Below are 144179 nucleotides of genomic sequence, written 5' to 3' on the forward strand. Positions count from 1 at the left end.
TCCTTAGTTCTTCATTTTAGACGTGAATCAGTCAATTTTTTCAGCATCTTAATTTACGTTGTTGTTGTGCTCTATTTTCTGTATCTATTCACTCCATCACAAAACAAATGGAACTGACATTGTCATGTAGAACTTTATCTAAGTTACAGTTCAGTAGTTTCCCCCTGATTATGCAGCAAATCCTCAAAAAACAAGTTGATTTCCAGTCGGTGATAAAAAGTACAAGCCGCTACCAGCAGGAAGTCATATTAGCATTAGAGCACGATCCTTGACCTGTTGGAATACACATTTACATGCTCCCGGCAGTATCGACAATATGATTAATTGAAAAGCAGATAGAACTGAGAAGTTGTTCATAGAACGGTGAAGTTTATTTCGCTTAAGATACTTTCTTTAACGTGGCTTCATTTTTTGTTTTTCAAAAATGCTGTGTACTGTTGACTCTTTCGTTCAAATGGCTCTGAGCACTATGGGACTTACCTTCTGAGGTCACCAGTCCCCTAGAACTTAGAACTACTTAAACCTAACTAACCTAAGGTCATCACAACATCCATGACCAAGGCAGGATTCGAACCTGCGACCGTAGCGGTCGCGCAGTTCCAGACTGTAGTGCCTAGAACCGCTCGGCCACTCCGGCCGGCTGTTTCCTCTTTCTTAAGTGTTCTATGTCATGCCAGTATCTTATTTTTTCCCTTTTGCTTCCTAATTACTTGTTATGAGTAATAATATCTTATATACTCAGGATTTAGTACATCTGAAAGACAAGAAAAGAAAAGGGAAATGGAGACTGGAAAAATAATTTAGAATGGTAAGACCTGAATGAAAACTTTTCGCAAATGATAGTTAAAATTTAAAGACTCGAAAATAATTTGAGAATCATAAAAATAACACCTGTCTCATTCTGATTTGTAAATCAAAGTACATTTGATGTAAAAAAAAAAAAATGATCTGAACACAGATTACTCCGTAATTTTATGCATAGGACAAGATGTGAACGTTGGCACCGTCACGACTTTATTGAAACAGGAGATAAAACTAGGTGGTACTTGAGGGAGATTAAAGATTTCGATCTGTGAACACCAGCATTAAACCTCCCAAAAGCTTATTTTTCCCATGATGAAAGGAAGCTTTTCGTTTGCTACTCCAGAACAGGAAAATTGGATTAAAGCGTACTTGCATGCAGAGACCAGACACTTGATCCGTATGTGGGCACTTGAAAATCGATGTACCTGAAGAACCAAAGAGAAATAAGGGCGTAGATGATAGGGGCAGAGATTATATATAAAGATAACATGACCGCAGTTCCTGGCAGTTTGTTTCTTGGTGCTCCAGCTACAGATACAGATAACAATATTCGTAAGGACACATTAGCTTTAAAACGTGTGTGTTAGACAACAGTGGCATTACGGATTGTTTGCTGCACGTGTTACCGAGTGCACTGTTCTCTAGAGAAAGAGATAAATGTACAAACCTCTGGTTAGCGTTGCAGTTAAAACATGGAGCGTCTGGCTCATGACAAGTACTACCTGACGAGCCTACTTGGCACGCGTTGGTTAAAGAAGATCCACAACAGCGGATACAAGTGAAGTAGCATACTTTTCTAGCGAGTTCACAGAAAGAAAGAAAAGTTTGGCAATGAAGGTGCAGGTCCAGCTATAGCTTGCAGCCCATATCGATACCACAGACGTTAGCTAGTTCTCGCCACAGTACACAACGGCCTGTCGGATGTGCTCCTGAAGAGCACAACAGGGCCCTCGCACCGAAGGTCAATATAGAGCCGAGAACGGAAGCGCTGAACCAGTTCGTGACCTCATCTGAAGGAGCCAGCATCACAGTTCAGGAACAACGAGCTGTTAAAGTTTCTGATGAACTTTCACTCTTTTGAACATTGTACTTCAAGAGAACAGTTTTCTAGTCAGCGACAATTGTAAATTTTCCATTACTCCAGTAGCAAAGAAGCCTGTCAGAGTTAAGTAACTTATCCACTATTCCAGTAGCAAAGAGGTCTGTCAAAGCTGAGTAAATCTTTTTATCGTTTATATGATAAAGTGAGCCAATACTTCAGAGTTACAGTTCTTATGTGCTATCTCACCAAGCAGTGAACGAACACGGAGGTGTATTCCGCATCCATATAAAATGTAGACTCTCGGCGCCAGCAGTTGCGCCTACTCACAACAGAATAAGTTGAAAATTTCAGCGAATAAAAACTGTGAACAATTGTGTCAGAGAAACTATCAACGGAAACTAAAATTCGCTTTACGGTCGCGTTGCGCCTGCCTGGCGAGCTGTGAATTTGGAAAATTTCAATATTTTTAAAAAAATACTTTCATTATGTCTTGGCGGCTAAAATTTTCCATTCTGTTGCTTTCGGTGCATTCTTTGTGAATAAAAAGCACCAGGGCAGGTTACTACATGGCAAATCGGACAGATCCCTTGTAAGGTCAAGTAGTGAATTAAATATCGATTCCTTCACAATGTCCTTTGTTAGTAATTCCTCCAGATTCAGTGCGTAAACCTTCTATTTTCAGTAATTGTCTTGGGGTTGAAGCTCATTTTTCCGTGTTTGCTTTAACAATACATATGTTTCTGGATAGCGTCCGCCTTTAGCAAAACACAATTTTGTTTTTTAACCCAAAAAAGTTTCACTGCAGTTGCAGCATTTTCAGTGGGCTTTCATTTCATAGCTTTTTACCACATGGTGTGGCTTTTCTGATTTATAGTGTTTCTACAGTGACTGTTTTGTTCCACAGTTTGTCATCTGCAACCACTGACTCGTTTTCTTTATCTTCATCACTGTCAAACACTGTATATATTGAGCTGTCACTGTCACTGCCACTGTTTCACTGTTTACCAGCTGGTAAACAGTGAAACAGTGGCAGTGACAGCTCAATATATACAGTGTTTGACAGTGATGAAGATGAAGAAAACGAGTCAGTGGTTGCAGATGACAAACTGTGGAACACCATGTGGTAAAAAGCCATAAAATAAAAGCCCACTGAAAATGCTGCAACTGCAGTGAAACATTTTTGGGTTAAAAAACAAAATTGTGTTTTGTTAAAGGCGGACCCTATCCATATATCGATGTGGCAGCATTTTAACAGAGGTTGATTAATCCATGCGTCCTATCAAAGTGTCTGGAAATGCAAAGAAATTTCTCTTTTGTCTGTCGTTAACGGTGAGTATCACGGAAGAAAACGATTCATCCACTTCCACGAGACGATCTATAACATGAATGAAGACAGAAAACTTGGGACAAGTTTTGAGTTACGCATAAGACTACAGAGGTTTTATATTCAAAACAGTCATCCGATTTTATAAGATACTACATTTATATGGATGCGGAGTACATTTTACAATTATGTTTGAGATCCAAGTCCGTTCATGGGAAGCACAACATACGTACAGACTTCATAAAGTAAGTTACACATTACTATGGAAGACCAAGCAACGTTTATTGAATGCAGCACAAATGTCGGAACTTTGTACGAATTAATCGATTCCTCGACGACAGAAATCCGCTCGTAGACCACGGTGTTATTCGATATCTGCTGTGTGAAAGCTGGAAAATCTCCTTACCACAGGTATTCTCTGACATTGCCCAGAAGGCAGAAATGGTGCAAGATCTGGACTTCGTGATCAGCGCCACCCACGCCTGTGTGTCTGAATGCGACACAACATTTGGTCCATTGATCACCAGAATTTTACACTGAATGTTTGTGCAAATTAAGTGTTTTGTCCAGTAAAAACGTACTGCCCCGCGTATTTCAACTTTGGTGTAAGTTTCCAGTTAGCGCCTCATTTCACTCTCACACTGTGATGCACCTATTTTATTTTGTGCCGCAGCGGAAGTGTGTCTGCAGGAAGCCCAGAACATGATCTCTCTTCTGGCAATACGCCACTCTTGTTGCGTGAGACAATATGTGTAACTTACTTTCTGAATTCCCTACATTTAGGCGACAGTCAAACTAGTACCATACTTATGTGATCTCGTCTGAAGTTGCTTCTTCCTCTTGTGTAGCAATGCTGAATCACAGTTCACCAGAAGTTGTTGGAAGGCACGTAGATCAAGGTGTTAACAACCACCGTCCCACCGCCCCTCTCCTCTCCCCCCCTCCCTCCCTTCGAAAAAAAGGAACTCACATACGAAGTAATCCAAACGCTCCTTACCAACGTTTCGTCCGTAATGTTGATTAAAGACACGCCACACTGTTGAAATTGGATTGCACCTGTTGAAATAGAGAACTCAATAATGCCTTTTGAAGCTGCGCTACCATCACTTGGGCAGTGAAGAACGAAGGAGCAAGCGAAAGAACCAGTTGCAGCAGGGAGAGCCACACCGATAATCACACGAACAGGCAAAATTTTAGTTTCGAGGTGTAATTTGAAATTCATCCCAAACCTCTGTCATAATTAATGGAGAACATATGATCTTGTAAATTCAGATGGATCTTTTTTGAAATATCCCGTAATGTTAACCGATAGTCACACGAACCGGCAAAATTTTAGTTTCGATGTGTAATTTGAAATTCATCCCAAGCCTCTGTCATAATTAATGGAGAACATATGATCTTGTAAATTCAGACGAATCTTTTTTTGAAATATCCCGTAATGTTACGTGTAATTGATCATTGACTGCCTAATACAAATAAATATTACTTAATATGGATCGCTTGCTGTAGCTGCTAAATATTCGGAAAAAAGCATTTTACAGCCATTATTTGAATACACTGAGCTTCGTTCTTTACCAGTTTCAGTTTTTATAACCATAACTACTGGAAGGGTAAACAACTACCACAGAAAAGCTATTCAGCGTACATAGAAAAAAAAAGGAAAAAATCTCTGACAAATGTACATTAAAATCATATTCAGGTACCTACAAAGCAGCACATAAGATGGATCAAAAATACATACTTCTTGTAAATGACTTTTCGGCACACCAAATACAATAATGTTCCACAGTGGTATGTAAAACGTATACAATTGGGCTAATATCATAAATCACAAAAGCGGGCTTAAGTGCACTGTGCTGTGTGCTGCTCGCGATTACTAAGTATATGTTTTCGAAGACACACACAACCTAAAATCACCATAGGGTCTAATAGCAAAAATTGAAATACATATGAAGATCTCCAGGTTGTTCCGAAACTGTTCGTTCAGATTAATGCAGAAAAAAACGTTCAAATATCTGTGAAATCTTATTGGACTTGACTGCTAAGGTCATCAGTCCCTAAGCTTACACACTACTTAACCTAAATTAACCTAAGCGCAAACACACACACACATGCCCGAGGGAGGACTCGAATCTCCGCCGGGACCAGCCGCACAGAACGTGACTGCAGCACCTTTTAATGCACGAGGTAGAGAACACCAGAGCAAATATATTTCAATGAGGAAGGTATCATCTCTGAAGTCAAATTGTTATGTCAGGGAATATTTTGCAACTGGTGCTGACGTAAGCTGTTGTGTCTATGTCGCTGACTGGGAATGTCTACTGATATTAAAAACTGCTCGGAGTACAGATGGTTGGCTGCGCTAGTTGGTCGTACCTCTGAACGTTAGACAAAGGATGTACTTCCAGCACGATATGGCACCAGACCATTATAGCACTGACGTGAGGAATCATCTGAGACCTGCGTTTTGGAATCGATGGAGCGGCCGAGGTATCCCTGTGGCGTGTCCAACCAGGCCACCTCAACTCATGTGCATGAATGAGTTCCTCTGGCGGGCATATGAAGCAGCTGGTGTATGAAACTGTTGTGCAAAGAGAAGAAGACCTCGCCGATAGAGCTGCCGCTGCTGCTGGCATCATTGCGGACATGCCAAAAAATTCGACCGGACACAACAATCAATGATCTGACGATGTACTGAATGCGCACCCATGCCAGAAAACGTACCGTTTCCGTTCTACGACTGTTTCAGGTCAGATGTTTAGCTTATCCCCTTCTGGCTGACGAATTGAATGAGATGTGACGCAGTACAATTATTAGATAACAGTTCGAAAGAAAACGTAACGAAACGTAAGCATATTTGTTTCTAAAATACTTAAACATTACGTTCTGTATGTACAGTATATGCTGGGTTTACCGAAACCGGTAAACAAAAAAACTGAATATGTTCAATTAATGGCTATAAAAATGCTTTTCTTCAACATAAGTAACTTCACGGAGCCGATTACATATCTGTGTAGACATATACGAGAGAGTAGCTACTGAATTACCTCACTCAGTGGTAGCCAGTGGCACATTTTCACAGCCTGGAATGCTGTCGTCATTTGCTAAAGCCGAAGTAACGTGACGGCTGCGTGTGGACCGTGTCTGTAGCGTGGCCAGCACGAGCGTGCGAGATCGTTCGCGCACCCTTGACCGCAACCCGCCGGGCCGCGTTACCGCTACGATTTACTGGCCCGGTGCGGGTAAATCGCGCGCTTCCTGCCGATACGGCTAATTGCAGCCCGGGGACGCGGCCGTTCTAAATCAGAGCGGCCGGTGCGGCCAGACCCGACTTCAGCTCGAGCGGTGTAGTCCGACACTACGTCTCAATCGCGAGCGTGCGAAATTCCGCGGCGGCCGGGCCGCGCGGGCCAAAAAAAGGCCGAGTTATTACTGCTGCGGCCCGCATTCGCGGCGCGGCGCGGGAGGGCATTACGCCGCGTTTTAGGGCGATATTGTGTTCGGCAACTGGCGCCTGTCAGTATCAATAAGAGACTTGATGGCAGTGCCGGGAAGGTAACGAGCGCCCCTAACGATCGGTTGGGGAGCGAGGCAGAAGAAGATACATAACGCAGGCGGACGGCGAGTTTACAAACAAATCGTCCGGACCGGTTAGCCCTGTTGAAGGGAAGAGACGCAGAGTCGAGCGCCGCTACACGATCGGAACGCGATAGCCCAGCTTTCGTAGCAGATTCGGTTTCGAGATTACGCCTGTCACTACGGGAGAAATAATACGCGTGTAACAGGTCTATTATCGTATATAATTACCGAGCGGCGACTTAGGCAGAGATTAGCGGCTAGAAGCTAACGGTTCCCGGAGCCGATTGACCGCACGATAGCGCGACTAATGAAACAGGTTGGCCGGTCGGGTTCCCACAGCAGGACTCCGCGTTATAACTGCGCACCGTGATAGATTGTCCGTTGGGAGAAAGTAGGACACTTGCGAAGTCGTTCGAGATGACCAAGAGCGGATGCATCGGTAGCAGCCCAGCTAACAAATAAGGAGCACGGCGACGTTCGTCGTTTCTATATGCCCCCCCCCCCCCCCTCCATATCTCACGTAAGACGAAAATTGAGGTTAGCACTGGGAATTACACGTACCATTCGATTCGTTGCAACTAGGCACTTGACTGTGGTGTTTGGAACTATCTTGCCCTAATACACGGGTCTTATTGTTTCTTTCAACAACCCTATGTTTTATTCTATGCACCTTTCCATTTCCGTAGCTCACCGAGTATGTTTCGTTCTAAGGGTGAATAAAAGCATTCACCTGATTTCACAACACTACATATTTTGAAACTTCCCAGCAGATTAAAATTGAATGCAGAACCGAGACTCGAAATCGAGACCTTTGCCTTTCACTCTGAAGTACTCCCCTCTCTTCCGGGATTGCTAGCCTTGAGGGTTTCTTAAGAGACTTTCTGTGAAGTTTGGAAGGTAGGAGACGAGGTACTGGCGGAAGTCAAGCTGAGAAAGGGTCGTGAGCCACTTTCCCGCGAAAGTCGAAGGTCTCGATTTCGAGTCTCGGTCTGGCACGCAGTTCTGTCAGGAAATTACGTATCTGCGCGAACTCCAGTCCAGAGTGAAAAATTCATTCTGGAAACATCTCCCAGGCTATCGCTAAACCATGTCTCCCCAATATTTGTCCTTTCAGGAGTGTTAGTCTTGCAAATATCACAGGAGAGCTTCTGTGATATTTGGAAGGTAGAAGGCAAGGTAGAAAATTTGAGGATGACTCGTGGGTCATCCTCCGGTAGCTCAGTCGGTGGAGCACTTACCTGTAAAGACAGAAGGTACCGAGTTCGAGTCTCGGTTAGGCATACACTTTTAATCAGCCAGGAAGTTTCATATCAGAGCACACTCCACTGCAGGGCGAAAAATTAATTCTTGTCCATATCACTTACTTGACGGAAGACACATACTTGCGGTGAATTTTAACGACAATCGAAACTAAAAGTCTAGTTTGAAACCAGTTGTAAGTTTCCAGTTCATGGGGTTGTCAAGAGCGATGTAGCTAGCTCGTTTGTTCGCTTCATCCCATGTGCTTCGAGTCGAGAAAGCAATTAGACGGCTATAAGAGGATTTTTACTTTCTGCATTTCAACGGGTGCATTACAATAACAACTGTGGCTCGTGGTTCTTGTCGAAAGTATGCCACTGCACCTCCTACAGCTCAAAGGATTCTATGAAGGCTCCAGCAGTTTCAAAACGCTGGAGGTTTGTATAAAGAAAAATCTGCTGGTTGTCCTTGTATTCTCTCTCAAGACAATGAGGGCATTGATCAAATTTTCCTCTACACTTCGTAACACGTGGGAGACATTCTTGATCTGGCTATCTGCGGTGTTTAGTACGTATAAGTATATAAAACTTAGAATCTTGTAAAGTCACAAGGTTCTTTTGAAAATAAGTGCTGTCAACATCATCAGCGACCACCCTTATAACGAGTGTCAGGACTATAAGTGCAGATATTTCTATATGTTTGAGATCATCATGTCAGGTGGTAGTCTTGATTAATGTTCACCTAGAAGTACAACTTGGAACAGCCAAGATCGCTCTTGTACAGCATTTACTGTGATGACTGGTACAACAAACTACAGATGTTCTGCATTTCATCAAGATTCAGTGGAATGTACTGCACAGGATCTTATGATGGCAACGTAGTTTGCTGAAACTGGCCATAATAATAAATGCTGCACAGTAGCGATCTTGGCTGTTTCTGCAGATATTTCTATTGATGATTGAGGACAGTGTACTGAACAACATTACATTTACTTTGCTCGCAGGTTGATAATTGTAGCTCTTCGGGGTAGTATGATTTTAAGTTCGTTAGTACCTCAGGGTGTGCATTTATTTATTTATTTATTTATTTATTGTTCCGTGGGACCACATTTAGGAGAAGTCTCCATGGTCATGGAACGAGTCAATACATAAAATTATAACACGATTGTAGAAACAGATAAAATGAAATATAAGAAACATATTCAGGCGACAAGTCGTTAGTTTAAATAAAGAAAATCAAGAATGTAACACTGGAATTTGCTTAATTTTTTATCTCTTGCAGGAGCTCCTCGACAGAATAGAAGGAGTGAGCCATGAGGAAACTCTTCAGTTTAGACTTAAAAGTGTTTGGGCTACTGCTAAGATTTTTCAGTTCTTATGGTAGCTTATTGAAAATGGATGCAGCAGAATACTGCACTCCTTTCTGCACAAGAGTCAAGGAAGTGCATTCCACATGCAGATTTGATTTCTGCCTAATATTAACTGAGTGAAAGCTGCTAACTCTTGGGAATAAGCTAATATTGCTAACAACAAACGACATTAAAGAAAATACATACTGTGAGGGCAATGTCAAAATTTCCAGACTATTGAATAGGGGTCGACAAGAGGTTTTCGAACTTACATCATACATAGCTCGAACAGCCCGTTTTTGAGCCAAAAATACCCTTTTTGAATCAGAAGAATTACCCCAAAAATAATACCATATAAGCGTATGAAAATATGCGAAGTATACTACTTTTCGTGTTGAAATGTCACTTATTTCAGATACTGTTCTAATGGTAAATAAAGCGGCATTTAGTTTCTGAACAAGATCCTGAACATGGGCTTTCCACAACAGCTTACTATCTATCCGTACGCCTAGGAACTTGAACTGTTCCGTCTCGCTTATAACATGCCCATTCTGTCTGATTAAAATGTCAGTTCTTGTTGAATTGTGGGTTAGAAACTGTAAAAACTGAGTCTTGCTGTGATTTAGCATCAAATTATTTCCCACAAGCCACGAACTTATTTCATGAACTACATAATTTGATACTGTTTCAGTATTACACACAAGATCGTTTACTACCAAGCTGGAGTCATCAGCAAACAGATATATTTTTGAATCACCTGTAATACTAGAAGGCATATCATTTACATAAATAAGGAACAGCAGTGGCCCCAGCACCGACCCTTGGGGAACGCCCCATTTAACAGTGCCCCATTGGGACTGAACATCATTACCACTCTCAATATTGCGGAGGATTACCTTCTGCTTTCTGTTCTTAAAGTAGGAGGCGAACCAATTGTAAGCTACTCCCCTTACTCCATAATGTTCCAACTTCTGCAGTAATATTTTGTGGTCAACACAGTCAAAAGCCTTCGTTAAATCAAAGAAAACACCTAACGTTCGCAACTTTTTATTTAATCCGTCCAAAACCTCACAGAGAAAAGAGACTATAGCATTTTCAGTTGTTAAGCCATTTCTAAAACCAAACTGTACATTTGACAGCAAATTAAGTGAATTTAAATGCTGCAGTAACCTTGTATATACAACCCTCTCGATAACTTTAGCAAACACCGATGGCATAGAAATAGGTCTATAATTGTCAACATTATCCCTGTCTCCCTTTTTATAAAGTGGCTTCACTACCGAGTACTTTAATCGGTCAGGAAACCGACCACTCCTAAAGGAAAACTTACAGATATGGCTAAGTACTGAGCTAACGTACGTGGAACAATACTTCAGTATTCTGCTAGATACCCCGTCATATTCGTGAGAGTTCTTGGTCTTTAGTGATTTAATTATTAACTCAATCTCCCTCTTGTCAGTATCATGGAGGAGCATTTCAGGTAGTCTCGGAACACTTTTTTCTAAGAGCGCTATAGGATTCCCTGTTGGGACTAGGTTTCTATTTAATTCACCTGCTATATTCAGAAAGTGATTATTAAGTACTGTACATATATGCGACTTATCAGTAACACGGACATCCCCACTACGCACTGATTCTATATTCTCGACCTGTCTCTGCAGACCAGCCACTTCCTTTACGACTGACCATATGGTTTTAATTTTATCCTGAGACTTAGCTATTCTATCTGCATACCACATACTTCTTGCCTTCCTAATAACTTTTTTAAGCACCTTACAATACTGTTTGTAATGGGCTGCTGCATTTAGATTTTGACTGTTTCTAACGTTTTGATATAATTGCCACTTTGTTCTACAAGATATTCTTATCCCTTTAGTCAGCCAGCCAGGCTGCCTGTTTGTGCTAGTACCCTGTTTTGAACGTTCTAACGGAAAGCAACTTTCAAAGAGCACGAGAAAAGTCTTGAGGAAAGCATTATATTTATCGTCTACTGTATCAGCACTATAAACATCTTGCCACTCTTGTTCCTTGATAAGGTTTACAAAAGTCTGTACAGCAACTGGATCAGCTTTCCTAAAAAGTTAGTAACTATGGCAGAAATAAGCCATTAACGTTTATATTCCTCTGTGCAGCAGTTAAGGCATTAAAGTGAGGACGCGTTGATGAAAAACGAATAGTCCACACTGATAGCCGTAGTCAACTTCGTGGCGCAGTTACGACCGTGCAGAAAACATTAGGTAGTAAATTTTGTGAGAAGACTATTAGACGCAGAGAAAAAACAACTAACGCCTGAATCAGGTACGTATTAAAGTACAATGATCACAGTACCTGCACCTGTACACCTAACGTCTTGTATACTCACACCTGGGCCCGGCTCTGCGAGTCTTCCCTCCCACCTAGTTTTCAGATTCAATGTTTTGCAACGAAGTATGTCACAATGTATGCCTGGCCACTATATTTATTCAATTTACTATGTTTTTAATTAGCCTTCTTTTCTCATTTCCACATTGCAATACGTCTTCATTCCTTATGTCATGAGTCTACCTGCTCGTAAAATTCTCCTGTAACCACACGTTTTATTGCCTTCTGGCCTTTTTATGCCTGTTTTCACTGTTATCCAAGGTTCGCACCCAAACAAAGCTATGCTTCTAACACAGTATTTTTCTGCTCCAAATAATCTCCTTCCATTTTAGCACTTGTTTATTTTTATAGCAAATCCTTTTGTGTTATCCTTGCCATTACTGTTTATTCCTTCTTTACCTGTCTGATTTCCTAGATAGGAAAATTCATCCACTTCTCTACAAAGCTTTTTTGTAGAAGGTATGTGCATGAGCTTCACACACCATCAGTTTTATTTACTTTACTTCCATATCATTGACACCACCAAATACATATTGATCTTCCATCGTGTCCTCTTCAATACAATACACAAATTAAATATCAGTGATGACAACGAGCGTCGCTGCCTCATTTTGGCGTCTTGTACCATTTTGTCAGTGTTGACTTCTCCAATCTGCTACACATTGTGTTACATAAGTATCTTTGGGATGGTGTTCCTCGCATCAGACATATGGTTCACAATATTTGACATGTACCCATATGTCCGGAACGGAAGTGAGGCTCGAGGAAATGACACTGAAATAAGCAGCTTGACTATTATCACTGTGCTTATCGGCGACAGAATGAGTAACATAGTACATAACCGGTGAAACACAGCAAATGTGATCGACAGATAAGTATCCTGTCGTGACTGTCATAAATCACTGTGTAGCGGATATGATGCAACATGGATCAAGCATAAAGGTGTGTAACTCTGTTATCTTTAGTTCTAGACTAGGAGTATCTATTACATAACTACTATAATCTAATTTGCCAAAATTTCTAGCTTTATGCAGTTATTCACTCTGCATGTACTATTTTTATATGGGACTGGATGAGAATAGGTTTAAGACCTAGAGACTAGTCGCCAAAAACAAAAGAAAAGTAAAAGGAATAAAAGCGAAGCGCAAGTGTGAAATGTGTGGACTGCTAGTGACAGTGAGGTGATGAACACAGCGTTGCTCATACTGAAGCCGTTGGAATCCATTTTGAGCAATGATATTAGATGGTGTAAGTGCTAAACGTATAAAAATTGACTATTTCAAGCAAGCCCCAGGCCGAGGTACGTGATGCTTTACCGGTGAACTGAATGTTGAATGGTTCTAGCTTTTTACACGGGAATGATGGAAGAATAATTAAATAATACACACCTGAGTGTCGAAAATATGAAGGAACAAATCATGATACAGAGACGTTTCGAAAATTCTATTCTTTGTTGCTCCCATGAAAACACGCACGAAGTTGTGTACTCGGCTGCATGGAGTAATATAAGCTATAAACTGGTGCTGGGTTTTCTGATGTAAGTAGTCTGGCAATGCACATGCTTGGAAGCTGAAAGATCATGGTATCGAATTCCGTTCGGAATATTTCAGTGTGTTGAATCTAGACTCCACCCTCAATGACGTGAATATTCGCCAGGAACGACACGTGATTCGGATTCTACGTTAAACTGTGGGAGCCCTTTCCTCGACATTGTTACTGAGGCAGATTAGAGACATAAGGGTTGCCCGATTGGTTTCGAATAGAAGGACTTGTAGCAGGTGATTGAGCCACACGTAATTATGATTACTATCTAATGAAAATAAATTTGTTTTTACGTGAGAAAGAAGTCAAACTTGGTCCCTTATCATTACTGTAACACAATGGATCTTAAATAGTTTAATGGTATGATTTCAGACTTCTACCTGAAAGGAGTAAGGAAGATTTAACATCTTGTTGAGGACGTCGTCATTAGAGACCGAACAGTAGCTCAGACTGAGAAAGGCTGTGGAGGGAAATCGATCGTATTCTCTCTAAAGTACGTCCCAGAATTTAGGAAAAGCACGGAAAAATATAAATCTGAATGCATGGAGGGAATCTGAAGAGTCATTCTTATGAAAAGGAGTCCAGACCCTCACCACTGCGGTACCTCGTTTATGCTTTTATCCAAGAAGTAGAAGGGAAGAGACGACAGAAGAATACTCTTTGCTAGATTTTGCGAAACTCAGATCAGCTCAGTACAAGTATGGCAACGAATAACCACCTTCACATTTTTACCTCTTACATCCTTTCCATTTCTTTGTAGACAACTATATAGAGTTTCATAATATGTGGTTGCATTTCAACATTATTCGTGCTGAAAATTAATAAGTTTTGCGTGTTTATCTGTGACTCTTTTTCATTATTCGCCTGAATCCCTTGAGACACGATCTCAACGAAAACGAGTTTATACCATAAATTCATAGCATACTTTTGTGACCAGACGAAACTATTTTCGTCCTCCCGTAACAGTGGATACTTTGATTACTCTGAGGGAAGGCTCATCAAACTGGAACGCATGAAATACATTTATAAGACAAAAGATTATAACCACTGCCCACCACGACGCTGGATGCTGCCTGATGGCTTTGCGGGACGTGACGCGGTAACAAAAGTAGATAAGTGAAGCAGTGATGGACGACGATCACCATAGCAAAGAAATGCACTGAAAATGGGGAAATCCGTCTCGACAAGTGACTTTGATGAAGGACAGATTATTGTTACGCAGAGCCTGTGAAGAGGCATCTCGGAAATGTCGAAGATAGTCGAATGTTCACGTGTGACACTACCACTAGGGGTTCGGAAGCCTGTCTGTTCTGAAAATTAGGATAGATGATTATCTGTGGCATCTCAGCCGTAAGACCACAACGTTGGTGCACGCGAAAGTGTTTCGGAGTACACCATTCACCGTACATTGTTGACCATGCAGCTCTACGGCTGACCACCCTTACTTGTACACATGTTGACCCAACGACTTCGTCAATTACGACTGCAGGTGGCACGGAACTACCGGGATTCGACCGTTGATCAATGGAAACGTGTCAGCTCTTCGCCTGAATCACATTTTTGCTACACCAGGTCGCTGGTTGTCTCCGCAAACGTCGTCATCGAGGTGAACGGCGACTCAAAACGTGCAGCGCGCCACGGACGCAGGGTTGTGGGAGCAGTGAGGTAGTAATCGAAAGCGCGCTGCCAGCTGCGAACCACCTGCATCCGTTCATGCTTGATGTCTTCCCCGACGGCGATGTCATCTTTCAGCAGTATAATTGTCTCGGATCCATAACCATGCCACAATGGTTTGAGGAGCATTATAGACAACTCCCGTCGAAGTTTTGACGAGTAAATCAGCCTGATATAAATCCTATGGAATCCATCTGGGTCGCTATTGGGCACCATCACCGCGTACTCAAATCAGCGATCCGTAATTTATGCGAATTATGCGACCTATTCGTAGAAATCTAATGCCATGTACCTCCGCCAGCCTTCCATGAAACTGTCGGATCCCTTTATGCAGAATAAGTGATGTATTTCGTTCCAAAGACGGACAAACAAGCTGTTAAACAGGTGGTCATAGTGTTTTGGGTCATAAGTGTGTTGGTTCATTCCATTACATAAATGAATAGGAGACTTACTTGACTTTGACAACTTCTTTGCCATAGGACTGCTTGATAATTTACAACTGCCATTGACTGTCAAAACATCACTCGACTCACAGAAAATGCAACCTTCTACAACAGTACAAGTTCATCTGAAATTACTCGTTGGTCCTACACTATGATGTTGACTGCTGTAGCTGAGGTATTAAACGTACTCAGAGCTTTTTATTGACCTCAGTACAAGGCTACTGCTATACTGAGAGGAAGGACGTATTATCTGGAAGGTCACCCATTGGGTGTTGCGGACTGCAGCAAGCCATCGCTCATGCCTATGTTATCGAATCGCTTTGGAGCCTATGGTGTGGAACCGCAATCTCTGGATAATGCCACAAAAAATGTTCAAATGTGTGTGAATGCCGCAATGGATTAGCCGAGCTGTAGAAGGCGCTGCAGTCATGGACTGTGCGGCTGGTCCCGGCGGAGGTTCGAGCCCTCCCTCGGGCATGGGTGTGTGTGTTTGTCTGTAGGATAATTTAAGTCAAGTAGTGTGTAAGCTTCGGGACTGATGACCTTAGTAGTTAAGTCCCATAAGATTCCACACATATTTGAACATTTTTTTGTGTGTGAATTCCTTAGGGACCAAACAGCTTAGGTCATCGGTCCCTAGACTTACTACTTAAACTAACTTATTCCAAGAACAACATACACACACACACACACCCATGCCCGAGGTAGGACTCGAATCTCTGGCAGGAGAGGCCGTGCAGTCCGTGACATAGCGCCTCTAACCGCGCGGCCATTGCGCGTGGTACGATACCACACATACGATCTTTTCATACAACATGATTTAAGGGATAGGGTGACTTGCCTGAAATCCGGAGATTATGTGACAATTGCGTCATTTTAGAAATATATTTTGCAACGAAAAATACTTAATACCACTCAAAATTAACAAGTGTGAAGTAAATAGGTATGAGAACAAATTTTATTGGAACGACAAACTTTATAAAACTTGCTCGGTCTTCGAGCTTACAGTGTATAGCCAGTGCTTTCGTTGATGAACTTTATCGGTCTCCAACATTAACAAACGACTGTCGTAACTGCTTCTAAGATGGCCTTATGTCTCCTTAGTGGCACTATCGACACAGACATCCACATGATCTCTGGCAGCTTGACGTCACGTTGCAGTGTGTCGACAAATCATAGGCCGATAATTTGTTAGATGCCGGTCGTCGTGGCCGAGCGGTTCTAGGCTCCTTAGTCTGGAACCGCGTGACCGCTACGGTCGCTGGTTTGAATCCTGCCTCGGGCATGGATGTGTGTGATGTCCTTAGGTTGGTTAGGTTTAAGTAGTTCTAAGTTCTAGTGGACTGATGACCTCAGATATTAAGTCCCATAGTGCTCAGAGTCAATTTGTTAGATCAGGCCATGGAGGCAGCATTTTCAGCAGTCAGTTGAAGGCGAGAGAAGTTATGTCGGAACGAGTTTTAGCTCCACTTCAACGTAGCAAGGAAACTGAGAATATTTTATATCAGGCAAGGAAATTTCATTACCCTACCACCGCTGAAAATGCCACATCAACCAGTCAAGTCAAAGAAACTCACCCACAACCAATTAGACCGTAAACCTTACACTAGAAATAGTGGGAAAGAAGTGACAATGAAGGGTCTCAGTGCATTAGAGTAAGAGCAGAGCGTTCTCCGCCCACCCAGCAACCCAGCAGTGACGTCGAGTATTCAAATGAAGGGAGAGGTGAGGCGAGGTGAGGCGAGATGAGACGGCGGATTATAAAGCCGCACGCTTCCCGCCCGGCCCGCGCTGCGCCGTGCCGGACGGTAACTCACGCAGCGTGGCCGTGGTTCGCGTTTCACGGCCAGGCAGGCGCAAATAGCGGCTACGTCACCGCCGCGACCACCGGCCGCCTGCATTCCGACCGCTGCGTGGCGGCTGTCGCCCGCGACTGCCCGCCGCGACAAGTGTTTGCTCTGTCGCCAGCGAACCGTTACAGCGAGCCAACGTCGCTCCGGAGCCTGCAACAGCGTCAACCACAAGTGCATCACACTCATTTCACGCCGTAGAGTGCCAGTTTCAGACCTCGCCTCCTTGCACGTCTGGTGCCTATTTTCTCCACCTGAACCAGTACTGGGGGGGGGGGGGGGGGGGGAGGGAGGTGGCCGTTCACCAGTCTGCACGGGATGGGCTAGTGTTTCCCTAATCTTCCTAAATGGATTGTGGTCGGTCCCTACATTATTGGATTATAGGTTTGTACCTTCGATCGTTGGCCGGTATTTTCCAACACCTGTTGCACAGAACTATCTAAGAGTGAGGCTAGGAAACAGTAAATTACAGAAACGCTAGGACCGGGATTAGTAAGTGGCCCATGAGAATTCCTACTCTCAGCAGCTGATTCAGCTCTCTTGAAGGGCTCGAATCTTAAAATATTTCGTGGATGTTCCGGAAGCCCTCACTGGTCGCAGTAGTCGTGTTTTCGTAGTATATCTCCCAAGGCGTAAAAAGATGGTGCTTCGTGATCAACCGAGCTACAGGGTCCAGTCACATTAATGTGACCACCACTTATGTTCGATCAATTATTCAAAAGCAGTCTTAGTCGCATTTATTGTTATAATACCGCCAACCGGTTTCAGCCCGACATAGAGGTCATCTTTTGGGCGTTTACACTGTGAAATTATAAGATGTCCGTCAGAAAGAATCCATCATACAACAGCTAAAATTACGTAAAATTAAAATATGTTACCCATTGGTCGACTGCTGGTGGTGTCACTCCTGTCTACATAACGGCAGGAAACAACGCGGGACTAATTTTTTTTTTCTTTATTGTAGTTCAATTCACCATCGGGGCGGGCTGGCAACAGCATATGCGCTGCTCTTCAGCCGAAAGACATAGAACAAAACAATAGAAGACATTTAAAAACAGCAAAGGAGAGAATAAGGCGAACATAGATACAACAAAGGGGGAACATCATGGAAGGCAATAGACAAAAAACGGGGTGACTTTAAAATGGAGATAAAAAACTGTTTAAAAGTAGCACACACAAAAAGCCACACACGGCGACGATTAAAAGAACACAAGGCACAGTATGACTGGAGCATAAGGTATCGACGGATGGCGTAGCACATAACGTAACACTGATGGCGGACCTCAAGGCAATACACAATTAAAATCACACCTCTTGACGCACAGGAGAAACAGCACTAAACACAACACTGATGAGGCACACTGATGATGATCAATACAGAGGATCTGCCAGGCGCAAGGAGATGAGGGAGACCTGAAGAAGGGAGGGAGGGGAAGAGATGGGGGAGATGAGCGGGGGGCGCACGGAGGAGGGCCAGGTAGGGAGGGATGTGGGAAGGAAAGAGGCAAGTATGAGGTGCAGGGCCTCAGGGGAGAGGGGAATGGAGGAAAATCCGCTCTGGGAGAAGGAAGGAAGAGGAAAAAATGGGCCCTGGGAAGGGGGGGGACAAGGCCAGGTTACAGTTGGAAGGAAGTGTAGATGTCACGGCGAAGTTCGTCATCCGGGAGGGGGAGGTGTTGGAAATTGCCCTGATGAAGGAGATGTAGGGTGTGGAGGTGGAGAGATGGAGGGATACAGCGATAGAGGCGCGGCAACGGGCGGGGGGTGGAGAGGAAGGAGGAAACCAGAGGGTGGGGGGGATCAAGCCTGCGAACAATGTAAAGGATGCGGAGATGTTGGAGGAACATGAGGAGGTGGGGGAAGGGGATCAGTTCATACAGGAGCCGTGTGGGGGAAGGAAGGCGGATACGGAAGGCAAGGTGGAGCGCATGGCGTTCAAGGATTTGGAGGGCCTTGTAAAAGCGGGTGGGGGCGGAGATCCAGACAACGCTGCCATAACAGAGGATAGGATGGATGAGGGATTTGTAGGTGTGGAGGATGGTAGAAGGATGCAATCCCCATGTCCGGCCAGACAGGAGTTTCAGAAGGCGGAGGCGGGAATGGGCTTTTGGCTGGATGGTCTGGAGATGAGGGGTCCAGGTGAGATGTCGGTCGAGGGTGAGGCCAAGGTATTTCAGGGTGGGGGTGAGCTGGATAGGACGACCATAAAGGGTAAGGTAGAAATCATGGAGGCGAAAGTAGCGAGTGGTGCGGCCTATGATGATTGCCTGGGTTTTGGAGGGGTTGAGACGGAGGAACCACTGGTTACACCAAGTGGTGAACTGGTTAAGGTGGGTTTGGAGGGTACGTTGAGACCTTTGAAGGGTAGGATAGAGAACCAGGAAGGCGGTGTCGTCAGCATAGTGGAGAAGGGCGGGACTAACCCTTAGTATGGGCTTAAATAGAGTGCTGAGATCACGTAAATAGACGGCAACACCCCCAGCGGCGATCAACGGCATTTAATACAGTTTGTTATACGTAATTACTAGCCACCTTAAGTGACAATAAATAACAGAAAAAGGAACCATTCCATTTAAAAAGAGTTACAATTGTAGTGTTAATTATAAAATAATAACAAATGTTGGGTAATCAACGCGTAAAATTCGTAAAAGTACATTACGTTATGTGCCATAATATAAAGTAAAACAATTTGTGACACACAAAAACTGGTGTCGTCTTGTATTGTAATATATCTATTCGTACACTTACGTAGAAAACATCTGAGTCAATTTACTAACACGGCTAATATGGAAGGACTACAAAGCCCTCTACTCGTAGTGGTGAGGACGCCGTTGCCATGGATTATAAAGCGTATATCAGGCGCCCTCTAGTCTGTGTAGCGAGAACGCCGTCGTCATGGTAGCAGCTGGTGTGTTCGTATGGTGTTATCTTTGCACTAGCCACGGCGTCCGTTGCCATGGTAGCGGTATGTCATGGCTCTTCATCCACAGAGATGTTGTCACTTATTTGAGGTTATGGAAATATCGACAATCAAGGATAACCTAAGAAATCTAAAGATAGGATAAAAGTTTACGACACGTTTGTAATACCCATTAAAGGAATTAAAGTATTAATAAAAGGAAAAGTAGCATCATTATGTACAAATAATATTTTCGAATAGCTCGACGGATATCTATAATATCACAATGTAAACCCCTATGTTGGCTTGAAACCGGTTGGCGGTATAATAATAATAAATGCCATTAAGACTGTTGTTGAATAATTGATTGATCAAACTAATCACTGCCTCATCTCCACAACCATGTTGTCCAAAAAACTTAGGTTCGACGTCAATCTAACAGTAACCACGTACAGACGGCAGCTGGCAGCACCAGTAGTAGGGGACACGTGAAGAGTATCGGAATGCGGAAAACAGTACAGTCGTTGTCGTTATGCGGAAACGGAGCGATTTATCTGACGTCCTAAAGGGCATGGTTTATTAACTTTCGGGTCACTGGGGGAAGCATTTCCGTAACGAGTACGTTTGTAAACTGTTCGCGTTGCGCCGTGGTTAAGGTATACTGTGCATGGTAACGTGGTGCTATCCAAAACGGGCGTTGATGCAGCTGCGGTGTACCACCGGTAATTACTGCCCATTAAAATTGCTACACCAAGAAGAAATGCAGATGATAAACGGGTATTCATTGGACAAATATACACTCCTGGAAATTGAAATAAGAACACCGTGAATTCATTGTCCCAGGAAGGGGAAACTTTATTGACACATTCCTGGGGTCAGATACATCACATGATCACACTGACAGAACCACAGGCACATAGACACAGGCAACAGAGCATGCACAATGTCGGCACTAGTACAGTGTATATCCACCTTTCGCAGCAATGCAGGCTGCTATTCTCCCATGGAGACGATAGTACAGATGCTGGATGTAGTCCTGTGGAACGGCTTGCCATGCCATTTCCACCTGGCGCCTCAGTTGGACCAGCGTTCGTGCTGGACGTGCAGACCGCGTGCGATGACGCTTCATCCAGTCCCAAACATGCTCAATGGGGGACAGATCCGGAGATCTTGCTGGCCAGGAAAGTTGACTTACACCTTCTAGAGCACGTTGGGTGGCACGGGATACATGCGGACGTGCATTGTCCTGTTGGAACAGCAAGTTCCCTTGCCGGTCTAGGAATGGTAGAACGAGGGGTTCGATGACGGTTTGGATGTACCGTGCACTACTCAGTGTCCCCTCGACGATCACCAGTGGTGTACGGCCAGTGTAGAAGATCGCTCCCCAAACCATGATGCCGGGTGTTGGCCCTGTGTGCCTCAGTCGTATGCAGTCCGGATTGTGGCGCTCACCTGCACGGCGCCAAACACGCATACGACCATCATTGGCACCAAGGCAGAAGCGACTCTCATCGCTGAAGACGACACGTCTCCATTCGTCCCTCCATTCACGCCTGTCGCGACACCACTGGAGGCGGGCTGCACGATGTTGGGGTGTGAGCGGAAGACGGCCTAACGGTGTGCGGGACAGTAGCCCAGCTTCATGGAGACTGTTGCGAATGGTCCTCGCCGATACCCCAGGAGCAACAGTGTCCCTAATTTGCTGGGAAGTGGCGGTGCGGTCCCCTACGGCACTGTGTAGGATCCTACGGTCTTGGCGTGCATCCGTGCGTCGCTGCGGTCCGGTCCCAGGTCGACGGGCACGTGCACCTTCCGCCGACCACTGGCGACAACATCGATGTACTGTGGAGACCTCACGCCCCACGTGTTGAGCAATTCGGCGGTACGTCCACCCGGCCTCCCGCATGCCCACTATACGCCCTCGCTCAAAGTCCGTCAACTGCACATACGGTTCACGTCCACGCTGTCGCGACATGCTACCAGTGTTAAAGATTGCGATGGAGCTCCGTATGCCACGGCAAACTGGCTGACACTGACGGCGGCGGTGCACAAATGCTGCGCAGCTAGCGCCATTCGACGGCCAACACCGCGGTTCCTGGTGTGTCCGCTGTGCCGTGCGTGTGATGATTGCTTGTACAGCCCTCTCGCAGTGTCCGGAGCAAGTATGGTGGGTCTGACACACCGGTGTCAATGTGTTCTTTTTTCCATTTCCAGGAGTGTATTATACTAGAACAGACATGTGATTATATTTTCACGCAATTTGACTGCATAGATGCCGAGAAATCAGTACCCAGAACAACCACCTCTGGCCGTAATAACGGCCTTGATACGACTGGGCATTGAGTCAAACAGAGCTTTGATGTCGTGTACAGGTACAGCTGCCCCTGCAGCTTCAACACGATACCACAGTTCATCAAGAGTAGTGACTGGCGTATTGTGACGAGCCAGTTGCTGGGCCACCATTGACCAGACGTTTTCAGTTGGTGAGAGATCTGGAGAATTTGCTGGGCAGGGCAGCAGTCGAACATTTTCTGTATCCAGAAAGGCCCGTACAGGACCTGCAACATGCGGTCGTGCATTATCCTACTGAAATGTAGGGTTTCGCAGGGATCGAATGAAGGGTAGAGCCACGGGTCGTAACACATCTGAAATGTAACGTCCCCTGTTCAAAGTGCCGTCAATGCGAAAAAGAGGTGACCGAGATGTGTAACCAACGGCACCCCATACCATCTCGACGCCGAGTGATACGCGAGTATGGCGATGGCGAATACACGCTTCCAATGTGCGTTCACCGCGATGTCGCCAAACACGGATGCGACCATCATGATGCTGTAAACAGAACCTGGATTCATCCGAAAAAATGACGTTTTGCCATTCGTGCACTCAGGTTCGTCGTTGAGCACACCATCGCAGACGCTCCTGTCTGTGATGCAGCCATGGTCTCCAAGCTGATAGTCCACGCTGATGTAAACGTCGTCGAACTGTTCGTGCAGATGGTTGATGTCTTGCAAACGTCCCCATGTGTTAACTCAGGGATCGAGACGTGGCTGCACGATGCGGATAAGATGCCTGTCATCTCGACTGCTAGTGATACGAGGCTGTTGGGATCCAGCACAGCGTTCCGTATTTTTCCCTACTGAACCCACCGATCCCATATTCTGCTAACAGTCATTGGATCTCGAGCAACGTGAGCAGCAATGTCGCGATACGATAAACCGCAATCGCGATAGGCTACAATCCATGAAGAGATGTGCAACTGACTACCCAGATGAAGCATGGGGCTACGAACAGTGTCTTCCCAACGAGCGTTCAGTGAACGTTGCTGCGTATGGGCCTCTGCAGCAAAAGACTGGTTCATACACCCATGCTGACTGTTGTTCATCAGCGGCGTCCACTAAGTGGTGACAGATGGCTTTTCAGATCAATACGTTTTATGTTCTATCGGCCGCTGGCGTGTACGAAGTGAAACATCTGAAATCACACATTCTGCAACCATCGTCGAAGAGTCCAGGCCGTAGGAGGCAGCGTTATGGTCTGAGGAATGTTTTCGTGGTGATGTCGTCATTCTAGCAGGCACAATGGATCAACACAAGCAAGCATCCATTATTGGGATCACATGAACCACCACGCGCAATCTGTTTCTCCTCGGAATGACTGTATATACCGGCAGGAACGTGCAATGTGTCACACTGCTCGCAGTGTACGTGCGTGGCCACGGCACTGGAGCCAGCATGGTCCCATTTGCGCTGCAGACTGTGTTTATACAATCTTCTGAGAGGTGGTCACATTAATGCGACTGGACAGTGTATTCCCTGCAGTACCCCTGCTACTGTGGCCCAGCTGTTCTAGGCGCTTCAGTCCGGAACCGCTCGGCTGCTGCGGTCGCAGGTTCGAATCCTGCCTCGGGCATGGATGTGTGTGATGGCCTTAGGTTGGTTAGGTTTAAGTAGTTCCAAGTTCTAGGGGACTGATGACGTCAGATGTTGAGTCGCATAGTGCTTAGAGCCATTTGCGCCTGCAGTACGGAAAATTGAGAGATTCCGAATGTCCGCTGCTGTGGGCGGTCCTGCATTTCAGATGGAACCTCCTCTGTTCTGTATGCGATGTTGCCGTTTAGTGAGGGTGCAGACGCTCAGTAGATGGTGACCTCGAATAAAGTTGTGGAGGCAAGTACCTAGCTGGATAGCATTGTTTTAGTGAACAAGACGAACTTGTGCAAGTTTAAGTTAGACAAATAAATTAAATTTGCTTCTGTGGAATTTTGGCTGGTGTTGTGAGAGCTTTGCCTTCACTGACATTAAATTCTGTTAAGTTCTCTCATGTGGATATTGTTGCGGAAGTTGTTAGGAGGCAGATGGAGGTGCTGCGGGAACTGTAAGCGGTGCATATATTAGAAATCACTGGAGACATCACGACATCTTTCTGAAAGCAGTTGGACTGCTACGTGGCTTTGAGTATTGACATTGGAATATTGTGAAGCTTAATCGTTTCTCACGGGTCAAAGTGAGGCTGATAATCGTTGTGTACTTTGATTTGAAAGTGTAGCAGTACAGACAGTTAATCAGCTTCTGCCAATGTACATTTTCAATTAAATCCATTGAGGAAGGCGTCCCGCAATGGATTCAGCCCGAGACCGGGAATGTAACATCCCGAAATGTCAGAGAAACTCTGAGAAACAATGAAATGAACGTTTCAGCGTTTTACGCTAGTTCAAATGACCCCTTAAGAAGAAAATGTATACAGTACTCTTTAAACTGTGAACTCTGGTAACGGTCTCACCTAACGGTGTCATGGAATATGACACGTGTTTGACGAGGCTCAAAAGGATGACATTCTTTATGACGGAAGAGTGAGCGTCCCGAACGAGTCAGACAAGGAAAAGGTCTTGAACAAATAAGATCTAAATAAGCAATGCACATGGCTTGAGAAACTTCTCTGAGGGTGGTTATAATTAAAGTGCAACTACTCACAGAGGTCCCGTGTGGGCTGTAGTTATCGTATGGCAGTGACATTTGGTAGACATTCTAGTACGTTAATGTGATGACGATTTACTCTGGAAAAAGTAATTAGTTCATATTTTGGCCTCCGAGTGCCGACTGACACTGACGTATATCCATATGTAATGGATTAGGAACGGGACGTGGACAGAAATAGTCATACAACTGAGAAAGTATGATACGCCGCTGCTAAAACAATTTGTTCAATATGAGGACCGGAGACACCTACGAGATGCTGCATTCCTGAAACGACGTCATCAAGAGTTGCTCGCAATATTCCCGGTGAATTGTGAGCAGTATTTTCGTGTACACTGATAGATATTCCCACCGCCATAAGTCACATGAATTCAGATCAGGGGGTTTTGCAGGGCATGCATCATGATAACCACTGTAGATAACACGTTCGTCAAATGCTGTGTTAGGCTCTGTTTCAATGAACGAGCGGCATGAGGTTTGGTCCCATCTTGCATAATGGCAGTGGTTTCCACACAGATGCGCCATTCCAGAGCAGGAATCTCATGCTGTAGAAGGAGGTCTTCATAACGCATTGACGTCTCGGTACGCGTGGCAGGTCCTGTGGGTGTATTCTCTTCAAAGAAGAACGAACCCGAGATTAAAGGTGCTTGTGAACACACACCGCACATTCACATACGGCGAGTGCAATAACTCTTCATGCACAGCACATGGTTTATTAGCACAAAAATTCAGCAGTTCTGTGAATTAATTGCACCCTTTAGTGTAAAATGTCCTCTTCACTCCATAAAACATTGCCCAGTCACATATCATCAACTTCGATCTGTGCCAGAAACCGAAGAGCAAATTCAGAAGGTTGCTGTGGATCGTAAGGTTTAACTTGCTGCACCGTCTGGTGCAGCCAGTTAAACCTTGGTGATAACATTTAGGTGAAATAGGAAATGTCATGTAGCGGAAATTGTTGAAGTGTATGGGTCTAGCTCAAAGGGGTGGATGTTTTGGAGCAAAGCCGTGAGAGAAAGGATTATGTCTTTAGCGATGGGTTGGCTGCCGGATGGTTAATGCATTTTCTCGGGAAAATGATTGCTTTTGATATTTTGTACCTATGTGGAAGTCGAAGAATTTTAATTTACTGATAATGTAACTGCAGAATGTGGACGTTTATGGAAATCATAACGTATTAAAGACGCACGCTAATGGCTATAATGCCTTCACCGTTACACTTCAGATTTACTACAATTAGAGCATGACGGCTGGATGTCATCTCACAGACATGTGAAACCTTGTTACAAGAAACTGTAGAGGAGAGGTGGATAATGTGTACCGATCACTTCCTGCGCTAAGCATTATACGAGAGAACACTGCCCTTGAACGACGCCAGGTGAGCTAACTAAAGACATTCAACGGGGAATCAGACTGATCGATGTGCACTGAGAATATGACATGCACTTACACTGTGTCTGTGGATACTTTCGGAAGACTAAGTCTCCGACATGATTATTTAAGCGTTGCAGAATAAGTGCCTAAGGATGAGTAATACTTCAAAACCTTTATAGGCAGATAAATGAGAATGAGACATTTCCTGTCTCAGCAAGGGATGAACTGGGCCTAAAAGGATGTGCCTGAGAATCACATCAGCCACAAAGAACGAAATGATACAAAAACCCGGCGGTGAACGACGAATTGTAACGTCTGAGATTGAATTTACGCCCCATTCATATGCTACCATGTCGTTGCAACAGTGCGAAGTTACTTAGTTTGTGAACCCAAAGTTTAACCACGCACAGTGTAGCTTCGTACGTCTAGCAAACGAAGTACTGCTCAGCGTAATTAAAGTAGGCAGTACGGTCTGTAGGACACCGGAGGCAAACATGCCTGTGTCCGAAACCAGTCAGATGTTTCTGACATGGGATTCACATTGAAGAAAGCATAAAAAACGCTTGAAGCGGATACCGAAGGGAATTACTCAAATTGTGGAGAGATAAGTTGTAAAATGTACCAGTGTGACGGCGTAATAGGCAAACAGATTTGCCGTATAAGCCTTATAATGGCTACTTGAATGCCCGTCCAGCATCACCTAGCACGAGGTGACCACTCCCTTTATCATTCACATTTCAGTAAAATGTGTGGCATTACTACTTTCTTATGTAGTGTTTATTTTCCTCTGGGCAGCAGGTCAGGTGTTGTAGTGTAGACACGTGGATCCAAAACGTTTAGCCTATACTGACAGGTGTACTCCACTTAGTGGTACAGTTACGCCCATTCCGAAAACAGGTCATTAAGCTTGTGTTTGTGGGAAGATTGTTCTATGATGTGTGTACATACTAAGGTTCCACATATAAAAATATCTGCACTCATACCCATTGCACCTCGTATACAAAGACAGTAGGAGGCTCACAAGCCCCTGCAATCACAAAAATGTAATTTTCACCCTATTTGACCATATTTCATTATCACTATGTCTTACAAATAATCTAAAACAAAAATCATGACAGACTTTGTAAGTCCAGTGTCTTACCAAAGAGAGGGACCGACTTACTCAAAGATCTGCAGACCCTATATACAACGTGGTCCATTGGTCGTGACCGGGCCAAAAATCTCACGAAATAAGCGTCAAACGAAAAAACTACAAAGAACGAAACTCGTCTAGTTTGAAGGGGGAAACCAGATGGCGCTATGGTTGACCCGCTAGATGGCGCTACCATAGGACAAACGGATGTCAACTGCGATTTTAAAATAGGAACCCCCATTTTTGTTACATATTTGTGTAGTACGTAAAGAAATATGAATGTTTTAGTTGGACCAAATTTTACGCTTTGTGATGGATGGCGCTGTAATAGTCACAACTATATGGTTCACAATTTTATACGAAGTACGCAGGACACATGCTATTAAAGCAACCCCGTCAATAACTCCGACCAGCATAGGATGCCTTCCTCTTCCAGATGCCACAGCAAGCTCATCCGCGTTTTCGAATTTCATCATCATCTTCTTTAAACCATTTAATGACATCGGGCCTCTCCTCAGACATTTCAGTCAGCAGTGTAATTGCTACCGATCACATCAAACAGTTTTACTAACAGAGCACTGTCTCTCTTCTCGACAGCCATACTGTTCACTCACGTTATGGCTTGTCAAATGACAGCAGGGATACCACAGTGTCAAACAAATTTGCACTGGGGGTCAAAATTGGAACTTACCTCTTCTGGCATCAACCGGTTCCACATTAACGTATTAACATATCTGCCATGTTTCGTCGCCATATGATAATTAGAGCCCACACTGGACCACCTGGTAGTATTACCCTGTGAGACTAGCAACCGTGGAGCAGCTGAATTTAGCTGTCATTCTGAGTGACACCTCAGGTTTATGGATTTCAGGAAGTGGTTTCTCAGTTTGCAGAATGATAGGCACACTTTCTCACTGACGATCTGCAAATTGCAGCGCTGCTCTCCACGACATGACTGTGAACTACTGTACTGTACTGACTAGTCCCCTACTGCCTCAGTAATAAATTCACACAATCCACTACGTTACGAACAATGACAAATTTTAGGATCACAATGTCACTGCAAAGAAGATAACAATTCTTTCTCACTTCTCTTGACGAGAATTTGGCTAATCTGCGTGCATTTTCAGCTTATGCTGATATCTTCTCCACACACGAAGAAAGTTTCATAAAGAAATTCCAAATTGGGTAACAGAGAGGGAACTAATGCCCGATTTTCTTTCTGTTTCTTATTTCGACGACCACTACAAGTCTCAAAAAATAAAAAGATAGCAATGCCGTATTGCCATGAGTAGTAGTACTCATTATAAAGATAGCGATGACGTCAGCTAATGTTCAGTTGATGCCTAGGTATGAGCCACTAGAAGTGTAATATGCAGCCCAGATTTGATTTTATGGCATAAAAGAAATGATAAATCAGTAGTGTCTCCTATCTATGATGATGTCAGATATTAAGTTTCATCTTTGACTAGCATATATAAAGGGTGATCCATTGATAGTGACCGGGCCAAATATCTCACGAAATAAGCATCAAACGAAAAAACTACAAAGAACGAAACTCGTATAGCTTGGAGGGGGAAACCAGATGGCGCTATGGTTGGCCCGCTAGATGGCAGTGCCATAGGTGAAACGGATATCTACTGCGTTTTTTAAAACAGGAACCCCCATTTTTATTACATATTCGCGTAGTACGTAAAGAAATATGAATGTTTTAGTTGGACCACTTTTACGCTTTGTGATAGATGACGCTGTAACAGCCACAAAAGTATATGTGCGTGGTATCACGTAATATTCTGCAGTGCGGAAAGTATTTGCTTCGTGATACATTACCCGTGTCAAAATGGACCGTTTACCAATTGCGGGAAAAGTCGATATCGTGTTGATGTATGGCTATTGTGATCAAGATGCCCAACGGGCGTGTGCTATGTATGCTGCTCGGTATCCTGGACGACATCGTCCAAGTGTCCGGACCGTTCGCCGGATCGTTGCGTTGTTTAAGGAAACAGGAAGTGTTCAGCTACATGTGAATCGTCAACCGCGACCTGCAACAAATGTTGATGCCCAAGTAAGTGATTCAGCTGCTGTCGCGGCTAATCCGCACATCAGTAGCAGGCAAATTGCGCGAGAATCGGGAATCTCAAAAACGTCGGTGTTGAGAATGCTACATCAACACCGACTGCACCCGTTCCATATTTCTATGCACCAGGAATTGCATGGCGACGACTTTGAACGTCGTGTACAGTTCAGTCACTGGGCACAAGAGAAATTACGGGACGATGGCAGATTTTTTTGCACGCGTTCTATTTACTTACAAAGCGTCATTCACCAACAACGGTAACGTAACCCGGCATAATATGCACTATTTGGTAACGGAAAACCCACGATGGCTGCGACAAGTGCAACATCAGCGACCTTGGCGGGTTTATGTATGGAGCGGCATTATGGGAGGAAGGATAATTGGCCCCCATTTTATCGATGGCAATCTAAATGGTGCAATGTATGCTGATTTCCTACGTACTGTTCTGCGGATGATACTACAAGAAGTTTCACTGCATGGCAGAATGGCGATGTACTTCCAACATGATGGATGCCCGGCACATCGCTCGCGTGCGGTTGAAGCGGTATTGAATAGCATATTGCATGACAGGTGGATTGGTCGTCGAAGCACCATACCGTGGCCCGCACGTTCACCCGATCTGACGTCCCCGGATTTCTTTCTGTGGGGAAAGTTGAAGGATATTTGCTGTCGTGATCCACCGACAACGCCTGACAACATGCGTCAGCGCATTGTCAGTGCATGAGCGAACATTACGGGAGGCGAACTACTCGCTGCTTAGAGGAATGTCGCTACACGTATTGCCAAATTCATTGAGATTGACGGACATCATTTTGAGGATTTATTACATTAATGTGGAATTTACAGGTAATCACGCTGTCACATCATGCGTTCTCGGAAATGATAAGTTCACAAAGGTACATGTATCACATTGGAACAACCGAAACAAAATGTTCAAACGTACCTACGTTCTGTTTTTTGATTTAAAAAACCTACCTGTTACCAACTGTTCGTATAAAATTGTGAGCCATATAGTTGTGACTATTACAGCGCCATCCATCACAAAGCGTAAAAATTGGTCCAACTAAAACATTCATATTTCTTTACGTACTACACGAATATGTAACAAAAATGAGGGTTCCTATTTTAAAAATCGCAGTTGATATCCGTTTGTCCTATGGTAGCGCCATCTAGCGGGTCAACCATAGCGCCATCTGGTTTCCCCCTTCAAGCTAGACGAGTTTCGTTCTTTGTAGTTTTTTCGTTTGACGCTTATTTCGTGAGATATTTGGCCCGGTCACGACCAATGGACCACGTTGTATATAGGGTCTGCAGATCTTTGAGTAAGTCGGTCCCTCTCTTTGGTAAGACACTGGACTTACAAAGTCTGTCATGATTTTTGTTTTAGATTATTTGTAAGACATAGTGATAATGAAATATGGTCAAATAGGGAGAAAATTACGTTTTTGTGATTGCAGGGGCTTGTGAGCCTCCTACTGTCTTTGTATACGAGGTGCAATGGGTATAAGTGCAGATATTTTTATATGTGGAACCTTAGTATGTACACACATCATAGAACAGTCTTCCCACAAACACAAGCTTAATGACCTGTTTTCGGAATGGGCGTAACTGTACCACTAAGTGGAGTACACCTGTCAGTATAGGCTAAACGTTTTGGATCCACGCGTCTACACTACAACACCTGACCTGCTGCCCAGAGGAAAATAAACACTACATAAGAAAGTAGTAATGCCACACATTTTACTGAAATGTGAATGATAAAGGGAGTGGTCACCTCGTGCTAGGTGATGCTGGACGGGCATTCAAGTAGCCATTATAAGGCTTATACGGCAAATCTGTTTGCCTATTACGCCGTCACACTGGTACATTTTACAACTTATCTCTCCACAATTTAAGTAATTCCCTTCGGTATCCGCTTCAAGCGTTTTTTATGCTTTCTTCAATGTGAATCCCATGTCAGAAACATCTGACTGGTTTCGGACACAGGCATGTTTGCCTCCGGTGTCCTACAGACCGTACTGCCTATTTTAATTACGCTGAGCAGTACTTCGTTTGCTAGACGTACGAAGCTACACTGTGCGTGGTTAAACTTTGGGTTCACAAACTAAGTAACTTCGCACTGTTCCAACGACATGGTAGCATATGAATGGGGCGTAAATTCAATCTCAGACGTTACAATTCGTCGTTCACCGCCGGGTTTTTGTATCATTTCGTTCTTTGTGGCTGATGTGATTCTCAGGCACATCCTTTTAGGCCCAGTTCATCCCTTACTGAGTGTAAATTGATGACAGGAAATGTCTCATTCTCATTTATCTGCCTATAAAGATTCTGAAGTATTACTCATCCTTAGGCACTTATTCTGCAACGCTTAAATAATCATGTCGGAGACTTAGTCTTCCGAAAGTATCCACAGACACAGTGTAAGTGCATGTCATATTCTCAGTGCACATCGATCAGTCTGATTCCCCGTTGAATGTCTTTAATTAGCTCACCTGGCGTCGTTCAAGGGCAGTGTTCTCTCGTATAATGCTTAGCGCAGGAAGTGATCGGTACACATTATCCACCTCTCCTCTACAGTTTCTTGTAACAAGGTTTCACATGTCTGTGAGATGACATCCAGCTGTCATGCTCTAATTGTAGTAATTCTGAAGTGTAACGGTGAAGGCATTATAGCCACTAGCGTGCGTCTTTAATACGTTATGATTTCCATAAACGTCCACATTCTGTAGTTACATTATCAGTAAATTAAAATTCTTCGACTTCCACATAGGTACAAAATATCAAAAGTAATCATTTTCCCGAGAAAATGCATTAACCATCCGGCAGCCAACCCATCGCTAAAGACATAATCCTTTCTCTCACGGCTTTGTTCCAAAACATCCACCCCTTTGAGCTAGACCCATATACTTTAACAATTTCCGCTACCTGACACTTCCTATTTCACCTAAATGTCATCACCACTTGATACCATAAACAAATTAACCAGCCGGCCGCGGTGGTCTAGCGGTTCTATGCGCTCAGTCCGGAACCGCGAGACTGCTACGGTCGCAGGTTCGAATCCTGCCTCGGGCATGGATGTGTGTGATGTCCTTAGGTTAGTTAGGTTTAAGTAGTTCTAAGTTCTAGGGGACTGATGACCACATATGTTAAGTCCCATAGTGCTCACAGCCATTTGAACCATTTGAACAAATTAACCCTCTTTGCTAATGTTCTTTAATCCTACTCCCATCCTAACAAAGCAGAACTCTCTTGTCCTATGTAGCTCAGTCGGATCCTGTTCCATTTTACAAAGCCACCCTACTGTTCGCCTTTCGAAGAACCATCATCTTAAATTTCTGTGTTTTAATAATGTCACTTGAACGTGTTCCTTTAAGTTTTGTCGTTTTTCTTGAAGATAGTAGGATGTAAGAAAAACTGTCAGCCGACTGGCTTTCATATACTGCTGCCATCATCCCACTTCACCTCTTTGGGGGAATAAAGTGACAAAAAAAATATTTACTGTCTGAGCTACAAACTAATACGAGGCAATTTCGGAACGTGCAAACTGCTTTTATTTATACGCTATCTGAGAAACCTGGCATTGCCCCTCCGTCTGCTCTCTGTCCATCTGTTTCTGCCCCTCTCTCTGTCCATCTCCTCTTACCCCCTCTGTCTGCCAATCTCCTCCTTTCCCTTCTCTCTGTGCACTACATCCTCACACCTCCGTCTACCACTTCCTCTCTGTTTATATATCTCCCCTCCCTTCTCTGTCTGTCCAACCACCTGTCCCTGTCCATCGCCTCCCGCCCCCTACATCTCTCCGTCCGTCCCTACCACCTGCTCTGACACCTCCTCCATCCCCACTCTCTGCCTACCTCCTCCTGCCCACCTCTCTGTGCATCTCTTCTTCTCTCCCTCTCAATCTTCTCTTCCTCATCTGTCCATCAGTTCCTCATTTTTCTGGCTGTGTCTTCTTCCCCCTGTCTCTGTCTTTCTCCCCTATGTCTATCTCCTCCTCGTACCCATGCCTATCTCTTCTTTCTCTCTCTCTCTCTCTCTATCTCTGTCTGTTTATTCCTCGTCCTCCCTTCTCTCTCCACGTTATCACACTCTCCCCACTAGGGGGCTGGTGATTCTTAAATTTCCAGTATTCCTTTCCAGATTGAAACTAATATGTGTACCAAATTTGATTGAAATAGTTGCAGCAGTTTGGGTTGAGCTTTTTACCAGTGGCTTTGCTGGCATCTGCACTTGTAAAATATGTTTTGCACATATTCCACACGTATTTGCACACATATTTCATTTGCATTCTATAGAATTTCGCCCTGCAGTTTCATTTTCAAGTAGTTTAATATTTGCGTTGTCACATTTCCTGAACTACGGGCTGTATAATGATACAATTTTGCAGATACATCCAGTGATATATGTGTCTGTTGTAGTATAAATGTGTAATGAACAGAGTCAGTGGTAATGAAGCAATAAATTAAAACACCATACACGATGCGGCGCGTTCTGATGGATTTCAGTCACTGTGACATCATATCCCCTGAAATATGTGTCGTAAAATGATAAATTTTTCTAGGTACATTCAGCTGCATATGTGGATACTGTCTGCGAAATTTGTTGCGAATGGAGTTAGTAGCAACGAAGAGATAAATTTTAAAGTCTTGCATGATGCGGTAGTTCTTCACGCATTACCTGTTTATGACGTCGTATTTCCAGTTGTTGTTGTTTGTGGTCTTCAGTCCTGAGACTGGTTTGATGCAGCTCTCCATGCTACTCTATACTGTGCAAGCTTCTTCATCTCCCAGTACCTACTGCAACCTACATCCTTCTGAATCTCCTTAGTGCAGTCATCTCTTGGTCTCCCTCTACGATTTTTACCCTCCACGCTGCCCTCCAATGCTAAATTGGTGATCCCTTGATGCCTCAGAACATGTCCTACCAACTGATCCCTTCTTCTGGTCAAGTTGTGCCACAAACTTCTCTTCTCCCCAATCCTATTCAATACTTCCTCATTAGTTATGTGATCTACCCATCTAATCTTCAGCATTCTTCTGTAGCACCACATTTCGAAAGCTTCTATTCTCTTCTTGTCCAAACTATTTATCGTCCATGTTTCACTTCCATACATGGCTACACTCCATACAAATACTTCCAGAAATCACTTCCTAACACTTAAATCTATACTCGATGTTAACAAATTTCTCTTCTTCAGAAACGCTTTCCTTGCCATTGCCAGTCTACATTTTATATCCTCTCTACTTCGACAATCATCAGTTATTTTGCTCCCCAAATAGCAAAACTCCTTTAATACTTTAAGTGTCTCATTTCCTAATCTAATTCCCTCAGCATCACTCGACTTAATTCGACTACATTCCATTATCCTCGTTTTGCTTTTGTTGATATTCATCTTATATCCTCCTTTCAAGACACTATCCATTCCGTTCAACTGCTCTTCCAAGTCCTTTGCTGTCTCTGACAGAATTACGATGTCATCGGCGAACCTCAAAGTTTTTATTTCTTCTCCATGGATTTTAATACCTACTCCGAATTTTTCTTTTGTTTCCTTTACTGCTTGCTCAATATACAGATTGAAAAACATTGGGGAGAGGCTACAACCCTGTCTCACTCCCTTCCCAACCACTACTTCCCTTTCATGCCCCTCGACTCTTATAACTGCCATCTGGTTTCTGTACAAATTGTAAATAGCCTTTCGCTCCCTGTATTTTACCCCTGCCGCCTTTAGAATTTGAAAGAGAGTATTCCAGTCAACATTGTCAAAAGCTTTCTCTAAGTCTACAAATGCTAGGAACGTAGGTTTGCCTTTGCTTAATCTTCCTTCTAAGATAAGTCTTAAGGTCAGTATTGCCTCACGTGTTCCAACATTTCTACGGAATCCAAACTGAACCTCCCCGAGGACGGCTTCTACCAGTTTTTCCATTCGTCTGTAAATAATTCGCGTTAGTGTTTTGCAGCTGTGGCTTATTAAACTGATAGTTCAGTAATTTTCACATCTGTCAACATCTGCTTTCTTTGGGATTGGAATTATTATATTCTTCTTGAAGTCTGAGGATATTTCGCCCGTCTCGTACACCTTGCTCACCAGATGGTAGAGTTTTGTCAGGACTGGCTCTCCCAAGTCTGTCAGTAGTTATAATGGAATGTTGTCTACTCCCAGGGCCTTGTTTCGACTTCGATCTTTTAGTGCTCTATCAAACTCTTCACGCAGTATCGTATCTCCCATTTCATCTTCATCTACATCCTCTTCCATTTCCATAAAATTGTCCTCAAGTACATCGCCCTTGTATAGACCCTCTATATACTCCTTCCACCTTTCTGCTTTCCCTTCTTTGCTTAGAACTGGGTTTCCATCTGAGCTCTTGATGTTCATACAAGTGGTTCTCTTTTCTCCAAAGGTCTCTTTAATTTTCCTGCAGGCAGTATCTATCTTACCCCTAGAGAGATAAGCCTCTACACCCTTACATTTGTCCTCTAGCCACCCCTGCTTAGCCATTTTGCACTTCCTGTCGATGTCATTTTTGAGACGTCTGTATTCCTTTTTGCCTGCTTCATTTACTGCATTTTTATATTTTCTCCTTTCATCAATTAAATTCAATATTTCTTCTGTTACCCAAGGATTTCTACTAGCCCTCGTCTTTTTACCTACTTGATCCTCTGCTGCCTTCACTACTTCATCCCTCAAAGCTACCCATTCGTCTTCTACTGTATTTCTTTCCCCCATTCCTGTCAATTGCTCCCTTATGCTCTCCCTGAAACTCTGTACAAACTCTGGTTCTTTTAGTTTATCCAGGTCCCATCTCCTTAAATTCCCTCCTTTTTGCAGTTTCTTCAGTTTTAATCTACAGGTCATAACGTATTTCCAGTACTAAGTGTTGTATTATGATGTAATTTTTCTGGTACATTCAGTGGTATATAGGAATACTGTCTACAAAATGTGTCACGAAAACAGTTAGTAGTTAAGAAGCAATAAATTAAAACGTTATGCTTCATGTGGACATTTTACAGCCTCAACAAAGATAAACTTTCTTCCGCTCATCATTTTGTGGGAGTCGTCAGTGAGAAATAGTATCGTAAGTGTCTGAAATTATATGTAAAGTTTGTTACAAGTCTCTAAGTGCTCTCATTCTCAAATATTGGCTACCTAAAGTATGGATATTCTCGCGTGTTGGCTACACTGCTTTTCACCCCCACCACCACCTCTTTATTTGGTCGGTGGTTCGTATCCTCAAGTGATTATTTCTAGACTGTAAATGATATTTGTACCAAGTTTGGTTGAAATTGGTTCGTTGGTTTAGGAAAAGACGTGCAACAGACATACGAATGTAAATCCATTTTTGTAATTTCTATCGACTGGCAGTTCAGAAAATGTTCTAGAACTGAAGAGCTAGCAGTGGATTGTGTACGAAGCCTCAGTCGTTTGACTGTGAGTGAAAGCAAACAGAAACGGTTTCGAAAATCGTTGCTCTCTCCAGTTTTAAAATGGGACCTGTAATTTGACTTTTGTGTGCAGAGTGACCTACGGCTGCTCAGATTCATCAGAAATTGTGCCTCGTTTATGGGCCTGAAATAATGAGTGAAGAAAAGGTTAGACAAGTGTTGAAACTTTAAATGCGTTCGCTCAAACTTGCATGATGGAGAATGGAGCGGCAGAGTCGGTAACCAGACCGATGAAATCGTACTACATGTTAGCCAAAAACTGCGAACTGATTGTTAACTGGTTGATCAGTTTTCTCATACTGGAAATAACTATTGACGGAAGTGTAACGGAATCGCATTGACATCGCAAATTGTGTCTGATATGGTTGGCGACCAGTGCAAAGAGGGAAGAAAGTTACGCGAGTGAAGGGATTTGTTTTCTCACATTTCTAGGGATAATGAGACGTTTATGTACTACACGAAAGCAGAATCAAAATAAGGGCTATTCAACCACACCAAAACCGAAAGAATCAAGCTGTCTTCCTACTCGAGTCGAAAACGATGACAATAGTTTTGTGAGTCGAAAAGGGCGTTCCTTTGATTAATTTCGTGGACGTTGGGTCAAACATTGTAGGTAACATGTACCAAACTGAGACGTGACCGTCAAATCGACAGAGCGGGAAACGATCGTCCACACTGCTTGGCTATCGAATAAAAACAACGATAAATGGATGCCTGTCGCGACTTGACTGCCAGACGAACCTACCATAAAACGACGACGTGTAGAAATTCAGGCCGGCCGATGTGGTCGAGCGTTTCTAGGTGCTTCAGTCCGGAAAAGCGCTGCTGCTACGGTCGCAGGTTCGAATCCTGCCTAGTTAGGTTTAAGTAGTTCTAAGTCTAGGGGACTAATGACCTCAGATGTTAACTCTCATAGTGCTTAGAGCCGTTTGAACCATTTTTAGAAATACATATGAAGCGTGGGAAGAGACAATGTAGAATACATGATGCATTAAAACCACAATCTTGCCGTTTCTCTGTGTTTTATTAACCCATTTCGGAAAATTTTTGGCCTGACGTTTTTTATACGCCTCCTGTATTCGTAGTGCTGAGAGAAGGAAGAACTTCGCTGGTCAGTTGAAACACAGATAACAGGAGTAAAGGAAGTATTTACACGGTTCATTTCCAGTTACGATATCCCTGCAGTATTTCTCACCTTGCAGTCCACCCATCCTTTAAAAGTAAACTGGTTGCTTCACAGGTGGTGTGCACAATTAAAAATTTCTTCTCTGGTCGCTACGGATGTAAACTGCTCAAAATGTTCCTGGAAACGATCTGTACTTATTATATGCTATTTATTTACTCTCTGTCTTTCTTTTAATAAGTTCCACATTATCAGTATTTCAGTGCAACTACTCGAGACCACATTTTTCTAACCAATTATAATGGTGAAGAAACAAGTTAAAACAATAAATATGATAGTTTAATGCATTACACTGAACCACCTCATCTATTGTTAAAAAGATAAGAAATGTCGTGGTAGTAATTTCCTGCCGCGTGACATATGTCGTAGTACACGATGCTGTCGCCTATCTCTTGTGTTCACCAATCAACAGCAGTTTCCTCTTGTTTCCTTTCTTTGCTTTTTCCCGACTAGAATTACGATCCGGCTAACGTTGTACTTGCTTCCTCATTAAATGCGCTTTCTGTCTACTCATCATTTTCACTAATCATTAAATGAAACAGCTTCATTACCCTGAGAATTTAGTGTTCGCCTGAAAACTAGCCAATTAGCAGAAGCGCTGAAGCGTTGTGAGATATATTTCCAAGGAATAGTAACTTCATTGAATTGCTAATTACCTTCAAATGCTGGACGTAATTACACAATTTACATGCACAAATCCAAGAGGCTCATATTTTGTCGGAGGTAACTCCTAAGGTGGAAACTATTTTTTGAATCTTTAGTTAATAGTCATTTAATTACGCGAAGTACATAATCCCAGCTGTTGTTATTATCGGTCTGTTGATCTGACAAAGCATGGTAAGTGATTCGTGCTTCTTTTCAGTTCTCCACACTCCAGAATTTAGAGCTTCAACAAATTTTGACGCAGAATGCCAGCGAGTTCTTATGCTTGCTGTACGATTGGCCTGGGGCTGTAATCACGTATTACTTGCACACATAATTCTGTCTCTTGTCATAATGAGAATGTAATATAAACAGTGACTGTTGCGGTACACTTTATGCCCAGAGAAACATATTTATTCACACAGAAAATAGTGCAAAACATCGTTCCATCCGCTCTCTCATCCTGTCACTTTCCATCTTTGTTTTTTCACTTAACTGAAGAAATTCCTCACTAGAGGCCTTTCTACTATAACTTGCATTGTGCCTATGCTTTTGCTTTATTTGCCGGAATTTTCTTCTCATAATGAGCCACTGAGATATTATAGGAGCAGTGTACACCATCTTCGTCACAGTAACCCAAGAAATGTGGATGACCAGGAACACATCCCATTTTACCGATAGTATCGATTGGAGTATGTGGCGTAAGGTGGTGTTACTGGTTTGCATCAAACTGAGGTGGGACTTTGTCGCTTTGCAGCCGCATAACCTGATGAACCCGTTGTAGCAAATCATTCAGTGCGGTACGAAGACCACATATGAGAGAATTTACTGTGATCGGTGCTGTTAGTCTGACTGGCATTACGTACGGCCCAACGATCTGTCGGAAATTATCACAGGCGTAAATTTCCCAGAGGCCTGTGTTTGTTACTTTTAGTCATTTGCACAATCAGTTTTTCCCCTAGTTGCCCTAAGAATGTTGCGCTGGTTGACAGCACCTTCATAAAAGTGTAACACCAAAGTGGGTAACAGTGCTAGAGTCTGCATCGCTGGGAATACCATTACCCAAACTGTGCTCATCGTGAGCAGGTTTCTGGTAGTGCTACCTGGAATTTTTTGCAGATGGCACGGCGGATCTCTTGTTCACACACGATAACGTGCGATGTCATTAACGCTTGCAACACTTGGAGAGTGCTGGAGGGGTTTCTCTTTGGAGTATTCCAAAACGTCCTCCTCAAAAGGAGCTGTCCGAACTGAACATGTACGGCCGTCGTACATTCTTGACAACTAATAACGGACAGATTTTCAAAATAATTTGTACAGTATGCAGAAGGTCTACCACGCACGCTGCAAACTCCTCAACACCACACAGGACGCTATACATAAGAGAAACAAGCACAGAAAACGCACTTTGCTGTTTGCACACACTCAATTTTGGAAACAATCCAGATGGAAATTGTGGTATCTATTGGCAACGTTCTCGTCCCTCGTAATCTTTTCTCAATTCCTGTGAATGTAAAATAATGCACAGTATTCGGAAACGATGATTGTGTCGGCATTACAATAAATACTGTCTACTGTCATAAAGTAGTAGTGTGGAGCAGTTGTTTGTAGAAAATAATATTCTTGAAGTGGACTGGACTGCCCTGATTCTCCTACCTGAGATGAAAGGATCACGTTTGGGACACGTTAAAGCGTCGACTCCCCTGCAGACCCCACATCCAGCATCACTATCTTCTCTTGTTTCGGTTCTTGCGGAAGAAGGGATGTAATTCCTCCACAGACATGCAGACACCTCATTGAAAGTCCTCGTACTTAGGAGGCAGCTCTCATACACCTGTGGGGAAAGGGGCTTTACCACTGTGTCGAAGGAAGAAAGAGGCTGCTGAACCTACCACTTGGCATCTCCAACCAAAACTATCTTTTTGCATGAAATGATCTGCATTGGCTGTAAAATACTTTAAGTCAAAATCACGACTGGTGGTGGAGGTGGTGGTTAGTGTTTAACGTCCCGTCGACAACGAGGTCATTAGAGACGGAGCGCAAGCTCGGGTTAGGGAAGGATTGGGAAGGAAATCGGCCGTGCCCTTTCAAAGGAACCATCCCGGCATGTGGCTGAAACGATTTAGGGAAATCACGGAAAACCTAAATCAGGATGGCTGGAGACGGGATTGAACCTTCGTCCTCCCGAATGCGAGTCCAGTGTGCTAACCACTGCGCCACCTCGCTCGGTATCACGACTGGTCAAGCACCTTTACTGCTCGTGGCGTGGTAAGGCTCTTCTCGTTCGTCAAGTGCATGCACTGAAATTTTGTAGGAGCGTTAGTAGTCTACAACCATGTTTGTTACACGTGGACTTTATCAAATTTCTATTCCTGCAGGTTTTACGCTAGCCCTTTAACTGTAACTATGGACTGCAGCTTTTAGCTCGCTTTGTGTTCATAACTTGACGTGAATGTTGGAGACTGGCTCTAACACAGTTACCTTTACGCTCTGAGTAGTTAAATAGAATCTCTGTGAGTGCTTTTCAAGTATTACTGTACAACAATGTTTTTCAGTGTCCCTTTATACTTAAGACCATTGTTAAAATTTCTTTGTAAATTTTTTTTCTTTATTAATTTTTTCATCTTCAACTGACGTGAAACCAGTATTCTACAACCAGTGCGGATCATTTCTTTCAAAATATGGAGATTTAACTGCGGTACCATGCAAATTAAAATAACATGCTCAAAAACACCAGTTATGAATAAGATCTTCCTCTTCTGAAGTGACCACTTCGCAGTTCCGCGTAGACTAATAATAGTTTTAGGTTTGAATTCTACAGTAGTGACCTGCTGCGGTTTAGCAAGGGTATTACTGTTTACTGCCGGACGATTTCTTTGGGGTATTGGCAATAACGGAATAAGTCTATCTACTAGTGACGACCGCATCAAAATACTTACAGCATTTCCTGAGTATCCTTCGCATACAGAGAGCCAAACGGGGCAGGTGATTTTAATTTAGTAATATATGTAGATACCTTGCATGCTCGCGTATGCAGGGTGTCCCAAACAAGTTGCGACGACGAGGGGCTATAGAAGGTGTCTTGAGGAACAAATCGAAAATTATACAATGAAGGATTTCACAGCCGGATGTCTCAGCTGCCTAGAATTCTTCCGGACTGTATGTCTGTCGTCCATGGAACCCTTCTACCTTGACGTTTCACCCAAAGCTACGTTGGACATCTTCGGAGGTGCTCCTTATTGTGCTAAGTCTTGCCGGCTGACGAGTCGGACGTCGAAGAACGGCCTAAATACCGTGGTCTGGATTTCACGTGATAGCAGAGATAAAACTTGTCAAGGATAAAATATAACTATCGATCATAGTACGTCAAAGATAAAAACTTCTCATCGATTCTGCAGCGTCACTGTCCATATATCGCTGAGTTTCATACCTTCTTTTCTGTTAAAATTATCGCCATGTTTATATATTTTGATGGCTTCTCTATACAGGCTGTTACAAAAAGGTACGGCCAAACTTTAAGGAAACATTCATCACACACAAATAAAGAAAAGATGTTATATGGACATGTGTCCGGGAGCGCTTAATTTCCATGTTAGAGCTCATTTTAGTTTCGTCAGTATATTCTTCCACCTACGCTCAATGGAGCACAATATAATGATTTCATACGGAATACTTTACCTGTGCTGCTAGGACATGTGCCTTTACAAGTACGATACAACATGTGGTTCATGCACGATGGAGCTCCTGCACATTTCAGTCGAAGTGTTCGTACGCTTCTCAACAACAGATTCGGTGACCGATGGATTCGTAGAGGCTGACCAAATCCGTGGCCTCCATGCTCTCCTGACATCAATCCTCTTGATTTTCATTTATGGGGGCATTTGAAAGCTCTTGTCTACGCAACCCCGATACCAAATGTAGAGACTCTTCGTGCTCGTATTGTGGACGACTGTGATACAATACGCCATTCTCCAGGGCTGCATCAGCGCATCAGGGATTCCATGCGACGGAGGATGGATGCATGTATCCTCGCTAACGGAGGACATTTCCTGTAACAAATTGTTTGAAGTCACGCTGGTATGTTCTGTTGCTGTGTGTTTCCATTCCATGATTAATGTGATTTGAAGAGAAGTAATAAAATGAGCTCTAACATGGAACGTAAGCGTTTCCGGACACATGTCCACATAACACATTTTATTTCTTTGTGTGTGAGGAATGTTTCCTGAAAGTTTGGCCGTACCTTTTTGTAACACCCCGTATAGCAGTGGATAATAGTTCGTCATAGTACATGAAACTTCAGTTTCCGAAAATTTCACTACGTGATCACCCGACTGAAGAGCATGTTCCGCCACGACTAACTTGTCTGTTTTCACTAGTCGGCAAAGACTTTTATGTTCCATCAACTGTGTATTCACACTTCTCTTTGTAGTTCCAATGTAGACCCTACCACATGTACACGGAATCTTGTATATACCACTTGCAGACAGAGGGGGACATTTATCCTTAACGGAACGAAGTGCTTGGCCTATTTTCTTAGCTGGTCTGAAAATTGGTATAACGTTATGTTTTCTTCAAATCTTGAAGATTTGATCCGTTACTTTTTTGATCAAGGGTAGAGAAACTGTGTTCTACCACCGCTGTGTCCTATCGTTGTCCTTAGGCCTCCTGTTATTCGGTCGAAAATCGAGGATTGGAACCAGTGTCCGGAAATGTCATTCAACGACGCTACTGAGCGCCAAGGTTACAGGCGCAGGCAACTGCCACTGAGCTCCTGATTGTACCGTAGGCGTAACGCCTCGCACTGCTGCTTGTTATTCAGTGATAGCGATTGACTGCCACGATCACAAGTGAAGAAGATGGAGTTAGCTGCTGAGTACACAGTCCTTGTCTCCTCTGAATGCCTTCTCTGTTGCCTCGGTGGATGATGGTTTCGGAGACGGGCTTCCATCAGCAGTTTATTTTTCTCGTTTATACCGCAAAAACAGTGGAGACTTCAGAGGCATCCAGGAGAGAAATAAACAGCAAATGGGAACCGTAATCCACCTAGGGAACACAGCATTCGTAGGAGGAAATGCTTTTCTATATAGCAACAAGCAGTGGCGGTTTTGACAACTAGTCGCAAATCCAGATTAACGAACAATACTGCTAGACGTTCCACGTCACTTTTGCTGCCGACAGGATGGTCTATTGGCAGACGCTGGCAACTATAACTTCGACTCTCTATAGCGTCGATGGATGGCCTTTCCAGACACAGATTCCGATACTCGTTCCTCAAGACAGCATCTACAAACCCTCGACGTTTGTCACAACATTTCAGGGACAGCCTTTACATCAAATTAATTCTTCACCTATGTAGCTCACACTCACAAGGAAAACTTTCCATCAAAACCCCCTCAGATTTAGTGGTAAGATGGCCCAGTGGATAGCACGTCCAAAACACAGATCTAGCATGAAAACAGGAAGAAGATACATTGAACTGTGAAAAAAGAAGCAATGGCCCAGTGGATAGCACGTCCAAAACACAGATCTAGCATGAAAAGAGGAAGAAGATACATTGAACTGTGAAAAAAGAAGCAAAATACACTCCTGGAAATTGAAATAAGAACACCGTGAATTCATTGTCCCAGGAAGGGGAAACTTTATTGACACATTCCTGGGGTCAGATACATCACATGATCACACTGACAGAACCACAGGCACATAGACACCAGCAACAGAGCATGCACAATGTCGGCACTAGTACAGTGTATATCCACCTTTCGCAGCAATGCAGGCTGCTATTCTCCATGGAGACGATCGTAGAGATGCTGGATGTAGTCCTGTGGAACGGCTTGCCATGCCATTTCCACCTGGCGCCTCAGTTGGACCAGCGTTCGTGCTGGACGTGCAGACCGCGTGAGACGACGCTTCATCCAGTCCCAAACATGCTCAATGGGGGACAGATCCGGAGATCTTGCTGGCCAGGGTAGTTGACTTACACCTTCTAGAGCACGTTGGGTGGCACGGGATACATGCGGACGTGCATTGTCCTGTTGGAACAGCAAGTTCCCTTGCCGGTCTAGGAATGGTAGAACGATGGGTTCGATGACGGTTTGGATGTACCGTGCACTGTTCAGTGTCCCCTCGACGATCACCAGTGGTGTACGGCCAGTGTAAGAGATCGCTCCCCACACCATGATGCCGGGTGTTGGCCCTGTGTGCTTCGTTCGTATGCAGTCCCGATTGTGGCGCTCACCTGCACGGCGCCAAACACGCATACGACCATCATTGGCACCAAGGCAGAAGCGACTCTCATCGCTGAAGACGACACGTCTCCATTCGTCCCTCCATTCACGCCTGTCGCGACACCACTGGAGGCGGGCTGCACGATGTTGGGGCGTGTGCGGAAGACGGCCTAGCGGTGTGCGGGACCGTAGCCCAGCTTCATGGAGACGGTTGCGAATGGTCCTCGCCGATATCCCAGGAGCAACAGTGTCCCTAATTTGCTGGGAAGTGGCGGTGCGGTCCCCTACGGCACTGCGTAGGATCCTACGGTCTTGGCGTGCATCCGTGCGTCGCTGCGGTCCGGTCCCAGGTCGACGGGCACGTGCACCTTCCGCCGACCACAGGCGACAACATCGATGTACTGTGGAGACCTCACGCCCCACGTGTTGAGCAATTCGGCGGTACGTCCACCCGGCCTCCCGCATGCCCACTATACGCCCTCGCTCAAAGTCCGTCAACTGCACATACGGTTCACGTCCACGCTGTCGCGGCATGCTACCAGTGTTAAAGACTGCGATGGAGCTCCGTATGCCACGGCAAACTGGCTGACACTGACGGCGGCGGTGCACAAATGCTGCGCAGCTAGCGCCATTCGACGGCCAACACCGCGGTTCCTGGTGTGTCCGCTGTGCCGTGCGTGTGATCATTGCTTGTACAGCCCTCTCGCAGTGTCCGGAGCAAGTATGGTGGGTCTGACACACCGGTGTCAATGTGTTCTTTTTTCCATTTCCAGGAGTGTAGAAACAGTGAACTGTCAAAGTTCAAGATGCACAATAAAGAGTGCATTTCAATAGCAAACACCGTCCTGATTATGTAGACGCGATCTTGGATTGCGAAGGAGGAAGTCTGGGTTCAAATCTCCCTCATGCCCCATTTTGTTCACAAAATTATGATCTGTCCACCCGATCATTGACGTATCTATTCGCTGTAATCAGATCTGTGTCTATGTCGTGATGTAATGTCCGTTTGCGACCTTGAGATGTAAGCATGGGACCTCCAGACGTAGTTATCCCGTATTTGTTCTACACAAATACCATTTGTTATGACTCTTGCGTTGCGTTCTGGAAGTTTTGACTCTTGAATTCCTTTGTTGTAATACAGCTCACATATTTATTTGTTGTTTTCATTTCTATAAGAAGTAATATATTCTTACCACATGACCCATATCCTTTACTCCATGTATCATGTATCGTATGACAATAGCAAGACTGTAGAAGGAGGACAGACACGTCGATGACTGGACGGACTGTTCACAAGTTTGTGAATATATATACACGCATAAAAATAAGTTTTGCATCACCCCGGTTCCCAGAACACTTAGACGTAGACTGTGAGTATTGTATCACAGACAAAGTCCATTTCACTGTTCAGAGACGTCACTAAACCCGCCCAAAGATGAAAACAACCATGCATGAGAAACGCCTATTAGACGGTGGGGGTCCGACAGCCGATCAGTTCCAGTCATTGCACCAGGAAGGAGGTAAACGGCTGTGTTGTCTGTAGTTCAGTCATGCCTAGACGGTCAATATCGTGGTCCGATCACGTTCGCATCGTTACTTTGTGCCAGCAAGGGCTCTCAACAAGGGAAGTGTCCAGGCGTCTCGGAGTGAACAAAAGCGTTGTTGTTCGGACATGGAGGAGATATAGAGAGACAGCGAACTGTATAACAGGCCTCGCTCTAGCCGCCCAAGGGCTACTACTGCAGTGAATGACCGCTGCCTACGGATTATGACTCGGTGGAACCCTTACAGCAACGCCACAATGTTGAATAATGCTTTTCGTGCAGCCACAGAACGTCGTGTTACTGTGCGCAATAGGCTGCATGATGAGCAACTTCACTCACGACGTCCATGGCGAGCTCCATATTTACAACCTGGATACCATGCAGTGCAGTACAGATGGGCCCAACAACATACCGAATGTACCGCTCAGGATTGGCATCACGTTCTGTTAACCGATGAGTGTCTCATATCCCTTCAACCAGACAATCGTCGGAGACGTGTTTAGAGGCAACCCGGTCAGGCTGAAGGCCTTTGACACACTGTCCAGCGAGTGCAGCAAGGTGGAGGTTCCCTGCTGTTTTGGGGTGGCATTATGTGGGGCTGACGAACGCCGCTGGTGGTCATGGAAGGCGCCGTAACGGCTGTACGATACGTGAATGCCATCCTCCGACCGACAGTGCAACCATATCGGCAACATATTGGCGAGGCAACCGTCTTGATGGACGACAATTTGCACCCCCATCGGGCACGTCTTGCGAATGACTTCCTTCAGGATAACGACATCGCTCGACTAGAGTGGCCACCATGATCTCAGGACATGAACCCTATCTAACATGCCTGGGACAGATTGAAAATGGCAGTTTATGGACGACGTGACCCACAAACCACTCTGAGGAATCTACATTGAATCGCAGTTGAGGAGTGGGACAATCTGGACCAACAGTGCCTTGATGAACTTTTGGGTACTTTGCCACGACGAATACAGGCATGCATCAATGCAAGAGGACGTGCTACTGGGTAATAGAGGTACCGGTGTGTACTGCAATATGGACCACCACCTCTGAAGGTCTCGCTGTATGGTGGTACAACATGCAATGTGGGTCTTCACGGCCAATAAAAAGGTCGGCTATGATGTTTATGTTGATCTCTATTGCAATTTTCTGTACAGATACAGGAACTCACGGCACGAACGTGTGCAAAACTTCTGATATATATATATATCCTTCCTGTCTTCATGCGTGGTATTTGTTCAGTTTACGATGGGTTATCCACTGCGTCATTTTACCACTAAACCTGAGGCTGGTGCGATGGGAAGTTTCCCTAGTCAGTAAAGATACATTTAATAGAAACGCCCTTTCCCGAGGCGGGAATGGGAATGGAATGCGGAACTCTGTTCTGTACGTGCGTTCATTCTAGAAGAGAAAGGACGTTGCCTTATTTTCGAAGGAAATGTAAATCAACTTGCGTTGGTCGGTATGTACGCTTTGCTTCCCGCCCCTAAGCTTCCTCGGCGGCCGCAGGCAGTCACATACAACTCGTTACAGCCACGCCGCCGCCGGCAGTGCCGAGCACGGGCCTTCGTTGCGGGCCTATCGGCCACCGGCGTGCGGGAAGTGTTTCGCTACAGGTGCAAGTGCGGACGGCTGATGAAATAAAAAGCCGGGCGGCGCGGCGCGACGAGGTGCGGCCAGCAGACGGATGGCCGCACGATTAACCCCTGGCCCGGGACGAGCCACGTGTGGGAACGGGAGCCGGACTATGTTGTTGCAATTACTCGGGCGCGGACCGCGCGCGCGCGCCAGCGCCTGCGCGAGGCGCGTTGATTTAGTAATCCGGCGCGGCGCGCGGTGGCAGCGCGGCGGACGAGCAGCTAATTGGATTTATGTAGCCGCGCCGTCGCAAACAAGCGCTGCGGCCGCGGCCGCGGTGTGGCCGGACGCCGCCGCCGCCGCCGCCGCTCGCACCTGCGGCCGGAGCGCGGCGGCTCTCGGGTTACGCGAGACGCGCTGCCCGCCGCGGGCTCCGGTCGCCAGTGCAGTGGCGCCGCCCCCGACGCCGACCTGCGTCGTAATGCGACGAGTCAGGTGGCGGGGAGCGGCGGGGTTCTTTCTTATATGGTGACAACGTTTCGGGTTCGCTCGACTGGGGCTGCTGCTTGCCATCCTGGTCGTAGATTACAGTTTGATCACCAATATTTCGCCATCAGGGTGAGAGAAGGCTGTTGAACCGTGGATTTAATTTCAAAGAATATCCTTAACAATTACTTTATTTACTAGTGATTCATCAAGAACAGTAACACATTTAATCACACTATGTGAGCGTGGAAGTAGTTGCCAGAGAGTAACTGATGAAATAAAAATCAAATTGCTTTCAACAAATGGGAATTTTGTTCCTGAAAGCTTATTTGTTTTTTTTTAAAAAAAAGAAATAAAGAAACAGTTTTATAATTATAAGCAGAAAGCACCCTCTACATATCGAGTTACAATTTATTCAGAGGCAGAAAGAAACAAATTTTTGAGTGTATGAGCTTTCGGGCTGAGAACCTTGTTGCTCCCTTTTGGCACGGCCGTAGTCATGACCGCTCACAACAGCCTCTGAAGCACTACACCGATGCAAATCTGCAACACACCAGATTACCTTAAAGTAAAAGTTTTAACAATTCACACAAGCAACCAAACTATGTACCCCGTAGGAGGGATGGAAATAGTACAAAACACTAAAATTAAAAGATTAACTTGATTTTAACTTCTAAGAAAGTCTTACGGTGGAAGGGTGGCAGCTTTATATACTAAAATGATCATTTAAATAAAAGCCCATGAAATGTAATCATATACAAAATTATATAAGGTTGGCCAAAAGAGTTAACATGCTCTAGAGTACACATATCCCGCCTCTCAAGATGATAGGCAAAATAAAACCATATATCAGGAATTAGGCCGTTACACTCCAAGCAATAAATTCGTTAACATATCGAATCCGGCAAACATAACAGACGCAGCTATTAACGTACGGCAGATTGATAGGGAGATTACCGAACAACCCGAACCGCAGGTTGCTCTAACACATCAGTACTCGACAAGGGAAAAACGGACCACCCAATTCACAAATAACCACCTTCCCGCGGGTGGGCAAACGGAGAAGAATGGTGGGACGACCCCAAAACAAAGCGTCCGGTGACCTCACCAAGAAAACAAGTAGAATTTAACTAGTAAATGAAACAACATATCACGAGTCACTTAATTTCTAATAAACTGCGATGTCTGGCGAAGACCTGGCGCAGCACGCCCAAAACGCTCTCCCGAACCGTCCGCTGCCAGCCGCTTCAACGGACGCAGGAAGGCGCGCCCATCTCCCGTCTCACGGCGCTGCAGCTCCCGCCGGCCAGACCGATGTCGTGGGTTGACTCCTGTTGCTCTCGTGTCGGCCGCGAAGCCACTACCCGTTGCTATACGGCGCGGCCCAGTGGACTGACGTGGCGACATCACACGCGTCGACGATCAAGACGGACAAGTCATCTTGTGTCACAGTGCGCGACCGACCAACCGACCGATCCAACCACCAATGACCATTGCTTGAACAAACTCGAGCAGACTGGCTGTCTAACTTATAGTAGCACTCCGGACGACAGACAGACACTGACTGCCCCACACTGACCCGGCTGACCAACTGACCGACTGGCGAGTTTCTAGCGCCCCTTAAATGCACGTGAACAGGCAACCTTTCCCCTTTTCCACCAGAGGGAGACACCAAAGCTGCGATTGTCACAGCGGCACCACCGCCAGAAACGGAGGGCGACTGCTTCACACAATGCGCTGCGCCGCGCTCTTCAAAACAGCAGTTTTTACCACGGCTCAGACTACCTTGAGTAAATGAACACAATGTCGTTCTGGGTACCATTGTTCACTTCTCTCAGTATTATTGATGAATAGAATGAGCTGAGTTTCTTAAGATGGCTGTTTGAGGAATCCACTCTTGCTACAGGAGGCATTTTCGGTCTCCATAAATGTCAAAACCACAGTGATATAAAGGATATGAGTAGTCCGTGAGTGCAGTGTGTCTAGATGCTCTAGGAAATGCTTCGTGGAAAAGTTGCGTCACCTCCCGTTAACTAGAGGCGGCTGCGAGGAGCCGACGCAGAGCCTTTCGCGCCGCACCTGCTGTCTCTACCCGACGCCCACGTCGGTGGCGGTCTGTGCCATATAGTTCTGTTTTAATTGAACCGAGCCAAGTCACCGAGTCCCTGACGCCCGTGCAGGCAAGTTCGTGCATCACGCACTGCTGTAAGGAACCCATACACAGAAACCTGATCACAAGTTTCGTCACCGCGAGAACCATGTACGCAACAAGTCGTGTTACTTTTCAAAGGGGCCTATCGACGTATTTATCTTTAAATGTGTTATTTTCTTCTTGCAGCGACAGTCCGTGGTTCCAGATAAATAAATACATTGCGCGTCTGGCTTTACGCAGGAACCAACGCCGGCGAAGCAGGATCCGACCGCCGCATGCACTGTGACCTTTCCTCCAGTACTGAGAACCAAAGCGCGTCCTAATACTATCACAGACAGATTTTCAACGTGTGCCCTTGTACTGTTTTTCATGAAACGACCGTTGTTCTTTTAATTAGTTGTTAGTCCCCTGAAAAGAAGTTGCACGTCTCTCAGGAGTTATGATTTGGCGAAGAAAAATTTTTCCGGTAATACGTATATGTGGTGCCTGTCCTTTCAGACGCGTCAGAAAGAATAGACACTATTTTGATCCTGGAGCCACCATGATTCGAGATACAAAGGAATTAAAGATATTTTCTGTCTGTGATTTTGATGATGTTTGGCTTGTTGGACGCTTAACTGCGCGGTCATCAGCGCCCGTACAAAGTTTCAATTTTTACACAGTCCGGGTTTTTTACACAATCCAGTCTAGCCAGTCTAGCCACTAGCACTAGTGAGGATGACGATGACGACAACACGAACACTCAGTACATGGGCAGAGAAAATCCCCAACCGGGCAGGGAATCGAGCCCGGGACCCCGTGATCCAGAGGCAGCAACGCTAGTCATTAAACCACGAGCTACGGGCTTGCCTTTGGTCATTGATTTATATCAATGGAGGAAGTTGAAAATTTGTGCCGTACTCGGATTTAAACTCAGTCTTCCGCTTACTTGGCAGATGCGTGACCATCCGGGCACAGTGGTTCTCACTACACAAAACATTAGTAGCCTGTGGATGAGTTAAGAATTAGGGTCTGAGGTGAAGTGCGCTAGAAGAGTTATTGTAGTTTGATGATCACTGTGTCTGTGGGGTGGAGTGGTCTGCACATATGCTTAGTAAGCAGAAACCCTGGTTCGAATCCCACTCCGGCACAAATTTTCCCCATTGATATAAATTAATGTCCCGTGGTATGTAATGACTTAACGCCTTTGTGGCCAGTAATGTGTTGCAGCAGTTTCTGTTGCTACAGTTCCACATCACATTTCTGTTTTCACAGCTTGCAAAGGTCGATAATGGAACTGGTATGTATTTTCAGATCTGCAACGGTGACTGTTTTGCTTACTCACGTACCCTGATAAATCCACCTGTGCCCATCACAAAAAAGGGCAATTCGCGATAAAAGTCATCGTCATGGAAGCCAGTTGCAGCAGTGACATCGAGCAACAGAGTCTGAATTGGTCAGTCAATGCTCTGTCGTTACTTTGTAAGATCTCAAATGGTTCAAATGGCTCTGAGCACAATGGGACTTAACATCTATGGTCATCAGTCCCCTAGAACTTAGAACTACTTAAACCTAACTAACCTAAGGACATCACACAACACCCAGCCATCACGAGGCAGAGAAAATCCCTGACCCCGCCGGGAATCGAACCCGGGAACCCGGGCGTGGGAAGCGAGAACGCTACCGCACGACCACGAGCTGCGGGCGTAAGATCTCACTTTGAGTGTGTATACATCATTGATAGTAGACACTACTGGCGAATCTGTCTTAGGTCTAAACGTTGCAACAATTTTCTGGACCTTATTCCCAAAGTCGCTCTTCAGACGCTTTGGTTCTATTCAGATCTGTACATCACCTGACGAAGTCCGAGGAACGGAATGTACAAAACATACGCTTCTGGATACAGAACATGACTGCATGTAATTTTCTGTTAATTTTATTACTAATCACGTTTTATATACGTTTACTCATATAAATATACAAATAAAGATTTCCTTATTTCAGTTGGTGCCTGAGACGCCGGCTAAATCCGCTGGGCAGAACAGGTGACTAGGATTGTGGAAAGGGCCAAATAAGGTTAGGGTCAGTTCCACGTCAAAATTGTAATTTATTAAAATTTAATAACACATTTACAACCAAAGCGACACATAGCCGAAGTTTTACAACTACGAGTTTCAAACTCGTAATCTTTCACGGCTGAAGACCTCGAAATAAGAAATCTTAAAAGGCAATAAGATAAAATGCAGTTAAAATTGCAAATAAAATAGGTTGAAAGCCTCAAGGCAAGGGTGGATAGACAAACATAAACAAGATGCAATATAAACGGCTGAAGGCCCACAGTAAAATTTTCAAGATTTTAAAATAAATTACCATAACCTTTCAAAGCAGAATGCCGTAATGTTTAGGCTTGAAAGGTAATTTTAAGAATATGGTTCCAAGGCTGAAGGCCCACAATTAATTTTCCAAAATTTATAAAAGAAATATAACCATAAGCCTTAAGTTTTAAGCAGCTGAAACCGGACTAAAAGAAAAGACAACACAAAGGCAATAACCTTTCAGCAAATATCTACTTGCCGATATTCAAACTTACTTACATAAAACACAGTAAAACCAAGAATTTTTCTTTTATCATTGGCTATGATAGATTATAAACAGACAATTAAACGCCGGTGAGAAGGGCAGTAAAGACAACAGCACTCAGAAGCCTCTAGGGGGTCGGTCTGCCCTCGTTCACTTAGGTACTTAGGTGAGACAGGTGGTGAGCCCAACTACACTTGATCCGTCGGAACCCAACGAAGGGACAGCCACGGACCGAATGACAAACGACTTGCTTGCCACCAATCGGTACATGAGAATTCAAACACAAAATGTTAAAGGCGTGATTATCCACAATGAAATATGTATACGTATTAAGCTGTCAAAACTACACACCATGTTGGACAGTGACAACAGGTGAGAAAAGGACACTGCCTGAAATTACGTTAGTGGCCAAAGCAGGTAACCGGAACACTAACGGCCACAAGGCAGAAAATTCCGGTGATGCACTTGAATTGTAGTCAACCAATGTAGTTAATTCCACATCATGGCGACTAAATTTCAGCAATACAAACACTCGGTGTTGCTCACAGGAAAACCTCCCCAACAGCGAACCACCTAAACGAACCACACAACATGAATGGAAGTGGCTTGGGTACTTGAAACCACTACTCAACTTTGACGTCCTGGGTCGATGAACCACAAAGCTCGTAGCGATTGGGCAGCTCCACACACTCTCCAACACTGTGCAGGGACCGCCAGCGGACCCAGCCGATTACACCGCTAGGAGATAACTTCACTGGTCCGCAACAACCGACCGTGATGGTCCGTCCGTGCACTGCTGGTGCGTCTCGCACCCACTTGGAGACACATGATGGCGAAATACTGGCCTGGACCGAACCATGCAGAGGAAGAAAGCCGAAGTTCCACAAGATGGTAATTGAAGGGGCCCAGAAGCGCTCTGAGAACCAGTTACATGTCGCCCGGTGAGACAACCGACCTCTCAGAGGCAGTACGCCGACAACATTTTTAATAACTTGTCAAAGGAAATAACACCAACTACACACACAGCCTGACAAACACTTGCACATTGACCTGAACGATACCCAATAGTAACTAAGCAGACACCATGACAAATCGGGAGTCGATGCACACACACACTCACACACACACACACACACACACACACACACACACACACAAAACCGACTCAAGAACGACCGGCGAGCGAAAGCGCTTCGTCCGGTAGGACGACCGACCGACGATCCACGAAGACCGTGTGGCGGCAATGGTCGGGCGAGCCATGTCCACGCAGACCTCACTGCTGATCCAACCCGACTGCACTAGTGCCGCAAAGCAACTCCCCGACTGGCACCTCCGCACTGCGCTCCGGACGCCTTCCAACTGTCTGGCAGCCCGAACTCGCGACCCGAACTGCCTTACGACAGACAACGACCGCTAAATAATACCAGTCGAGCAAAGATACTACGAGAGGGGATATATAGATACGCGCTGCTAGCGCTGGTCACGGTCAGGCAAAGCAGCAACTCAGTGACAGTAGTAATTTAAATTAACGTAGTGAGTTGGAAGCCACGCTCGGCTCAGTGCCTAATCAGTCTCAATGTGCTAATCTCTCCAAATCAGTGATATGTGGCATTATCCCTTTTGACTTTGCTTACATTAAGTAAACAGTTTTTTGGTGTAAAAGAACTGTACCTGTCGAAGCAAGTCAAGACATACGAGGCGATACACTAAGTTTTCCGCATTAGGATACATTGTAATTGTTGTAAATTTACTGAAACAGCGATATGGAAACACAGAATAAAGCGCAAAATTTGTGGTGCACAGCCTGTGGACGGGCTCGCTGCCCGACTGCAACTAGGGTGCAGCCTATCTTTCGCCACGAAACTAGCAGGGGGAGGGTGTCTAGCCCACCGCTCGGGACGCCTTTACCGTTGGGAAAGATCCCCGGTACGCAGAATGACCTGGGCCCGACCTGGAGGAACTAGAAACGGAAAATCCCCACCCCTATCTGAGACTGAACCTGGGTCCTCCAGAGCCGAAGAGAAGAAAGTAAATAAAAAACTGGAACTGCTTGAAGGACATCTGTTACTATCATTAGTCAGTTTTCCAGTAATTTGGCCTTGGATCCAAAGTAACGGTGTATTACGTGTTAATTCACAATGCAGTCTCGTCGACTTTATAAGTTAAAGTTCACTCGATGCTCGAGCACGAATGTTAAGATTCATGGATACCAGAAAATCTGCCACAGCTCTGCATAATTTTTGTCTTGTAATTTCTTTCTGCGCTCATGAATTTTGTTTTACCTTTAATTCAACTTCCATTGAATTTCAAAATAGCTTTCTTGCTTCTAATTACAGGTCACCTAGATTTGCAGTGATTAATGCTACATGGTCTCCAATGGCCAGTATATTCATTTTTAATCCTACGTTAATTCCCTCTTCGTCTCCGCTTGCTACAACCAGTGCTTTCTGTACAGTATATTGAAAAAGAGCAATGATATTCCATCTTCTTGCCTGCCTCCTTTTCTTATGTCAACAGACATGGACTATTCACCATCCATTTTCACTATCCCTTTCCAGCCTTCCGGTGTAACTTATACAAGGTTTGTAATCTTCTTCCATAATCCTAACTTCTGCATTTTCTCCCATTTCTTTGTATATGTTATCATAGGCGATTTTAAAACCAGAAACAATATTGCCATTATTTTGTTGCATTCCCAATTTTCTGATATCGTGTCTTTGAGTACAAATATCTGATGAGTGGTGAATCGGTTCTTCATAAATCCCTCTTGTTTCTAATCTATAATCTCTTTTAAATGTGATTCTAGTCTTTTCTGGAGAATCTTGGAAAACATTTTGTAAGCTGTGGTAATTAATATGACGCCTCTAAAATGTATACACTTTTGTTTATCGCCTTTTTTATTGTCTGGTACTATGATCGCGGAGGAGCGGAGGGCGGAGGAGCGGATAGAGGTTCAGGGCACTCTCGTGTCCTAGGGGTGGGAAATTGCCCCTAAAGACGGAAGAATCAGCAATGATCAACGACATGAGGATGCAGAAGGCAATGGAAACCACTGCATTAAAGACACGTAACGTGTATCCACAGGACATGTGGCCTGTAATTGGAGAAGTGTCATGATGATCTCTCCATTGGCAAAAGATTCCGGAATAGTCCACCATTCGGATCTCCGGGAGGGGACTGCCAAGGGGGAGGTTACCATGAGAAAAAGATTGAATAATCAACGAAAGGATAACGTTCTACGAGTCGGGGCGTGGAATGTCAGAAGCTTGAACGTGGTAGGGAAACTAGAAAATCTGAAAAGGGAAATGCAAAGGCTCAATCTAGATATTGTAGCGGTCAGTGAAGTGAAGTGGAAGGAAGATAAGGATTTCTGGTCAGATGAGTATCGGGTAATATCAACAGCAGCAGAAAATGGTATAACAGGTGTAGGATTCGTTATGAATAGGAAGGTAGGGCAGAGGGTGTGTTACTGTGAACAGTTCAGTGACCTGGTTGTTCTAATCAGAATCGACAGCAGACCAACACCGACAACGATAGTTCAGGTATACATGCCGACGTCGCAAGCTGAAGATGAACAGATAGAGAAAGTGTATGAGGATATTGAAAGGGTAATGCAGTATGTAAAGGGGGACGAAAATCTAATAGTCATGAGCGAATGGAATGCAGTTGTAGGGGAAGGAGTAGAAGAAAAGGTTACAGGAGAATATGAGCTTGGGACAAGGAATGAAAGAGGAGAAAGACTAATTGAGTTCTTTAACAAGTTTCAGCTAGTAATAGCGAATACCCTGTTCAAGAATCACAAGAGGAGGAGGTATTCTTGGAAAAGGCCGGGAGATACGGGAAGATTTCAATTAGATTACATCAAGGTCAGACAGAGATTCCGAAATCAGATACTGGATAGTAAGGCGTACCCAGGAGCAGATATAGACTCAGATCACAATATAGTAGTGATGAAGAGTAGGCTGAAGTTCAGGACATTAGTCAGGAAGAATCAATACGCAAAGAAGTGGGATACGGAAGTACTAAGGAATGACGAGATACGTTTGAAGTTCTCTAACGCTATAGATAGAGCAATAAGGAATAGCGCAGTAGGCAGTACAGTTGAAGAGGAATGGACATCTCTAAAAAGGGCCATCACAGAAGTTGGGAAGGAAAACATAGCTACAAAGAAGGTAGCTGCGAAGAAACCATGGGTAACAGAAGAAATACTTCAGTTGATTGATGAAAGGAGGAAGTACAAACAGGTTCCGGGAAAATCAGGAATACAGAAATACATGTCACTGAGGAATGAAATAAATAGGAAGTGCAGGGAAGCTAAGACGAAATGGCTGCAGGAAAAATGTGAAGACATCGAAAAAGATACGATTGTCGGAAGAACAGACTCAGCATACAGGAAAATCAAAACAACCTTTGGTGACATTAAAAGCAACGGTGGTAACATTAAGAGTTCAACGGGAATTCCACTGTTAAATGCAGAGGAGAGAGCAGATAGGTGGAAAGAATACATTGAAAGCCTCTATGAGGGTGAAGATTTGTCTGATGTGATAGAAGAAGGAACAGGAGTCAATTTAGAAGAGATAGGGGATCCAGTATTAGAATCGGAATTTAAAAGAGCTTTGGAGGACTTACGGTCAAATAAGGCAGAGGGGATAGACAACATTCCATCAGATTTTCTAAAATCACTGGGGTAAGTGGCAACAAAACGACTATTCACGTTGGTGCGTAGAATATATGAGTCTGGCGATATACCATCTGACTTTCATAAAAGCATCATCCACACAATTCCGAAGACAGCAAGAGCTGACAAGTGCGAGAATTATCGCACAATCAGCTTAACAGCTCATGCATCGAAGCTGCTTACAAGAATAATATTCAGAAGAATGGAAAAGAAAATTGAGAATGAGCTAGGTGACGATCAGTTCGGCTTTAGGAAAAGTAAAGGGACGAGAGAGGCAATTCTGACGTTACGGCTAATAATGGAAGCAAGGCTAAAGAAAAATCAAGACACTTTCATAGGATTTGTCGACCTGGAAATAACGTTGGACAATATAAAATGGTGCAAGCTGTTCGAGATTCTGAAAGAAATAGGGGTAAGCTACAGAGAGAGACAGGTCATATACAATATGTACAACAACCTAGAGGGAATAATAAGAGTGGACGATCAAGAAGGAATGCTCGTATTAAGAAGGGTGTAAGACAAGGCTGTAGCCTTTCGCCCCTACTCTTCAATCTGTACATCGAGGAAGCATTGATGGAAATAAAAGAAAGGTTCAGGAGTGGAATTAAAATACAAGGTGAAAGGATATCAATGATACGATTCGCTGATGACATTGCTATCCTGAGTGAAAGTGAAGAAGAATTAAATGATCTGCTGAACGGAATGAACAGTCTAATGAGTACACAGTATGGTTTGAGAGTAAATCGAAGAAAGACGAAGGTAATGAGAAGTAGTAGAAATGAGAACAGCGAGAAACTTAACATCAGGATTGATGGTTACGAAGTCAATTAAGTTAAGGAATTCTGCTACCTAGGCAGTAAAATAACCAATGACGGACGGAGCAAGGAGGACATCATAAGCAGACTCGCTATGGCAAAAAAGGCATTTCTGGCCAAGAGAAGTCTACTAATATCAAATACCGGCCTTAATTTGAGGATGAAATTTCTGAGGATGTACGTCTGGAGTACAGCATTCTATGGTAGTGAAACATGGACTGTGAGAAAACCGGAACAGAAGAGAATCGAAGCATTTGAGATGTGGTGCTATAGACGAATGCTGAAAATTAGATGGACTGATAAAGTAAGAAATGAGGAGGTTCTACGCAGAATCGGAGATGAAAGGAATATGCGGAAAACACTGATAAGGAGAAGGGACAGGATGATAGGACACCTGCTAAGACATGAGGGAATGGTTTCCATGGTACTAGAGGGAGCTGTAGAGGGAAAAAACCGTAGAGGAAGACAGAGATTGGAATACGTCAAGCAAACAATTGAGGACGTAGGTTGCAAGTGCTACTCTGAGAAGAAGAGGTTAGCACAGGAAAGGAATTCGTGGCGGGCCGCATCAAACCAGTCAGTAGACTGATGACCAAAAAAAAAAAAAAAAAAAGACTATGATCGCTTCTTCCCACAGAGCTGGTATTCTTTCTTGACTTCAAATGTTGGTCACGAGTTTGTATATTTGTTATGGAATTCTATTTCCTCCCTTTTTAAGTCGTCCAGTTGTTACCTTATCTGTCATTGGAGGTTTACTGCGTCTACTGCCTCTTTAATTATTGGCGCTGCAACTAAGTGCTCTACTTTCTGACATTTATGTTGCTCCTCCGTTTCTGCACTTGAGTTTCTAACAGTGGAAGAGGTACGGCACTGGAAGCTAAAAGTTGCACTATACTAACATGAACTATGTAAAGCAAAGTGGAAAGACTTTTAGAATCCAACGTCGGGGAAGGTTTTAGAGGTATGGAGGCAATACTGATCCCACGACTTATCCTCTAAGATAAACTGAAGAAAGGGAACCTACATTAATAGCATTCGTAGATTCAGAGTAAGCTCCTGACAATGTTGATTACAGTATACTCTTCAAATTTCTGAACATAGCGAGACTGTAATCCAGCGTTCGATTGATTATCTGCAACTTGCACAAAAAACAAACAGCAGTTAAAGGAGTCAAAAGACATAAGAGGGAGACAGTATTAGATAAGGAAATGAGAAAGAATTGTAGCCTATCTTCATATCATTCAGTGTGTACAATGGACAAGCAGTAAAGGAAACGAGAGGACATTTGAAAGGACATTGAAATTAAAGAAGAAGAAATTTTTAAAAATTAACATTTGCCGATGACGTTGTCACTCTATTAGAGGCGGCAAAGGACTTCTAAGATCAAGTTTACGGGACAGATATTATCTTGTAATAAGATTATAAGATAAACATCAACAAAAGTGAAATATTTGTGGTGGATTGTAGTCGAATTGATCGGGCAATTATGAGGATATTACACTTGGAAAAAAATAGTAGAGTCGTTTTGCTATTCGGGAAGCAAAATAACTGACGACAGTCGAGACAGATATAAAGTAGAGACTTGCCATACCAAGAAAATAATTTCCGAAGAAAATTATTGTTTTAACGTCTGGTACAAATAATGAGTGTTAGGAAGTATTTTTTGAAAGTGATGGTCTCGAGTGTAGCCATAAACGAAAGCAAAACGTGGACGACAAACCGTAAAGACAGAAAGAGTAGAGCTTTTGAAATGTTATGCTACAGGAGAATGCTCAAGATTAGACAGGTAAAACGGATAACTAATGTAGGGGACTGAATCGGATACAGGAGGCAAGAACTTCATGGTACAGCTTGATTAAAATAATGGATTAGTACAAATCAAGGAATATTCAATTTGGTAATTGGTCACGTCAGAATATTCAATACAAAAAGACGGCTTTTGTTAATCTCGGTTGCATCAGACTTGTACAGAATAGACTAGTGCTGAAAACAGTCTTCATCTGCAGACCACAACAAAAACAACGACCGCCCGCATCTCGTGGTCGTGCGGTAGCGTTCTCGCTTCCCACGCCCGGGTTCCCGGGTTCGATTCCCGGCGGGGTCAGGGATTTTCTCTGCCTCGTGATGGCTGGGTGTTGTGTGCCGTCCTTAGGTTAGTTAGGTTTAAGTAGTTCTAAGTTCTAGGGGACTTATGACCACAGCAGTTGAGTCCCATAGTGTTCAGAGCCATTTGAACCAAAAACAACGACAACAAGAGCGTCACCCTCAGATGGTGCAATACCTGTGCGACGTGGTTATCGTCGCCGTTGGCGGCGCAGTGTTCCTGTGTACAAGCCTTTGAAAGCAACAGACATTGACCCTGCTGGCCAATTCAATAAGCAGCAGTCTTTCGTGGACTGAGAATGCAGTTTACATGCGATGTTAGTGCTGTGTTTGGAGGCAGTACCTGGTTGGCCTCGGCTTTTGTATGGGGGAACCATGCACACTATGGTGGCCTTGAAGCTTTCCCTGATGCAAACGTTTTGGCTTGGAAGACGTGGAGTATAGCGGAGACTACAGGACCACTAGCGAAGGTTCCCTTGGTACCTTGGTTCCAGACAAGCCGTTTAATTTGTCTACAAGGAGAAAGAAGAAGCTGAATGCTGACGAATACCTCTTCATTTGGGCCAAAGCAGGGAACAACAATTGTAAAATAAAGATTACTGGTGACTGTATGTTGGTGTCTGATTATTCCTTTGTGAGCTCGATTTCTCGTTAAATATGATTGCTTCATAACGACACTGTTGTGTGGGGAATTTTTCGTGAAATTAATGCCGTTTTCAAATGTTCATCTTCTGTCAGCGTCACTGCCTTTGACTACCATGCTACTACATGTTAATTGTCTTGTAGCGTTTACATACAGCTCTCGTGGTGTACAGCCCGTGAAGTTATGTATCGAACGAATCCCAACATCTATACACAATTACTGCTGTTAAGCCCTGTTTCCGAATTTTAAGAAAACGATAAAAGTTGCTTGCACTTGCAATAATGGCGGCTACTGGCCCTCAGTTTCGTTTTTTGCATGTGTTAGCAGTCGGTGGGGATAAAATAAATCATTTTCGCTGCCGTTATGATGCGAACGTCAGTGTATTAAGTGATGCTCTGTGGTTATTCTGTTTCCAATATAAGTCTCTCTGATGCGAACCTGAATCCAACCCACGTTCCCCATCCACTTTTAGCTGAATTATAAAAATATTCTAAGGAACCTCCAGGTAATAATCTTTCGTAATAATAAGTTCATGCTTGTAAGTTCCATTTATGTCCTATAAAAGTTCTGTGAAGTTCTGTTGGTGATGATCCCACGTGTTTCATTTTTTTTTTCTACAAATGGATCGTCATCGTTCATTACAAAAAGAACCACAGTGTTTCGGTAACTGCTTTGCTATCACCTAATCATTTTCTATCCTTAGTTACATGTCAGAAGTATGCAAACCACGTCAGAATTAGAGGTGGCAAACATTATATAGATCTATACCACACCCAAAACGTGTCCTTTCCTGATGTGCAAGGTTTCGTTTTGAACAAACAGTTGGGCTATTTGGTCAATTAATTTCACGCGTTGGTGGACCATATCCATTGCTTATTGAACCTTTGATCGAAGCATGGTATCCAGTGAACGTACTGTAACTGGAACTGCAGGTAATCACATATACGAGGCCGTACTGAAACGTAATGCCTCCGAATTTTTTATTCTCTTCTCAATGTCAGTTGAGGTATATCATTCATATTACTCGATCGGCTTTCCGCGAATTGCAACCGTCTCCCGCAAGAGGGCTCGGAATTGTAGCGTGTAACACGGCGGTGTGTAACGTAAGTATGTCGGCGCGGCAGAAACAGCGTGCTGTAATCTAGTTTCTAGCCGCAGACAACTTGCCTCCAGTTGGAATCCTTAAAAGAATGAAGCTGTGTAGGTTGATGATGGTACCGACATCAGTAATATGTGACGCTGTGTTGTTGGTGCTGATCATAAAAGAATCGGGTTGATGGACTCACCACAGAAAATCGTCGGATAAAGAAGACGTTGCTCCCAGGTAAGTTTCGCATCATTGCAAAACTACGTAACAGAAAACCGTGTGCACGGTTGGTGCTTCGAACACTCACGAAACAGAGGAGACTGGACAACTGTAAACAATTTCTTTTGCGGTTTGAGCGTGAGGGTGACGGGTCCCCTAAAATTGTCACAGGTGATGAAAGCTGGTTTCATCATTTCGATCCAGACATCAGGAGATCATATGTTTCAAAAACTTAAAGAATACCTACTAGGACTTCAATTCGATAATGTTGTAGCGGTGAAAGCAGAGGTGAGGTTGTGGCTCCTTCAACAAAGTCAAACAAACACTCTACAGTGACGGTATCAAAAAAACAGGTCTCTCGGACGAAATGTATTCTTTACCAAGATAACTATGCTGAGAATTAAATATGTAGACATGAAGAATAAATGTGTAGAATACTAATAAAGTTCGCTTTATTCAAAAAAACTCCAAGAATTTTCACATAAATTATTCGAAGGAGTAACACTATGTGATCAAAAATATTCGGACAGAATAAAAATTATACGTTTTCCATATTAGGTGCATTGTGCTGCCACCTACTGCCAGGAACTCCATATCAGCAACCTCAGTAGTCATTAGACATCGCGAGAGAGCAGAATGGTGCCCACCGCGGAACTCATGGTCTCGAACGTGGAACAGTGGAAAAACGTCGCATGGAGTATCGATCACGGTACACAAAGCTGCGATCCCATGGGAGAGTGTGGGTATGGCGAATGCTCGGTGAACGTCATCTGCCAGCGTGTGTAGTACCAACAGTAAAATTCGGAGGCGGTTGTGTTAAGTCGTGGTAGTGTTTTTCATGGAGGGGGCTTGCACCCCTCGTTGTTTTGCATGGCACTATCACAGCACAGGTCAACAATGATGTTTTAAGCACCTTCTTGCTTTCCACTGTCGAAGAGTAGTTCAGGGATGACGATTGCATCTTTCAGCACGATAGAGCACCTGTTCATAGTGCACGGCCTGTAGCGGAGTGGTTACACAACAATAACATCCCTGTAATGGGTTGGCCTGCACAAAGTCCTGACCTGAATCCTACAGAACCTTTGGGATGTTTTGGAGCGCCGACTTCGTGCCAAGCCTCACCGACCGACATTGATACCTCTCCTCAGTGCAGCTGCCATTCCCCAAGAAACCTTCCAGAACCTAATTGAAGTTATGCCTGGGAGAGTGGAAGCTGTTATCAAGGCTAAGTGTGGGCCAGCACCATATTAAGTTCCAGAATTCCCGATGGAGGGCGTCATGAACTTGTAAGTCATTTTCAGCCAGTTTTCCGGATACTTTTAATCGCATAGTGTACTTCTCCTCACGCCCTCTCTTTGTCAGATGGATTGCTAGGCAAACAAGAAAGAGTCACTTTAACAAACCAACAGACGTCTCTCAAAATGAATGAATAAAAATGAATATCATTTTGCCTATTCGATTGTTGTGTCAAAATTTCATCTCTGAAATTGCTTTTTAGTCGTATGTTACATTCCTTTGTTCTATTTCGACCAATCGTTGCCTACAACTCCCTTTCAAAGGCTCAAAAATAGTTCTATCAGTTTATTCGTGTCTCATCTGCTTAATCAGCCATCCTGTTCCTTCAGTTTTCTTAGTTCTGATATTCACTTCATAGCCAATAAATAATGCTGAGGGATCACAACAACTGTGGAAGAATTTTGGTGTTTGAAGCCTGGTTTAGAAATCTCTGTAATGTATAATAAACTTTCTGGTGACTGTAGGTCTCTTGTACATATAGAACTTCGTTTCATGATTCTTAAACCAAGTGTTTGCAGTTTAGATTGATCTCAATCCAAAATTCTATCAAGCAGCTACCCCTTTCGTTTCTTTGCCCCAGCCCGTCTTTTGCCACTATGCATTCTTTTCTTCCTTTTTCTACTACCGTATTTAAGTTTACCGTCAGAATCAAGTTTTTGTCTGCTTGAACGAATTTATTAATAAAAAGGCCGATTCAGCTGCTCCTACCTATAGGTATTATGCAACCTGTAACGTCTTCAATACCACGAACAACATTTGCATATTCTCGCTTGTTATGCGCAAACTGTTTACTCCTACAGAAAAATTAACGGGACCTTTTCTGCAGGAGATTTAATGTAGTTAAATTTTATGCTGGGATGCGCATTCGCTAGAGGCCTTCGCTTTCGTATTATTTAGGAAAAACTTACAAATATAACCTTCAAACTTTCTTATTCTGTAGTTAACTCGCACGCTGTGGCCTCCAGCGAAAATGTAACGCAGTACAGAAATTAACTACATGAAATTTCCTGCAGGAAGGTCCTCTTCATTTCTTCCCCAGGACTAACAGTTTGCGTGTAGCGAGCGAGAAAACATGAAAACCTCGCGGGCGGTTTGCGTAAAATTCATTTAGGGACAGCTGAATCACCCTATGTATCATCTCGTCATTGAATTTCTTTATCTGCGAAGGTAGTAGGCATATATACTCGTACTATAGTGCTGCCTCTTGCCTTTGCGTCTTTCATGGCTATGGTAGAGCCTTCACTACGCTGTTCGAAATAGTTCTCCCGCGTCCAGTTTTCTTATTCTCCTTCAGACTTACTTGCTCGTTATCCCTATTCTGCTTTGCGTTTATAACCCTGCAATTAGCTTAGCAGAAATCTTGTTTTTCCTGCCATCACACTTCACTAATTCCCACTGTATCTAACAACCTACTTACCCGATCGAGGGATCCAATATTCCACGCTCCAGCCCACAGAGCGTCAGTTTTCATTTCTTTTCATCTTGTGACAACGTTCTACGGAATAATGCAAGGCCGTGTCAGTCAGTCATTTAGATCGGCACAACCTGCTCGAAGGGCAACTCTGCTGACTTTTTGGGAATCTTATATCTGTTCTTAATTTAGGAATGCTGATTTCAGCCATATTCGATTATCTGAAAATGTTAGTAGTAACACCTGTTCCCATTTTTTCCTTTAGTGAATAAACTTGCCTTAATTTTAAAAAATGTTGTTGGTTTATACGTCGGCAAACCTGAAAATAAATAGAGGATAAGTACCTCTAGTCGATGTTAAAGAGCAATGAGTATGTCTATTACCCACTTTAAACGGAAAATTTTTATTTTAGGGTTAAACAGGCTACTATAAATACCAACTGATGTAGACAAATAACTATACCCACTTACTTTCATCAGCTTTCATCTATGCGTTTCAGTGGAATGTACCTCCATCATCACGTGGATTTCTATCATAGATACAAAAATATCTATAAGAAGGTGCTGATTGCTGCAAAAAAGTCATTTAATGACAAAATAATATATAATGCAGCGAATAAAAGCTAAGCAGTCTGTGATGTTATAGAAAAGGAAACGGGGAGAGGCAAACAAATGCAGAATAACATACTGCTACGGGAGGGGGATGAAGTAATAAATGATCCACAGCACTTAGCAAACTAGGTAAACGAGCATTTTTCAAGTATTGCAGAGAAGTTACAGCAAAAATTCCCCCCAAAAAATATACACCTGTAAATAACATTGCACTAATTACAATGATGTTACTTTCAACCACAGAGAATGAAGTCAGTAAAACAATTCAAAAAATACAAAAATAAAAAGTCAGTAGGCTAAGATGAAGTACCAATGTGTGTGCTGAAACAATGCATAGGAATTATACAAGGTACCTTAATAAATATAATAAATGAATCCTTCACATCAGGGACATTTCCAGAGCACTTAAAACAGGCAAGAATTGTACCTTTGTTTAAGAAAGGTAATGCAGTAGACAGAAAATGACAGGCCCATTTCCCTGCTGTCAGCATTCTCAAAAATAATAGAAGCAATTATGAAAGACAGATTAATGAATTACCTGAATCAATACTATCTTTTAAGCGAATCACAGTTTTGTTTCCAAAGTGGCAAAAATACGGAGTCAGCCATAGTAGAATTCACAAAAGTTGTACTTGATGCTCTTGAAACAGATGAGTGCGTCACAGGCATATTGCCGCCCGGTGTGGCCGAGCGGTTCTAGGCACTTCAGCCTGGAAACTCGCAACCGCTACGGTCTCAGGTTCGAATCCTGCCTCGGGCATGGATGTGTGTGATGTCCTTAGGTTAGTTAGGTTTAAGTAGTTCTAAGTTCTAGGGGACTGATGACATTAGCTGTTAAGTCCCATAGTGCTTAGAGCCATTTGAACAGGCATATTTTTGGATCTTTCTAAGGCGTTTGATACAGTCGACAACAAGATTCTATTAAATAAATTAGAAGCATTAGGAATAAGAGGGGTACCTAATGACTGGTTTCGATCATACCTAACAGATAGGGTACAAAGAGTAAAGATAACACATTTTTCAAATAGATCCAAACATTTAGTAAAACACTTATCAGAACCAAAACACATTAATATAGGTGTTTCGCAAGGTGATATATTAGGACCAATACTGTTCCTGATATACATCAATGACTTTCTCAGTAGTGTTACTCATGGTGAAAAAATTCTCTTTGCTGATGACAGCAATATTATAGTCACTGAGAAAACAAGAGAACTCCTTGCTGAGAGAGCAAATGAGACTCTCAAGGAAGTTTATGATTGGTCAATAAGCAATAAAGTGGCATTGAACACAAAGAAAACTAATTCCATGAATTTCAGTCTGAAGAGGAAAAATGACAATGTTAAATTAAATGTAGGTGGCACCTCTATAGAGTGTGTAACAAATGCAAAATATCTAGGAATGAATATTGATTCTCAGTTGAAGTGGTGTTGACACACAAAGGTACTTGCAAACAGAATGTCATCAATATGCTATGCCCTTAGAATCCTATCATCAGTGTGTAACACGCAGTATCTTGTAGTTACATATTATTCATATATACACTCAATTGTTAGCTATGCCATTCATTTTGGGGAACAAATGCACAGAATATGAACACATATGAACACAATTTTCAAATTCCAGAAAAGAGCCATAAGAATAATAACCAAAAATAGTAGTCAAGCTCATTGTAAAGATCTGTTCAGAAAACTGGGGATTTTATCTGCTCCATGTGAATACATTTACCAGTCTTTTGTACACAGCAAAAGTAACATTGGTAATTACTGCACAAACAGCTCTGTCCATGACCATGCAACAAGAGAGAGACTCAACTTACATTTACCAAGAAAAAAATAAACATAAAACTCAAAACAGCATTTTCTACCAAGGAATAAAACTGTACAATAAATTACCAAAAGAGATTAAAGAAATTGCAGAAATGCACTTATTTAAAAATGCAGCTAAAAAGTACCTGTTACGCAATACATTTTATACATTGAAGGATTACTTAGGTAAAACAAAGTAGGCGTTTGATAAAAAATGTTATACAGATAAATAATAAAATATCCAACATTCCACATAACACATTCAATTTATGCTTTTTACCCCCAAGTTACGCATAGCACAATACCAACACCTCTTCCTCTTTCTGAGCTCAACATCTCACTCATTATGAAGGGATGCTGACTCAGCTTTTCAAGATAGCAAATGGGAAGTTGCGGTACAGAAAATGGCCCAGAGATCACCAATATTCTGTGTGTGTGTGTGTGTGTGTGTGTGTGTGTGTGTGTGTGTGTGTGTAGTGAGTGTAGTATTATGAAACAATGTGTGCATAGGGTGTGCAGCGATTGATAGTGAGATATGGGTAAACAATGTGGCATTACATTATTCAATAATTTATTTGTAAAAAAAGTATTGTATACCAGGAGTAAATCTAATGATTGTCTCTAACTAGAAGTCTGTAAAAATATGTGTATACGAATTACCTTATTTTAAATTGATCTAAACTTGTAAATACTTTTACATGTCCTATATCCTTCTAAAAAGAGATCTGCGAATGAATAAAGCTACTACTACTACTACTATCTATTTACATTAACAAAACATACCGTATTTTACGGACGATAAGACGCTACAGACTACAGGGCGAGCCTTAATTTTCAAATATTTTTTAAGAATATTGTTACCAGTTTTGTTATTAAAATTCAATGGACTAAAAAAAATTCTGAGTTTACAGAAACGAACTTACCTTTAAAATCCATAGCAATCATCATCTGCACATTCTTCTTCTTCTTCCTGTTCGTCGTCATCGTTATCCTCCTCGTATATAAAATGGTCTTCACTGCCATCGAGAACGTTACTAATGTCGCACATCTAAACGTTTAACAATAGCATCTTCTCTCACACTACACCACGACTGTTTTATCCAGTGACACACTCGTTTGAGTGTAGGTCGTTTTAAAGCTCGCTTCGACGTGAAATCGTGTTGGGTTTAATCCGTCATCCATTTGTTCCATTCCTCTCTCACATACGCTTTTTTAAAAATGATTTATTTATCGAGACATCAAGAGGTTGCAATTGGGAAGTAAATCCCCCGAAATAACAGCAATCTCTATATTTACATCTCTCAATTTCTCTTTCACGGAATTTTTCAAATGACTACTAAACTTATCTAGCACATGAAGAGAACTCTTCTTCAATAACGAACCTTTCCTTCTCTCCCGCTCTCTGTTAATCAGTAATTTCATACCTTCCTCGTTCGTCCAACCCTTGTCATGTACGTTAACAACAACACCTGGAGGTATTTCAGAAGGTTTCGACTTTGTTTTGTGCTTAAAAATGAACACTGTATTAAGCTTAGTATCGTCATCACAACAGGAAATGACAACAGTGTAGTGCATTTTTTCATGTGTACTTGTTTTTATATTTACAGTTTTAGCACTTTTCATGACAATAGGTCTGTTACTCTGCATATAGAATGTCAGAGGAGTTTCGCCCATATTAGTTATTTGGCCTAGATCCATAATGGTTTTCTTTCGATGTTGAATAATAAAGCGATGGAAAGATAATACTTTCCCTTCATACTTTTGTGGCACTTCCAGAAAAATTTTGTTTTTGGTTCACATGATAAGCCCATAACGCGTCATAAACCATAGCATCAAGCAACTCCAACCTTGAAGTCCGTTAAGTTCCACTCCAGCAGCTTACGAACGTGTATTTGAATCATTTCTGCATTAATTACAGTGCCATTTTGACGGTCTCCCATTTCCATGTGTCATCTTCTAGTTTTGGCCATTTTGCATTCAGTCCTCAGTCTGCACATTTGGTCTTCCTGTATTTTTTCAGTAATTCTTTACTAGCCTGCCAATCGCGAATGTTTTTTCTTCAGCTAGTGGAGGGCCAAAATGCTGCTCAGCTGCTCTGTTTCCATGTTCTTCTGCATCTGTTACTACTTTCAATTTATAGCCCGCATCATGTGAATATCTTTTCTTTTTTTCCCATTACGAAACTACCTACTAACAAAAATAATGTAGTGATAACGATAACACAAATCGCTTCCAATTCAAGTTCACTAGCACCGTAGACTGCAATGAATCATCATAGGACGGACAGTGTTCTGGGTTTGTGATGGCTTGGCGGGAGAGAGACAGTGTTAATAAGCTTGTGAATCAGCGCAACTCATCTTCGTCGCATGTGTGCGCTATTGTTACCAGTTGGATCCCATGTTGACAGAGAGAGACGGTTTTCCCACGGCATCCAATATATGGGAATTTAAATCAAACATCGGATATTTTTATATTAATTTCGAATATAAGACGCACTTGAAGTTTGGAGGCAGTTTTTCGAAGAGGAAAGTGCGTCTTACAATCCGTAAAATAGGTAGACAATTTGTACATACGTATTCCTGGCAATATGTGGCACTGTCTGTTGCCAGTGGCTGGTTTTAGCTACATACACTCTTTATAAAACCACAGAACATGTGTGTAGCGTAAATACGATTGGAAATTATTGTGCCACGTGCTGCCCAGGAAATCGTTTGTAGAAATAATATCCTGTTAATTTAATTAAGACCGCCCGATGGCACAGGTGTAACCCTCCTCTGAAACGCCTACTGGGAAGTTCATTTAAAGTGGCTCGTTACAGTTATTTGTTTTGTTTCACTTTAGCTGAGATAGTGGGGTCAGGGATTTTCTCTGCCTCGTGATGACTGGGTGTTGTGTGCTGTCCTTAGGTTAGTTAGGTTTAATTAGTTCTAAGTTCTAGGGGACGGATGGCCATAGATGTTAAGTCCCATAGTGCTCAGAGCCATTTGAACCATTTTTAGCTGAGATAGTATCCAGAAAAATAGTGGACATCTATGTGCGGCAAAGACGCAACAATCATTACAGCAAAAGTTGTTCCTTCAAAGCGTGCCCGTGAGAACCGGGTGGTGAGCGAAACGCAGTGGCAAGGGGCAGTGTACCACGTGGGGCACAGCTAATAGTATCGTTCCGTCGGTGGTGTGTACACCACAGTGCGCATAAGACATTTAGCTTTGATTTTCATGTTGCTTTACTGAACCAGTGTAATATTCGTTATGGTTAGTATGAATTGCCCGCCTCTGTAGCTGACTTGTCGGATGAATACCAGAATGAGGCATATAAGGAAATTTTGTATCGTGGTAAGTTATTTGGAGGCTGATATCCTTTCAGTGGCATTTATCATTAAAAGGTTCTTGTTCCGTTGCTGGAGAGTTCTCGCTCACCTCTCCCCTGTTGAACGTACGTGGCATCGGCCTGTTGTAGGTTCGTCCACCATCTAATACCAACCATTGAGCGTCTTTTTCTTATTGGTCTAACTGTGGCTGAGCAGAGCAGCATTATTCTCCTTATTATTATGTTAAGACGAAGTCTTAGTTCTTGCGGTAGACAACACAGTATCTGGAAGATGGCAACTTGCTTTCCTCACACGGTCGATTGAAACTTCGTTGTCGGCTGACATCCTTCTGCGTCCAGGCTCTTCATTTTCCCCACGGACGGAAATTAATACGATTACATCGCTTTTAGGCCATTACGTTCACTACTTAGAGAGAGGCGAAAAATATCCAGACCGTCGTACCTATCAGCACTATATGGTTACTGCTGGAAATGACAGCGTTATTGGACTTTATTTGCCAGTATGCTGTCTCTTGCCTTTAATCACCAGCAGATTGGATAATTTTCATGTATGGCACTGTAATGTCTCAAGAACCTATCCAACTCTCCTGAACGGCTTTTTGTGACAATAACTGTTTAGGTTCACAGTTGTGGAGATATTAATTCGATATGGCCGGCCGAAGTGGCCGAGCGGTTAAAGGCGCTACAGTCTGGAACCGCACGACCGCTACGGTCGCAGGTTCGAATCCTGCCTCGGTCATGGATGTTTGTGATGTCCTTAAGTTAGTTAGGTTTAAGTAGTTCTAAGTTCTAGGGGACTTACGACCACAGCAGTTGAGTCCCATAGTGCTCAGAGCCATTTGAACCATTTTGAACTTCGATATGTCTATAATATTCATAATAAAAAATATATATTTATTAAAATCATTGAAAGGGTTTCCTTTTTGGTCGACTAGAGTCTTAGGTCGGTAAATATAGAGATTTTAGTTTTGTTAATAATTTTTAAGAAAAGCTGTAAACAGATAAACAGCGACTGATACAAATTTTTAAAAAGCGATAAAACGCGTGCCAGGGAAACGAATGGACGTCGAATTGAATCTCGTTTTACCATGCATTTTTCAGGCGCAAAAAAAAAACGGATTAGGATCTTCCTAGGAACCGACTGTATCGCGGCAAGGTCACTTTCACTTTTTTTTTTTTTTTTTTTTTTTTTTTTAAGAGAATGTCGGCGCGGCTGAATGCCAGGTGGAGGACCAGGGTTCAAGTCTCGGTGGTACGAAGAAGATTTTTTCTTTGTGGGGTGCACTCTGCCTCGTAAGGCCAACGGAAGAGCTATTCGGCGGTTATATAGCAGTTGCAAAATCAAGAACCCGACAACAAGTGGGAGAGCAATGTGACGACCACATGCCTCTGTATAGTGTATCCGATAACGCCACTGGCAGAGGATGGCACGGTGTTAGGTCGGGCCCGACTGGTCCGTCTGAGACCAGAATGCGAAACTATCTTTTTTCTTAGCATAAAGTAAACACAAGAAGTATTACTTTAAGCAGCAGCTGCGTTAATTTCCCAAGCATAGAAATCTATCTAGTGAAAGTATAGGGCAAAAACAGTGGACCAGTGTGCCCGTTACCATGGTAAGCAACGGCTGGAGCGTGTGTACTATGACATATACAGAACAGACATTGGCAATGTCGCAAAGTATTCGCCGTCACTCTCCACGTAGAGTGCAGAAGGCAGCCACGTTCTTACTTGCACAGAAGCGTAGCAAGTGGCTAGCCTCTCCCACTGGAATCGCTGAAACATCAAAGTTATATTATTCAGCGCATAAAACAGCGAGAGTTGCGCGAGTCTTGCATCTCGTGCTGGCCATGCATGACTCGCGCAAGGTGACACTGCGGTATCTGCGGTGCTATTCTTGGGTCGTGCCGCGATACTTTGATCGCGCGGTGTAAATATCCCGGCCCCCTTCGGCGGCTAGGCGGGCGAGGCAGCAGTAAATACCGGTCACATATCGGGCCATCAGAGCGCTACCGGCGCTGTGTGGGATGCGCTGCTGCTGCTGCTGCTGCTGCCACCTGCCGCACGGCACAGGTGGCGCGCTGCGCGGCTGGCGCGGCTACCGGCCTGAAGGTCGTAACGTCCCGGGGACTGGCGCGCCAGCGATGGCCGCGCAGATAAGCTGCTGGCGCGCCAGCCGGCCCGGGCGGAGCCGCCGGTAGCCGCTCATTACGGCGCTGCCTCGCCTCGCCCTGTTAGCCGATCCTCGCCGGCCGGCGCGGGCGCTGCCTGCTACCTGTTGCCGCGGAAAGAAATGCGCCGTCCCGGACACCAAACCGGGCTACTTCAAAGAGAGCCGAAAGGCCCACTTGAAAATGGTACACGCACGTTCGCGCCTGGCAGCTCACAGTCTGCTCTGTGGAGCCTCTCACCATGAATACAGTACACGTGTAGCCCGCCAACTAACGACATCTAGTGCAACTGCTGCTACTTCTTTCCTACTAATAGGGTGTGCAGGAGTTGTTCCTCACATTTCATTCCTGCTTGGTGCAGGAGCTGCTCAAACTACATGGAAGTATGTACAAAATTTGAGCGAATCAGTGCTGAAAGTTACGATTCCTCTGAGTGCGATACTGTTTCAAACCGTACGTCATAAAAAAAAAAAGGAAGAAGGAAGACTGGGTTTAACGCCCCGTCGACATCGAGGTCATTAGAGACGGAGCACAAGCTCGGATTGTGTCAAGGATGGAGGAAGGATATCAGCCGTGTCATTTCAAAAGAACCAACCCAGCATTTGCCTGGAGCGATTTAAGGAAATCACAGAAACCTATATATAGAGGATCGGACGCGGGTTTGAACCGTCATCCTCCCGAATACGAGTTCAACGTGCTAACCACTGCGCTACTTCGCTCGGTTCGTTGGTCAACTCATAACATTTTGGTAAACTTCACTGAAACCTTACTACGATATGCCCTTGACCACTATTTAACACCCGGAAATAAATCAGTTAAGTACTTTGGAGGTTTTCGACACACTCAATTTAATAAAAACTCAATTATACTCAATTACGTTATTAATGAGGTTGTCTCATGACCAGCATATTGTAAAATCATTAATTGCAGCTTTCAGAGCGCCAGTCACGTAAGACTCGTGATACGGCGCGCGCCGCTATCCTGTGATCCTGTTCAGAGCGCGCACTGTAATCGATTATAGTTCGCTGTCCTGGTGCAGGTGGCGCTCCGATGGCGATTTTCTATGACGTTGCTGGCGTGTGTTTGCGGTAGCCGGCGGAAAGTGAGAGGGTAGTTGGTTTTCCGGGGATTGCACGGAACGTGAAGTTCGCTCTGCCTGACCTGCTACTGACTAGCGCTAAGGTTGTTGTGCCTCGCAATATGAGCGGAGTGATCTGGGGCGGAGGCGACTCGCCGCCTCGTTGGCCATGCGGTGGTGATTAATTGGAGTCGGCGTACTTGTTCTTCCTGCCTGTCTGATGTGGAGGTCCGGTGGGGTCCTGTGATACTCTGGCCCGGAGACAACTAGTTGCTGAATTTTGGAGTCGTCTGCCAGGTTAGGGTGTGGGCTCGGTTGGCTCTTCAGATTTTCCCCTGGAAGCTCCATCAGCGGTTTCTGAACTTTTCTGATGTGGGACGGTGTTGTTGTAACTTTTTGCTGTGTGTGTGGCTCGTTACGATATTTGTTGGCACTAATTTATTTGCTCAACTGGAGTCTTGCCCGGAGTTGCATTCATGTATGGTACATTTGGCAGTCGATGTGCCTAAGAAGGGCGGTTTTGCACAGTATATACGTAGTGAATTATTGCTGCTTGGTATATGTAATCTTCTGGGACCTGAACAACACGATCTCGTCTATTTGGTTGTGTAACAGCATTTAGTGGTATGTTCTGTATTTTTTTTTTTTTTTACTGTGTTATTATTAACTTGGTGGAATAGTCGAATTTGGTGTCGTTAAGGCACTTCTAAGACTGTGGTTTGACTATTCATGTGCATTTGGCTTTTATTGTTTCGTTTTAAGAAGCGAGAATTGTTTGAGATTTGTGTGTGTTGGCTTCCGTCACTTATTAACAGTGGTCATCATGTGCTGTCGAGATGTTATAGTGTATTTTTGAATTTAAACTTATGTTGATATTATCTGTCGTGTGTTACAGAACATATCCAAGGTGCGTAAGTGATGGGCAGTTGTGGGAGGCATGTCGGGGACCTCTCAGCGGTTTATTTCGGGGACCGTTTCTAGTGGGAAGGCTTCGAAGTGTTGAGAGCTCGCTCGTCTGTGATTGCGTTGGGAGTTGCTCTCGCCCTTTGGTTGTATCAAATTATTATTTTGTTGTTATATTTATTGGTTGTGTGTTGCGCTTCTTTCATTTTATGATGCCAAGCGCCATTATCTTTCTCAAAGTTTTTTATATAAATCACTTTAAATTGTAATGCCAAGTTAACTTCTTATTGGATTCTGTCTTTTGGATAAACTCTAAAAGCACTATTGTAAAAGTTTCTTGATTTCATGGTGGCAAGCCGCCGTTATTGCTTTTAAAGCTCATTCTTTTACCATTTGTTAAGTTTTGTAAGTTATATGAATTTGTTGTTACTTAAAAGAGTTTAGTATTGGCAATTTAATAAATTGTGGACAGAGTCTGCTGTTTGGATGTTATTGGGTGGAACTCCTTAGATAATTGTCTTATAAGAATACACATTTCAACCCGCTCGACAATTAGGCACACTAGTCAACAATTCCCTGTTTCAGCAGATGGTACGCTTGTCCTGGCAAAATCCCGTAACGAGGATACTCTTCCAGTCCTCCCAGTACTACAACTGTGGAGAGTCTAGGGTTTTGAGCTCTTCTGAGCATCCACCTTCACCAACCGTCCACAGGAAGTCATCCAAAATCTCCAACTGGCATTTTGGTGGACTGGCCAAGACAACACTTTTGTGGTGATACAGTTTTTGTTTACCGGTGCCCACAGCATCAGTTCTAAAGATTAGTGATATGGAATCTCGATACCACAAAATAAAACCTCTTTCTCTCTGCTGTTCTCTCTCTCTCTCTCTCTCTCTCTCTCTCTCTCTTTGTCTCTCTCTGTCTCTCTCTGTCTCTCTCCCTCTTTGGGCAAACCACATTATGATGTGACTAGTACTCTAGCAACAATGCCAAAAAAAGACGGCCACATAAACGTGGAACTTCGGACACTTGCTCCATTCGCCTCCGTTAATGCCACGTCTCCACCATCAAGCAGTTCTTTCTGTCGACTGACTGTGCGTACAGCTCAGTCAATGACATTTCTAAAATTTTGTTCACGCATTCAGAGATACTGACGTGTAATGTGCAGTTTGGAAGTTAAGTGAATTGAAATGAACGACAGAGACGATATGGTCATCTGCCGCCAAGATACCGCGCACAAAAATAAAGAAATCCTGCGAAGTGACCGTGATATTGTTTCAGTGATGTAAAGGCTATATAATATTATGAATTTTTAAACATCATAATGGAAAGACGTTAATTCCTTCATAAAGACGCTGAATGGTATTTGGGTTCCGATATCCACTATGGAAATACATCAAAGAAAAGTGACTCTAATGTATTCCATTTAATTCCCTTAGCTGGTGTACCTTATCTCCTTATGTATTACTAATTATCAGATCCAACAATCCAATGTAGCAGTCTCATAGTTAATAACATATCAACATAAATTATGCCAAGGATGGGGATCGGTACCTAATTCGTCATTGCGTGATTAGTCCTACGTGGTGTCTATTACTATAGTTTCTTGTGATGGAATGCATATAATAATTTCATTTTAATTATTTAGTCATAAATTTCATGACGCATTATTAGTAATTAAGTTTTGTCAATTAAGGTACAGTAGTGTAATTAAGATCATATTCCAGGGTTTTTCTGAGATTTTATTGAGGTTTACGGCGTCCTATCAAGTATTTGAGAAATAATTTATAGTTTTCTTGTGTTTGCAGGAGGAAGACTTGCGTCCAACTGGGCGGCTGATCACTATATGAAAGCCCAGTAACTGTTTTATGAAGTCTTAAAATCAGAACTTCTGTACTGATGTTAAGTCACACTTTCCATAGCGAATAAAAATTCATGAAATGATGCAGTCTATTTCCATGTTATGTAATGTATGTAAGTTCTATTCAAAAAGAGCTAACAGTGTGTATTCTTTGAGAGATTTTGAAATGAATAAAAAAATTCCAGAATATCCTAAATAAGGGGGCCCCTCATGCTGGGTTTTATTTAACATCTTTTACGCATGACCGTGTGTCTTTAAGAAAACAGTAGTTTCTGACAAGCTTGCAACAAAGTTCGAATCTGCATTGTGTGGTAATACGTCGACATTTCACCTCTGGGACAGGTTACATTTGTGTAAGACAGAAAAATCCATTGCAAACCATGTTGTAGGATGATTCAGTTCCTGTTAACAACAGCGTAACCTCATTTGGTCTTCCTCTAATGTACAGTTTCGCTTACACGTTGTTCCAAGTAAGTTATATCATAATACACTGAAGATCCAAAGAAACTGGTACACCTGCCGAATATCGTGTACGGCCCCCGCGAGCACGCAGAACTGCCGCAGCACGACGTGCCATGGACTCGACTAATGTCTGAAGTAATGCTGGAGGCATCTGACGCCATGAATCCTGCAGGGTTGTCCATAAATACGTAAGAGTACGAGGGGGTGAGATGTCTTCTGAACACCACGTTGCAAGACATCCTTAATATGTTCAATAATGTTCATGTCTGGGAAGTCTGATGGCAAGCGGAAGTGTTTGAAGTCAGAAGAGTGTTCCTGGAACCACTCTGTAGAAATTCTGGATGTGTGAGGTGTCGCATTGTCTTGCTGGAATTGGCCAAGGTCGTTGGAATTCACTATGGACATGAATCGATGAAGGCGATCAGGCAGGATGCTTACGTACGTCTCACCCATCAGAATCGTATGTAGACGTATCAGGGGTCCCATATCGCTCCAACTGCACACGCCCCGCACCATTATGGAGCCTCCACCAGCTTGAACAGTCCTCTGCTCACATGCAGGGTTCATGGATTCATGAGGTTGTCTCCATACCCGTACACATCCATCCGTTCGATACATTTTGAAACGAGACTCGCCCGACCAGGCAACATGTTTACAGTAATCAACAGTCCAATGTCGGCGATGGCGGGTCCATGCGAGGCAAAGCGCTTTGCGTCGTGCAATCATCAAGGGTACACGAGTGGGCCTTTGACTCAGAAAGCCCAAATCGATAATATTTCGTTGAATGGTTCGCACGCTGACACTTGTTGACGGCCCTTCACGAAAATCTTCAGCAGTTTGTGGAAGGGTTGCACTTCTGTCACGTTCAACGATTCTCTTCGGTCGTCGTTGGTCCCTCTCTTGCAGGATCTTTTTCCTTCCGCGGAGATGTCAGATATTAGATATTTTATCAGTTTCCTGATACTCACGGTACACTCTTCAAATGATCGTACGGAAAAATCCCCATTCAATAGCACCTCAGAGATGCTGTCTCTCATCGCTCGTGCGTCGACTATAACACCACGTTCAAACTCACTTAAATCTTGATAACCTGCCATTGTAACAGCAGTAACCGATCTAACAACTGCGCCTGACACTTTTTATCTGATGTAGGCGTTGCCGACCGTAGCGCCGTATTCTGCCTGTTTACATTATATTTGAATAAGGATGCTTACACCAGTTTCTTTGGGGCTTCAGTGTATAAAACGCTAGTGCTGCTCTGTTGGCCACTGACAAATAACGCATGCTCCACACAACATATATTTTGGAAACTTGCATTTGTACGTAAACCAACTTTGAGCAGCGCCGCAAGAGCGAAAATATTCGGCATTATGCGTGCAGTTTTCTACATTTACCACAAAACACAACATCACTACATATCTATTTACTGGGGTGATGTGTCTCTATACAGGCTTAATAGTTACTAACAAAAGTGTAGATTGTATTTAGAAACATTGAAACATTAAAATATTTAATAGCGCCAAGAAAAAAAACAATTTGTCAATAATTTTTGTTCTCCAGCTCACCCACTTACAACTAACTGCTAACAGGAAACTTTAAATACCCGTCCCCTGAGTGCAAATTGGGAAGCCTAGTGTTTTATAGAATTTTATGACTGTGTACTTCTTATTTGGTTCTTCGGGAATGTTTACCTTGTTCTACGTATTTCACAGAAAATAATGGTTTTCTGTAGACTATTTTTGCCACTATGAGCAACTGTAATTTTGAAGTCGTTTCTTATGTTTGAAATTATTAAGAAGGTACAACTTCAGAAAAGTACAGGATTCGCCGATCACCCATTTGTTACACTCCAGACAGAGTGTACCGACCAGGGACTATGGGGGTACCACATGTGTGGAAACAGGGATAGCATTGGATAGTAGAGGTTGAAAGCGATTGCACAGTCACTGATGAAAATCTGACATTACCTGGAGCACCTGAAATTGTGTCAGACTTGCTTTATAATGGCCGCGCGGTTCTGGCGCTGCAGTCTGGAGCCGCGAGACCGCTACGGTCGCAGGTTCGAATCCTGCCTCGGGCATGGATGTGTGTGATGTCCTTAGGTTAGTTAGGTTTAACTAGTTCTAAGTTCTAGGGGACTAATGACCTCAGCAGTTGAGTCCCATAGTGCTCAGAGCCATTTGAACCATTTTTTGCTTTATAATCTGAATCCCATTGAAAGGCTCTTTATAATGAAGCTTATGTCCACGAATCAGCGTGGTTTTAGAAAGCATCGCTATTGCGATGCTCAGCTTGCCCTTTACTTACATAATATTCTGCGAATTATGGGTGAAAGGAAACAAGCAAATTCCATATACATAAATTTTCAGGAAGCATTTGACACGGTGCCCCATTGCAAGCTGTTAACGAAGGTACAGGAATATGGAATATGTTCTCAGATATGTGAGTGGCTCGAAGACTTCTTAAGTAACAGAACGGCGAATGTTCGTCAGAGACTAGAGTTTCGTCAGGAGTGCCCCAGGGAAATGTAATGGGCCCGCTGTTGCTCCCTATACACATAAATGATCTGGCAGACAGGGTGAGCAGCAAACTGCGGTTGTTTGCTGATTATGGGGTTGTGTACCGTAAGGAGTCGAAGTTGAGTGACTGCAGGAAGATACGACTCCTACTTTAACAAAGAAATTCGCCAAACAGCCGTCAAATTAATAAATTATTTTACGTTATTTTTGCTACCAGTTTCGGAAGTTAAATATGCCACCTTCGTGCCCCATAGGCACCTCTAAAAATTATCGATATTGGAATACTGGAGCCATCTGTTTTGGATATTGTGAAGTGTTGACTCAGGTGCTTCCACTGAAGACCTGACTGCATCTCAGTTGTCGAAATTGGTCCAGAAAATAAAATAAAATAACTTCTTAATATGCACGGCTGTTTGGCGAATTTCTTCGTTAAATATTTGATCAGCCGCTGACCCACGTCCACAATGGATCAACAGAGACCGAAATTTCTAGTTCGTGTGACGAGTGGCAGTTGGCTCTAAATTTGGAAAAATGTAAGTTGGAGCGGATGAGTAGGAACAATAAAAATCTGATCTCCCGTTACAGTATTAGAAGTGCCCTGCTAGACAAATCAAGACGTTTAAATATCTGGGCTTAACAATGAAAAGCGATATTAAATGGAAAAAGCTTGTGACAATTGTGGTAGTGAAGGAGATTCCAGTTATTGGGAAAATTGTACGAAAAAGTGGTTCAACTGTTAAGGAGACCGCATATATGACGATGGTGCGACTTATTCTTGAGTACCACTCAGGTGCTTGGGATCCGTACGAGATCGGATTGAAGGAAGACATCGAAGCGTTTCAGAGGCACGCTCCTAGATTAATTCGCAGTATGTTCGAACAACACATAAGTGTTATAGAGATATTTCGGGTGCTCAAATGGGAATCCCTGGAGGGCAGGCAACGTTCTTTTCGAGAAACACTATTGGGAAAATTTAGAGAACCTGCAGTTGAAGCTGACTGCGGAACCATTCTACTGCTACGCTTAAGGACCACAAAGATGAGTTTCGAGAATTAAGGCTCATGTAGAGGCATACGGATAGATTTCTTTTCCCTCCCTTCATTTGCGAGTGGAACAGTAAAGGAAATGAGTAGTAGTAGTAGTGCCTTCCTCCACGCACCGTACGTTGGCTTGCGGAGTACACACTATATGATTAAAAGTATCCGGACACCTGGCTGAAAATGACTTACAAGTTCGTGGCGCCCTCCATCGGTAGTGCTGAATTTCAACATGTTGTTAGCCCACCCTTAGCCTTGATGACAGCCTGCACTCTCGCGGGATACGTTCAGTCAGCTGCTGGAAGGTTTCTCGGGGAATAGCAGCCCGTTCTTCAAGGAGTGCAGCATTGAGGAGAGGTATCGATGTCGGTTGGTGAGGCCTGGCACGAAGTCAGCGTTCCAAAACATCCCAAACGTGTTCTATAGGATTCAGGTCAGGACTCTGTACAGGCCAGTCCATTACAGGATTGTTATTGTCGTTTAACCACAGGCCGCGCATTATTAACAGGTGCTCGATCATGCTGAGAGATGCGATCGCCATACTCGAATTGCTCTTCAACAGTGAGAAGCAGCAAGGTGCTTAAAACACTAACGTAGGCCTGCGCTATGATAGTGCCACGCAAAACAACAAGCAACAAGGGATGCAAGTCCCTCCATGAAAAACACGACCACACCATAACCCCACAGTCTCCGAATTTTACTGTTGGCACTACACATGCTGGCAGATGACATTCAATGGGCATTCGCCATACTCACACCCTGCCATCGGATCGCCACACTGTGTACCGTGATTCTTCACTCCACACAACGTTTTTTCACTGTTCAGTCGTCCACTGTTTACTTTCCTTACAAAAAGGGAGGCGTCGTTTGGCATTTACCTTCGTGATTTGTGGCTTATGAGCAGCCACTCGATCATCAAATCCAAGTTTTCTCAAACTGTCATAGTACTTGCAGTGGATCCTGATGCAGTTTGGAAATCCTGCTTGAGGGTCTAGACAGATGTCTGGCTACTACACATTACAACTCTTTAACTGTCAGCGGTCTTTGTCAGACAACGTCGGACTGTACGCTTTTGTGCTGTTCGTGTCCCTTCACGTTTCCACTTCACTGTCACATCAGAAGCAGTGGGCCTAGGGATGTTTAGGACCGTGTAAATCTCGCTTACAGATATATGCCACAAGTGACATCCAATCACCTGACCACTTTCTAAGTCCATGAGTTCCGCGGAGCGCCCCATTCTGCTCTCTCACGGTGTCTAATGATTACTGAGGTCGCTGATATTGAGTACCTACTAGTAGGTGGCAGCAAAATGCACCTAATATGAAAAACGTATGTTTTTGAGGTTTTCCAGATACTTTTGATCACATAGTGTATGTAGGTGTAGATGTAGATGTAGCTGAAGCCTAAGAAACGCGAGCACCATATCAGACTATCACCCAGTTCAAGATCATGAGTCAGTTGAGGCCTTACCGAGATAATATATCGACATTCACTTTGTGACGTTCAATCTTCGCCGAGCACTCGATCCTGCCTAATTCAATGGCAGGCTTGAAGCTAACACGTGTGACACACATCACCCTGTCGCTCGACGCAAAAAGTGTCAACTTACTGACTATCAGACTCTCGCCTTGTGAGGGGAATTTAAAACCCTTGTTTTGACTCGTTTGTAAAGAGTGCTGTTGCCTCTTGTCAGTGAACTAAGGAATTATGTGTTGTTCTTTTTAGCTGGGCCAAAATTTTATGACAGATGGGAAGATGTCACTGTATGGTTCAAATGGCTCTGAGCACCATGGGACTTAACTTCTGAGGTCGTCAGTCCCCTAGAACTTAAAACTACTTAAACCTAACTAACCTAAGGACATCACACAAATCCATGCCCGATGCAGGATTCGAACCTGCGACCGTAGCGGTCGGGCGCGTCCAGACTGTAGGGCCTAGAACCGCTCGGCCACTTCGGCCGGCTGTCACTGGATCTCAGTCAGTCAATTATTGATGTTGGAGCGAGGTGGACGTTTGTGGCATCCAGCTAACTTCCCCTTGAACGACGGGTGATCTTAGGACAGTCAAACTTTGTGGAAACATTTTTAAGTACATGCGGAAGAGAAACAACTAATAAACGAATGGAAGAAACATATTTTAATTTCCAAACGACTGGGTAACATTTGCTAACAGCGTACCATATTTACGTTCCAGGTTATAAATGTTGCTGAGTATGACGATCCTCTGCATCAACGACAGCCTGAAACCACCCTAAATACCATTTCACAATTGTTCACAGCACTTTTCCAATGGTGGACCATGGAATGTCCATCTGTCATGGCACAGCTCGTGGGCTGCTTGAAGATCGCACGTTGCGACCAGCATTCTCGGCCATAGGAACAGTAACTTCGCCAACAATTTGTGGCGCAGCTGGCCGTCGGCCTCACCTAGAAGCAGTTCCCAAATCACCAGTTAATTTCAACTTCTGAATCATGTTCCTCAATCCCAGAGAGGAAAGAGGACCTCTCTGTATTCGTTTTCTGCGTCGATACACCCGAAGAGCAGCAGAACCATTGCTATTTTTTTGATAAAACAGCTTTAGAAGTGAAGTCCTGCTCACTTTTTCAAGACTCATGTTCACTGTTTGCAACTCTAACGCACAATATAGTAATTAAGGAAGGATAGGAACACAGCAAACAGTCGCAATCCTACTGATTTTTTCCCTTGTGTATCCAAATGTCAGCTATAAATAGTCATTTTCGGACGCTATTTAAGTTTATTTTATTTTATATTTCCACTGTATGTAGGCCTAATTTTTCATATTTCTTTTTGGTGCGCATACGACTTCCATGTACTGATGTAATATGCCATATTTTTACCTGTCATTACTTCTGAAGTCGACAGGTTTATATTTCTCGAAACCTAGATAAGGGTTTGAATAAACTTCTGAAGTGCAACTGATTGGCTGTATGATGCCCATTGTATCCTAACAAGGAGTGCCCTGCGCGTTTATTTGCTTCACGATATCTACAAGTAGTCTTATGTGTTGGATGAATTTGTAGACCTTTACGCCTGACAAAGCGTGTGGTTAATTGCACTTGCTATACTTCTGTCACTTTCCAGTTAATATTGATTCTCATTTTAACACATGTAAGTGTGGTTTACGTACTCCGAAATTATTTCATCTTTTTTTTTTTTGTTTTCTTGATTTATGGTTGTAGTCAACGGATTCTGTAGCGATTCCGATAACAATGGATCAGATTTTTCCGTTTTAGAAGCACTTGCCTTAATTCTGGATTTTTTATACGGCCAACAGTGAGACGATGTAGCTGTAAGTAAGAGCAGACTTGGCTTCATTACAGCCTTATGCTTGTATCACATGTTCAAATGTTCAAATATGTGTGAATTCCTAAGGGACCAAACTGCTGAGGTCATCAGTCGCTAGACTTACACACTGCTTAAACTAACGTAAATTAATTTATGCTAAGAACAACACACACACAAACACACTCATGCCCGAGGGAGGACTGGAATCTCCGCCAGGAGGGGCCGCGCAATCCGTGACATGGCGGCTCAAACCGCGCGGCCACTCCTCGTGGCATTACATGTGTTATTTTTGAAAGTGTGGTATAAATAAATACGTCATTGCACTACTACTTGTTACTGACAGGGAGCTCAGTGACAACGATATGGCTGTGACTACTGTCGCGTCTTCGTATACATACTGGTGTACATTACCTGCGCGGCTTTCTGTTACCAACAAGCGTAACGTACGTACCCGTGCCTCCAACGATCCCGTTACCCTGCAGCCCCACATGTGTACTCCCACGAGCACACAAAGAAAGGAGGTCAGGAAGTCTGCGTCGGAACAAATGCCCGCCTAGTCATGTGACGAACCCGATACTGCTGCGCTCCCGTGCGCATTAAGCTGCAGGTGCAGACCTGTTTTTGATACGTGAGACGGCCGCGGACGGGGCTGGGAAGGCGTCACTCGGCAGACGGGCTTCGTGATAGCGCGGTGCGGTGAAGAGAGGTGAGGTGGAGTAAGGTAAGGTAAGGTAAGGTAAGGTAAAGCAGATGTAAGGGCCTCATCGGCTGCCGGCGCACGCACGCTGCCCGGCCTGCCGCATACATGGAAACGGCGGCCCGGGCGTCGGCGTCATAACGAGGGCGCGCGCTCCAGATGCGGTGCGGCGCGCCGGCGCGGGCTGCCGATACGATCGCGACCCCTCCTGGGTAGCGGCCGCCGCTTGCCCGGCACTCCACCTCCGTCTGTTCGCTGCGGGCACGACGACTGCGCTAATTGAATGCCGTTGTCGTATTCTTGCTTCAAAAAACAAACGTACTGTCAAAACCTTACTCGTACGTGTAACACTAGTACAGTTCTTATATTTATGGATGTCCATCTTATTGTGTGGAAGAGGGAGTCAGCTGATGATATATGTATGAGGAAAAGTACAATCACGGATGTATCTCGAGAATGTCTTTATTCTATGACATTATTAGTCTCGGCGGCACGGTACCGCCATCTTCAGGCCCCACCACTGCCAAAAGAGTATTTGATTCGCTTGGCACATTTACTGTGGGATCCTTGTTACTAGCACATGTGGGTTGGCTTTCATCGGGAGTCTATACTCGACACCGTGTTGTCTCTAATGATGAACGCTAGCCCACATGTGCTAGTAACAAGGACCTCACAGTAAAAGTGCCAAGCAAATCAAATACTCTTTTGGCAGTGCTGGCGCCTGAAGATGACGGTAACGTGCCGCCGAGACTAATCGTGTGATAGAATAAAAACAAGATACAGCTGTAGTGCTCAGAAATGCCAAGTATACCAACACTCCGTCGTCAGGCCACGAGTGGCTTACCGGGACCATCCGACCCCCGTGTCATCCTCAGTGGAGGATGCGGATAGGAGGGGCGTGGGGTCAGCACACCGCTCTCCAGGTCGTAAGATGGTATTCTTGACCGAAGCCGCTACTATTCGGTCGAGTAGCTCCTCAATTGGCATCACGAGGCTGAGTGAACCCCGAAAAATGGCAACAGCGCATGGCGGCCTGGATGGTCACCCATCCAAGTGCCGCCCACGCCCGACAGCGCTTAACTTCGGTGATCTCACGGAAACCGATGTATCCACTGCGGCAAGGCCGTTGCCCCAAGTATATCAAGATCGCTTAAAAATCTTTTTTTTCTTTTTTTTTTAGCACCAGTTTCGACAGACATGTGCCGTCGTCACCTGATCTTATAAAATGTTGGCAGACATTCAACATTTTTAAAATTTTGCAAGCCGTATAGTGATGATACGTCGTTTTACAATGAAAGGTAGCAAGGAACATCAGCATGTCAAACACAAAATACCACAAATATAAAACGTACATCATGTTGTGCTGATGCCTTAGCGTACTCGTTCACTTTAGCACCACAATAGATATCTTGTTACAAGTGATATTTCAGATTAATATAACAAGGAAGATCACACCCAGCTGTTGGCACAATGTCAAACACATATAACGTACAGTTCTGTCTGTCGTTATTTACAGTTATCATTAAAGTTTCAACGTGAAAAAAGAACAAGAAAGGAACCCAATTCCTGAAATAAGGAAGTCGTTTCTAAAAGGGAAAAACTTGATCCACTATTATCTGAGTTACTGTACAGATTGTTGACTCCAACCACAAGATAAAAAAAAACCACGAGAAAGAGAACGAAATACTTACGGAATTTACTTAAGGCACAACCATTTGCTCTGAAATAATCATTTTTTCTTTTTTTTTTCTTTTTTGTGTCATCAGTCTTCTGACCTGTCTCATGTGGCCCGTCGCCAATTTATCTCCTGCGCCAACATTTTCATACAAGAGTAGCTCTTGCAACCTACTTCCTCAATCATTTGCTGAATATATTACAATCTCAGTCTTCCCCTAAACTTTTTGCCCTCTACAGTTCCCTCCGGTACTATGGAAGTTAATCTCCGACATCTTAATAGATGTCCTGTCATCCCGTCCCTTCTTCCTGTCAGTGTTTTCCATATATTCCTTTCCTCGTCGATTCTGCGGAGAACCTTTTAATTCCATGTCTTATCAGCCGACCTGATTTTCAACATTCTTCTGTAGCACCAAATTTCAAATGTTTCTATTCTCTTCTGTTCCGGTTTTGCCACAGTCAAAATCTCACTGCCATACGATGCTGTGCTCCAAACGTACATTCTCAGAAATCTTATGAAATATTGCCCAGGAATGCCCTTTTTGCGATGCTAGTCTGCCTCATATGTTTTCCATGGTCCGTTTACCACGTGTTATTTTGCTGCCAAGGTAGCAGAATTCGTTAACTGATTCTCCTGCATGATTACCAATTCTGATGTTAAGTTTCTCGCTGACATTATTACTGCTACTGCTCATTACTTTCGTCTTTATTTGATGTACTCTCAGTCAAAATTCTGTACTAATTAGACCGTTGATTCAATTCAACAGACCCTACAGTTCTATGCTTTCACTGAGGACAGCAAAGTCATCAGCGAATCCTATCATAGATATCTTTTCACCTTCAATATTAATTTCGCTCTTGAACTTTGCTTTTACTTCCGTCATTGCTGCTTTGACCTGTAGGCTGGACAGCAGGTGCCAAAAACAACATCCCTGTTTCACACCATTTGATGTTCCATTTTGATTATTTCCTCTTGGTTCTTACACATGTTGTATATTACCCGTCTTTACATATAGCTTACCCCTATTTTTCTCAGGATTTCGAACATCTTGCACTGTCGAACACGTTTTCCAGTTCTATAAATCCTATGAACGTGTCTTGACTTTTCTTCAGTCTTGCTTCCATTATCAACCACAACGTCAGACCCGCTTCTCTGCCGCCTTTATGGCGCCTTTACCATTCCTAAAGTAGAACTGATTGTCGTCTAAAAGAACCTCAGTGTTCTTTTGCATTCATCCGTATATTACTCTTGCCAGCAACATGGATGCATGAACTGATTGTCCGATAATTCTGGCACTTGTCGGCTCTTGGTATCTTCTGAACTGCATGGAAACTGTTTTTCCCAATGACAGATGGTATAGCGCCATTCTTATACATTTCACATGCCAAAGTAAGTAATCGTTATTTTGCCACTTTCCTCAAGTACTTCAGAAATTCCGATGGAATGGTATCCAACCCTTCTGCCTTACTTGATTTTAAGTCTTCCAAAGCTCTTCTAAATTCTGATTCTGATACTGGGTCAGTTATTTCTTCCCTCTTGACTCCTGTCTTTTCTTCTGTCACGTCAGCGTGTAAGTCCTCCCCCTCATAGAGGTCTTCAGTGTACTCTTTCCACCTATCTGCTCTCTTCTCTGCAACAGTGGAGTTCCCATTGCACTGTTACTGTTACCGTCTTCGCTTTTAATTTCAACGAAGATTGTTTTGACTTTTATATATGCTGCGTCAGCCCTTCGAAATTTCTTTTCTTCTTCGATCTCTTCTCATTTCTCATATAGCATTTCCCCACAGCTTCCTTCCACTTACTAGTTACTTCTTTCCTAAGTGACTTGTATTTCTGTATTCCTGAGTTTACTTCTTTCGTCAGTCAACTGAAGTATCTCTTTTGTTACCCATTGTTCCTTCGAAGTTACCTTCCTTGTATCTACGTTTTCTTCTCCAAATTTTGTGACTGCCCTTTTTAGACATGTCCATTCCTCTTCAACTGAACTGTCTACTGAGCTATGGTTATCTCAGTAACTATAGCCTCAGAGGACTTCAAGCGTACCCCTTCTATCCTTAGTACTTCCGTACTTTGCGCATTGATTCTTCCTGTCTAGCCTCTTAAACTAGAGGTTACTCTTCAGCATCTGAGTCTATATTTGCCCCTGAGTACGCAGTACTATCCAATATAAAATCTCTGCCTGACCATGATGGAATCTAACTGAAATCTTCCCGTATCTCCCGGCCTTCGTGAAGATTACCCCTTTCTCTTGTGATTCTTGAATAGAGTATTCGCTGTTAACATCTAAAATTTATTGCACAATAAAACAAGTCATTCTCCTCCCTCATTTCTACTAGGAAGCCCACATTCTCTCGCAAACCTTTGTTCTAGACCTACCCCTACAACCACAATCGAATGTTTGTTTGTAGACACAAAGAAATAACAGACGTTGGCTGCAAGTGGGCATTGATTTAAATCGACGCGGATTCTAGACATGGTCTCCTGCTTACTTGAGCCGTTCGCGGCTCCTGTTCGTCCCATTACTGATTGACACTTTGTCTTGGCGGTACTCCCGTTTCGTTTCTTATTCGATTTATTGGCGTCACTAAGTTACTGGCTTGCCTGCCCGTGAGTGGCAGCAGCAGCAGCGCTTATCGATAACAGCACTGTTGTACTATATTTGGAGCGACCACTAGTATTTCCAGGACGTCGTGTGTCGGGAGTTGAGTCGGGACGGAGCAGCAGTGACGTCCGGACAGCCATGACTCGCCCGACCGTTGCCGACACACATGACTTGAATGAGGACAACCTTGGTTGATCGTCCGGTCGGTCGTCTCAACAGACGATGTGTATTTCATCGCCAACCGCTTCTCGGTTTTCCGTGTGTGTCGACTTGTGATTCGTCCTTGTTGCTCCACAGTCACTGGTTTTAGTATTGTTCGAGTTTGTGGAAGTGTTTTCCTGGAACCATGTGTAGCTTGTGTGGTTCTGACTGAGCAGCTGTTTTGATGGTGTCTGCAGGCTGCATGTGGTCAGTCGGTTGGGATGGAGCAGTCTCTGCAGCGCGAAGGCCGGCTGGGACTGGCTCTGAGCACTGAGGTCATCATTCTCCTAGAACTTAGAACTACTTAAACCTAACTATCCTAAGGACATCACACACATCCATGCCCGAGGCGACGGTAGTGGTCGCGCGGTTCCAGACTGTGGCGCCTAGAACCGCTCGGCCACTCTGGCTGGCGCCAGGTCGGGACTGCTGGCGGCGTGGACACGCTGTTGTATCATGAAGCGCTAGCTGTGAGAGCGACTAAGTTCGTTGTCCACCGAACCTGGATGCTGATGCTGAGTGATCAGTTAACCTATTATGAAACAATTATTGTGACATCTCTTCGTTCATTTGCGGGTTGTTGCTCCCTGGGCTGTTCGGGCTAGCAGCAACGTATGATGTGTTGGAGTTGGCGAAATCTTGTAGCCGTCTTCCTATATTTTGATTAGTTATTAAATTGACTGTTACTTGCCAGTGAAGTGCACCAGCGGTATTTTCTGCCCTGCTTAGTTTTCCGGCAGTGTGCCTTTCCTCGTCGTGTTGATGCTATCAGGCACAAAACGTAGTTCGATAGCCTTTTAAGTTGTTTGGTTCGTGTTTTGCTTAGAGTGGTTATTGTTCCCTTGGCTGATTTTAGACGCCAATTTCTGAAGATGTAGTGCTGTTCGTATCCTCGTCCTCGGCAGATATTTTCCATCGTTGTGCTGTTGGTCGGACAGAAGGGAATTGGTTAGATTGTTGGTCGGTCCTTGGGACATCCCTAGTTTGGGTAGCCATCCCATTATCTAACTTCAACTCTTGTCTCACCTTACATTACGTTTGAGCTACCTTCTCAGGCCGACCCCTAGAACACTCCTGAGCACCACTTGTTCTGTTTGTTTTAGACTGTTACTTTTATTTTAGTTAGAGGTATTGTGTGAGGCCTTCGGCCGTATATTAATTCAATTCTTTTTAAATTTTACATAACGACCTTCAGCTGTGTTAATTTAAAATTTTGAAGATTGATTTTATTAAAAAAACTTTTTCTTAAGATTGGTTCTATCTGAAATTGTTTGTAATTCAGGTCCGAAACCGCTAGTTGCTCGATGTGTTGTGTGTGGCCTTCGGCTGAGGACTTACGTGAACCCCTTTTGATAAGGCCTTCAGTTGTGTGTATTTTTTAAAGAAATTTTTTTATAAGAAGGAAGGGGTTTATTTTAAATTGTTTATCTGACTTGTTATTCAGGCTTGCAGCCATTGTTTCTAAACTGTTTGTGGCCTTGAGCTGTGCAATAAGTTAATATTTCTTAATTAGGCTTTTGCCAATTCTCTTGTGAGTTTAAAAAGAAATTTCTTGGTTGGAAAAATTGTTTATTAATGTGTTTTAATTATAGTTGTCCTTCAGATGTGTAGTGTAGGCCTTCCGCCGCTACTTGTTTTCAATTGCGTTTTTTTTAAGAAAAAATTACTTTCTATTTTTAATTGCTTTTGATTCCTAAGCCAGGCCTTCAGCCGTCTTGTTTTTGGTGTGGTTTTGGGCCTTCAGCCCGGAAAGCATCTTAAGTTCTTTAACTTGGCCTTCAGCCGTATTGTTTATTTGTTTTTTTTTTTAACTGTGTGTAAATGAGTGGTTCTTAAAAAAATAAAGTGTGTGTTTGATTATGGAACTCGCAGTAACTGTTTACGTCCCCGTCCACAATCGTAACCTTATCCTTTGCGCTCTCTGAGTACCTACCAACCAGATTTCAAATGGTATCACGGCTTGGTTACGATTGTGATATTGCCATTACAATTACTGTTTGTCTGAATTGTATTTCTGTTAGTGTTGCATCATATTGTCTTGGTTGTTGATTGTTTCAGATGACCTATTTCAATGGCGGTCAGGCAGTGCGCGGTGATCGGCCTGTTGAGGAAGGATCACCTTGTTTATGAGCTGGCGATAAGGCGCCCAGAACAAAAGATACAGAAACTGTACACTTTCGCAACATGTTGGAAAATGTTTACACAACATTCATACCAGAAATTAAATCTCAATGGACAGAAAAATATCCGTTCATGACAACAAAACTTTCACAATATCATCCAACACTCACAAACATCCAGTATCTGCGAGTCACATTATAATCAAATCTTTTATAACCACATGAAAAATATTCATCACGAAACAAACACTAGTGGCAAGTTTATGAAAACCTCATACCAGATATTATACATACAGAGACCAAAAATGGCTTCAAGCACACAGCAAACTGTCGTATTGAAGAATAAAATATTAATATTACGGAAAGCCCGCCTAGTTGGCCGTGCGGTCTAAGGCACGGCTCTCCGGGCAGGAAGGAGCGCCTGGTCCCCGGCACGAATCCACATGGAGGATTTGTGTCGAGGTCCAGTGAACTGGCCAGTCTGTGGACGGTTTTTAGGCGGTTTTCCATCTGCCTCGGTGAATGCGGGCTGGTTCCCCTTATTCCGCCTCAGTTACACTATGTCGGCGATTGCTGCGCAAACAAGTTCTCCACGTACGCGTACACCATCATTACTCTACCACGCAAACATAGGGGTTACACTCGTCTGGTGCGACACGTTCCCTGTGGGGGTCCACCGGGGTCTGAACCGCACAACAAACCTGGGGTCGGTATGGGGCGGCGGAGGGGTGAATTGGATTGCGGTAGTCGTCGTGGGGTTGCGAACCACTGCGGCTGCGGTGGGGACGGAGTCTCTCCGTCGTTTCTAGGTCCCCGGTTAACATACAATACAATACAATACAATATTAAGGAAACACAGAAAATACATGGGAAACATACCCATCACAAGTGACAAAACCCTACGGTGATCTGAAAATTGCTGTGCACCTTCACTTCATATAATATGTCATCATGGACAAGTTTGAAGTCAAGTACCTCATCATCGCAGAAAGCCCTGTAACAGTAAGAATAAGAAAACAAGAAACACATTGGAAAACTGGCTGGAAACTTTTTAAGAAATAACTGAGAAATGAACTCTTGTTCCGACGGCGGTTCGAGTGAGAAATGAACCCTTGTCCCGGCGGCGCTTCGAGTCCTCCCTCGGGCATGGGTGTGTGTGTTTGTCCTTAGGATAATTTAGGTTAAGTAGTGTGTAAGCTTAGGGACTGATGACCTTAGCAGTTACGTCCCATAAGATTCCACACACAACTGAACAATTAACCCTTCAAGAAAACCATTTTTTGATTGCTTGGTTTTTCACGAAAAAGAAAAGAAAAGTTGCGTTCCACATCATCCCATTGGAAAGATACCATAGATAATGCCTCAAAAATACATGGCAAGTCGTCCATTTGCAAGTCACCAACTCTCCTGTGCCCTATAACCCATCTACTCTCTGTGTTTTTACCACAGATGAATTTATTCACATCTCAACAGACAACTGGCTACGAAAACGAACTTAATTAAACTTCAGTAATGACATAACCTCCGTAGACATATCAATAGTTGTTGTCACTACATTAATGGAGTTACAGTCATTATCACAGACAGAGTGATACGATTACTGAATTTCTCTCTCTTCTCTATTATCTTCTTCATTGTTCCCTCATGTTTTGCTAATTCCACCTAAGAAACACTCATTTTAACTGTTTGCTCTGATTCCAAATTTTGAGAAGTCAACACCTTTTCACCCTACTCTTCTAACTAATATGAGTTCATAACAGGTACAGTCTCATACTGAACAACTGCGAGCTTCTCTATATCACAAATACTATTTTTCAATTCCTTCTCTTCATTTGAAGAACCACGTATTCGTCCCTTTAGGTTCTTAACACAATTTTTATCTGATTCCTTTTACTAATATACAGGGTGATTCAAAAAGAATACCACAACTTTAGGAATTTAGAACTCTGCAACGACAAAAGGCAGAGCTAAGCACTATCTGTCGGCGAATTAAGGGAGCTATAAAGTTTCATTTAGTTGTACATTTGTTCAATTGGAGCGCTGTTGACTAGGCGTCAGCGTCAGTTGATGCTAAGATGGCGACCGCTCAACAGAAAGCTTTTTGTGTTATTGAGTACGGCAGAAGTGAATCGACGACAGTTGTTCAGCGTGCATTTCGAACGAAGTATGGTGTTAAACCTCCTGATAGGTGGTGTATTAAACGTTGGTACAAACAGTTTACAGAGAATGGGTGTTTGTGCAAAGGGAAAAGTTCTGGACGGCCGAGAACGAGTGATGAAAATGTAGCACGCATCCAGCAAGCATTTGTTCGCAGCCCAGGAAAATCGACTCGCAGAGCTAGCAGAGAGCTGCAAATTCCGCAATCAACTGTATGGAGAGTCCTACGAAAAAGGTTAGTTATGAAACCTTATCGTCTGAAATTGGTTCAAGCACCTGAACGTCAACTACCCGAGGCGATGGATCGGCCGCCAGCCCGTGACAGCGCACTTCATCACTGGCCTCCAAGAAGCCCTGATCTTACCCCCTGCGATTTTTTCTTATGGGGGTATGTTAAGGATATGGTGTTTCGGCCACCTCTCCCAGCCACCATTGATGATTTGAAACGAGAAATAACAGCAGCTATCCAAACTGTTACGCCTGATATGCTACAGAGAGTGTGGAACGAGTTGGACTATCGGGTTGATATTGCTCGTGTGTCTGGAGGGGGCCATATTGAACATCTCTGAACTTTTTTTTGAGTGAAAAAAAAACCTTTTTAAATACTCTTTGTAATGATGTATAACAGAAGGTTATATTATGTTTCTTTCATTAAATACACATTTTTAAAGTTGTGGTATTCTTTTTGAATCACCCTGTATTACCGAATTCCTCTGTTCTAACGTCTACATCTTTAACCTATAGTCTTTCCTGTAATTACCGAAAATAGATCTCAGGTGTTACATAAATTCTTCTAAATTGCAACAGAAGTTAATATCTACAGAGACATCACTTCTCGACCTATTCCATTACAAAATTTGAAAATTAAGAAAATAGTGTGGAAGTTCAATTTGAAATATCCGCAGCTCTTGGTCTGTTGGTTGACTTTGCTGCCTGGAGTTCGCGAGGTCCCTGGTTCGATGCCCGATTGCATCGGAGATTTTCTTCTGTCGTGGAATATGTGTTCGTATTGTTCCAATCATTTCATCTCATTTTCAGTGATGCCCATATCGCCAAAGTGACGTGAAATAAAAAGGCTTGCATCAAGCAGCCAGATCATCTCAGACTGGATCTGCTGGCCAGTAATACGATGCAATCAGTTCATTTCAGTTTTAAATTAGGATTTACTAGACTTTATCCACGTTGGCATTAAAATGTTTTCACATAAGCTCCATCAAATGAATACGAGATAGTGAAAATTGTCATATTTTACTACTTTTTAACAGCTACACCATAGAATAACCTAAAAAGTTTCAAATTAAACTTTCAACGGTCTCATTAAAGGGCAGCTCGTGATTATATCATTCTACGAATTCCTCATTCAGGGATATTTCTGTCCGTGTGGCACTTTCTGTCTATAGGCTTTTGAAATGGGTGTGGTGTTTGGGCGACTATTCTTGAATTTTTGTACAACAGGTCTTGATTCCCAATAAATTTTGTAGTTTTCGTAGATATTGTTACTTTGGAGAAGCCGATATTTGCAGTTAAGATATATTTAAACTGTAATATCCAAGGTTCCTCTCGCTCAAACCTCATCCAGCTCATCTCCAACCAATTAATGGTATCGTCTTCTTTTTTAAATTTTTTTATTTGTATATTTTTGTTGACTTTCATGTTTTCAAGTTTTTGGCGGGTAAAATTTTAGGTGTTTAGGTATTATCAAGCACGAAAAGCTTCTTAAATTTGAATTCCTTGGATCTGACTACACTTCCAAGCCGTCGATTCTATTGGTTCAAATGGCTCTGAGCACTATGGGACTTAACTGCTGAGGTCATCAGTCCCCTAGAACTTAGAACTACTTAAACCTAACTAACCTAAGGACATCACACACATCCATGCTCAAGGCAGGATTTTAACCTGCGACCATAGCGGTCACGCGGTTCCAGACTGTAGCGCCTACAACCGCTCGGCCACCCTGGCCGGCTCGATTCTATTTCTCCAAAAAGATTGTAATTAGGCTAATATTAGTGACTTTTAACGAAAAATTGGGATCAGTTGTTTTAATTCTTAACCAAGCACCTAAGCTCAAGTTAAGTAATCTAGAGGCAAATTTGGTGTTTTGATGATATTCAGAATAGAGAATAACATGTGTATGATTATTAACCCCTTCCTAATACGTTCAACAAGTACAGATGTTATTTCTTGGGACCTTCTCGCTTCTTCTGTCTCGTCTCATACATCCTTGACCTGTTACCATTGTTAAAAGAAATTGAAGTTCCACACATCTACTACCTGCATTTTTCAGATACTTTAACATGCAATTTAAGTTTGGTAGAGAAAATATAATCGTGAAGTTTTTATTTTCCAAGCTTGTTTTTCTTCTCTTTGGTGTTTCTCATGTTTAATTCAGGCTGAAGATACTTCCGTGCTGGAGCTTTTTCCCTGCTGTAGTAACTCTGATAGGCTGAAAAAGATTTGATTTGTGCTATCATATCGGTAACATCGAGTCTATTAATTGGAGCTTTTACCACGCAAATCACTTACGGCATGAAGTTCAGACTTTGGTATTCTGTGTGAACACTACCATGGCTAAGCCCAAGGGCTTCAAGGTAATACTTTCTGCACGTCGTGTGAGTATTGGCACCATCCATTAAAACATAGTGAAACGAAATTATTTTTCAGTATTACTTCCATCTCGTGTTACGTTCCACTCTGCGTTCAAGCGTTAACATACACATTTCGTTTGCTGTAATCTCCTAAATTCCAAAATCATTCTAATGTGCACTTTTTTCATTATTCTATGAATTTTTGGTCATAATTCATTTTTTAGTGACGAGGTGAATCTTTAAAGTACTTTTTTGAAATTTTCTTGTCTTTTAGTGAATTGTAAGCGAGTCCAAACTTCCTTGAAATTCGCCTTTTACTTTTTTTCCAGGCGTCTTCATTTTTCTTTCTTTCTTGCTCTTTTCTTTATCTGTTTGCTCGTCTTCTTGAATAGGCCTACTTGGTCCAGGAACTAACGAAGACTAAGCTGCGCCTAGTTGCACCTGGCCTGAATCGATCTAGAAAGAATAGTAATGTATGATTATCCTTTTTGTCGTTAGGTTTTGTATACAAAATCACAAATTTCAGAATTGGCGATAAATCACCATAAAAATAGTAAAAATAAAACATGAAATAAATCAAAATGAACTCAGACACTTTTTGTTATAATTTGATATTTTGTGATTCTTTCCTTTCAATTCTGTAGCAGCTGATTCGTTTTGTGAAGGCACATTGTTAGAGAATGAATCAGAAAGTTCCACACATTCATCTGATTCCATTGCTTGAAAGTTTTAACAAGCAACACCTGCCGACAAGTCAACAATCAAACTCCCAAGTGCTAAAATTTTGGATCTGATCCATTTTAGCAAGGAAATTTTATGAGAAGTTTTGAGGGATCAAGACTACTGCTGCCATCTGTTAGGAAATATCAATAGTAGGGACTCGGTTCACTATGTCTCTGTAAATATACACCACTAAGAAGTAGTATTAAGAAAAAATAACTTTTTTTAATACTTTTGGGCTTGAACCATTTCAGTTCCGACTCGGCCGGCCGCTGTGGCTGAGCAGTTCTAGGCCGTTCAGTCTGAAAAAGCGCTGCTGCTACGGTCGCAGGTTCGAATCCTGTCTCGGGCATGGATGTGAGTGATGGCCTTAGGTTAGTTAGTTCTAAGTCTAGGGGAGTGATGAGCTCGGACGTTAAGTCCCATAGTGGTTAGAGCCATTTTAACCATTTTCAGTTCTGACAGCTCCTGCATTGCCAAACGCTACGCCAAGAAGATAACTGCTGTCCTGTCTGTGTTAAAAGCACTCCCTCGGAATTAATATTTTGGTACGTCTACGAAGAGATTCGAATTACAGCCACACGTCGTAAACTTCCCTCCACGATATACAGACTGGACATCTGCGAATCATCTTCAGGTGAGCCATCGAAGACTTATGGCTCACCTGAAGATGATAGGCAGAAGTTCAACCGAAACATCGCGGAATGACATCTGCGAATCATCTTCAGGTGAACCATTGAAGACTTATGGCTCACCTGAAGATGGTAGGCAGAAGTTCAACCGAAACATCGCGGAATGAAGTTTGCGATGACCAGCTACATCGAGATTTATTTCTTCGAACGTTTAGTTCGTCAAGAAACTTTACAGTTTTCTGCTCTGGTACGATCCATAGGCATATACTTTCGTTCATCAGATATAGGCTTCAGCACACTACTTTAAGAGATAAGTAATGTAATTCACCTGTAGGAGAAACGTGTTCCATGATCATGAAACGACCTTGGAATGGTTTTATGGGACAAACAAATAAATTAATAGTAATAATAAGGAAAACAAATGCGTTAATATAACAGTACCATTGACGTGAAGAGACAAGACAACATTACATGCTAGTTTAAGTATTGTAATACATAAAATTAAAGAGCTATCACTTTCTTGACTCGGACACCAAACGTACTCATTCCATCCGGAAAATGACAGCATTTCTGCACGGACTGCTTCATGTCTCAGATGTATCTGTTCCATGTAGGTGACAGTGATGAGTGCGTGTACGGTTTAGTGACATGACAGAGAAAAGGGAGAATGTAAAACCTTGTGAGGGTGGATTACGCTCTCAGAAATCACCAAGGGGCGGAAGGCAGTTTTACATGACTACCTTCCATGAGGCGCTACGCAGTATCTCGAAATTTTTCCCAAAACATTACTGCAACCGATGTTCAGCGATGGTTCGCACCACTCCCCTCATTCGTTAAGTACCGGCGGTGAATTGTTTTTTTTCCGCCACCTCGATTTGAACCAGCTACCTCTACAACGAGCGCTGTGGCACAAAAGAGCACTAGCAACCGCTTCTGGGTTATAATTTTTGCTTTATTCCCATTTCTTTAAAATTTTGTAGCTTGTTTTTCACCGTCACACCTTTCTTCCGCCCTCAGTCTTTTTCCTTCTTCTTCTTCTTCTTGGACCGGCACTGTCCGCCAATTGCAGCTTGAAAATGAAATCTTCTTATTCTAAAAGAAATAAAATTTGGTAAGTGAAGGACTTAGTTTTTCCAAATTCTACACCAATATTATTCGTCATAACATTAAAATTTTGTTGTTTTGCAACATTAAAAGTCTTTCACGTTTATAAGGAAATGTAATTCTAGCTTCTTTGTTAACGTATAAAAATTTAAATCTTGCTGCAATATGGGAGTAAAATGGTAGTGGAAGGTACCCAATTTGTCTGCATTGGCTTGTTGTACTAAATAAATTGCTTGTCGACTTTAAACATAAAAGATTTATAGAAGCAAATCACATCTTCATTTCCTAAGTGAAAGCTTTAAAGAAATGGAAGCGAAGTAGCTGCCTTGCTAGCCTATTAGACCAACTAAACCATCACTGAAAGCTGAAACTTCCAGTTTCCGTTTCTTACATTTATTTCTTTAGCTACGTATGCGGGTATGAACAGTCAATGAATAAGTAACAAATGAAGATGTGGTCCAAGAGTCGAATCTTCGATTTACTCTGTGTTGGATCGTGGTGCTTGGCAACAATGACGGACATATGAAGTCGACATCCTGCAACGGTGGTTTCATGCCGTCCGAAAGGGTAAGTTGAGGTAAGCATGGCGTCCCTTTGTAGCGCCATACTCGCACGTCCGGTAGCAAATGACGCCCCCGCCCGCAGACGGCGCGCGCTCGTGCGGCACCTGCCGGCGCGAGGCGTGGAGATGGCCGCAGAGATAGCCTGCAGCTGGAGTGGACTGGAGCGGACTGCCACTTTGCCGCCGCAGCGCGGTTCGCCTTCCAGTGAGGTGCAGGCTCGCCGCTAGCTTATTCATGCGACTGCCACGTCCGTCGCCAGTTACACGACGCACTAGCCGCTTACAAGTCGTGCTCCGACTCCATAATCCATCTGGGAACCGAACACATCTGTCTGCGGCCAGAGGACGCCGGCGGTATCTGATGCTGCGGAAGACGTCCAACAAGGCGACACGTGTAATGATACTCTTATCCAGCCGCCAACGCGGCAAGATATACATCTTTCATAATTCGTCAGACCGACCCTTATTACTTTACGTACCACCTCAAAATTGAAAAAGTCTAGATTCGGAAAGAGCTTCTCCACTGAGAACAAGGAGGGAGTACTGAAACGCAATGCCCCGGAATTTTTTGTTCTGTTCTCACAAGGGAACCTCCCCATCGCACCCCTCTCAGATTTAGTTATAAGTTAGCGCAGAGGATAGGCCTTGAAAAACTGAACACAGATCAATAGAGAAAACAGGAAGAAGTTGTGTGGAACTATGAAAAAATAAGCAAAATATACAAACTGAGTAGTCCATACGCAAGATAGGCAACATTTAGCATAATGAGGGCTCAGGAACGCCGTGGTCCCATGGTTAGCGTGAGCAGCTGCGGAACTAGAGGTCCTAGTTTCAAGTCTTCCCTCGACTGAAAAGTTTAATTTTTTATTTTCAGACAATTATCGGAGTTCAGGCACCCACACATAATTAACTTCGCTCTCCAAAATTCCAGGACATGTTCAGATTTGCTTGGACATATACAGGATTTGACGGTCTACACACGGAAAAATTTGAAAACGTCAAAAACATATGTTTTGACAGAGCACAGAGAAAACTGTGCGACTGTGAAACTGTTGCATTCATTTGTTGCAGTTTATGTGACACACTCTTATGTTTTCATCACCTTTTTGGGAGTGATTATCACATCCACAAGAAAACCTAAATCGGGCAAGGTAGAAGAATCTTTGTACCCATTCGCCAAGTGTGCAAGTTAGGTGGGTCGACAACATATTCCTGTCATGTAACGCACATGCCGTCACCAGTGTCGTACATAATATATCAGACGTGTTTTCCTGTGGAGGAATCGGTTGACCTATGACCTTGCGATCAAATGTTTTCGGTTCCCATGGGAGAGGCACGTCCTTTCGTCTACTAATCGCACAGTTTTGCGGTGCGGTCGAAAAACACGGACACTAAACTTATTACAGTGAACAGAGACGTCAATGAACGAACGGACAGATCATAACTTTGCAAAAATAAAGTAACTGAACTTTCGCTCGAGGGAAGACTTGAACCAAAGACCTCTGGCTCCGCAGCTGCTCACGCTAACCACGCGACCACGGCACTCTTGTGCTCACGTCATCCTTGATGCTGCATATCTTGTCCATGGATTATACAGTTTGTATATTTTGCTTATTTTTTCATAGTTCCACACAACTTCTTCCTGTTTTCTCGACTGATCTGTGTTCAGTTTTTCAAGGCCTATCCACTGTGTCAAATTATAACTAAATCTGAGGTGGGTGCGATGGGGAGGTTCCCTTGTCAGTGTCGTTTGAGGTATTACGCTGACATGTTGTTGGCATGTTACTCTGTCGACTTTCTCTTCTTCACGAGCGTAAATTGCAACCGTTTGCCGCTAGTGGGCTCCGAATTGTAGCGTGTAACATGCTGGGGTGTAACGTAAGTATGTCGGCGCGTGAGAAACTGTATGCTGCAATAGAGTTTCTAGCCACAGGAAACGTGCCTTCATTGGAATCCTTAAAATGATGAAGCTGTGTACGGTAGTGATAGTATTGACATACGTAATGGGCGACGTTGGGTTGTTCGTACTCGTAATGAATGATATGGTGGAGCTAATGTCAACATCTATGAATTAACGAACGCGTAAGGCAACCGATGAGACTCATCGGGATCGGATTGATGGACTTACCAATCACCGAATAATACAGACACGGCTCTCAGGTAATTGTGACATATCACGAGAGCGTGTACAGGCCATCTTTGCAGAACTACAGTACAGGAAACTGCGTGTACTATGGGTACCTCGCATGCTCATTCCTAACATGAAATAGAAGGCATTGGATATGTATCAGCAATTTCGTTTGCATTATGAGGGAGAGGGTAATAGGTTTCTTAACAACATTGTGACAGATTATGAAAGCTGGGTTCGCTTTGACCCCTAAAATAACAGAGCATCAATGGAGTTCCCTCAAACAGGATCGCTGTCGTCAAAAAAGCAGACAAAGCCACGCACACAGTGTTCTTGGATGTTCAAGGTGTCATGCATTTGGAATTCTCGCCGAAGGACACCACCATAAACAGAGAAAGCTACTGCCAGATTCTTAGAAAACTGAAAGTAGGAATTCAAAGAGTTCGTTCACATATGGAGCACCCTCATTTTCAGCATGGTAATGCTAGACCATACACGAGCGCTACGACTTGTACAACAATCGAACGCCTTGGGTTCACTGTCATGGATTATCCAGTAGAAAGTTCTGACATGTCTCCATCCTATTTTCATCTGTTTCGAGAATTTAAAGCACATCTCCAAGGGCTTCAGTTTGATAGTGATGAAGCGGTGCCAGCAGAGGTCAGGTTGTGGTTCCGTCAACAAAGTCAAACATTCTACAATGACGTTATCAATAAACTGGCCTCTCGTTGGGAGAAATATCTTCGTCGCCAAGGCGACTATATTTAGAAATGTAAACATGAGGCATAAAGATGTATAATGTTTATGACGTTCTTTTTATTTAAAACTCATTAAGAGTTTTCATATAAATAGTTTGGAGGCATTGCTTTTCAGCTCGCCCTCGTATTTACACATTCAGTGAGAAAATAATAATTATATCACTAATTTGGATCTTTTACGATTTTCCAAGACATCTGATTATATCAAATATGTTCTTACCTCTTTCGATAATGAAAATCCCTTTTGTGTGCTGCAACTAACTATTCCAGCGAAATCGTCCTCGAATTGCGGGCGTATCGGATTTTCTAAATTGTTATTTTTCTCTCACTAAGCAGTTACCAATTTTTCTTGCCCCGTTGGTAAACGCAGGTCACACGGAAGGAGACTTTACACTGGCGACCGTTTACATGTTGAAACACGTATGCAGCGATGGCGAGGCATGACAGAACCTTTGACCAGAGAATTATTTATCGTGGCTAGTCTGCGCTTGACCGCGCGAGAGTTGCGCGCAGCAGTCTGTCGGCAGTAGTAGTCTAGTACAGTTGCGAGAGAGTTGTTGTACGTAGCGGGTCGTGAGAGCATGTAGTTCGTCAGTGCTAGTTGCGCGCGAGAGACAGTCGGAGTTGTGTGTGAGGAGTCGGCGGGCGTCGACATGGGACTCTGGTCAAGATTCAGGACGAGGTATATTTTTTAAATAAGGTAATGAAGCAGCATTGCGCTCATCTGATAACGTAATGCATCTTAAGTGTAATTAATTTGTTCAAGAATTGCCCCAATAATAATTTTGTTTTCAAAGCAATTTTTTAAGAAAACCATCATTCGAATTGAAAGAACATTTCACATGCATTTCCTTAAAGAAAAAATTCACTTTGCGATGCATTTCCTCCAAGCTATGGCGAAGAATAAGAGCAGAATTTAGACATGCAGTTTTACTGAGGTAAGAATTTCGGTTTAATTAGTGAACAGGGCCTAAGATCGACATTTCGGTCTATTTGCGTTTTCATTGTCACTGAGATTTCATTTTCTATTGAATTGACTTTCATTTTTGTGGGGAGCTTACACTTGGCTCAGATTGCTATTTATCATTTAATTGTCTTTGTCCATAAATTATTTTATTTGCTGGGAGGTTACACTAGGTTCTATTCTCGTTAACATTTAATTATTGTCCTTACAAATTTCTCTGGGGAGGTTACAATGTCGCAAATATATACATAATTATCATTCACGTATTTATCATGTACAAAGCAGGAACACTATTAATACATAAATGTTTCTTTGTGTCACGCTAGATGCAAATAAGTGCATGACGCCGAGCAAGCTACAGTTGTATGGAAATATTTTTCAAAATTCTGAGACCCACTCTGTGCTACTCATAGAATTTCGTTTCTGCAATAGTAGTAAATGGTTCAAATGGCTCTGAGCACTATGGGACTTAACTGCTAAAGTCATCAGTCCCCTAGAAGTTAGAAATACTTAAATCTAACTAACCAAGGACATGACACACATCCATGCCCGAGGCAGGATTCGAACCTGCGACCGTAGCGGTCGCGCGGTTCCAGGCTGTAGCGCCCAGAACCGCTCGGCCACCAGCGGCCGGCTCACTAGTAGTACCAAAATTTATTATTTTTATAGTAGTTTTTCATTACGTAAATGTTTCACAAGATGGAGAAAACATTCTTGCAGAACCGCATAAACACACTTAGCCTGACGCAATTGTTTTGCAAAGAAACATTTTTTTCAGTAGCGTCGTCAGTGAACTGCTTACGTAGTTAACATTAAGACGAACAAGAAACAGAAGGTTACTTAATTTCGGAACTTCAGACGCGTTGTTATGCTTAAAACCATGGAAAGTTCAGAGAAACTTAACTGCTAAAGTCATCAGTCCCCTAGAAGTTAGAAATACTTAAATCTAACTAACCAAGGACATGACACACATCCATGCCCGAGGCAGGATTCGAACCTGCGACCGTAGCGGTCGCGTGGTTCCAGGCTGTAGCGCCCAGAACCGCTCGGCCACCAGCGGCCGGCTCACTAGTAGTACCAAAATTTATTATTTTTATAGTAGTTTTTCATTACGTAAATGTTTCACAAGATGGAGAAAACATTCTTGCAGAACCGCATAAACACACTTAGCCTGACGCAATTGTTTTGCAAAGAAACATTTTTTTCAGTAGCGTCGTCAGTGAACTGCTTACGTAGTTAACATTAAGACGAACAAGAAACAGAAGGTTACTTAATTTCGGAACTTCAGACGCGTTGTTATGCTTAAAACCATGGAAAGTTCAGAGAAAGAGAACGCTCTTGATACTGTGCCCGAGACATGTAAAAAGTGTTCAGGGGAACGGCAGAGATGTTGCCGCTCCACCAAGTGAAGCAACGTCACAGCCGGTGAGCAATACTAGTTCCGAAGTAGCAAACCCCACACCTGACCCTTTTTGTACCTATATAAAAGAACAGAAGCTTTATTCAATCAAAAACTTAGTGAAAACAAACAAAGACTTGATAAAATATTTGACGAAAACAATCACTTGACAAAACTTGAGCAAGATTAGAGGCTTAGACTAACGATGTTAGTAATTTTGTTCAGATGCGGAACAGTTTGAAAACAGTCGTTGCGAATCACGTCGCTGAGCGACAGAGGGTAACGAATGACTTTTCAACAATGAAACTTACAGTAAAAGAAATGCCAGAACAGATTAAAAAACTAACAAATGGTTTTGATATAATGTTGTTAGAACTCGCAACACTACAGTCCATAGTTCAACAGGGAAAAGAAGGTGATGATTTTTTTTTCACGAGAGAACGAGACTTAAATTGCTAACAGCCTAGAGACAGAGCTTCAAAAGGCTGTTGAGCAAACGACTACCGATATGGGAACAGAGCAGAATATGTCAGAATTAAGGAAACAATCTAAGTTAGGTCCACAGACCTTACCTAGGTTGAAGGAACATGTGCAAACACAAATAGGTACACAACTGGAGAAATTAGAAGACGAATGGAATAACATTAAGGAGAAAGCAAGGAATGGTAGTAGCTGTACTGGTAAGAAAAGTGATGAATATCATAGCCAAGTTTCTCATCCAAATGTGTCTGCACAAGGAACAGCAACTAGCACAATCATTGTTGTGGACTGGCAAGACAGCCAATCCACAGTGACGGGTAACCGAAAGAGGCACGCGCTTTAACTCACGCAGGCTGGCGTGAGGTCTGAAACAGGATACGTAATGAATGCTATAAAGAAAAGTACGCAGCTGCTGGAATACTTAACTTTAATCCACAATTGGTGAACATTGGTCTTGTTACTGTACATGCTTCATTAGATACACAGCAAAGGATAATTGGCGCCTTGCTAGGTCGTAGCAATTGACTTAGCTGAAGGCTATGCTAACTATCGTCTCGGCAATTGAGAGCGTAATTCTCAGTGAACCATGGCTAGCAACGTCGGTTGTACAACTGGGGCGAGTGCTAGTAAGTCTCTCTAGACCTGCCGTGTGGCGGCGCTCGGTCTGCTATCACTGATAGTGGCGACACGCGGGTCCGACGTATACTAGCGGACCGCGGCCGATTAAAAAGGCTACCACCTAGCAAGTGTGGTGTCTGGCGGTGACACCACAAACATAGTAGCACAAAAGGCTGTTACACGAAATTTGGTGGCAGTAGCCACACTTTCATAATTTATACCAGAAGAAAGTCTTCTAAATAACCGAAGATTGCAGGTGTTCAACCCAGAAAAGAAATCTGTTAATCCAGTTATTTTCGTAACAGCTTTTAGAAGCCTATTGCCAATAGCTTAGTCTGAACAACAAAAGATCCAGTATGTATTAAGTTCCATAGGAGGTGAGGCCATACTTTGGAAAGACGAGACGGCAGAGAGCCGTCAAACATTCGCAGAATTTGAAAATGCACTTCTTGCGAAATATTGGTCGTTCTATATGCACGAAAGTTTAAGAAAATAATTATTTAGGAGCCATACAACATCAGCAGGGAACGTTTTTCGAGAGGAACATAAATTAGGCTCGTTTCTGGGATGAACTCGTGGCTCTTAGTGAAGTTCTACACATTTTGAAAGGGAAACTTCCATTTAACATTAGCGAAAACTGGTAGAGCCCCAGAAACTAACTTAGAATACTTTTTATCGGTCCACGATTCTGTTGTCCTATTAATCGAAGATATGAAAGCTAGTAATAACAATAATAACCAGAATGTGTACCGTAATTGTGGGGCAGAAGACCACCTACACCCACCAGGACGAAGTATAACGGCAACAATCAAGGGCGAACATCTAATGCGCGTCCCGATGTGTTGACACACAGAAGGCTGCACCGAAATCATTTCCTGCCCGGCCAGCGGCAGCTCTCAGAATCATAAAAGGAGACGCAGGAATGATGACAGGTGTCACCCTAATTAATCGAACTACGTTAACGGCAACTGGAATTATCAGTGGGGACCACCACCAAATAGTCACTACAATACGAATAGGAATTTTCAGAATCCACTGTGGTAATACCAGCAGAGAAGCCGGCCACAACTGAGGGAGGAAATACTTATCAAAAATCGAATTCGGCCCAGAATGCGAATGGGGAGCCGCACTGGGAATATCAAAATCCAACAATGAATATAATCGAGGTCACAGATAATACACGTTCGGCGATTGCAAATGCGTCGAACTAAAATTATTCTCTCTTGAGGAAAATGTACTGATAAAGACCCACTGTGAACCACCATGGTTACAAAAGAAACATAAGAAATGACAACTGTTGTAAACCGGTCATTTTCACATTGGGCGAAAACCGCATGATGAAAGCTATTTACTTGTATACCCACAGAGCGGGAAGATAAAAGGTTTGTACGGATATCGTGACCTGAAGAAGTACTTCTAGTAGAAAACCTAAGGAAAACTAATAGCGGAGACAATGTTGTGTTGGTAATACTAAAATCAAAAAACAGTAAGGAGAAAGTAACACTATAGATCAGAGCGCAATATTAAAAACAAAATCACAACGCAAACATACAAGTGCTATTCTATATTTACACAGTACTTAAGTGAAACAAAAACCAGTAGACTTATGAAGCAAATGACGCTGAATTATAAAAAGGAAAATGGGCTAGGTTATATTTGTGGCTAGCAGATAAGAAGGGAGGCAATGTAGTTGCAGATGTCAGGCAAGATAGTATATTGATCACTATAGATTACATTAAGTAATAAAGGAATAAGGAATCTACGGACCTCTCAAAGTATTTTACTACACATTGATGAGACGAGTGGACGAAGGATGGGACAAAAAATTAAGGAATGGAACAGAGTAATGGGCACATGTAAATTTTTCTTTGTCTTGGCACAAATATAAGTAATCCATCAACTTTCAATGGTAGTATTACTCTTTACGCCTATAAGGGCTAATTTTTTGAACCTACAGAAGAGTAGAAGTACAGATCACATGAGAAGAACCAGCGAAGAACTTTTTTAGCATACACTGGTGCTCTGACAGAAGCACAAAAACGAATGACAAGACAAATATATGTAGCACGATGTCAATAGCTCATATACAGCACAGGTTATTTTTATTTAATAGGTAAGAAATGAGGAGGTTCTTCGCAGAATCTGCAAGGAAATGGCTATATGGAAAACACTGACAAGAAGTTGGGAGAAGATGACAGGACATGTGTTAACACGCCGGGGAATAACTTCCATCGTACTAGAGGGAGCCGGAGAGGGTAAAAAGTACAGGGGAGAACAGTGACTGGAACACGTCCATCAAATAATTGAAGACGTACCCAGCAATCCGCAGATGGCAAGTTATCATAAAGTTGAGTAAAGGACGCAATGAAATGAATACGAACCACAAACATTACAGATACAAACAAATCAGGTAATACGGTGAACCTAGTAAAAGAATAACAAACGATACACACTTACATGTAAACCTATGTGTTGATGTCACTAACTAAAAAGGAAACAAAAGTTAAATAATCTTCTCTATTTTAGATTAGTCGGTTGTATATATTTTTATTATTTTAAGTGTTGCTGTTGAGATTTGAAACTATCAGTTGGTAATTACCGCGAAGTTGCGTTCTGCGTCTCGAGGAAATGAAATTCTCCCTCTCACTCGCTTCCCCCCCACGCCTCCACCCCCCAACAATAAACTTGGTACAAACGTCCGAAATATCGGACGTTTCTGAACGCTTGACGGTGCTCCGAAATTTTGATGCGAAAGTAACAAAACAATCAAGTAAACCATTTACGATGAGGAAAATAAGTACTGCAAATTAACAAGGCGTGCTATCCAGGCGATCCGCGTATACATACGATTTGCTGGAAGCACAAGGCAGTCTCATGAAATCCGTTGTTGCTTACATCCCGAATAACAGTGAGAGCAAGCAATACCTCAAATAACCGTCTGACAAACAATAAATTGTAAATAAATGCCTGTGCGGCTGATGATGTTCTCAAATAAGTACGGATTGCGCTCATGTGATAGGACGATATGATGAAAGATTGTTATAAAGTTAAATTAAAAAATGACTTGAAACTGAGTGACTATATTCGAGTAGCGCAAATGTAGTGAAGTGAAAACTGTGGTTTAAGGGAGTTTTGTTTCCGTTGTGGAAGAAAGTTGTTCCTGACTTCCAACGGTGGACAGTAAAAGTATCTAAAGATAGAGTGTGCAATCAAATAAACAGTAAGCTGTGTTACTTAGCGGGATCTAGTACTTAGGAAGGGACTCTCGACTTCAAGAACCTTGCTACTCTACTCTGGGTGTGGCGGAGCCAGGTGCGAAAAAAAGCATTCGGCAACCCAAGCTCGTAACACACGTATAGTTATAAGGTATGTCGCACCGCTCTACTGTGGCGGATAAGAAGACCTGTTGCAGCGCTGATTATTGCGTATGCACCCATGGAGTACAATGGGGAGTCGCCGGTACCAAAAATCTACCCTTTGAAAGCCTTATCACGAATGGATCAAAGGACAGTCCAATTATTCGACCCATTCCTGATTCATCCTACGACTTTAAAAATCCAGTACGTCACCCGAAGAGAAAATGTACCTGTGTAGGAATCCTGTATCTTTCTTCATGTTTCCGTTTAAGGTAAGAGGAAGTGTATGTGCTTTAATGAAAGAGATTTGTTTTATTGTTTTATTGAAGTGTGACTGTATAAAATACGTTAGAATGATTTTTTTTTGTGTGTAAAGACAATTTTTGTGAAAGTTTTTATAGTTGAAGGAACATAATGTAAGACCACCTGTAAAAACTGGTATGTGAACGAATGAGGTCACTGAACCTCAAAGCAACAATAAATACTAAGATTTCTGAATATCCGAGAACGCTGTGTACTAGTGAAAGACAGTATGTAACAAAAGTTTTGTGAAGGGAATCATTGGGCTCAGCCGTGTGAGTGTGAACTGCACAGACTTCAAACAAGGAGCAGTGAAGAGCTAACAATAAATGAATTCAGTTCCAGATAGCATTTTATGATCTTTATATAAATAAAGTAGATGTGTGAATATCTTGTTTTGTCACTTTCTGGTATCTTTACTTTTTCAGCGCTGAGTAGAGTTTGGGCAGATAGGAATATGTCCGTTCGATAGTTAATAATAACGATTCAAGTGAAGAACTCGGTGTACATAATTATTATTGTCCCATGGTACCTTTTACTGTAGAGAAGGCGAAGGAGTTCAGCAGTTCTTTGAGGCTGTAACAGGTGGTAAGTGATAATGGGTTAATTCTTGGCAGCTTACACGGTGTCAGAATTGCCGCCGTGCGATACGTAAAAATTAAGCGAGTATAATTGTCACCCTTTTCAAGATGAGATTTCACAGTCAAAACATAAAAGGAAGAATAGTTTTCTCCGGGTCAGCTCTTCAGGGAAGCCCTCTGGCTCTTGCATACCGATCTAAAGCGAGACAGATTTTTTTTTTCCTATATCGTAAAACTAACCATAATCATGAAATATGGCACCAGGAAATAACGATCCTAAAATTGCAGGCCTGTCTGATTTTCTAAATTATTACATTATTTTTCTTTCACTAAGTATTCAACAATTTTTCTGCTTCTGTTAGCAAACGCAAGTCACACAGAAGGAGATTTTGCTATATCCTAGATACTAATACTGGGATGCAGTTGACGTCAGAGATGTTCTATCAGGGACAAATCTGGGTGCCCTGCTGGCCATACGTGTACCTCAACATCATGCAGGCAGTTCACAGATACGTGTACCTTGTGTGTACGAGCATGTTCTTGTTGTTGTGGTCTTCAGTCCTGAGACTGGTTTGATACAGCTCTCCATGCTACTCTATCCTGTGCAAGCTTCTTCATCTCCCAGTACCTACTGCAACCTACATCCTTCTGAATCTGCTTAGTGTATTCATCTCTTGGTCTCCCCCTATGATTTTTACCCTCCACGCTGCCCTCCAATACTAAATTGGTGATCCCTTGATGCCTCAGAACATGTCCTACCAACCGATCCCTTCTTCTGGTCAAGTTGTGCCACAAACTTCTCTTCTCCCCAATCCTATTCAATACTTCCTCATTAGTTATGTGATCTACCCATCTAATCTTCAGCATTCTTCTGTAGCATCACATTTCAAAAGCTTCTATTCTCTTCTTGTCCAAACTATTTACCGTCCGTGTTTCACTTCCATACATGGCTACACTCCATACAAATACTTTCAGAAATAACTTCCTGACACTTAAATCTATACTCGATGTTAACAAATTTCTCTTCTTCAGAAACGCTTTCCTTGCCATTGCCAGTCTACATTTTATATCCTCTCTACTTCGTCCATCATCAGTTATTTTGCTCCCCAAATAGCAAAACTCCTTTACTACTTTAAGTGTCTCATTTCCTAATCTAATACCCTCAGCATCACCCGACTTAACTCGACTACATTCCATTATCCTCGTTTTGCTTTTGTTGATGTTCATCTTATATCCTCCCTTCAAGACACCATCCATTCCGTTCAACTGCTCTTCCAAGTCCTTTGCTGTCTCTGACAGAATTACAATGTCATCGGCGAACCTCAAAGTTTTTATTTCTTCTCCATGGATTTTAATACCTACTCCAAATTTTTCTTTTGTTTCCTTTACTGCTTGCTCAATATACAGATTAAATAACATCGGGGAGAGGCTACAACCCTGTCTTACTCCCTTCCCAACCACTGCTTCCCTTTCATGTCCCTCAACTCTTATAACTGCCATCTGGTTTCTGTACAAGTTGTAAATAGCCTTTCGCTCCCTGTATTTTACCACTGCCACCTTTAGAATTTGAAAGAGAGTATTCCAGTCAACATTGTCAAAAGCTTTCTCTAAGTCTACAAATGCTAGAAACGTAGGTTTGCCTTTCCTTAATCTTTCTTCTAAGATAAGTCATAAGGTCAGTATTGCCTCACGTGTTCCAGTATTTCTACGGAATCCAAACCTATCTTCCCCGAGGTCAGCTTCTACTAGTTTTTCCATCCGTCTGTAAAGAATTCGTGTTATTACTTTGCAGCTGTGGCTTATTAAACTGATTGTTCGGTAATTCTCACATCTGTCAACACCTGCTTTCTTTGGGATTGGAATTATTATATTCTTCTTGAAGTCTGAGGGTATTTCGCCTGTTTCATACATCTTGCTCACCAGATGGTAGAGTTTTGTCAGGACTGGCTCTCCCAAGGTCGTCAGTAGTTCCAATGGAATGTTGTCTACTCCGGGGGCCTTGTTTCGACTCAGGTCCTTCAGTGCTCTGTCAAACTCTTCACGCTGTATCGTATCTCCCATTTCATCTTCATCTACATCCTCTTCCATTTCCATAATATTGTCCTCAAGTGCATCGCCCTTGTATAGACCCTCTATATACTCCTTCCACCTTTCTGCTTTCCCTTCTTTGCTTAGAACTGGGTTTTCATCTGAGCTCTTGATGTTCATGCATGTGGTTCTCTTATCTCCAAAGGTCTCTTTAATTTTGCTGTAGGCAGTATCTATCTTACCCCTAGTGAGATAAGCCTCTACATCCTTACATTTGTCCTCTAGCCATCCCTGCTTAGCCATTTTGCACTTCCTGTCGATCTCATTTTTGAGACGTTTGTATTCCTTTTTGCCTACTTCATTTACTGCATTTTTATATTTTCTCCTTTCATCAATTAAATTCAATATTTCTTCTGTTACCCAAGGATTTCTACTAACCCTCTTCTTTTTACCTACTTGATCGTCTGCTGCCTTCACTACTTCATCCGTCAGAGCTACCCATGCTTCTTCTACTGTATTTCTTTCCCCCATTCCTTTCAATTGTTCCCTTATGCTCTCCTTGAAACTCTGTACAACCTCTGGTTCTTTCAGTTAATCCAGGTCCCATCTCCTTAAATTCCCACCTTTTTGCAGTTTCTTCAGTTTTAATCTACAGGTCATAACCAATAGATTGTGGTCAGAGTCCACATCTGCCCCTGGAAATGTCTTAGAATTTAAAACCTGGTTCCTAAATCTCTGTCTTACCATTACATAATCTATCTGATACCTTTTAGTCTCTCCCTTTTCCTACACTCGAATTCCAGTCACCCATGACTATTAAATTTTCGTCTCCCTTCACTATCTGAATAATTTCTTTTATTTCATCATACATTTCTTCAATTTCTTCGTCATCTGCAGAGCTAGTTGGCATATAAACTTGTACTACTGTAGTAGGTGTGGGCTTCGTATCTATCTTGGCCACAATAATGCGTTCACTATGCTGTTTGTAGTAGCTTACCCGAATTCCTATTTTCCTATTCATTATTAAACCTACTCCTGCATTACCCCTATTTGACTTTGTGTTTATAACCCTGTAGTCACCTGACCAGAAGTCTTGTTCCTCCTGCCACCGAACTTCACTAATTCCCACAATATCTAACTTTAACCTATCCATTTCCCTTTTTAAATTTTCTAACCTACCTGCCCGATTAAGGGATCTGACATTCCACGCTCCGATCCGTAGAACGCCAGTTTTCTTTCTCCTGATAACGACATCCTCTTGAGTAGTCCCCGCCCGGAGATCCGAATGGGGGACTATTTTACCTCCGGAATATTTTACCCAAGAGGACGCCATCATCATTTAATCATACAGTAAAGCTGCATGCCCTCGGGAAAAATTACGGCCGTAGTTTCCCCTTGCTTTCAGCCGTTCGCAGTACCAGCACAGCAAGGCCGTTTTGGTTATTGTTACAAGGCCAGATCAGTCAATCATCCAGACTGTTGCCCTTGCAACTACTGAAAAGGCTGCCGCCCCTCTTCAGGAACCATACGTTTGTCTGGCCTCTCAACAGATACCCCTCCGTTGTGGTTGTACCTACGGTACGGCTATCTGTATCGCTGAGGCACGCAAGCCTCCCCACCATCGGCAAGGTCCATGGTTCATGGGGGGGGGGGGGGGGGTGTACGAGCATTCTCGTGTGAAAAACGGCATCACAAATACTGTCACATGAGAAGTAACACGTGATGGTGCCAAGTGACTGAGGTATTTTTGCATCACAGTTCATTCAGTCAGTGCCAGTCGCGGTTCCCCACACCATGATGCCAGGAGTATTATCGCTGCTTCCCTCCACAACAGTAGATGAATAGAATGTCTGCCCAGGTCGCCGCCCTATTCGGTGACGTTGGTTATCTGTGCTAATGCATAACCACGATTCTTTGCTCCGTATGAAGTGGCATTACTCAGAAGTCAATGCTTGCCGGTCATGGAACCATTTCGTCAGCCGTCATTTGTGTTGTAGTGTTAACAGCACTCTACACATCGGACGGGAAGACCCTTGTGCGGTAGCTGTTAGGCACTGACCAATGACCCGGGATGACAAAATATTGCAGGCATTGATGTAGTTACGATGTGCTTGTGGTCATCGAAGGGTGTTGACCAGAACCATAACGACGAACGCTCCCACACAGTCCAACATTAGGCCATCGCCACATCATAATACCTTACATATCTGGATGTTACACTATTCAACCAGCCAGTCAAATGGAGACTCAGAATGAGGCCACTTTCAAGCTCTGTGGGAGCTGATAACGCTGTCGCACACGATTACATGGCATCACAGTGACCTTCACAGTAATCAGTCAATGTTTGACGCTTTTCACCCCCCTTACATACGCTATGTGATCAAAAGTATCCGGACAACTGGCTGAAAATGACTTCCAAGTTGGGGCGCCCTCTATCGGTAATGCTGGAATCCAATATGGTTTTGGCCCACCATTAGCCTCGATGACAGCTTCCACTCTCGCGGGATACGTTCAATCAGGTGCTCGCAGGTTTCTCGGGGAATGGCAGCTCATTCTTCACGGATTGCTGCACTGAGGAGAGGTATTGATGTCGGTCGATTAGGTCTAACACGAAGTCGGCGTTCCAAAACATCCCGAAGGTGCTCTGTAGGATTCAGGGCAGGACTCTGTACAGGCCAGTTTATTACACGGATGTTATTTCGTGTAACCACTCCGCCGCAAGCGTGGATTATGAACAGTTGCTCCATCGTGCTGAAAGATGCAGTCGCCATCCCCGAATTGTTCTTCAACAGTGGGAAGCCAGAAGGTGCTTAAAACATCAATGTGTGCCTGTGCTGAGATAGTGCCACGCAAAACAACAAGCAACAAGGGGTGCAAAGCCCCCTCCATGAAAACACGACCACACCATAACACCACCAACTCCGAATTTTACTGTTGTCACTACACATGCTGGCAGATGACGTTCACTGGGCATTCCCCATACCCACACCCTGCCATCTGATCGCCACATTGTGTACCGTGATTCGTCACTCCATACAACGTTTTTCCACTGTTCAATCGTCCAGTGTTTACGCTCCTTACACCAAGTGAGACGTCGTTTTGGGTGATGTGTGGCTCATGAGCAGCCACTCGACTTTTCTCACCTCCCGCCTAACTGTCATAGCACTTGCAGTGGATCCTGATGCAGTTTAGAAATCCTGTGTGATGGTCTGGATGTATGTCCGCCTATTATACATTACGACCCTCTTCAAGCGTCGGCGGTCTCTATCAGTCAACAGACGAGGTCGGCCTGTACGCTTTTCTGCTTCACGTGTCCCTTCACGTTTCCACTTCACTATCACATCAGAAACAGTGGACCTAAGGAGTGTGAAAATCTCGCGTACAGACGTATGACACAAGTGACACCCAGTCACCTGATCACGTTCGAATTCAGAGAGTTTTGCGGAGCGCCCCATTCTGCTCTAATGTCTAATGACTACTGAGGTCACTGATTTGCAGTATCTGGCAGTAGCAGGCAGCACAACGCATCTAATATGAAAAACGTATGTTTTTGGGGATGTCCTGATACTTTTGATCACATAGTGTACCATACCACGTCTGGTAACAACACTAAACACGAATACAGCTATGCACTCTTTAGTCATACAACCACAGAGATTTGCATCTCAAATCATCTACAAAGTTGTCGATGGTAAACAAGTGCTGTGATCATTGACACCCGACCTTGTCATCCGTTTATTTTTTCTGTCAGCCACTCGACGGTCCTCTAGATGCTACTCTAACGCTCAAAGGTTCCTTTTTCCTCGGAAAATGAGTGGTCCGCACATTATGCGTATTGTTAAGAAAAGTAGGAGAGTGCCACTGGATGTTTCTAACAGTTACTGTGGCCGTTGAGACCCATAGTGCTTTACGTCCTGAGACGGTATTTCTGACTTTTTTCTCATGGAATCTATATCTGATTTACAATAACATATGGTCACACAGGACTGAACTGATATACGAGTACACCTGCAACATGAGGACACGAAGCGTCTAGGTGACCAACTGAGCACACCCCCAAATACTTTTAGAATGCTTTGGCTGAAGAATCACGGTCCTAAAACCGCCACAGCTGTAGCATCTGCATCTACATCGACACCCATACTCCGCAAGCCATCTGACGGTGTGTGGCGGAGGGCACCTTGAGTACCTCTCCCTTCCATTCTAGTCTTGTATTGTTCATGGAAAGAAAGATTGTCGATATGCCTCTGTGTGGGCTCTAATCTATTTTATCTTCATGGTCTCTTCGCGAGATATACGCAGGAGGGAGCAACATACTGTCTGACCCCTCGGTGAAGGTATATTCTCGAAACTTTAACACAAGCCCGTAACGACCTACTGAGCGTCTCTCCACTGGAGTTTATCTATCATCTCCGTAACGCTTTCGCGATTACTAAATGATCGTTTAACGAAGCGCGCTGCTCTCTGTTGGATCTTCTCTATGTCTTCTATCAACCTTATCTGGTATGGATCCCACACTGCTGAGCAGTATTCAAGCAGTGGGCGAACGAGTGTAGTGTAACCTACTTCCTTTGTTTTCGGACTGCATTTCCTTAGGATTCTTCCAATGAATCTCAGTCTGGCATCTGCTTTACCGACGATAAATTTTATACGGTCATTCCATTTAAGTCACTCCTAATGCGTACTCCCAGATAATTTATGGAATTAACTGCTTCCAGTTGCTGACTTGCTACATTGTAGCGATCTTTATTTCTATGTATTCGCAGCACATTACACTTGTCTACGTTGAGATTCAATTGCCTTTCCCTGCACCATGCGTCAATTCGATGCAGATCCTCCTGCATTTCAGTACTATTTTCCATTGTTACAACCTCTCGATATACGACAGCATCATCCGTTACAAGGTCATTTATACGAGGGCTGTCCAGAAAGTAAGTTACGATCGGTGGCGAAATGGAAACGACTATGAAAATCCGATAAAGCTTTGCAAAGATGTGTTGGGCAGTGTCTCTAGTATGACTCTAGGTGGAATTATGTCGTTCTTTTCATTCCTGAGCTCTTAGTGAGCGCGTAAAGATGTTATAGAAAATAGTGTCTCCCGCCAAGTACGAGGGCCTGGTGAGAATTTTCCCCTACAGCTATGCAACCAACATTACATAACTGTCGTGCGGTTTCTTCTTCAAGACAATTCTCAGCCTCATTCTGCAGGGGCAATCAAGATGTTCCTGCATCGTTTCAATTGGGAATGTTTGGTTACCCACAGTACAGCCCGTAATTGTCTCTCACTGACTTTCATCCCTGCTCAAACGAACCGCTGGCTACGAAGAAAACATTTTGTCTCAGACAACGAGCTTTAGGCCAGCGTAGAGAATTGGCAGAAAGCACTGGCGGCTGCCTTCTATGATGAGGGTATTGGAAAGTTGGTACAACACTACGACAAATTTCTGAGTCAGTACGGCGACTACGTAGAGAAGTAGCTAAAAGGTGTAGCTAACTGTTACAAATGAAACATTTATGATTTTCACTGTGATTTTCATTTCGCGATCAATCGTAACTTACTTTCTGGACAGCCCTCGTATATATTGTAAATAGCAACGGTCCTACGACACTCCCCTGTGGCACACCTGAAATCACTCTTACTTCAGAAGACTTCTCTCCATTGAGAATGACATGCTGCGTTCTTTATCTAGGAACTCTTCAATCCAATCACACAATTGGTCTGATAGTCCATATGCTCTTACTTTGTTCATTAAACGGCTGTGGGGAACTGTATCAAACGCCTTGCGGAAGTCTGGAAACACGACATCTACCTGGGAACCCGTGTCTATGGCCCTCTGAGTCTCGTGGACGAATAGCGCGAGCTGGGTTTCACACAATCGTCTTTTTCGAAACCCATGCTGATTCCTACAGATTAGATATCTCGTCTCCAGAAAAGTCATTTTAATCGACGTTAGAGATATAGGTCTATAGTTCTGCACATCTGTTCGACGTCCCTTCTTGAAAACAGGGATGACCTGTGCCCTTTTCCAATCTTTTGGAACGCTACGCTCTTCTAAAGAATTACGGTACACCACTGCTAGAACGGAGGCAAGTTCCTTCGCGTACTCTGTGTAAAATCGAAATGGTATCCCATCAGGTCCAGCGGCCTTCCCTCTTTTGAGCGATTTTAATTGTTTTTCTATCCCTCTGTCATCTATTTCGATATCAACCATTTTGTCATCTGAGCGACAATCTTGAGAAGGAACTACAGTGCAGTCTTCCTCTGTGAAACAGCTTTGGAAAAACACATTTAGTGTTTCGGCCTTTAGTCTGTCATCCTCTGTTTCAGTACCATTTTGGTCACAGAGTGTCTGGACATTTTGTTTTTATCTACCTACAGCTTTAACGTAAGACCCAAATTTCTTAGGATTTTCTGCCAGGTCAGTACATAGAACTTTAGTTTCGAATTCGTTGAACGCCTCTCTCATAGCCCTCCTCACACTACATTTCTCTTCGTGTAATTTTTGTTTGTCTGCGAGGCTTTGGCTATGTTTATGTTTGCTGTGAAGTTCCCTTTGCTTCCGTAGTAATTTTCTGACTCGGTTGTTGTACCACGGTGGCTCTTTTCCATCTCTTACGATCCTGCTTGGCACATACGCATCTAATGCATATTGTACGATGGTTTCGAACTTTGTCCACTGATCCTCAACACTATCTGTACTTGAGATAATATTTGCGTTGAGACGTCAAGTACTCTGAAATCTGATTTTTGTCGCTTTTGCTAAACAGAAAAATCTTCCTACCTTTTTTAAATATTTCTATTTACGGCTGAAATCAACGATGCTGTTACCGCCTTATGATCGCTGATTCCCTATTCTGCATTAACTGTTTCAAATAGTTCGGGTCTGTTTGTCACCAGAAGGTCTAATATGTCATCGCTACGAGTCGGTTCTCTGTTTAAGTGCTCAAGGTAGTTTCCAGATAATGCACTTAAAAAATTTCACTGGATTCTTTGTCCCTGCCACCCGTTATAAACGTTTGATTCTCCCAGTCTATATCTGGTAAGTTGAAATTTCCACCCAAAATTATAACATGGTCGGGAAATCTTCCAGAAATATTTTCCACATTTTCCTTCAGGTGTTCTGCCATAACAGCCAAGACATGTTTGATCCTGCTTTAACCGTGACTTTCACCCAAATGATTTCACGTTTCGGATCTCCGTCAATTTCCTTCGATACTATTGCACTCTTTACCGCTATAAACACACCTCCTCATTCTCTGTCCAGCCTGTCTCTGCGGCATACATTTCAGTCTGAGTTTAGAATTTCATTGCTGTTTACATCTGGCTTCAGCCAACTTTCCGTCCCTAGTACTATGTGGGCATTGTGACCGTTTATTAATGAGAGCAGTTCTGGGACCTTTCTGTAGACGCTCCTGCAGTTTAATTTTACCACATTAATATTGTCATTCCCTGTTGCGTTTTGCCTACTGCTACCTTGTCGCGTCTCAGGAGACGTCTTGTCGGGCCTAGGGAGGGAGTTTTCTAACATAGAAAGCCTCATGTGCACTCCACACGTACTTCGCTACCCTTGTAGCCGCTTACTGCGTGTAGTGCACGCCTGAACTATTCAGGGGGACCCTACATTTCTCCACCCGATAGCGGAGGTCGAGAAATTTGCACTCCTCAGAATCGTCTGAGCCTCTGGTTTAAACCTTCCACTCGGCTCCAAACCAGAGAACCGCGATCGGTTTTGGAAACGTCAATTGCAAGGATACTTCCAGAGGAACCCGGGTAAAAAGCGACACGACATCAAAACTCACAAGCAAATCCCAGGGACTAAGAGACAAGGACTTCAATCTCTGAATAAACACCATAGCATTGAGAATGTGATGTTCACATTTACCGACGTGAGGGACTACAACTGGTGCTAAATACTTAGCTCTTGGAAGAATCCTTGCAATTAATTGGTGAGAAACTGGATGAATGCTGACGTCGACGTACTTTTTATTCAATGACAAATATTTTGAACAGACTGACGGAGTGGCTATGTGGAGCCCATTGTCCCCAATAGTCGCCAATCGTTTTATGGAGGATTTTGAAGACATGGCCCTGAAGACGGCGTCTTTAAAACCAACCTGTTTCTGAACGTACGTCGATGAAACGTTTATGGTGTGGCCTCATGGGGGAGAAGCTCTTGCCCGCCTCCTAGATCATTTTAATTCCCTGCATCCTAGCATGAAGTTTACCATGGAGGTGGAAAGTGATAGAAAGCTTCTGGATGTTCTGGTGTACAGAAAGGATGATGAAACACTGGGACACAGTGTTGATCGAAATCCTACGCACACGGACCGTTACGTGCATGCTTCTAGCTGTCATCCGTCGTTCCAGCGTAAGGGGGTCCTGCGGACGTTGGCGAGAAGAAATGGCTCTGAGCACTATGGGACTCAACCGCTGAGGTCATTAGTCCCCTAGAACTTAGAACTAGTTAAACCTAACTAACCTAAGGACATCACAAACATCCATGCCCGAGGCAGGATTCGAACCTGCGACCGTAGCGGTCTTGCGGTTCCAGGCTGCAGCGCCTTTAACCGCACGGCCACTTCGGCCGGCTTGGCGAGAAGAGTTTATGCCATTTCAGACGGAGGAAGCTTGACACAAGAATTGGACCACCCCAAGGTTGTGTTCAAGCAGAATGGCTATACAGATAAACAGATCCGTCGCACTTTCCACTTCCGACCTTCACCTGAACCACCAGAAGATACCTGCAAATCGGTGGCTTTTCTACCTTTTTCTGGGAGCGTTTACTCGAAGATAGCAAGAATTCTGAAAAGATATCATATCGAAAGTATTTTTCGTCCTCCAGCCAAGATTAGAGCGCTTCTTGGCTCTGTTAAGGATGACTTGGGAGTGAGGAAGCCCGGTGTGTACACGATCTCTTGCTACTGTGGGATGGCTTATGTTGGTCAGACAATCCGGACCATTCAGGAGGGATGTGTTGAGCACCAGCGGCATACGCGGTTGCTTCAGCATGAGAAATGTACAGTGGCGGGGCCCTGTCTCACCAAGGGACATACAATGCTGTATGACGAGACACAAATGGTTGCCCCTGCATCTCGCTATTGGGACTGTGTTTTAAAAGAATCCATAGAGATTCGTTTATCTGATAATATTATTAATAGAGACAACGGTTGCCTTTTAAGTAAGACTTGGAACCCGGTGTTATGACATTAAAAAACAACGGTCTGTGTTTCGATCGTCGGAATAATTTTTGATAGCGATATCTCGATTTCGCCTGTTTCCACCACTGGCGGCGCGGTATCTTTACTTACGCTAATGGGCAGTTACGGCACCTTCTCGCGCACGGATTGTGGGCCTTCCGCGGCCTATATAGGGACCGCCGCTTGCGCTGAGCAGTCAGTTCCGGCGTGATTGTGTACCAGCACTCTCATCTGAAGATGGCGGCCAGTTGGACGGCTGAAATACTGTGTCAAGATGACGTAGTGATACGGCTGCACACCCGAAAAGAATATTATCAAGAGATAACTTGGTTCAAATGGCTCTGAGCACTATGGGACTTAACTTCTGAGGCCATCAGTCAGCTAGAACTTAGAACTACTTAAACCTAACTAACCTAAGGACATCACACACATCCATGCCCGAGGCAGGAATCGAACCTGCGACGTAGCGGTCGCGCGTTTCCAGACTGTAGCGCCTAGAACCGCTCGGCTAGGAGATAACTTGTTCCACGTCATCTGTCGGTACCTAAGGTGAGTGAATTACGGAGTACTAAGAAGACAGAAAACTATACTGAATCTATTTCAGAGTACGAGAATGCTCAGTCTAGCAGGCACGGCGCATCCGCTTGGCTAGGGGAAGCGGGCGTTGTCCGCCTGGCTAGGGGATCGCTCGACACGCAGGCAGCTTACCTCAACCGCGGAGAGCAGCCCAGCTCTCACAGGTGTTTGGATTCCCCCCCCCCCCCCCCCCCACTCCCCCCCTCCGTTGCCTTCCTCCCAGCTGTGGCTGCGGGGTTTTTGCGGCCCGTAATACGGCGCATTTGTTGCGGGCGCGTTATGGCTTCAGCAAAATGAGTCCTGACCGCAGGCGGCGGCCGCATCCGTGGCGCCTGCTTTGATCTGGAATAGGCAGCCCGACACACGTACACGCCGTCCTAGCCTCACGTTCCTCGACACAGCCATATCGAGGTTTATTCGTTTTGGCAAGCTGAGCCGTAACCGTTCGGTGAATGAACCACAACCTAAACGAGCAAGTGTAACAGATATTCACCATTGCGTGTGCTTATGGAAATTCGTAGAAAAGTGTCACCAGTGTCGAATGCAGTAAGCTATGGCGGAGATTTCTCCAGTTGCGAGTCAAATACAGATTCGAATAAGAGCATAATGCAGCATACTATATACGTATTTGATGGATTACCCTCAACTGAGGACACCTCGTGCTAGTTAGCAGGCAACGTAAGCATTATGTTCTTGACATCGTGGACATAGTGCAAGCGATTTTAACCTATTTATTCCCTACTTAGCCAACGGCCTTGCCGCAGTAGTGACACCGGTTCCTGTCATATCAACGAAGTTAAGCGCTGTCGGGTTGGGCTAGCACTTGTATGGGTGACCATCCGGTCTGTCGAGTGCTGTTGGCAAGCGAAGTGCACTCAGCCCTTGTCAGGTAAATTGAGGAGCTACTTGCATGAGAATTTGCGGCTCCGGTCTCGTGAACTGACATACGGCCGGGAGAGCGGTGTGCTGACCACATGCCCCTCCATATCCGCACTCAGTGACTCCTGTGCCTGAGGATGACACGGCGGCCGGTCGGTACCGTTAGGCATTCCAAGGCATGTTCGGACGGAAACAAACATTCCCTACTTGAGCTACAATAGAACGCTACGCCAACCCGCCGTCACTGTGTTTGTCGCCCTGACAAAATAATTGCAGACTTATCGAAACTCACCAGTGTGAATTGAGAAAGAGTGACACATACTGGAGCGTGTGGCCGACGGCGGACATATGACGCTAGGCGTGAACTTCTGCTGTGCGCCCCCAGAGGCATTGTGGCAGGCAGCATTTTAAGGAAAACTCCCCACTGAATCCTGTGAACAGACATGGCCGAATTCCGACAACTGTCACTATCATTCTTCTATCGAGTATTGCAGTCCAACTATAACGACCTTGTTGTTAACGGAAGGTGAGGCCCAAATGTTCGAAATATTCAAATATGTAGAAATGTTGTACAGGCGTCTGTCTTCTTCCAAAACAATTCTGATCGCTGTAAAGAAATCTACGGAACTTTACGGCCTATAATACGCAATTTTTTGTGTGACGGAATTAATACAAAAATGTGCAGTGTTTGGTTTAAAATTTCCGCCAGTCTTAAAAATGGCCATATATTCGATGCTACGGAAACCTGTCTCTATCTGGCAACAATGGATTTAATTGGCAGCAGCAATGCACCGATGCGATGAACATGAGTTGCGGGAATTCACAAGTTCGCTAACGCTGTCTTCCTTTCGCTCTGCCGTCACAAACCCAGAACACTGTCTGGCCTATGATGCGTCATTGCGGTCTACGGTGCTAGTGAACTTGAATTGAAAGCGATTTGTGTTATCGGTAACAGCACAATAGTTTTGTCAATAGATAGTTTCGTAATGGAAAGAAGTAAAAGATATTTATATGATACGGGCTATAAATTGAAAGTAATAGCACATGCAGAAGAACATGAAAACAAAACAGCTGAGTGGCATTTCGGCTCTCCATCAACAGAAAAAACCATTCGTGATTGGCAGGACAGTAAATAAGAACTGAAAAAAGTGAGGGAGACTATATGTGCAAATAGAGGACTGATCGCAAAATGGCAAAATACTAGAAGATGACGTACTGAAATGGTTTCAAGGACAACGTCAAAATGGCACCGGAATTAATACAAAACCGATTCAAATACACATTCATAAGCTAGCGCTACAGTGGAACTTAAGAGGCCTTAAGGGTGGAGTTGCTTGGTGCTATAGATTTATGAAGAGTCATGAAGTTAGCATGCGAATCAAAATTAAAGTATCTCAAAATATTCTACAGGAGTATGAAGAGAAAATGTTATCTTTCCATCACCTTATTATTCAGCATCGAAGGAAGACCAGTATGGAACTAACGGAAATAGCGAATATGGGCGTAACTCCTGCGACATTTTATGGGTCGAGTAACAGAACTATTACTATGAAAGGTGCTAACATGTCAAGGATTTGATGAACATCGCTAGTATGAAACTCTGGACTAACAGATTGTGTGAGACAAGGAAAGGTGCTTTGTTGAAGAAGAGCTCTCTTCTTGTGCTAGATTAATTTCGTAATCAGTTGCAAAAAAATCGGTCAAAGAGAAATTGAGACAGGGAAGGAAATACGAACTTGCTGTTATTCCTAGAGGACTTATTTCACAATTCCAACCACTTGATGCCTCGATAAATAAACGATTTAATGTGTATATGGCAGAGGAATGGAACAAATGGATGATGGCTGAACCCCAGCATGAATTCGCACCGAAGGCAGCTTTAAAACGGCCTACAATCAAACGAGTGCATCAGAGGATGAAGCAGTCGTGATCTAGAGTGAGGGAAGACATTATTGTTAAATATTTCAAGAAGTGCAGCTTAAATAACGCTCTCTATGGTAATGAAGACCATCTTATATTCGAAGAGGCTAACAATGACGACTAAGAGAAAGAGAAAGAAGAAGAAGAAGAAGAAGAAAGTTCAGATGACGGAAGTTCGAGTCCTCCCTTGGGCATGGGTGTCTGTGTTTGTCCTTAGTATGATTTGGGTTAAGTAGTGAGTAAGCTTAGGGACTGATGACCTTAGCAGTTAAGTCCCTTAAGATTTCACACACATTTGAACATTTTTTCAGATGACGGTGCCAGGGAATTTTAAAGATTAGTTCGGTTTTATAAACCAAGAACTTTCTTCTTAGTCTGGCTTTGCTGTCTAATAATAAAAATAGTGAAAGTGTTATTAAAAAATGCTTAAAATTAAGGTGTTTCTTAAAGTCCGTAGCGTCTTGTAGTCCGTAAAAGGCGGTTTTGATTCTGACATTAACATCAACTCTTATCCCATTAGGAGTGTCAGTAGTCACCCTGACAACTTCTGAAAGTAAGCACTCGACAGTAATATGATTTTCTAATGTCATGTCGAATTTTTCATCATTATAATCCTTACAGTATAGCTACATGTCTTAGGGAAATACACTCCTGGAAATGGAAAAAAGAACACATTGACACCGGTGTGTCAGACCCACCATACTTGCTCCGGACACTGCGAGAGGGCTGTACAAGCAATGATCACACCCACGGCACAGCGGACACACCAGGAACCGCGATGTTGGCCGTCGAATGGCGCTAGCTGCGCAGCATTTGTGCACCGCCGCCGTCAGTGTCAGCCAGTTTGCCGTGGCATACGGAGCTCCATCGCAGTCTTTAACACTGGTAGCATGCCGCGACAGCATGGACGTGAACCGTATGTGCAGTTGACGGACTTTGAGCGAGGGCATATAGTGGGCATGCGGGAGGCCGGGTGGACGTACCGACGAATTGCTCAACACGTGGGGCGTGAGGTCTCCACAGTACATCGATGTTGTCGCCAGTGGTCGGCGGAAGGCGCACGTGCCCGTCGACCAGGGACCGGACCGCAGCGACCCACGGATGCACGCCAAGACCGTAGGATCCTACGCAGTGCCGTAGGAGACCGCACCGCCACTTCCCAGCAAATTAGGGACACTGTTGCTCCTGGGGTATCGGCGAGGACCATTCGCAACCGTCTCCATGAAGCTGGGCTACGGTCCCGCACACCGTTAGGCCGTCTTCCGCTCACGCCCCAACATCGTGCAGCCCGCCTCCAGTGGTGTCGCGACAGGCGTGAATGGAGTGACGAATGGAGACGTGTCGTCTTCAGCGATGAGAGTCGCTTCTGCCTTGGTGCCAATGATGGTCGTATGCGTGTTTGGCGCCGTGCAGGTGAGCGCCACAATCAGGACTGCATACGACCGAGGCACACAGGGCCAACACCTGGCATCATGGTGTGGGGAGCGATCTCCTACACTGGCCGTACACCACTGGTGATCGTCGAGGGGACACTGAATAGTGCACGGTACATCCAAACCGTCATCGAACCCATCGTTCTACCATTCCTAGACCGGCAAGGGAACTTGCTGTTCCAACAGGACAATGCACGTCCGCATGTATCCCGTGCCACCCAACGTGCTCTAGAAGGTGTAAGTCAACTACCCTGGCCAGCAAGATCTCCGGATCTGTCCCCCATTGAGCATGTTTGGGACTGGATGAAGCGTCGTCTCACGCGGTCTGCACGTCCAGCACGAACGCTGGTCCAACTGAGGCGCCAGGTGGAAATGGCATGGCAAGCCGTTCCACAGGACTACATCCAGCATCTCTACGATCGTCTCCATGGGAGAATAGCAACCTGCATTGCTGCGAAAGGTGGATATACACTGTACTAGTGCCGACATTGTGCATGCTCTGTTGCCTGTGTCTATGTGCCTGTGGTTCTGTCAGTGTGATCATGTGATGTATCTGACCCCAGGAATGTGTCAATAAAGTTTCCCCTTCCTGGGACAATGAATTCACGGTGTTCTTATTTCAATTTCCAGGAGTGTATAACCGCTGCAGGCTCCTCGTACTTTCAGTCGTTGCGCAGAGCCAATACAGCAAGACCACGTTTGCTAATGGTAGAAGGCCAGATAAGCCAGTCATTCAGTTGCTCCTTCAGCTACTGAGAACGCTACTCCTCTCTTCAAGAGCTATGCGTTGCCACTTCGCTGATATCCTTCCGATCCAGTTGCACTCACAATGTGGTTGTCCGTGTCAGTGAGATGTGACTTCTGGGTGTGACAGTAATGTTTCTTTTATTAGTAATGCAAGATTATTTCGAGTCTTGCGTGTCAGCGAGTTAAGTGCGATAGTTTTCGGAAGCAAAGAATCGTTGAATGACAGGAAAAGAGACTGGTAGACGACGTCGTATTTCTTAAAATACAAAAAGCACTGTCCCAGTATGTTTTCGGTCTGCTAGTTACTGATACGAGTAATAAGGCAGTGAGCATAATTTGACTAAAGTAGCCCAAACATCATTTAAGTATCGTAAATAGCGGGATAAATTATTTTAAGAATGAATTAAATTTGAACGCACATATGAAATGAAGTAAAAGATGCCTAAAATAATGTGGGCCGGAGAATGAAAATAAAAATTGATGATATTAGGAGAAATAATATTGGTAATTCAGTAGAAGTCAAAGAAAGAAGGGGAGGTGAAGTTGAAAAACAGTACCCACTAAAAAACAGAATTTTAAAAATTAATTAAATAGGAAATCAGTGAAATGCAGCAATTTACTTTCCCACTCCTTTACGACAAATATCGGCTCTCATTATAGGTGTTATGTTTAAAATTATTTGCACGGTTAAACAAATGTTTTGCAATTAGAAAATATTTAATTACGACGTCCATACCAGTTATGCAAGAGGGCCTACGGAGATCAAAGGGAAGTTCAATTGCTATCTTTAAATTCCAAAAAGCTTTCTTCAGCAGTAAACGGTCATGTTTTGATGAAATTGTTGGAAAGTATGTTGTGGATAAAATTGTGCATGCTTCACAAAACCACAGCCAGAAAAATAATTCCAAAGACAAATAAGAGAGTTGCAAGCGCCAAGTTCCGCTGGCCAATCCATGAAGTTACAACATTGGCCACAACCCCACCCTTTTGGGATTCAGTGGTTAAGAGATCTGTGGGAATACAGTTGGTGGCGGATAACCTCATCAACCGACACGAGGGTTTCATCTCGACAGTTCATGGAAACCACTCATTTCATGTCTTCACTGTCTTCACTCTCAAACAGATTCTTATTCTGAATCTTCACTTCCTGGCGCACTGACACTTGACAAAAATGTTAACAATTATCTGCCTGATTGATAAGCACTGTAAATCTGGTTTCGATACGCCACTTTCCATATTTCCATCTTTGAAGCATAGGATTTATCTGTGACTGGAAATTTCATGATGACCTGCTACAACGCAAATTCGGTTTACATATTAGAATCGTTTTAGCGTCCCAGCGTATAAAATGGTACGCTTGACCACTAGCAAGGATTCAAAACTTAGATCAAAGAAAATCAAAATCAATAGTGACAAAACCGTATCCACATGCTTTACGAAAAATAGTTCGAAATTAAAAACCTGTGTCAGCAGAAACAATAAATTTGTTGAATGAAAACCAGAAACAAACTACTCTGGCATCATCTACAGCGTCAACTCGTTTGTACGTGCCAAGTTATTGAAAAAAAGTAAGCTACCCAAAACAATGCTAAGCCTCATACACATCTGAAATTGTAGGAGGCATGGATTTGGGAGTGGTAAAGTGCTGAGCCAAAATCTAAGAAATCTATTTCTAATATCTATTTGTCTCAACGACAGCTTAACAAGCTCACATGAGTGCGGTAGCTGTACTGAAGTATAACACGAACATGGTTAATAACATTCTATTCGACAAATTATCACAGAGACATGAAACAATTACAAGGATTCGATGTTAGAGATTCCAGACAAGGAGCCGATAGAAAGGTTACTACGTTATTAACACACTGATCCGTTTCCGCTACCTCACGCCAGTGATTGCAAAAGTTTAAGTTCGTAAAATGATGCATGACAGAAGGGCGTCTTCCTCTTACTCATTAACACTCTAACGTTTACTGACTGCCTTTCGACGTATACATGCCGAAGCCGTATGCAGGTCTTACCATTTTTTTTACAGCGTCGTTGAGTCGTATGCCAGTGCAGCTGTCGGTGGCCGCTGTTTCGGACGATGCCTGTGAATCCCGAAAAGCTAAATAACGCAAACCTTCCATTATGCTCCAGTTTGAGGTGCAAAGTGAAACCACTACTCCTCTCACCGAATTCTGCGAACAGAATTCGAAGTGATTCTGTCATTAGCAGCGGACGAAGTATCACCTTAGTTCCTCCTGTCTAGCCTCGTAACATTCTACCCTTCTTCGAGCGCCAATCCTAGCCTCTCACGAGCAGCCATCCAGTGACCAACGAAGTGTGCCCATTTTTGCGCTCCGTGGCCTATAGCTTAAAAAAGAAATGTGTTTTGACTCTACCCTGTCGGTGCCTCAAAGGAGCACTCCAAAGAGTGCTATCTGCTTTATATGTATGAGGGTCCAGCTACAGGTATTTTTAGGACGAGAAAGTTAAGTCTCCCACTTACAGAGTCCTCAGATCTCGCCTGCCTCGTTCTGTCTAGATCATAGAACCATAAATACCAGTAGCATTCACAGAGCCTGCGTAGTGTCCACCGGTACGTGCTCCCGTATCGGCAGACTGTCACCGTCTTCTCTGCAGTCTCCACCCAACGCTCATTCTTTCCCGCCTTCCGGGACCTTTGCTGTACTTTACGACTGCCTCAACGCAGGAAAACATTTTAGAAACTTGGGAGCGGCGGTCATCTCATGCAGTACTCCAACGACGGCGCTACCTGCTGTCAACAATGTGTCGGCTCGCTACGGGCGTCCGCTCAAGCCGTCCAGTGCGCATAGTAGACTCCGCCGAACGCTGTCCTACCTGGTGTCAGGGTCACCTTTACAACCTGCGTTAAGCTAATGGTGTCCATAGCCCTGCTTTGATCTGCTGTCTGTTTGTGAAGCTGCCAGCCCATCCTAACATAGTCCTGGTGAAATAACACTCCTACGTGCACTTCATATATTGGCAATTACTATAGGATAATCTCTAATAAGAAATAAAGGAATACGCTATTTTCAAAATAAATTAATTCGACCTATATATCACTCTATACAATTTGAATATCAGATATCAGTAAAGTGAAAGCCAACGAAACCGTCTATTTCGTCGTCTTTCACATGTTAAATGACTCTGCACCCTCTCCCGAGTCGCCGAGCAACCTATCGCTTGTAATCACGGAGAAAAGAAGTTTGATGACCGTGAGGAATCGGTTCTAATGCGCACACGGCTCATATTCTTCTGCAGTAAAGATTACCTCTCAGTAGGTCTAGATAGGCAGGGTGATTCTGCTGGTCCTAGCTAAGGATGTTAGCAACCTGCAAAGCCTTAAAAAAGTACGCTGTAGATTTTCATATCCTCTCGCTCGCTACGAAAAAACAACATGAGCTGGATAAAAACAGTGGCAACATGGATATAATTCACACCAGACTTTACTGACAGACGTCCACCGTATTACATGCCCTCGGTATAATCGCCCCACCCCCCTTCCCCCGACAGAGATGGAAGCCGTATCCGTCTCTGTCGACGTCTCAAAAGGACCGCCACATGGCGCGGATGATGTCTGCTCTTATGTTGCTCCACGCTCATTGTTCGTGTTTCCTAAACTTACTATTATGGCGCTTAAACAGGCCACCCGCACTTCCAGACAGTATACACACATCTACTGACTGGCTGAAACACAGCCGTCACCGCTCACAGCACTATTTCAACCGAACTGCTGCTATCAGCAACTAACCGAGGGCATGCCACATGATGAACCTCCTTCATGATACGGCAGTGTTGCCACTACTTTTTATCTAACCCACATATTAGTCCTACAGATCTCATGAACAGGACATTTCTACAGGAAATATAATGTAGTTAAATTTTGTTCTGGGATACCTTTTCGCTATAGGACGTTATTTTCGAAGTATTCGAGAAAATCCTACAAAAGAGTTTTTCTTGAATAACTCGGAAACCGAGTTCTTCAGCGAAAACATACCCCAGTACACAATTTAACTACGTTAAATTTCCTACAAAAAGATCCTGTTCATTTTTGCTGCAGAACGTATATTTTGTGCATATCAGGGAGAGAGAAAATGAAAATCTCGCTCGTAGTTTTGAAGGCGTTACAGGCTGCATAAAACCCATAGGTTGGGACAGCTGAATCACCCTGCATGGAACTATAATCCTAACTGACAAAATTTATGCTACCTCATCCTGGGGTACAACGTGCAAGATTAGCACTGACATGTCCTGACGACTCCAAAGCAAGAGCCTCAAGTGGATTTTAACGGTCTGCTAGTGCACAAAAACGGCAGATATTCATACCGAATAGTATGCAAAATACATTAGTTATGAGATCAAATAAGACCCAGAGGGGCTTAGAAAACACTACAGGATAACGGCCTAAACACGACACCTGGACGATGAAGTTGCTGCAGGACCTCACAGATTCCATAAATTGAAAGTAGAACAAGGCATCATTGAACCATCAGGGCAGTTTAAATTAGAATCAGAGAATCATTGCTTTAGTTGTAAATAGTTTTATTGGTTCAAAAATACAACCAAGCAGTTATAAGCCCATCCGCGAGGATACAAGAAATGTGAGCCACACAGCAGCCTCTCAAAACTACCGACACACTAGGAACCACTAGTGTGACGCTCACTGTTTTGGTGAGAGGCTGCCTTCTACCATCACGTCATCCCGTATCTCAGCTTCACGTGTGGCGGTCACTTTCGTTCAGCCTACTGTTCACAGTGTGTGGCGGACACTCCCACACCTGAAATGGGCCTACAGTTCTCTGAAACAAGTTATATTTTTGAACCAATGAAACTGTTTCAAACTTAAGTGGTTCGCTATCTGATTCTGTCCGCAACTAGTGGTCTAGTGGCTAGCGTTACTGCCTCTGGATCACGGGATCCCGGATCCGATTCCCGCCCGGGTTGGGGATTTTCTCTGCCCGGGGGCTAGGTGTCTGTGTTGTCCTCATCATTTCATCACAATCATCATTCGTGACAGTGGGTAGATTGGATTGGATAAAAATTGGACTTGTAAAAAATTGGGTCCTTGTACGAGCGCTGATGACCACCCAGTTGAGCGCCCACAAACCAAACATTATCATCACTATCTGATTCTACTACGAAACTCAGTTGCAGATGTCCTTCCTACCGAATCTTATGAAGTAATTTAAATTCGAGGACCATATGAAAATAACAGTTTCTGTAAAGGCCAATGTTAAATTGTGATCCAGACAAACCATAAGTGTTAATCAGCACCCCAGTGCATAAGAGACAAACGAAACACACAGGTAGTAAAATCACCGATGGCGAAAACTTAATAAGATTTCAAGGCAGCAGAAGGGGCAAAACTTAGAACACAGTTACTGACTCGCCTTGAAGATGGCTGAAAGATGCACAGCCGACATATCCCAAGAGGGGATTTCTGTCTCCCGGATGTACACCTGAAAAATGATCGGAAGTGAGCTGCAAAAATGATAATAATGAAACACTATTATTATCAGGTCAAAGAGCGGAGCACGTGGATGAGTATTATGAAACAAATTTGGGGAGACAGCGCCTCCCACTCACACTCGGTGTGGCAACGGCCCATTATCGCTAAACTAACAGGGACCCACGGGGCACGGCCGGCTTTCGGTGCGCTACTTGTTTACGGCTCTGCCGCGACAGCGACAGCGCTCGCGACTGCGTCGAGGCCCGCCTCCGGAACGACGTCTTGGGGAGGCGGCCGCCTGCTTTATTGGCTGCGGAGGAGCTGCCGGCCGCACGGCCTGGCGCTGGCGCTGCAGAGGGCGCAGGGGTCGCGCCTGCCGCGGCCGGACACCGGACCTATTAACTTGCTTTATGCACGCCTCTCCTATGAAAGCCACCGTTACGAGCGTCATTAGGACTATTTTATGTTTCCGTTTCATGCTCTCCACGGGACAGTTTCTTACGCAAGGAGGCGTTTCTCGACAGGCGCTGCTTCTGATGTGGACATCAGATTTTGAGGGACATCTGCGTAAGCGGTTGATACATAGAACGGATAAAATAATGGTCCTGTCCGAATACGAGACGATTTGAGTACCAGTAGCGTGCTTTGGGGTAACCCGTGAAGCCAAGCTAGACTTTTCCGAGTCGTATTCAACGAACTAAGGGTTCTACTAGAGTTGTCCAGAAGGTAATGCACTGCATTTTTTTCTCATCCAAAAAGAATGCTGCGAATGAGAAACGTTACGTATGTAGTATTTGAAAGTGAGCGCGCCAAGTTTCCATCACTTCCGACAGAGTGCGTAACTGCAGGACAGTTTCAAAATGGCGTCTGTAGGTGAAGAGCGTTACAACCAACGTGCCGTCATTGACTTTCTCACTGCAAAGAAAGAAACTGTGGGGAATATTCTCAGACGGTTAACAAATTCTATGGAGCACCAGCTGTCGACAGAAGTACAGTTAATCGTTGGACACGGAGGGTGAGGTCATCAGAAGGCGGTTCGGCGGATCTCTGCTATTTGCAGCGGTCCGGGAGACTTCCACGGCTGTCTCATCTGACCTAGCCCTCTCGGACTTCCACTTGTTTGGTCCGATAAAGCATGCCATTCGTGGAAGACTTTAGAGGACGATGAGATGATTCAGACAGTGAAGCACTGGCTCCGCCACCAGGACAAGGTTTGGTACCGACAATGCAGACACGCCCTTGTTTCGCGCTGGAGAAAGGCCATAGAACGGGATGGAGATTACGTGAAAAAATAGGGTTTGCAGATAAAACACCATTCTTTCATGTGTGTAATTCTCATTATGCTCAATAACGAATTGTTGAAGGAACAAAATGCGGTGCATTACTTTCTGGGCAAACCTGATAACTACTACCTCCCAATATATTTGTCCCTTAGTAAATTTTGTCGTAAATAATAGATCTCTTTTTCAAACCACCAACACAAATTTTCGAATCAATATTAGAAATAAGAATAATTTACATAGCCATTTAAAGTCACTTCCCTTTGTTCACATAGGTGTCCATTATTGAGGAACGTATATTTTCATTAACATGCCAGCGGACATAAAAGTTTTACTAACACAATTCGTTTTAAGAGGAAGCTAAAGGATGTATACTCAACTGAGAAATTTCTAAATAGAACATGTTGCTGTACATAGGAGGGTCGCCTAGAATTCCTTATTGAACATAATGAGAATTACACATACGAAATAATGGTGTTTTATCTACACACCCAATTTTTCTACTTCATCTCCATCACAATGTAGTAGTGATGAAGAGCAGGCTGAAGTTCAAGACATTAGTCAGGAAGAATCAATACGCAAAGAAGTGGGATATGGAAGTACTAAGGAATGACGACATACGTTTGAAGTTCTCTAACGCTATAGATACAGCAGTAAGGAATAGCGCAGTAGGCAGTACAGTTGAAGAGGAATGGACATCTCTAAAAAGAGTCATCACAGAAGTTGGGAAGGAAAACATAGGTACAAAGAAGGTAGCTGCGAAGAAACCATGGGTAACAGATGAAATACTTCAGTTGATTGATGAAAGGAGGAAGTACAAACATGTTCCGGGAAAATCAGGAATACAGAAATACAAGTCGCTGAGGAATGAAAGTGCAGGGAAGCTAAGACGAAATGGCTGCAGGAAAAATGTGAAGACATCGAAAAAGATATGATTGTCGGAAGGACAAACTCAGCATACAGGAATGTCAAAACAACCTTTGGTGACATTAAAAGCAACGGTGGTAACATTAAGAGTGCAACGGGAACTCCACTGTTAAATGCAGAGGAGAGAGCAGATAGGTGGAAAGAATACGTTGAAAGCCTCTCTGAGGGTGAAGATTTGTCTGATGTGATAGAAGAAGAAACAGGAGTCGGTTTAGAAGAGATAGGGGATCCAGTATTAGAATCGGAATTAAAAAGAGCTTTGAAGGACTTACGGTCAAATAAGGCAGAAGGGATAGATAACATTCCATCAGAATTTTTAAAATCATTGGGGGAAGTGGCAACAAAACGACTATTCACGTTGGTGCGTAGAAAATATGAGTCTGGCGATATACCATCTGACTTTCGGAAAAGCATCATCCACACAATTCCGAAGACGGCAAGAGCTGACAAGTGCGAGAATTATCGCGCAATCAGCTTAACAGCTCATGCATCGTAGCTGCTTACATGAATAATATACAGAAGAATGGAAAAGAAAATTGAGAATGCGCTTGGTGACGATCAGTTTGGCTTTAGGAAAAGTAAAGGGACGAGAGAGGCAATTCTGACGTTACGGCTAATAATGGAAGCAAGGCTAAAGAAAAATCAAGACACTTTCATAGGATTTGTCGACCTGGAAAAAGCGTTCGACAATATAAAATGGTGCAAGCTGTTCGAGATTCTGAAAAAAGTAGGGGTACGCTATAGGGAGAGACGGGTCATATACAATATGTACAACAACCAAGAGGGAATAAAAACAGTGGACGATCAAGAACGAAGTGCTCGTATTAAGAAGGGTGTAAGACAAGGCTGTGGCCGTTCGCCCCTACTCTTCAATCTGTACATCGAGGAAGCAATGATGGAAATAAAAGAAAGGTTCAGGAGTGGAATTAAAATACAAGGTGTAAGGATATCAATGACACGATTCGCTGATGACTTTGCTATCCTGAGTGAAAGTGAAGAAGAATTAAATGATCTGCTGAACGGAATGAACAGTCTAATGAGTACACAGTATGGTTTGAGAGTAAATCGGAGAAAGACGAAGGTAATGAGAAGTAGTAGAAATTAGACCAGCGAGAAACTCAACATCAGGATTGATGGTCACGAAGTCAATAAAGTTAAGGAATTCTGCTACCTAGGCAGTAAAATAACCAATGACGGACGGAGCAAGGAGGACATCAAAAGCAGACTCGCTAAGGCAAAAAAGGCATTTCTGGCCAAGAGAAGTCTACTAATATCAAATACCGGCCTTAATTTGAGGAAGAAATTTCTGAGGATGTACGTCTGGAGTACAGCATTCTATGGTAGTGAAACATGGACTGTGGGAAAACCGGAACACAAGAGAATCGAAGCATTTGAGATGTGGTGCTATAGACGAATGTTGAAAATTAGGTGGACTGATAAGGTAAGGAATGATGAGGTTCTACGCAGAATCGGAGAGGAAAGGAATATGTGGAAAACACTGATAAGGAGAAGGGACAGGATGACGGGTCATCTGCTAAGACATGAGGGAATGACTTACATTGTACTAGAGGGAGCTATAGAGGGCAAAAACTGTAGAGGAAGCAGAGATTGGAATACGTCAAAGAAATAATTGAGGACGCAGGTTGCAAGTGCTACTCTGAGATGAAGAGGTTAGCACAGGAAAAGAAATCGTGGCGGGCCGCATCAAACCAGTCAGTAGACTGATGACCCAAAAAAAAAAAAATCTCCATCCCATTCTATGGCATTCCTCCAGCGCGAAACAAGGGCGTCTATTCCCTGTCGGTATCAATCCTTGTCCTGGTGGCGGAGCCAGTGCTTCACTGTGTGAATCACCTCCTCATCGTCCTCAAAATGTCTTCCACGAATGACACCCTTTAATGGCCCGAGGGCCTCGGTCAGGTGTGCCAGGTGTGACAGCCTCGGATGGTACCACCGGCCACTGCAAATCGTAGAGCTTCGCCGAACCGCCTTCTGATGACCTCACCCTCCGTGCCCATCGACTAACTATACTTCTGACGACAGCAGATGCTCAATAGACTTTGCACAAGCGTTTGGGGATGTACACCAAAGTTACTTCCCCTGCTGTGAGAAATTCAATGACCCTACATTTTGGAACGTATATTACCTACAGACGCCATTTTGAAATTTTCCTGCAGCTACGCTATCTACATCTACATCTACGTGATACTTTGCTATTCACAAGAAAGTGCCTGGCAGAGGGTTCACTGAACCACCTTCAAGCTGTGTCTCTGCCGTTCCACTCCCGAACTTCACGCGGGAAAAACGAGCACTTAAATTTTTCTGTGTGAGCCCTGATTTCTCTTATTTTATCGTGATGATCATTTCTCCCTACGCAGGCGCGTGCCAACAGAATGTTTTCGCAATCGGAGGAGAAAAGTGGTGATTTAAATTTCATGATATGATCCCGCCGCAACAAAAAACACCTTTGTTTTAATGATTGCCGCTCCAATTCACGTATAATGTCTGTGACAATATCTCCCCTATTTCGCGATAATACAAAACGAGCTGGCCTTCTTTGTACTTTTTCGTTATCATCCGTCAGCCCCACCTGATACGGATTCCACACCGCACAGCAATACTCCAGAATAGGGTGGACAAGCTTGGTGTAAGCAGTCTCTTTAGTAGACCTGTTACACTTTCTAAGTGTCCGCAGTCTTTGGTTTGCTCTACCCACAATACTATCTATGTGATCGTTCCAATTTCTCTCGGAAGTGACGGAAACTTGGCGCGCTCACTCAGGAGACTTGAAATGATATATATGTGGAACGTTTCGCATTCATAGCACAGTTTTCGGCTGAGAAAAAAATTCTGTGCATTACTTTCTCGGCAGTCCTTGTGTTATTATGTTATCAAATCACATGGGTGTTAACAAAATCTGACCTGCACGTCTTCAGGGCAAATACGTGAAGTCACTTTCTGCTTCACAGTGCGTGGCTACAACAGCCTAAGAATTATCACATGCACTTCAGTATATTCTACATTCATTAGTTTAATATTTGCTCTTAAATATGAATATGTTTAAATTTTTGTACTTATTACACATTCGTGATCAACCATTTCACTTAGGATCCATAGAAATGACAGTTGCATATCTCTCTTTTTCGTACATATCTATTTTAGTTGTATGACAGGTTTTGAAGCCTCAAATGTCTCCTCACTGTGGAGCTATCTGATGTAATCTACTCTAGACAATCTGCACCAAACGCACCGACAACTGAGATACCTTGGAATGCAGTGAATGTGCCTCTCCTCAGTACCTAACTTCTTGCATTCTTTTCTCCTCTACTATGTTTATTTCTGTATCTGCATCGCGCCAATTAAACGCAAGTGCCTCATCTTGCTCTTTCTGTTCCATTAATCTAGTTGGGTAAGCTCCGACTGTCGAACAGTACCAAAGAACTGGTCAAATAAGGGTTTTGTAAGTTACCTTCCTCGAACTGTACTTCCTCACGGTTTTTCAACAAATGCGTCTGGTATCTGATTTCCGTTCGGTTGGAAGTATGAGGTCATTTCATTGAAACTGTTACTTAGAGAATATGGATGATTTCTCTTGTAAAACTCCGTTATCACTCACAATATTTTATTCTCTTGTTTTAATCCAAAACGTTCCGGAGCTACAGCTCCATTTTCAATGACGTCATTGACGTTCTTTGGGGTTACACCTTCTTCAGTTTACCAAATGGCAGTGGTAAACGACGAGGTTGTTGGTTTTACGAGGAAAGCTTCACAGACAAGGTTAACGAATACATGAAATATTATTTGTCTTATGTGGCCATAAAATGTTTATTTTTATGTACAGCAGAAAGAATTACGTATTTGCTCTTCAAATGGTTCAAATGGTTCAAATGGCTCTGTGCACTATGGGACTTAACTTCTGAGGTCATCAGTCCCCTAGAACTTAGAACTACTTAAACCTAACTAACCTAAGGACATCACACACATCCATGCCCGAGGCAAGATTCGAACCTGCGACCGTAGCGGTCACGCGGTTCCAAACTGAAGCGCTTAGAACCGCACGGCCACACCGGCCGGCGCTCTTCAAATGCTTTAGCCTGTTTGTGCTTATACTGCTTTATTCAAATGACATATTGCATTTTACACTCCTGGAAATGGAAAAAAGAACACATTGACACCGGTGTGTCAGACCCACCATACTTGCTCCGGACACTGCGAGAGGGCTGTACAAGCAATGATCACACGCACGGCACAGCGGACACACCAGGAACCGCGGTGTTGGCCGTCGAATGGCGCTAGCTGCGCAGCATTTGTGCACCGCCGCCGTCAGTGTCAGCCAGTTTGCCGTGGCATACGGAGCTCCATCGCAGTCTTTAACACTGGTAGCATGCCGCGACAGCGTGGACGTGAACCGTATGTGCAGTTGACGGACTTTGAGCGAGGGCGTATAGTGGGCATGCGGGAGGCCGGGTGGACGTACCGCCGAATTGCTCAACACGTGGGGCGTGAGGTCTCCACAGTACATCGATGTTGTCGCCAGTGGTCGGCGGAAGGTGCACGTGCCCGTCGACCTGGGACCGGACCGCAGCGACGCACGCATTCACGCCAAGACCGTAGGATCCTACGCAGTGCCGTAGGGGACCGCACCGCCACTTCCCAGCAAATTAGGGACACTGTTGCTCCTGGGGTATCGGCGAGGACCATTCGCAACCGTCTCCATGAAGCTGGGCCACGGTCCCGCACACCGTTAGGCCGTCTTCCGCTCACGCCCCAACATCGTGCAGCCCGCCTCCAGTGGTGTCGCGACAGGCGTGAATGGAGGGACGAATGGAGACGTGTCGTCTTCAGCGATGAGAGTCGCTTCTGCCTTGGTGCCAATGATAGTCGTATGCGTGTTTGGCGCCGTGCAGGTGAGCGCCACAATCAGGACTGCATACGACCGAGGCACACAGGGCCAACACCCGGCATCATGGTGTGGGGAGCGATCTCCTACACCGGCCGTACACCACTGGTGATCGTCGAGGGGACACTGAATAGTGCACGGTACATCCAAACATTCATCGAACCCATCGTTCTACCATTCCTAGACCGGCAAGGGAACTTGCTGTTCCAACAGGACAATGCACGTCCGCATGTATCCCGTGCCACCCAACGTGCTCTAGAAGGTGTAAGTCAACTACCCTGGCCAGCAAGATCTCCGGATCTGTCCCCCATTGAGCATGTTTGGGACTGGATGAAGCGTCGTCTCACGCGGTCTGCACGTCCAGCACGAACGCTGGTCCAACTGAGGCGCCAGGTGGAAATGGCATGGCAAGCCGTTCCACAGGACTACATCCAGCATCTCTACGATCGTCTCCATGGGAGAATAGCAGCCTGCATTGCTGCGAAAGGTGGATATACACTGTACTAGTGCCGACATTGTGCATGGTCTGTTGCCTGTGTCTATGTGCCTGTGGTTCTGTCAGTGTGATCATGTGATGTATCTGACCCCAGGAATGTGTCAATAAAGTTTCCCCTTCCTGGGACAATGAATTCACGGTTTTCGTATTTCAATTTCCAGGAGTGTATGATTGCAGGCTGCAATGAAGAAGCAAATATCACATTATTTTCGGTTACACAAACGGATGAAGTAAGATCAAATTATTTAGAGAAGAGGGGTTAAAATTACTACTTTTTACATTACTACACACAAACACACACACAGGGCATAAATGTGACATGTTTAATAACATATTGTGTGAATCAAATTGCTTGTTACAATTTACTACATGCTCTAACTAATGCGTAATTCATACATTTCAGTATGCGATCAAAGAATATTATCATGCTATTTTTAGTCCGTCAAAAGTGCTGAAGTGATATGAAATAGCCTATTGTGCATACGTGACAGTGAAACTTTTATCAGGGTCTTAGTACCATCCTTCTTACCGTCTTTAGCAATTTCCGCAAAATTTATGACGTCATTTCTGTCAACCATAAAGAGCGCTGACTGCTTAACAGGCATCTTCGGGACGTCAAAGCTGAATGGGATTGCTGACGTAGGCCGTTAATGTTTCAAATGGCTACAGTACCATCGTCCGCGCGTCCTTACCGCTGTCATCTCTGACTTAAGCACTCCGTGTTCCCTTTTGTCTTCCACGCTGGATTGCAACTCATCTTGCACTGAAGAACCGCGACAGACAAGCCAGCATTCGATTTCCTGCGATCACCCACACACGAGCAGTAATGGACTATTGTTTGAGAGATCTCTCTGAACGCATCAGTAGGACAGGTTGAGCGGTCTGTCATTCCTTCAGAGCCCTAGACGTTAAACGTAGGCGTTCATAGGCTACTTTCTACGTTTGCTGGCAATAAACCGGACAGTCGTCCACCTTTTATTCCAGCAGCCTTAGCCGTTACTTCGAAAGTAAATAGAAACTATGTAACAGCAGGTGCTCTTCGATATTTGTTCTTAGTTGAGACTCGGCACTCTATGATAACAAGTGATTGAGCAGGTGCATTATTTTCAACCTATTCGCTCATTTGTGAGGACAATTATGTCAGAAATCTCTTCCGAACTGATCTTTCATGTAATGAAAGCTAAGCACAATAACAGTGATTCCAAACGTTTATGTTTGGTTCCACTGAATATTCCTTTCTCTTTTATTGCAAAGATAGTAGTTATTAATTCTATAATCACTATTTGGCTTTCCTAACCCTGTTCTTAGAACCGGTGCTGCCAAACATCTTGAGCATGATCTTACTCAGACTGAAAGGTTTCAATTCGCTCTACTGCTTTACTCGGTTGACCTTCCAATTTTTCGTCCTATGCAGTCTTTAGAGTCTATTATATTTTCCACAACACTCTATTTTGTACACTATATTTCATTGTGTAAACCCACCTTAAAGAATTTGAATTTTGGTAACACATTCCTTTTCTTCCTTACCGCTCCAGTCAATGCAAATATCACTTCGTTGATTAACGACACGATTTTTTAAAATCACAGTTTGTTTCTACTTCAGCAATCCATTCCTTCAAGTCTTGCACTAATTATCCAAGAATGTACCTCGATTCAGACAACTACTGTCCATTGTACCACCGCTAAACTCTGTGGCTGATGAAAATCTTATTATAAAGTGACACCAGTTTCACCAACATGTCCTACATTCCCACACAGATTGTTGCCCTTCTCCAACACAAGCTGAGGCTGCACTGCTTCGGCTCCTCATCCACAGACACACACGAGGCAGGGCCCATTCCGACTCATCCTGTCGCCGTCTCTGAGAAAACGTTGGAAATATTCGTATAATACGTGCAAGCCCAGTGCCCTTATCAAACATTACAAGCCATAAAGAATTTAACATTGTGAACCGACACTTTCTATTATCTGTCTGAGGATGGTGTCAGTTACCATATTCTCTCCAAAAATTATGTTACGATGGAATTAATAATGTTAGAATAATCTGTTTTTAACATGTTCAACAAAATCTGTGCGCTACGTTACGCTGAATAATTGAAATAGTGATGAGAGGAGAGAAACTTTTAGTAAATGGGAAGCAGTCCCCCAAGGGTCCTCTGCTGATCCATATGTACATGTGAAAGGCCTTCTACTTAATGGATCTCAAGCAGAGCTGCTACTTTTTGCTGACAACACATAAGTAAACCTGATACACAGAGAATGAGAAGCAATTGAAAACAATGATTTTTTAAAAATAATTATTAAATAGTTGTCAGAAAATAGACTGCACCTGATTTTGTAGAATAGTAATATACCCAGTTCTGCACAACTAAAGGAGTATATAAAAGCTCTTTTAATTCAGAACAATACTATTAGACTTATTGTCATATAATGGAGAGGTGATCGATAATATCGGAAATAATTAATCGCATTGAAAAAGTTTTAATTAAAATTGTCAATATATAATTTCTCATTAGAATAACACACGCAGCAAAGTAATGTTTTACGTATATCAAAGAGGGTTTAACGCGTCTCTGATTCTAAATTCTGCTACATAAACCATTCGCGGGTATTGTTAGTTTTCTTGTCTAGTTTTCTGCGCTGTAAATACGTCTACGTACCTGCTGCGTGAAATTTAGCGGGCGTTTTCGCGTGCTGTGTCACGGAACGGATCAGGGCCCTTTTGTTAAGCTGCAAGAAAATTGACTACAGTAGTTCATACGGGACAAACTTTTGCCCTAAGATCACGGACTAAGAATATCTGCTGACTTGTGTGCGCAAGAAAAAGTAGCGCTCGGCATTAAAACTATTGGAAAAAAATGGAAATGAAGCCCCATGCTTCTTTACAGAGCGTAGGGGAACGATGCGGGAGACCCGCACCGCCTTACTAGGCAAGGTCCTAATGGAGGTGGTTTGCCGTTGCCTTCCTCCGACCGAAATGGGGATGAATGATGATGATGAAGACGACACAACAACACCCAGTCATTTCGAGGCAGGAAAAATTCCTGACCCCGCAGGAAATCGAACCCGGGACCCCATGATCGGGAAGCCAGAACGCTACCGCGAGACCACGAGGGACGGACTACAGACCTATTACATGCCGAATAAACGATGATCGGATCTGTGAATATACGAAGGGGCGTTAAACTGAATGTCAGAACGGAACTGGACACTTAGCTTTCTTTGAAAATAGAAGCGTACGATATTTGAATGACTGTATCCACATATAGTAATGGACCATCATTCTTGCTATCATATTTTTGACTGACGAACTGTAAAAATCACGGACATTTTAGTGCCGAAATTGCTGAGAGTAACTGTAGGATCAACCCTCCTTTTCCCTCTATACAAAACGGAATCATTCGTAATCATTTAATTATTATTGAATGTTGTCAATAAAAACTAAAGTGATTTTCATAACTACGTATGTATTAGTAAATAATAAATAACATCCAAAGACGTTACTAACTAGCTTGTCTTCGGTAACGCAGCAGAAAATAAAGGATGATCGACTGAGCAAAAAGTTAACATTAATTATTAGTATTAAAACCCGAAATTTAGGAGTCATCACAGTGAAGATGCTTGTGGCAGCTCCATCTGAGATACAGATATAACGAACAGTCGGGCGTATACAGTAGATAACAACATCAGGCAGATTCACGGAGGGTGGCTACAAGAACACCAGTTACTAACGAAAAACATGAATGGGATACAGTGAAAACGATGTGATGTTCTCAGCATTTGGATGCAGACAATGATGAAGACTTGAACTAGAAGAAACTTACTATTGAGGTGTTCTAATAGATTATTTCAACAACATTTTCTCTTGTATGATTGGTAGTTTTGAAA

At 43.5% G+C, this 144179-nt stretch overlaps 1 pseudogene; it reads right to left on the reverse strand.

Moving 5' to 3' along the window:
• Positions 1 to 86523: 86523 nt before the first annotated feature.
• Positions 86524 to 86641, reverse strand: LOC126485681 (5S ribosomal RNA; annotated as a pseudogene).
• Between the last annotated feature and the right edge of the window lie 57538 nt (positions 86642 to 144179).

The sequence above is a fragment of the Schistocerca serialis genome, chromosome 6 (genome assembly GCF_023864345.2).
Source record: "Schistocerca serialis cubense isolate TAMUIC-IGC-003099 chromosome 6, iqSchSeri2.2, whole genome shotgun sequence".
Taxonomy (NCBI): Eukaryota; Metazoa; Arthropoda; class Insecta; order Orthoptera; family Acrididae; genus Schistocerca; species Schistocerca serialis.